Genomic DNA, 143,211 nt, shown 5'->3' on the forward strand with positions numbered 1-143,211 from the left:
GAGGCAGAACTAGGAGATGGACTCTGACCCTAGGCCTGGACCTTTTTAGTTGTGTGACCTAACAGATGCCCTTTTTAATTTAAGCCTGTTTGCTCTGGGTTGTCTGCCACCTGCAACAGACAGTCCTAACAGATTCAAGTAGTTAAAGACATGCTGGGTTGATCCCAGCACACGCATACAGACGTGCATATAAACATGTATTTATATAATTTAAGGTACAGATGAGTACAACTGTCTTTTGTGCTCTATTATCTTTCAGGGCAGGTCAGAGGTCAACAAAATCTATTTCGCTGCCCAGCTGCTAACATTGTTTTGGCCAAATAAAGAGCTACAGTCATGGGATGCACCAAGAAAAACAGGGGAAGAACAGGAGGCGGGAATGGTTTAGCTCCTTCCCTGTGAATAGAAATGGTCCCAAAGACTCTGGAGAAGGGAAGGATTTTAGCCCACGGAGCAAGAGGCTGCTCCGCCTGGCCCTGTGCAGTATGTTGTGGATGGGCCCGATGGTGCAGGTGAGACCTGCGAGGCACATGAGCGTGGCACAGAGGATCAGCGAAAAACCGATCCTCCTTACAGTTGACTTTTCCAAATAAGAAATGTAAATTGATACTTTCATTATAAATTCTTAAATTTTTGACATACTCATTTTAAAGCCATATATTTTTTCAGAAATTTTTGTCCTATTCAATCACATGTCATACAACTTAAGCAGCTAAACACAGATCTTCTTCTGACTTCCAGACTTCCACAGTCAGGGCAATGGGGTAGAGTCACGGGTTAGGATGGGACAGGCAGGGGGCCATCAAATGTGGAAGGTTGCTGCTACCGTGGCTGCCCAAGGACAGAGCTATGAATGGAAGTGCCTCCAGAGAAGCGGATTTGACCTGGGGTGGTTGCTTTGGTAACAATCTTTGTTGAAGTAGCTGGAGTTCTCTGCTGAAGAATAGTGCTGTGGAGTTCAGAAAATAAAAGACCATTACAAACACAGCACATAAAATTTCACAATCACAATGTATCTATCATACACAGTAGAGAAAATCAGGTATAATCAATCCAGATCCAAGGGGTATTTTACAGGACTTAGGAGCAAAAGGTAAGTTAAGTGGGAAAGGGTACCCAAAGAATAGTATGTAATGAGACAAAGCCTCCTAGAGTTTAGGGAATAGTGCATATATATTTTTAAGGATGAGGTTAATGCCAGGAAATTCTAGGACAGAGAATGGCTAACTCAAGTTTTTCCCCTTTGCTTCCCTCTTAAATTGCTTAAACACAGGGAACCGTGCCAATATGAAAGAAATAAAGAACATGCAGGCATACTTGATGAATAGGAAACTAAAAAGTTTTGGAAACACACAAATGGTATGAATATAAAAATCCACATGCTGAAAGCAACTTGGGGAAGAGGACAAACTTCTTACACCCTTTGTTTATGTGAGAGGGATGCTGTCCTCCAAGCTTTCCATAAAATAAAGCCTATTGTAAGAGATGTCTCAATTCAACTCTAAGTGGTAAAGTGAATATATAACATGACCGTAATGTGCTCTCAAGCTTTTCCTAAAACACACTGACATAGTTTAAATGAACTATTGTAATAAGGTTATGGCTACAGAAGATAGTCATTATGTAATACGGTATCCTATGTTGTTTTAACAACATAGTTTAGAATCTTTTTACCCAAAGGAAATTTACAAACAATTCTTTATAAAGACTCCTTTTATCCTTCATAAAGAATAGTCAAAATCCCTAAGGGGTCAACAAAGCCTTTTTCTTCGAAAAGGAAAATCTTGTTAGAAAAAAAATTAACTGCTTACAGACACAGAAGTAGTGACAGAGTGGCTGGAAGTCTGCAGTTCCACCTGGCACAGACAGCTACTGGACATAACTAGCTGCAGGCGTCTCCCCAGGACCACACTATTCCTGAATTCCATCTAGCTCAGTCATTGTGACCTTGGAATTCCAAAGGTGTAGTTTCTTTCCTTTAAGGATAAGCAGGGATTTAGAATTCTAATCTTATTCTTCTAGTGTCTTTCAGAGGATTTCTTAGAAACTTTGAAACTTAGAAGCCAGAAGGTTCTTCCTTTCCCTCACTTCCCATATCCAGACCAACCATGACATCTTGTTGGTGTCAGCTTCCTGAGAGCCTTTCAGCTGGTCCGTCCTCTCCATTTCTACTGCCAAGGTCTCAGAGCAGAGCCTCAGGCCTCATCTTGAAGAACAGGAATTGATAGTAGGAAAATGTGTGCTCTCTTTGATTCTAACTGATGCTATTCGCTTCTGTGACTATGCTTGCTTTTAGTTGTTTAATAAATATAGTTAATCAGAATGAAAAACAGAGATAAGAACAAAGGTAACTCCATGATAGGCTAGGCTTCCTGGATGTGAGAAGCCTAGTTCTGCTTCTGTATATATGGCTTGCTGGCTTGGTGCTTAGCGTAAGTGGAGCCATGGCAGGCTTCACTAAAGTAAAGGAAAACAAAGCCCCGGGGAGGTAACTGCAAGTTGCTTTCTGATAAAGGGCTGGAGAATCCAGGTGCCCTCCAACCAACTAAGTAAATAAGAAGAGCAAGACATGATCAGCGCATGAATGGCTTGTGCAGGGCGTGTGTTCCCAGTATCGCTTGTAACCAAAAACTAGAAGGTATGCAACAACAGCCCCCCCTTCCCCGTCGGAGACCCTCCTCTTCCCCTGGATGATGTTAACTACAACTGGTGCCAGTGCAAAAAGCCCGAAGCTTAGAGTCAACAAACCTGAAGCCAACACGATCAGCCACTTCTAAACAAAAGGAACAAATAAACTGAAGGGGAATAAAGTACAGACTAGTGTGTCGTGTGCAGACTAGTGTGTCGTGTACAGACTAGTATGTCATGTGCAGACTAACGTGTTGTGTGCAAAATAACGTGTCGTGTGAAAACTAGCATACAGAAAAGTATAAAAGCCTAATCTTTACCCCAGGGCGGGGTCCTAGTTCCTGGAGAGGCCACTGCGTTGGTGCTCTGGAATTTGGACCCTGGCCCGGGGCTAGTTAATAAACTCCTTTGCCTTTTTGCAGCCTCAGTGACTCTGCCTCTCTGTTCCTGGGGCCAAGGGGAACCGGATCTAACAATCTTCACTGGGCTCCTTGCCTCTATCGCCCACCTCCAGCCTATCCACTCAACTGCCCAGAACTTCCTAAAAAATTAACTGGACTTTGTTGCTCATCTGCTCAAAACTTTTCTAGAGCATGCTGAGTCTTCAGGATCAAGTTCAGACTTCTCACCCTGGCATGCAAGTCACACATCCTTGGGCCCCTGCAGTCTAATCTCTGCCATCTCTCCAGGCTTTACCTTCCATCATGGCTCCTGAAACTTGACTTTCTGGCCCTCCAGATGATATGCAATCCCTTGGTAAAGTGCCAGGTCAGAAAACGCTTGCCAAGGCTATTTTCTATGCCTAAAGAGCTGGCATCTTTCTGCTCACTCTTCAAAATTCATCCAGACATCATTTCCTCCATGAAGTCTTCCCTCATGCACACTTCCACTGAGTTAAATCACTTCTTATGTGATTTTAGTTCATGCATGCCACATTGTTTTGCAGTGACACTTCCTTGCTGGAGCTCCTGGAAAACACAGCTATAATCTTGTTAATGTGCCCCCAGTGTTAGCAGAAAGCCTGACAAAGTAGGTGCTCAGTAAATGTTCACCTGATAGAACAGATTAATCATCTTGCCACTGGGATTTTGATAGCCCCAACATGAGGGAGACATTCTTTAAAATAAATTACTCGCCAACATTTACTGTTTTGGTGCTTTTTGATAGAAGCCATTTTTAATGGAGTTAAGTGATATCTCACTGTGGTTTTGATTTGCATTTCCCTAATGATTAGAGATGTTGAGCATTTCTGGATAAGTTTGTTGGCCATTAGTCTGTGTTCCTTTGAAAAGTTTCTGTTCATATCCTTTGCCCACTTTTTAATGGGGCTGTTTGATTTTTTTTCTTCCTGATTTTCCAGAGTTCTATGTAGATTCTGGTTATCAGCCCTTTATTGGATCAGTAGCATGTGAATATTTTCTTTCATTCTGTAGGTTGTCTGTTGGCTCTCATGATAGTTTCTTGGCTGTGCAGAAGCTTTTTAATTTGATTAGGTCCCATTTATTTATTTTTGTTGTTGCTGTGATTGCCTTTGGGATCTTCTTCACAAATTCTTTCCCTAGGCCAATGTCTATAAGAGCTTTTCCAACATTTTCTTCCACAATTCTTATAGTTTCATACCTTAGGTTTAAGTCTGTTATCCATGAGTTGATTTTTGTCAGAGGTGAAAGGTGCTGATCCCGTTTCAGTCTTCTACATGTGGCTCTCTGATTTTCCCAGAACCATTTATTGAATAAGGATTCTTTTCCCCAGTTGCATGTTTTTGTCTGCTTTTTCAAAGTTTAGATGGCTATATGAGGATGGTTTTATATCTGGGTTCTCAGTTGTGTTCCATTGGTGTATGTCTCTGTTCTTGTGTCAGTACCATGCTGTTTTAGTTACTGCAGCCTTGTAGTATAGCTGCGGTCTGGTAAATTTATGCCTCCCACTTTTTTCTTTTTGCTTAAGATTGCTTTTGCTATACGGGGTCTTCTCTGGTTCCATACAAAGCGTAGAATTATTTTTTCTAGATATGCAAAAAATAATGTTGGTATTTTAATAGGGATTGCATTGATTCTGTAAATCGCTTTGGGTAGCGTAGACATTTTAACAATGTTGATTCTGCCAATCCATGAGCATGATATGTTTTTCCATCTGTTTACATCCTCTGCTATTTCCTTCCTCAGTGTTTTGCAGTTCTCCCTGTAGAGATCTTTCACCTTCTTAGTTAAATATATTCCTAGGTATTTTATTTTCTTTGTTGCTATTGTGAAAGATATTGAGTCTTTGATCTGGTTCTTGGTATGACTGTTGTTGGCATATAGGAATGCTACTGATTTATGTACATTGATTTTGTAACCTGAGACTTTGCTGAATTTGTTTGTCAATTCTAGTAGGCTCATGGCAGAATCTTTGGGGTTTTCTAGATATAAGATCATCTCCTCAGCAAAGAGCAATAGTTTGACCTATTCTGCCCCCATTTGGATGCCCTTGATTTCCTTCAATTGTCTGATAGCTCTAGCTAGGACTTCTAGCACTATGTTGAATAGAAGTGGTGACAGAAGGCAACCATGTCTGGTTCCAGTTCTAAGTGGGAATGCTTTCAATTTTTCCCCGTTCAGTATGATGTTGGCAATGGGTTTGTCATATAAGGCTTTTATCATTTTTAGGTAAGTCCCATCTATGCCTATTTTGTTAAGTGTTTTTATCATAAAAGGTGCTGAATTTTAGATAGAAACACTCAAACACTGCTGGTGGGACTGAAAACTAGTACAACCTATATGAAAAGTAATATGGAGATACCTCAAAGAGCTACAGGTAGAACTACCGCTGAATCCAACAATCCCATTACTGGGCATGTACCCAAAAGAACAAAAGACATTCTATAAAAAAGACATCTGCCACTGGAATGTTTATAGCAGCACTTTACAATTGCAAAGATGTGGAAACAACCCAAGTTCCCATCAATACATGAATGGATTGATAAAATGTGGCGTATGTGTACCATGGAATACTACTCAACCACAAAAAACAATGGTGATCTTGCACTTCTTGTATTATCCTGGATACAGCTGGAGTCCATTCTACTAAGTAAAGTATCACAGGAATGGAAAACCAAGCACCACATGTACTAACCATCAAATTGGTATTAACTGATCAATACTTATGTGCACAGATAGTAGTAACATTCATCAGGTGTTGGGGAGGTGGGAGGAGGGAGAAAAGTGGAGAGGATGGGTATATTCACACCTAATGGGTGCAGTGTGCACCATATGGGGGATGGACACTCTTGCTTTTTCTCGGGCAGGGCAAAGGCAATATACGTAACCTAAACATTTGTATCCCCATAATATGCTGAAATTATATATATATATATATTTTTTTTTTTTCTCTAGGATCCACCTTGACTTCTCTCTCTCCTTCTCAAGGCGAGATTTGATATTGCAAAATAAAACTTAAACTTAAAAGTAAAAAATAAATGAGTAAAATAAAATAAATTGATCAAGAAGTGTTGCTTGGCCCTGCATTTTTGTTTGACAATGCTGCCCTCTGCCTTGGAAAATGGATCTATATACTCAGAGAAGGACTGCGAACAAATGCCTTCAGTTTCCTTTGTTTGCCATACAGTATCCTTTCTTTTCCTGTGGCAACAATACTTAAATGTTGCTCTAGGGAAAGCAACTCTAGGTCCCTGGGCTGCAGATGAAGCCCCTTCCACCCCAGACTTTTCCCAGAAACCCAGGCCACTAACAGGTTTAGAGATACCTAGAGTCAGCACACACAGATCATGGAGATCACTCCAGGCTTCGGTTCTAGCAGAGCCACATGCAGGAAGAGGTCAGGTCTAAATATGTGGAGCTGAGTTGTGGAACTATCACAGAGGAGGCAGAATTAGGAGAGGGACCCTGACTCTAGGCCTGGACTTTTTTAGTTGTATGACATAACAAATACCCTTTTTTATTTTAGCCTGTTTGGACTGGGATTTTCTGCCACCTGCAACAGAGAGACCTTAAGTGATTCAAGTAAAGAAATGCTGGGTTGTTCCCAGGACATGCATACAGACTTAAATATACATGTGTACATATAATTTGAAGTTACAGATTAAATACAACTGTCTTTTGTGCTCTATTATCTTTCAGGACAGGTCAGAGGTCAACAAAATTTATCTCTCTGCCCACTTGCTGACATTTTCATAAGGAGCTCGGGGCAATGGATGCACCAAATACAACAGGGGAGGAAACGGAGGCAGGAGTGCTTTAGCTTCTTCCCTGTGAATACAAATGGCCCCAAGACTCTGGAGAAAGAAAGAATTTTAGCCACCAACAGAGCAAGAGTCTGCTCCGTCTGTCCCCATGCAGCACACTTCCAATGGCCAGATGGTGCAGGTAAGACCTGGAAGGCACAAAAGCATGGCAAAGCGGGGACGGACAGATGTCCTGCCATGATTAACCAATCCTCATCAAAGTTAGAGACCTTTCTAAATAGCAAAAGTAAACTGATACCTTCATTATAAATTATTAAATTTTTGACATTATATTAATTTTAAAGGCAAATATTTCTTCAGAAATTTTATTCATATGACATCACAAGTTCTACAAAGGAAGCAGCAAAACAGATTTGTATTTCTGACTTCTACAGTAGTCCTACCACCTTGATGTAGGACACAGTAAATGCAGCAAATATCCACTGAATTTTAAGTCTGTACAAACTCACAAAAATCCTATTTATAACAGACAGTCCCAATATCATGATGGCTGAATATTCTAAAGGTTCATCAGGTTGGTTGTTATGAAAATTTAAACAATATTTTCCCCCCAGAAAAGTGTAAAATGATGGTTATATTTCACAGTCTAGCACACAACAAACTATATAAGCAAAACAACAGCTGGATTACATTTAAATCTTAACTTAAAGAAATAGCAATGTTTTTCTTTAAATTCAAGTTGCATAAAGTTGAATTTATATTAATCTTCTTAATTGGTTTGTATCAGTAACTGATTATCTTTTTTAAAACTCTAATTTACTTAAAGTTCCTAAAGGACAGGCACTCTGGATTTGTTTCCTGGAACATCTAGGCCATATCAGACCATTTGGATACAAAATGATGTGGCTGCTGATTAAAAGCATACTCAGTGATGGGGCAAAAGCAGACTTAAAAATATAGTCCAAAAGACACATGTGTTAACTGTCATCAGTCCTCCTCTGCTCGATCTCTGTGGCTTAGTGAAGGGCAAGCGGATAAGTGGATACAATAATTAAACCACTTGACAATTTTAAAATTTTGCCAATGATATCCAATATGTGAAACTTTGAAAAGATTCTCTTGTGTTTTATCCTAACACCAACCCATTACTTCTTTGGGAGGTCTTCAAATGAAGGTAGTCTAAACAACCTCATGCAGATATCTAAAAGCACATGAAAAAGTAGGGCAGAGTGTCCCTGCTACGTAGGTTGTTCGGCAACATTAACTTGGGAGATTAGGTATAGTTAGTGTAAACTAAGAAAATTCTTCATATTCTTGTCTGAGTAGTTTAAAATTAAGAATGAAAGCTAAAGTTTGTTGAGGACTGTCAGGTATGTGCTCACTGGTGGACATAATCATACAATTAAAGATATAATCAAACTTTCAAAAGCCTAAACCTAGTTCATATCGACTGATGGTTGGAATCAGGCCATGTTTGGAAATGGCTCACAGAAATAGAACAGCAGCATCACAAGGATTCCAGCAGAAAGCAGGCTGAGCTTCAGCACACCTGGTTTCAAGATGAGTCTTATGCAGAAATCTACTCACAGGTGCTTGTGCCAAAGCAACAATTTGCCAAAAGCTATGCTTCCCTGCCCCCCATAATAATGATTAACTTTATTTTTCCCTCACTAAGGGCTCATTTAAAGCACATGGAGCCTTTGGTTCAAACCCTTGCACAGTTTTTATCAGCCATGATCATGCTCATGTTGGAATTCTGTATAAACATTCACATATATAGAAGAAAAAAGTCCAACATATTGAAGGCTGAAAATGGAACTTAATGATTAATGTGCTTGTTTCAGAAATTAACATAGGTCCAGGCATCCTGTCACTCACTAGTATTTTAAATTAGTGAAGGAATAAGATATATAGTTTGGAGAGAAGAGAAAGCAATAATCTGCCTAAGACGTAATCTTTTCAGAGAAGGCTACCTGCATCTAATTGAAGACTCAAGCACCATTTTTTCAGAGACAGGGTCTTGCGCTGTTGCTCCAGCTAGAATGCTGTGGCATGGCTGCATGGCTCACTGCAACCTCAAACTCCTGGGCTCAAGTGATCATCTTGCCTCAGCCTCCGTAGTGGCTGGGACTATAGGCCTGCACTGCTACGCCCAGCTAATTGTTCTAGTTTTAGTACAGATGGGGTTTTGCTCTTTCTCAGGCTGGTCTTCAACTCCTGACCTTAAGCAATTCTCCAGCCTTGGCCTCCCAAGTGCCAGATTTACACCTGTGAGCCACCACACGTAGCTACAAGCATTATTTTTAAGGGACAAAAAGTTGTCACACTGAGTGCCTTATCTGAAAGTAAAAATATGACCACTAGTTCAGCCCTCAAACCCAATTATTTTCCACAGTCTTTCAATTCATTTTTCAGATACAAATAAAGGAAAACCCAGACATTATTGAAGCTGTGGGCACTGTCTTATCAGTTTTGGTGCTGAGACTCTGTTCAGCTAAGGATGAAGACCACACTTTCAAAAGCACAGTATTTCAATCATTCACGGTAAAGGAACCAAGGAGGCCCAGGTCAGGACCTGGAGGCATCAGCTTCAATAAGGAAGGTGTCTGCAGGGGGAACACAGACAGGAAATGACTCCAAAGAAATTAAAGAAGCTTTAAAAACTAGTTTCAAAGAGTGAAGTGAGTAATGTTAGGAAAGGAGAATTAGAAGAGCACAGGCATAATGTGCAGTGCCTGGGGTGTGTGTCCCCACAGACACAGGATGGGGACCAGAGAACAGCCCCTGGTCTTAACGCCTGTAAGAAGTTTGATTCTGCAACTCACAGAGTCACATATCCTAAAGTTCAGAAGCAGCTCGATAGAGCAGTTCAACAATTTAGACGCTTCTGTAAAAATAAGAAAGGTCATGAAACAACAGTTTTCTAGTCCTGTAGGCCGAAATGTGTGACATTAGAAATTTCTTATTAAGTCTTCTACTAATATCTTCTAAGTCACTTTTGAACTAGAAAACATTTGATGGGGATTAGAGATATAATAAAAGAAAATCCACCAGAGAATAAACTACCAATAAGAAATACCTACACAATCACTATCTGCAAACTACCTAGCCCAGTGACAATACTCAATTAAGTTCTTAACAGTTTTTAACCATAAGAAAAAAGATAATGTTAAAACACATAGGAGTCAGAAAAAAGAACACTGGGAATGTAAATAATGCTAAAGTTCACTGAGTAATAAACATAGTTTTACATAACAAGCCTTACTCCCCATAACAATTCAGACTTAAGTGGTCTATGAAATAGAGAAACATAAATAGTTTGGTTTTAGAGAGGAAGGAGGAAAGAAGAATCTGTGCTTAGACTGTCACATGAGTGAGTGAGCAAACATTTTGTTTGACTAAAGAGAACAAATGGAAGGCTATGATTAAGGAAACAGAAACCTTACAATGCAATTTCAGAAAGTAAATGGCAGAAGAAAATACAGAAACAATTTTGGTGCTAGACATGACCAAACAATGTTCAAACTAGGAGGATGATGCAAGCTTATTTTTATAGATTTTTACTCTAGGATTCACTTAGACTTTTATCTCTTTATTTCTATCTTTGAGTTTAGTTGATACGAGACACTTCTGAAAACAAAGAAGGAAAATCCATGTCAGCCTGGGAAATTGGTTCTATACAGAATAAAATATATTTAACTACTCTCTACCAACCCAGCTTCTGTCCTTTTTTTCTCTCCTCTCCCCACAACTAATCCTACCCTCATGTTTTTTAAACCTACCTAATTCTACTTTACCGATTCTATGGATTTCCTATTTCATAACCTCAAGAAAGTCATCTGCCTATGATACTGTCTTTATTGACAGATTACTTTATTAGTATTTTAAATTGCTCATTCTATGTATGCTTGGCCCTCAACCAGATTAAAACATTCAGAAGTTTAGACTCTCCATTTCTCTTGGATGCTCAAGTGTATTTCTTTCTTAGGTAGAGACTATGCTACCACGTGGCCACCTGGAGCCTTTGGCAAACTGCTGAACACTCTCTCTCTCTACCTCATTCTCTATGTCTCCCAGAAGTGTGGCTCCTGCCTCAGGTCCTCATCCTGCTCCCCCACCACCCCCCAGCCTTTGCTCAAGTTATTAATGTGCACAAAAAAATCTTTATTTCCCTATTGGCTCTTCTACAATGAAACCATGGCTTAGTACCTACCTACCTCCTCCAAGAAACCTCCCTGGTTTAACTCAATCCTTTTAATCATCCTATACAGCCTCCCAGCCAGGAAGATGGTGCCTGAGACAAGAATTTGGAATCCTGTAGAGCAGGAAGGAAAACAGGAGTAACTCCATGACAGACTGGACCTCTTAGGAAAGGCCTAAGTTTTGGTTTCCCCAACGCAGGCCCTCCCCCTCCCCGGAATGCCGCTGGTAACAACTGAGGGCCCTGGCTTGGAAACTGGCCAATCAGGAGCCAAAGCTATCGGCCACTTTTGAGGGAACAAATGAACTAAAAGGGGGGTGGGGGGGGGTGTGCCCGATACATGTAACCTATTGATAAGTATAAAAGCTTTGTTTCCACCCCAGGGCGAGGTCCAGGCTCGTGGAGAGACCGCTGCGCTGGTGCTCTGAGCCTTGGACCCTAGCCTGGGCTAGAAAATAAACTCCTTTGTCTGTTGCAGCCTTGGTGACTCTGCCTATCTGTTCCTGGGACTGAGGGAAACCAGTTCTTACATTTTGGGGGCTCGTCCGGGATCCCGAAACCCCTGGAACAGAATCCAGGCCCAAGGAGGAGTTGGAACTTTAAAAAAAAAAAAAAAAATCCGCGCGGTGCAGGTAATTGGTGGCCGTCCAAGACCTAGGTGGACGCACTGGGAGGTCGCTGGCCCGGGAGTGAAGGGAGACGTCCCTCGCCCCCCCCCCCCCGTAGGTTTCCGGCACGGGCCGGTAAGGTCCGTTTGAGAGGGAAACTAAGCTGGCCACCGGGCCAAGAGTTAGGGATTTGTGAAACGTCTTGTCGTTGTCTATTTGTGTTATCGTCTGGTGGCCATTGTTCTGTGTTTGAGTCTTTGGTGTTCGTTCAGCGGCCCATCCCCCAGCAGCAGCAGCAGCGGCAGCGGCAGCGGCGGGGGTGGGGGCGGAGGCTCCCGGCGGCGCGGCGGAGGCCCGAGCGCACCCGCCCACTCTCCGGTGGCAGCGGCGGCGAGGCAGAGGCCCGCGCGCGCGCCCTCCCACTCTCCGGTGGCGGCGGCAGCGGAGACCCGCGCTCGTGCGCCCGCGCGCCCGCGCTCCAGCAGCAGCAGCAGCGGCCCGTGCACCCTCCCATTGTCCCGCCCAGAGGCGGTGGCGGCAGCGGCCTGGTGCCCGCCCTGCACAAAGGCGCCGCCCACTTGCTTCGCTTTTAGTGTCAGATTGTGGCGTATCTCGCCGCTTTTGTCCGTGTTTTATGTTTCTTCTTCACTCACAGGAGCGTGGATTTGATCTGATGTGCAGAGAAAGCAGCTCTATCTTTAGTCCCCAAAGTTTCCCGATTAACAACGGAGTTAAATGTCCTGTTTGTCGCGAGAGGCGGCAGACAAGGGTGGACTAATAACTCTCCACCACACCCAACCCCCCAGCCCATTCCCCCCGCTACTTCTCTTTATTCACTGCAGCCCACAGCGTCTCCCAGCTCTGGGCCCGTGGCCCCGCCGAGGCCCCGGAACCCTGTCTCCTAGGGTCATCGTTTCGATGATTCCCTCGGTCTCTGAAGTTACTGCTTTTTGGTTGCAGCTTATTCTTGTGGGCTCACTGGTTCTGGTATTTGGTATCGGTCTATACACTGTTGCCCCTCCTTCTTGGGGAACCCCACAGAGGTGCGCTCTCACACTCTTTTACTGGGTTGTAATAGGCATAATAGTGTGGCTGCAAATAGACCCCCCCACATAAAGTCTGTCTGCCTGATTGAATGAGTGAAGCGTGACTGTATAAGGTTCCACGGCCACGGCTACGGAATCTGAGTGGGTCCTAACCTGCGATTCTGTGGCGGCGTCGTATGGCATAACAGTGATTCACTCCCCTAAAAAGGAGTGACCAGGCCCGGGGTTTATACGGGTACACCTTAGCCAAGACGCGCCTAAGTTCCCGCGAGGGATGCAGCCAGGCGGACACCTGAGAGAAACCCCCTTCCCCCGTTCCCTTTGTGAGCATGGGGCAGACACAGACAACGCCTCTGTCTATCCTCATAGATCATTTCAAAGAAGTCAAGGATAGGGCTCACAACCTCGCTATAGAAATCAGGAAAGGCAAATTTATTAAGTTTTGTAAGTCTGAGTGGCCAACTTTCGGGGTTGGATGGCCCCGGGATGGAACGTTTGACTCTGGTATCATTTCCAAAGTAAAAGAAAGGGTGTTCGACAAAGGGCCCCACGGTCATCCTGACCAGATTCCATACATTATTGTCTGGCAAGACTTAGTCCAGGACCCCCCACTCTGGTTGAGGAAGATCCTGCTCCCAGTAGGAGACAGCAAGATCATGGTAGCAAAGGAGGCCAGGAAAGAGGGGGAGTCCAAATCGGGGACTACAAAAGGCACCCCTTTGGACTCGCCCTCTGTTCTTCCGGACTCCACTCCCTATCCTGACCTAATAGACCAGGAGTGTATTCCACCCCCACCTTATAACCCTGCTGCAGCCGCAGCCCCAGCCACTGCAGCCGCAGCCCCAGCCACTGCAGCTCCCTTAGTGGATGGCCCGGCGTACGGGACCCGGCAGCGGGCCGCTAGAACACTGGACCCAGAACCAGTCATGGCTCTTCCCCTGCGTGCAATAGGGCCCCCGCAAGCTGACGGGGAACAGGCTTACCAATATTGGCCTTTTTCGACTAGTGATCTGTATAACTGGAAGTCTCAAAATACCAACTTCTCAGAGAATCCTAAAGATCTGATTAACCTTTTAGATTCTGTTTTGTTCACTCACCAGCCCACCTGGGATGACTGTCAGCAACTACTAAAAGTTCTTTTTACCACTGAAGAAAGGGAAAGAATACAGGGAGAAGCACGGAAACTGGTTCCAGGAGATGACGGCAGACCCACCACTAATCCAGGGATCATAGACCGGGCGTTCCCACTTGAACGACCCCCCTGGGATTACAATGAGGCTGAAGGTAGGGAGCGTCTCCGGGTCTACCGCCAGACTCTAATGGCCGGTCTCCGGGCGGCGGCAGGAAAGCCGACCAATTTGGCTAAGGCAGGGGATGTTCGGCAGGGGCCCGAGGAAAGTCCAGCGGCCTATCTGGAGAGGATTATGGAGGCTTTCAGACAGTACACTCCCATAGATCCTACGGCAGAAGAGAGCAAGGCGGCAGTAATGATGGCCTTTGTAAACCAGGCAGCCCCTGATATAAGGAGAAAAGTACAGAGGATGGATAGATTATGTGAAAAGACTATACAAGATCTATTAGAGGTGGCTGAGAAAGTCTATAATAATAGGGAGACCCCGGAAGAGAGGCTAGAAAGGATTAAACAAGAAGATAGAAAGTTCCAGGCTGGGGAAACTAGAAAAGCCAACAAAGAGATGGCCAAGATTCTTCTGGCAGCTACAGGGAGCACGCTCGGGAGAAAAGAGTTTGGGGAGGAGAGAGGAGGCCGCTCCCGGAGGAGAAGGCTAGAGAAAGACCAGTGTGCAAATTGCAAGGAGAGGGGGCATTGGGCTAGAGAATGTCCTAAGAAAAAAGGGGGGCTAGGGGGGAAAGCATTGCCTAAGAGAGTCTTAATAGCGGGGCAGGGAGAAGACAGTGAATAGGGAAGACGGGGTTCAGATCCCCTCCCCGAGCCCAGGGTAACTATAGAAGTGGAGGGGAACCCAGTCAGTTTCTTGGTAGACACAGGAGCAGAACATTCAGTAATCACTGGAACCACTGGAAAGTTGTCCAACAAGACTAGTTGGGTGCAGGGGGCAACCGGAACCAGACCCTACCGATGGACTACCCGGCGAAAGCTAGACCTGAGCTCAGGGCAAGTGAGCCATGCCTTTATGGTCATTCCGGAGTGCCCCACCCCCTTGTTAGGAAGAGATATACTTACAAAGCTAAGAGCCCGTATCTATTTTGAAGACAAAGGAATAATAGTAACTGATGCTAAAGGGAACCATATCAGCAGCCCTCAGGTTACTCAAGTCCTGACCTTGGCCCAGGCGGATGAGTACCGACTATACCAGCCTGTGGGGATCCGTCAGGAAGGAGAGATGGAACACTGGTTTCGAGATTTTCCTAAAGCCTGGGCTGAGACAGGGGGAGCAGGATGGGCAGAGCATCGGCCTCCTCTTTATATTGAGCTGAAACCGGGAGCTGAACCGGCCCGAGTCAGACAGTATCCCATGCCCCAAGAAGCTACAGTGGGAATAACGCCTCACATTCGAAGGCTCCTAGACGCCGGGATCCTCCGGAGGTGCCAGTCAGCCTGGAATACTCCCCTGCTGCCAGTGAGGAAACCGGGTGGAAAGGATTATCGGCCTGTGCAGGACCTCAGGGAAGTCAACGCGCGCGTCCTAGACATCCACCCTACGGTTCCCAACCCCTACACCCTGCTGAGTTCCCTTCCTCCAACACAAACCTGATATACTGTCCTGGACTTAAAGGATGCCTTTTTCAGCTTGGCAGTAGCCCCGCGCAGCCTGGAAATATTTGCCTTTGAATGGCAAGATGAGGAGAGGGGAATCCGAGGACAGTTGACGTGGACACGGCTACCCCAGGGGTTTAAGAACTCACCCACCCTGTTCAACGAGGCCCTCCATGAAGACTTGGGTGAGTACCGGGCCAGTCATCCAGAGGTGACCCTGCTACAGTATGTAGATGATCTGTTACTAGCTGCCCCAACCTCACAGACCTGCTTAGAGGGCACCAAGGACTTACTCAGGGCGCTGGGTGAGATGGGGTACCGGGCTAGTGCTACGAAGGCCCAGATCTGCAAGGAAGAAGTCACCTATCTAGGATATAAAATAAAGGGAGGACAAAGATGGCTAACTGAGGCAATGAAACAGACTGTGTTAAGAATACCCACTCCGACCTCATGTTGGGAAGTAAGGGAGTTCTTGGGATCAGTAGGGTACTGCCGCCTCTGGATCCCAGGGTTTGCAGAAAAGGCTCGACCCTTATATGAAGGGTGTAAGGCAAGTCAGGCTTGGGAATGGACTAGGCAAATGGAGAGCGCCTTCCAAGCCTTGAGAACAGCCATGCTAGAGGCCCCGGCCCTAGCCCTCCCTGACCCCACGAAGGAGTTCCACCTCTTTGTGGATGAAAAAAAGGAAATAGCCAAGGGGGTGCTCACACAGATGCTGGGACCGTGGAGGCGGCCGGTAGCATATCTGTCCAAGAAGCTTGACCCCGTAGCGGCAGGGTGGCCGGCGTGTTTGCGTATCATCGCAGCCGCAGCCTTGCTGGTCAAAGACGCCGACAAGCTCACCCTGGGTCAGCATCTGCGAATTACCACCCCTCATGCCATAGAGGAAATCCTGAAGCAGCCACCAGGGCGATGGATTACAAATGTGAGGTTGACTCACTATCAGGGGCTTCTGTTAGATACTCCCCGTATCGAGTTTCGAGCTCCTGCCATCCTGAATCCAGCCACGCTCCTGCCAGATCCTGGACCGGCAACGCCTGAGCATAGCTGCCTTGAGATCCTGGCGGAGACCCAGATGGCCCGGAAGGACCTGCAGGACTGCCCTCTTGCGAACAGCGACCTGACCTGGTTCACGGATGGGAGTAGCTTCGTCAGGGAGGGACACAGGTACGCAGGAGCAGCCATAGTAGATGGACAAGGCAACCTTATCTGGGCTGCACGCCTTCCACAGGGAACGTCCGCCCAGAAGGCTGAGCTGATTGCATTAACGGAAGCCCTTCGCCGGGCCCAGGGAAAGAGGCTGACGGTATATACTGACAGCTGCTACGCCTTTGGGACAGTGCACATACATGGAGCCCTCTATAAAGAAAGGGGCTTCATCACGGCAGAGGGCAAAGAAATCAAACATAAGCCTGAAATACTTCAATTGCTAGAAGCTATCCTGTTACCAAAGGCAATGGCTGTAGTCCACACTCTGGGACACCAGAAGGGGGACTCCCTAGAAGCTCGAGGCAACCGGGCCGTGGATGCCGAGGCCAAGAGGGCTGCGGAAGGACCTACACCAACAGATGTCCTACACTTGAGCCTGCCGCCCCCAGGAATGGGAGAGATACCCCCTCAACCAGACTATTCCAGTATGGACATGGACTGGGCCAGAGAAAAACTTCAGGCAACGCAGGGTAAGGATGGTTGGTTCCAAGACAGAGAGCATCGCCTAGTGGTTCCTGAAGCCTTGGGGAACCATCTGCTGAGACACTTGCACCAGACAACGCATCTAGGCAAGAAAAAGATGTTGCAGCTGCTGGACACTGCACAACTCAGATTCAAATCACAAGGAAAGACAGCAGAAAGCATTGTCAAGGACTGTCGTGTCTGCCAGGTCATGCAGCCGGGGAGGATCAGAGGGACCCATGCAGGTACCAGGGAACGGGGGAGGCGGCCAGGATTGTTTTGGGAAATAGATTTCACGGAGGTAAGGCCAGGGAAATATGGGTACAAGTACTTGCTGGTTATGGTAGACACCTTCTCAGGGTGGGTAGAGGCTTTTCCTACTAAAAGAGAAACTGCTTTAATAGTAGCCAAAAAAATGCTGGAAGAAGTATTTCCCAGATACGGGCTGCCGGAGAGCATAGGGTCTGACAACGGCCCAGCCTTCACAAGTCAAGTTAGTCAGGGACTCGCCTGGGCTCTGGGGGCAGATTGGAAACTACATTGTGCATATAATCCCCAGAGCTCAGGGCAGGTAGAGAGAATGAACAGAACTCTAAAGGAGACTTTGACTAAATTGGTTCTGGAGACTGGCGGGGACTGGGTGACGCTCCTTCCCTTTGCCCTGTTCCGAGCCCGGAACACCCCCTACCATTTAGGCCTAACCCCCTTTGAGATAGTATACGGTGCTCCTCCACCGGTAATTCCAAAAATGAAACCTGAGACCCTGCCTGAACACCCTATAGAAGTACTACAGGCTGTGCAGGCCCTGCAAAGGGTTCAGAGCCAGATCTGGCCTGCCCTTCGAGCCATTTATCAGGTCACCCGACCAGCAGGGGAAAAGGCTAACGGGCACCCTTACCAGCCGGGAGATTGGGTATGGGTAAAACGGCATAATAGCAAGACCCTGGAGCCCAGGTGGAAGGGACCTTTTCAGACTATTCTTGTTACCCCCACTGCCCTAAAGGTTGACGGAGTGGCGACTTGGGTACACCACTCCCACGTAAGACCTGCCAACGAGGACAAGCGGGAGCAGCAGCAAGTTCAGTGGAGGGCCTCAGCGGATCCTGAGAATCCACTAAAGACCAGACTGACTCGCGTAACAACCAGACCACCGCGGGACTCAGGATAAAGACAATACGGAATAAAAATGCTTGTGGTGACTGCTATATACATAACCCTTATGGGAAAAGTAATGACTGACCCAAATCCCCACATGCCCTATAACCTCACCTGGGAAATCACTAACTTAGAAACTCATGAAGTTTATAGTAGGACTTCAGGAACGGCCCCACTAAACACTTGGTGGCCGGACCTGTACTTCAACTTAGAACAATTGCCAGGCATGGATAATCTGCAGTATAACCCTAAGCGGCAGGGATTGGGCTATGAATATCAGTATACCCAACGCCAGGCCCGGATAGAATTAAGTAGGAATGGTTTTTTTGCATGTCCGGGATTTAGAACAGGGGAAATGAGGCGCGCGTGTGGGGGGATCGAGTCTCTCTACTGTGCAGCCTGGAAGTGTGTGACCACCAATGACGGAGAGTGGAAATGGCAGGTCCGACCTCTTTTCATTGAGATGTCTTATGTCCGGCCATGCTCACGAACCAGGTATACCTCTGACTGTAACCTGATACGTGTAAGGTTCACAGAAGAAGGAAAAAAAGACAGACGGTGGGTCTCGGGACTATACTGGGGAGTAACTCTCTATGATCACCGCTGGGGGGGGGCGAGGCACTGTAATACAATTCAAACTGAGGGCTTCTCCCATCTCGGGCGCTGTAGGGCCCAATCCAGTGCTGGGGGGAACCGGTTCTGACATTTTGGGGGTGCTGGGAGATAAACAAAATAGCCCACGCCCGACTGTTGCTCCACCCTCACTCTTAAGGACCCCGGTGGCAGAGATAGAAACGCAAGTAACCCCCAGGACAAAGGGGTCAGGAGATCCCTTATGGAAAATGCTGTCAGCAGCATATGAGGCATTAAATCGCTCCGATCCCAATGCTACAAAAGCCTGTTGGTTATGCTATAACATCAGACCCCCTTTCTATGAAGCAGTAGGAATAGATGCCCCCTTCAACCGCACGGGAGAGGAGGCCCCCAGGTCCTGCACATGGGACCGCAAGGGCCCGGGGCTAACACTTCAGGCAGTCACTGGAAATGGGACCTGCGTAGGGAAGGTGCCCGCTAGCCATGCACAACTTTGTGCTATAGTCCACCCATCTATAAACCAGAATGGAGGAACAAAATGGGTGATTCCGGCACTCAATGGATGGTGGGTTTGTTCTAAAACAGGCTTGACCCCATGCCTTAGCCTGTCTGTCTTTAATGAGTTAGAGGAAGTCTGCATCATGGTACTAGTATTCCCTAAGGTTATCTACCACCAAGAAAATATAATATATGATGCATGGGAAAAAGGCACAGGAGGTGCCAGGTTAACTACAAAAAGAGAGCCCTTTACAGCAATAACCTTAGCCACCCTTTTCGGTCTGGGTGCAATAGGAACAGGGACAGGTATCTCATCCTTAGCGGTGCAGCACAGGGGGTTCAATAGCCTGAAGGCCGCTGTAGATGAAGACATATCCAGGATCGAAGAATCCATCTCCCATTTAGAAAAGTCACTGACCTCACTGTCTGAGGTAGTGCTGCAGAACCGGAGGGGACTAGACCTACTACTCCTCCAACAGGGAGGGCTGTGTGCGGCCCTAGGGGAAGAGTGCTGCTTCTACGCTGACCATACCGGGGTAGTAAGAGAATCCATGGCTAAAGTCAGAGAAGGACTGGCTAAACGGAGGCGAGAACGTGAACAAAGAGAAGGGTGGTTCGAGTCATGGTTCAATAGCTCCCCTTGGCTGACTACTTTGCTTTTAACTTTATTAGGACCCCTAATTGTGCTTTTGCTCATCCTCACTTTCGGACCGTATATTCTAAATAGGTTAATTACCTTTGTAAAAGTACGAGTCAACATGGTACAACTGATGGTACTGCGACAACAGTACCAGAAGCTGAGCTATGACTCTGGCTTACAAAAAGGGGAAACACGAGGCCCCATGTCCGAGCAAGAGTGCTAGGAAAAAAAAAAAGGGGGGGGAAATGTAGAGCAGGAAGGAAAACAGGAGTAACTCCATGACAGACTGGACCTCTTAGGAAAGGCCTAAGTTTTGGTTTCCCCAACGCAGGCCCTCCCCCTCCCCGGAATGCCGCTGGTAACAACTGAGGGCCCTGGCTTGGAAACTGGCCAATCAGGAGCCAGAGCCCTGACTTGGAAACTGGCCAATTAGGAGCCAGAGCCCCGGCTTGGAAACTGGCCAATCAGGAGCCAGAGCTCTGACTTGGAAACTGGCCAATTAGGAGCCAGAGCCCCGGCTTGGAAACTGGCCAATCAGGAGCCAAAGCTATCGGCCACTTTTGAGGGAACAAATGAACTAAAAGGGAGGTGGGGGGGGTGTGCCCGATACATGTAACCTATTGATAAGTATAAAAGCTTTGTTTCCACCCCAGGGCAAGGTCCGGGCTCGTGGAGAGACCACTGCGCTGGTGCTCTGAGCCTTGGACCCTAGCCTGGGCTAGAAAATAAACTCCTTTGTCTGTTGCAGCCTTGGTGACTCTGCCTATCTGTTCCTGGGACTGAGGGAAACCAGTTCTTACAATCCTAGTATCTTGCTAAAAATTAGCACTCTAATTTAACTTACCTTCAGAAAATACTTACAGTTATTATCTGAATTTTGATTTAAAAAGTGAGAAATAAATAACATACTCCCATTACTTTTGTGAAAAAACAAATTTTCTTGCAAACAGGTAAAATTTTATACCTTTTTTTTTTTTTTTTTTTTTTTTTTGCCATTCTGAAGCACTGAGTATCTATCATCTGCAGTTCTCTCACTGCAAACATATGTATTTCACCTTGTCATTCCTCCAGGTGCTTCTATAAAAACAGGCATTTTTGTCTTAAACTATTTGATAAGTATAGTACAATGAAGAAGAAAAGAACTAATCTACATAAACAGCAGTACTCAATCTTTAAATTAAACTATGCTAAAACATCCATAGTAATGGCCAAAAGATCAGAAAAGGGCCAAAGATCAGAAAAGGGTAGACAGCAACCTCTACCCTCTCTTCTGGTAGAAAAGAAAATCGAAAATGGCTAAGGTAGGGTGACTATGATAACGATTTATAATAATCAGTAAAGTAATAATTCACAGACTACTGAACTCAAAGTTGTTGAGGTCACTGCTCACCCTAGCCTTAGCAAGAGAAAGACTGCTGCTTGAACTGGAATCATTGGCATACAGCTAAGAGAAAATGAAAAAAACAACAAACCACAACACAAACCCAAATGATTTATTAGGAAACTAAACTCATGACACACAGACCCCTCAGAAACAGTTCATTTGGAGAGATGTGGAATCACAGTGTTTAGAAGTGACAACCACAAACTCAGGTAAAAGTATTTTTCTCACTGCTGGAAAAAGTCACAAAAGGTTATGTATCTATGATCTTCTTTCCAGGCTTTCTTAAAATATCTTAAAATGTTCTTTTTACTTATTAAGGGTTATTATCTCAAAGTTAAAATAGTAGCTTATAATGGTTATGGGAGCTAGATTTGGTATTTGCAGGTAAATTTAAAAAATGATATATCAAATATGTTATATATATCTAAACAATAAAAACCAAGAAAATAGTTTAACATAAACAGATAATTTTTACACAAAGGGTATTTCAGCTCCTCTTCTCTAATTACTCTTACTTCAAGAGATTTTCCCTTCAGTAACATATAGTTCATAGTAATTTCATCATGTTGCCATTTTCTGAGAGAGTGCTCAATTTCTTCTTCTCTATACTCCATTCTCAACAAAATGTCTAAAAAAGAAGGGTAAAATACAGATTATGTGTTTTGTTTGGGTAAGAAATCATTCTGTTACAGGATAAAGTAATTTTCTTTATTTGACCTCAAAGATCACACATTTTCTAACACAAACGAGCACTTGTTTCTGAGTTACTGGGTGCTATTGTATGAAAACACATTTAGCTAAGTTTCTAAACATGACAGAACAGATAAGTTAATTCATTATATAACTTGTGCTTAACATTCCATTATTCACATTTTAGGCATACATACGAATCAAAAACAGAAATATGTTACTTATACAAACACAGGCACATGTAAGGATGTTGGCACAGAGTAATTACCAATGTGTTTCTGATCACAGATGTCTACTTCTTCAACATATGGTGTAAGTTTCTCTACATGCCCTTAATTCAGCCATTGGTCTTTCATAATTTTGTGAAAAAGTGAACTGTTCATTAGCAGCATAAAATAAAATATACTGATAATCACAATACTTAGGAAAATTTATTTGCAACATTTCATAGACTATAGGTCAAAGTATGACTTAAATTGTTTTTAGTGTCTCAATTCCTGCTTAAAAAGCCCTAAGCAATTCTATTTCTTCCTGATTGAGCCTAGGGAGGCTGTGTGTTTCTAAGAATTTGTCCATTTCCTCCACATTTTCAAGTTTATGTGCATAGAGGTTTTTATCGTATTCATAGATTATATTTTGTATTTCTGTGGCATCAGTTGTAATTTTTCCTTTTTCATTCCTGATGGAGCTTATTAGAGTTCTTCCTTTTCTTATTCTCATTAATCTAGCAAGAGGCATGTCAATTTTATTTTTTCAAAGAATGAACTTTTTGTTTTATTAATCTTCTGTATAGTTTTTTTATTATTAATTTCCTTTAGTTCTGCTCTGATCTTTGTTATTTATTTTCTTCTGCTGGGTTTGGGGTTGGTTTGCTCATCCTTTTCCAGTTCTTTGAGACAATTCATTAGATTGTTGATTTGTGATCTTTCTGTCTTTTGCATGTAGGCATTTATGGCTATAAATTTCCCTCTCAGAACTGCTTTGGCTGTGTCCCACTGATTTTGATAACTTGTGTCTCCTTTACCATTCAGTTCAAAGAATCTTTTGATTTCCAACTTGATTTCCTCCTTAACACAATAATTGTTCATCAGAAGGTTGTTTAGTCTCCACGACTTTGTGTAGAGATGAGAGTTTCCGTTGGAGTTGACTTCTAATTTTATTCCAATGTGGTCTGAGAAGATGCATGGCATAATTCCTGGTTTTTTAAAAAATTTTTTGAGACATGCCTTGTGGCCTAGGATATGGTCAATCTTAGAGAACGTCCCATGAGCTGATGAGAAAAATGTATATTCAGTGGTTTGGGGGTAGAATGTTCTGTAAATATCAGTCAGGCCCATTTATTCTAGAGTTTTGTTTAAGTCCATTGTTTCTTTGTTTATTTTCTGTTTGGAATATCTGTCCTGTTCTGTCAGAGGGATGTTGAAGTCCCTGGCTATTACAGTGTTGCTGTTTATCATTTTGTTTAGATCAAGTAGGATTTGCTTTATGAATCTGGGTGCACCTGAGTTAGGTGCATAAATATTTAGAATTGTTATGTCTTCTTGTTGAATTGTACCCTTCACCATTATTGGTGACCATCTTTGTCTTTCATTACTTTTGTTGATTTGAAGATTAAGTTATCTGAATCAAGAACTGCCACCCCAGCTTTCTTTTGGCTTCCATTTGCTTGAAATATTGTTTTCCATCCCTTCACCTTGAGTCTGAATGCATCCTTGTGTGTTAGATGTGTTTCCTGAAGACAGAAAATGCTTGGCTTGTGTATGTTTATCCATTTGGCCAGCCTATGTCTCTTTAGTAGGAAGTTCAAGCCATTCACATTTGAGAGAATTGATAAGTGGGGCAGATTTCTGTTCACCCTGTTGAGCTGAACTTTGTTTCTTTGTTTTCTCTTTTGAGCCATTGTGGTATCTGGTCTTTGACCTTTAGCTTTTGGATGATTTTTCATTGCTGAGTGTTTAATGTGATGATCCATGTGTAACACAATTTGAGGGATGTGGAAACGGCCCAAGTGACCATCAATACATGAGTGGATTAGTGAAGTGTGATGTATGTATACCATGGAGCTTTCTCTTCAGCCACAGAGGGAAGTGGTGATCTAGCACCTCTTGTATTGTCCTGGATAGAGCTGGAGCCCATTCTACTGGGTGAAGTATCACAAGAATGGAGGGACAAGCACCACATGTCCTCACCACCAAGTTGGTATTGACTGATCAACACTTAGGTACACATATAGTGGTAAGATTCATCAGGTGTTGAGTGGATGGGGGGAGGTAGGGATGGGTGTGTACACATCTAATGGGTGCAGTGTGCACTGTCTGGGGGACAGACATGCTTGAAGCTCTGACTCGGGTGCCAAGGGCAATGTATGTAGCCTGAATATTTGTACCCCCGTAATATGCTGAAATAAGAAAAAAAAAAAAAAAACTTAAAAAGAAGTCCTAAGCAAGAGTTCAGTAGGCCACACAAACCAAGCTAAGTTCTAAAAATATTCTAAAAACTCTCCAAAGTTATTTCTTATTTCCACTAATGTGATTACCTGCAGAGCAGTTCATTTACGTGGATTTACCACTAGAAAATGTTTCTGAAGTTTTTTACACTCTGCTGACATATAGAATGGGATGGTGTATTTCTCTTTTATTATGTTTGCTTACAGTTCCTTTGGGGAGGGAGAGAAGAAAGAAAAGTAGTGAGTCAAGTTTTAGGTTAAAAACAACAAAAAAACTACTGAAACTCCTAAACTGATATAATGTTAAAAATATAAACCCATGTAATTTTATGAAACTCCTTTTAGTTTTGTATAGTACACTGATGCAACTGTTTCCTACACCTTAAGGTTTGCCTTATCAAAAGGAAGGGTGCCAATGACCAGCAGAGAGAGGATCACCCCGAGGCTCCACACATCAACCTCAGGGCCATGACATCTCTTGCACTGGAAGAGCTCGGGGGCTGTGTGTGGAGCAGTGCCGCAAAGGTTTCCAGTTGAGTGCCCAAAGTACATTCGTTGCTGAGGCTGAAATCTGTTATTTTGGTGTTATACTTGTCATCTAATAACAGATCCTCCAGCTAGAGGGAAAACATCAAGACAAAAATAAAATTTAACTGAAATTAGGCATTTCATAAAAAAGCTTTTGTAATGATATAAAGTTAATATCTCCTAATTAATGAAATGAGAAAACATTTTTTTGGAGAGAAAAAAAGGGGAGATAAATTAGAACTCCTAATTTTATAACATTAAGAATCAATAACAGACATGAAGTGCTAGAATAATAATCATTAATTCTTATACTAATTTAAACATCAAATGCCCCAAGATCAAGAAAATTTTTGACAGGCTTTTTTCATTTGTTTGTTTTTTAGAGACAGGATCTCACACTGTCACCCAGGCTGGAGTGCAATGGTACAAGCACAGCTCACACTGCAAAATCAACCTCCTGGGCTGAAGCAATCCTCCTGCCTCAGTCTCCTAAGTAGCTGGGACTACAGGTGCATGCCACCATGCCTGAGTAATTTTTTATTTTATTTTTCTTGTACAGATAGGTTTTTTATGTTGCCCAGGCTGGTCTTGAACTCCTCACCTCAAGTGATCCTCCCGCCTTGGTCTCCCAAAGTGCTAGGATTACAGGCCTGAACCACCACTCCCCACCTATTCTCTTAATACAAAATCTTACCCATTTCCTGGATCAAGATGAGTACTCTTTCTTTTAGAGGAAGATCTCCACTTGTTTAAAATGAATGATCCAGAGAGTTTCTTTTATACCAAGCTCAACATTTTTATATGTTCTTTACACTAGATTTATATTAAATCTTATGGATTAAGCAAGAAAGACTAAAAGAACTCTTTCTTTTAAAAAATCTGAGTGTTTTGAACTTCCACATTTAGCTATGAAGGAGTGACTAGTTTTGTATTTTCTCTTTAACCATCAGCAATTCAAATTCTGAACAAAATATATGAAGCAAATGTTTTCAGGCATTGGATGACAGAAAGCATGGGCCATAATCCCTTAAAGAAGGGGAACAAGTGAAGTGAACTCAACTTTTCCTCTGTTTTCTGCCCACGGGTGGTCTCTGGACTGCAGAAGATAGAGCCCAAGTAGAGAGTAAGAGGCTTCCGAAGCAGCTGAGAAGGCTGGAATTTGTGGGACAAGGAAACATTGAGAAGGCAGTGCACTAACAGGAGAAAAAAGGAGAGAAATGCTTAGGAGGTAATTCCTCTTGGCTCTTTTGCTGAGGATGGAATGTACGTACACAGGGCATGGATCTGCAAGACACAGCAAAAGCAAAAAGTGACAGGACTGAAAGGAGAAGTAGACAAGTGCAAATTATAGCTGGAGATTTTAATCACTCTTTCACCAACTGACAGAACAAAAAGACAAAATAAAATCATCATGGATATGAAACGTTTGAGCAGTACTATCAGCCAACTTGACCTACCTGATGTTTAGAGACACTAACCCAACAACTGAAGAGTCCACATTCAAGTACACATGGAATGTTCACCAAGATAGACTACATGCTGGGCCATAAAATATATCTCAAATTTCAAAACATTGAAATCATATAGAGTATGTTCTTTGACCACAGCAGAATGAAACTGGAAATGAGTCTAACAATAAAATATTTTTAAAAAATAAAGCCCTGGCCGGGCGTGGTGGCTCACACCTGTAATCCTAGCTCTCTGGGAGGCCGAGGCGGGTGGATTGCTCAAGGTCAGGAGTTCGAGACCAGCCTGAGCAAGAGTGAGACCCCGTCTCTACTAAAAATAGAAAGAAATTATATGGACAACTAAAAATATATATAGAAAAAATTAGCCGGGCATGGTGGCGCATGCCTGTAGTCCTAGCTACTTGGGAGGCTGAGGCAGGAGGATCGCTTAAGCCCAGGAGTTTGAGGTTGCTGTGAGCTAGGCTGACACCACGGCACTCACTCTAGCCCGGGCAACAGAGCGAGACTCTGTCTCAAAAAAAAAATAAAATAAAAAAAAATAAAGCCCAAATATTTTGAATATTAAACAACAGACCTCTAAGTAACCCATGGGTCAAAGAAAAAACCCCAAGAGAAATTTTAAAATATTTTACACTGAATGATAATGAAAATACAACATATCAAAATTTTTGAGATGTAACTAACACAATGCCTAGGGAGAAATTTAAAGCCTAAAATGATTATATTAGAAAGGAAGTAAAGTTTAAAATCAATGATCTTAGTGTACACTTTAAGAGGTTGGAGGGGGAAAGCAAATTAGAAAGTGACTAGAAGAAAAGAACTAATAATAGTAATAAAAAAGATAAATCATAGAAATAAATCAAATTATTAAAGCAAAATGTCAATTCTTTGAAAAGATTAATAAAATTAAGACAAACTGATAAAGAAAAAAATAGAGAAGAGACAAATTACAATTATCAGGTATAAAAAAAGGAGACATCACAACAAATCCTATAGGATGAAGGATAGTAAGGAAATATTATAATAGGCTTTATGCCAATAAATTTGACAACTTAAGAAAAAATGTACAAATTCTTGAAAAAAACTACTTTTACCAAAACTAATACAAAGGAAATACAAAATCTGTACAACTCTATAATTGCTAAAGAAATTGAATTGATAATTTTAAAAAACCTCTCAAGAAGAAAACTTAGGTCCAGGTGATTTCACTTGTGAATTCTGTCACAAATCTAAGGCAGAGGCCAGATGGTGGCTCACACCTCTAATCCTAGCACTTTGGGAGGCTGAGGTGGAAGGATCACTTGAGGCCAGGAGTTCAATACCCTCCTGGGCAACAGAGCAAGATCCCATCTCTACAAAACAACGGAAAAATTAGCCAGGTGTGGTGGCGAGGGCCTGTAGTCCCTGCTACTCAGGCAGGTGAGGCAGGAGGATTGTTTAAGCCCAGAAGTTTGAGATTGCAGTGAGCTCTGATGACGCCACTGCCCTTCAGCCCGGGGAACAGACTGAGGACTGTTTCCAAAACAAACAAACAAAAAAAAAAAAAAATGAAAACAGAAAAACCAGTTGATTGGTTTAAAATCAATGTAATTCACCATATTAACAGAATGAAGGGGAAAAGTTACATCTCAATAGATACAGAAAAAGTATTTCACAAAATTCAATATCCACTTATGAAAAACTTCAGCAAACTATAAAAGAAGAGAATTCTCTCAATCTGATAAAGAAAATCTACAAAAAAATTATAGCTGACTTTATACTTAATGATTGAAAGACTGAATGCTTCCCCCTGTGACTGTGAACAAGACAAGTATCTTCACTCCTGCTGCTTCTATGCAGCATTGCATTGGATGTTCTAACTGGTTTAATAAAGGAAAACAAAGGAATAAAAGTTTAAAGGTGGAACAGAAGAAGTAAAAATGTCACAAACAACATGATTGCCTGCATAGGGATTCCTAAGGAATCTTAAAAAAAAATAAAAAAAAATAAAAAAAACGATTGGAAATAGTAAGTGAATTAGCAAGGTTTCAGGACAAAAGAGAAATAATAAAAAAGTTTCTATTTCTATATTATGGCAAAGAACAATTGTAAGTTTAAAAAATCACTGTGATTTAAAATACTGTCAAAAAACATGAAATCTCAGTGATAAATTTAATGAAATAAGTGTAAGACCTGTATACTGACAACTAGAAAGCACTGCGGAGAGAAATTAAAGAAGACCTATTTAGGAGATGTACACATGTTCAGAGACTGACAGACTCAGTGTTCTTAAGATGTTAATTATGCTCCCTCGCTTCCAGTTATCTCTAGATTGAAAGCAATCCTTATCAAAATCCCAGCAGCGTGTAGGTGGACAATGACCAGCTGATTCTCAAATTTATATAGAAACACAAAGGACCTAGAATAGCCAAAATTTTCTTGAAAAGGTTGGTCAAAGTCGGAGGACTTATACTTCCTGATTGTAAGGTCTACAATATCACTGCAGTAATCAAGACAGTGATTATTCATATAATGATAACAATTGAACAGAATATCAAGTTCAAAATCAGATCCTCACATATATGGTCAATTGATTTTCAAGGATCAATGCAGGATAGTCCTAAAGGGTGCTGAATCAACATGAGAATATATGCATATAAAAAAAAACCCACGACCTTTGCCTTATACCATTTATTAATATTTTACTGAATTCTTTTTTTGTTTGAGTCAGTTTTAGCACTGATTTTTCTGGGATTTTCCAGGTACTCTATGCCATCATCTGCAATTAGAGGGAGTTTTTTCTTTTATCTTGACTTACTCTTACACCTCTAATTAATTTCTCTTGTCAAACTGCCTGGCTATCACCTGTAGGAAAATGTTGCAAAGTAGTGGAGCTAGTAGGCATGTTTGCCTTGCTCCAGATCTTAGTCGAAAGTGCTGTGTTGGTTCTCTGTTAAATACGGTACTAGTTTTACAACTAAGCTACCTGTATGTTATCATGTTCAAATAGTATCCCTCCAATTTCTTTTTCCTGAGTGTTTTTATCATGAATGGGTATTGAATTTTGGTAAGACTTTCCCTGTATCTCTGGAAATAATCAAATAAGTCATGTCTTAGATGTACTAATATGGCATATATTAATAGATGTCCTCATATTGAACCAACCTTCCATTTCTAGAATAAATTCGACTTGGTAATGGTGTAGTACCTTCTTACTATGGTGTTGGATTTTCTGATAATATTTCCTTTTGAGTGATACTGGTGTCAAGTTTTCTGTCTCTATACTGTCATTACCCAGTTTAATTATCAGTGTCACATTTGCTTCATAAAAATAATTAAGAAGTTTTTCTTCTTTCAAGGTTCTGGAGCATTGGGACTATCTAGTCTTTGAATGTTTGGTAGAATTCTGTGAAACCATATGGACTTGGAGATTTGTTGGGATAGTTCCTTAAATAACTTCCTCTGTTTTTCTATGGAAATTGTCTATTTAAGTTATCTAACTCTAATGTGCTTAATTTCAGTAATCTGGTTTTCCTTAGGAAATTATCCATTTCACTTAGGTTTTCAAATTTATTTCAGTACAGCAGGGATAACTCAACTCTATCACATTATTTTCTAATTATACATAATTTATTTGTGTAGAGCAGGGATCAGCAAACCTTTCCTTAATGGGCCACATAGTAAATATTTTAGGTTATAGGCCAGATGACCTCTCTCTTTGGTACTCAACTTGCCATTGTAGTCCAAAAGCAGCCACAGACAATATGTAAATAAATGGGCATGGCTGTATAACTTTACTTACAAAAACAGCCAGCCAGTCTATGGGCTGTAGTTGGCCAACCCTTGACAAAAGTGCAACAAAGTACTCTCTTATGATTTTTAAAATTTGTTTTAATAATGATTTCTCCCTCATTTTATAGGTTGTGCTTTCTCTTATTTTCTCTTGTCAAACTGCATGGCTATCACCTGTGGGAAAATGCTGCAAAGTAGTGGAGATAGTAGGCATGTTTGCCTTGTTCCTGATCTTAGTAGAAAATGTCTATGTTGGTTCTCTATTAAATAAGATACTAGTTTTACAACTAAGCTAGATGTATTTCCTTTTTTTTTTTTTTTTTTTAGACGGAGTCACACTCTGTCACCTGGGCTAGAGTATAGTGGTGTCATCATAGCTCACTGCAACCTCAAGCTCCTAGGCTCAAGCAATCCTCCTGCCTCAGCCTTCCAAGTAGCTGGGACTACAGGCACTCGCCACCATGCCCAGCTAATTTTTTTCTATTTTTAGTAGAGATGAGGTCTCGCTCTTGCTCAGACTGGTCTCAAACTCCTGGCCTCAAGTGATCCTCCCTCCTCAACCTCCCAAAGTGCAAGGATTACAGGTGTCAGCCACCATGCCCAGCCTCTCATTTCTTCTTTATCAAGTTAGTTAATATTTTATCTCTTTTGTTGTTTCAAAAAGCAAATATTTTTATCAACTAGATATTGTTTTCCTATTCTTCTCTTCATTAATTTCTGCTTTTATTTTATTTCCTTCCTATTTTTTTTTCATTTACTTTGTTCTTTTTGTTTTCTAAACTGGAAATTTAACTCACTTATCTTCACTTTTATTAATAGATGTTTTTTGTGCACTGACTTCCTCTAACCAATGATTCAAAGACATCCCTTATATTCTGATATGTAGTGTTTTCAATATCATTATTTCTTAAAAATTCTGTAATTTCAGCATGTATTTCTCCCTTTGCCTAGAAGTTATTTAGAAGTTTTAAAATTTCCAAGTGATGGACCTTTCTGACTTTTATTTTTGTTAGTAAATCCTAGGTTTATGACATTGTATTACTAACAAGAGTGTTAGTTGTAATATTTCTATTTCATGAATGTTACTGTTGTGCCCTTTGTGACCTAATACTTAATCAGTTTTTGTGAATAAGCCATATAGTCTCCATAACCAGGGAGCAAATTTTATGTACATATACCTCCATAAGATAAAAATTTCACAGTGTCCTTTGTCACATTTAATGCTTTGGGGATTGAGTTCTATTTTTTTGATATCACAATTGCTACTCCTGCTCAATTTTTGTTTCCATTTATGTGATATGCTTTTGTCCAATAGTTTATGTTTAGCTTCTCTGAATCACTTTATTTTAGATATGTCTCTTGTCTCCTCAAAGTTTTTGTTTTTATAAGCCAAACTGAAACTAATGTACTTGGTCTCAAATTTTCTACTTATGCATATTGTTATATTACCTTATTATAAGATGTATATTACTTTCTCATTTATTTTTTAGAAGTTAGAGAGCAGGGATTGGTATTTCTATTTTTGTTCTACTGATTACTTCCACACTTAAATTTTCACAATACCCTTAGTTATTCCACTGTCTTATTTAACCTTTTACTATCTGGTTTGTCAGCGTTTTTTTTCCCCCTCAGTATTCTTTAAAACCCACCTATTACCAACACATTATCCTCTTTTCTCCTCCCATCTTTTTAGTTGCAATATTGTACTTTCTTACAATATGCAACAGTTAGACATTAGTCTTCTACACTGGTCCTCACCTTCTTAATCCTTTTGCTGAAACTTTCCCATCATCAATTGTTTGGATGAAGCTCACCCTCTAATATATTCCTCAGAAATGGCTGGTGGATACAGAAATTACCCAAGTTCTTGTATGTTGAAAACTTTTTTTCTACAGCTTTGCTATTTGAAGGATATCTCAATTGGCTATAAAATCCATAGTTCACACTTTCCTTGAGTTTTAAAAAAGATACACCTCCATTGTTGCCTTGCTTTGTATGTCAGTTTTGCAATGTCTGATGCTTTTTGTAAGTTTGCCTTTGCCTTTTTACGTTATGTGTTCTTTTTGACTGGAAGACTTGATGATTTTATCTCTTAAATCTAACAGTTTTACTAAGACATATCTCAGAGTTGATAATTATGGGTTAATTTTTCCAGGTACCCAGTAAGTCCTTTCAGTTAGTAGATTTAGGTTTTTTTCCATTTCTGGAATTTTTTTCTAGATTATATTTTTAAATAGTAATTCTGTTCCATTGCTTTTTCTTCTTCAGGAACTCTGATAATATGAACATTATGTCTTCTTTGCCTGTCTTCCATTCCCAATACTTTCTCTGACTCATTTACCTTTTTATGTCATTTTCAATTCTCTTGGTTGTTTTCATACCTTTCTTCATTTCCCTTTATTAAATTTTTATTTGAACCTATTCTCCCTTGACTATCTCATCTTTGTTGACTTATAATTTGTCTTTTCTTCCATTTCTTCCCTGCATTTCATTAATTTTTTTCATTTCTCTCTTTTTCATCATTTCCATTCTTAGTTTTAAAATTTCTAATCCAAAGTGTTTTTAAACCTTCAAATGCTTGTTTGAGTACACTCAATTCTGTGTGGAGTGTAGACTTACAGGTTTCCTTCTGTTTCCTGGTTGTTTTCTAGGGAGAGGGAGGTAGTCTCCCAGGGAGATTTGTATAAACAGTTGTTTGCTGATTTTCTGCAGTAAGTTCTCTTTGGATTTTATTTCCTCTTGTTCATTTTTGTGACACTTGGGAGGACGGGGGTGGTAGTTTACAAGATTATCCAGTTTAATGTCATCCTAGCAAAGCCCACATGAAGCCTTTCATAGTGCTGCAAGTGTTGCTAATGTAAATGTTAGCAATGAGGATCCGGGGGCACAGATTTGGCAGTTACCTCAAAAGGAAACCAAGGTAGAGTTGAAATAACTAACCAAATATTTGAAGGGGATAAAAGGGTAGGATCAAGAATGGCAGAACACAGATGAGGTGGTGTGAAATATAGTGAATTTCACTATAATGTGCACAATTGTTCTATTGTATTATCGTGGAGCAGTGCTTCTCAAAGTGTAGTAGGCAAGCAGGAATTGATCTGTGAGCTTTATGCTATCCAATCAGTATAGAAAATGGAAATTAAGTGTTTAGAAATGTTCATAAGTTGATAGTAATTTTATGTCTGTTGAATTTAATAAAAAAATTGAACTCACATTGTCTGTTTTAATTTCTTTTTTAATGATTCTTGTATAGTATTTTACAAAAGTATGACTCTGTCAAAGAGTAAAAATTTTAAAAACTGATCCTTTACCACAGATAGTTCAAGAACACTACCAGAGTATTTAGCTTGCACCCCAAATTTAAGTAGATTAACTCTACCTTTGTAAATACATGTTAAAAAATAAACACAAATTTGAATATGGACTGGAATATTAGAGATTAACTATTTATTGTTAATTTTCTTAGGTTTACTAATACCACACTAATTATGTAGGAGAATGATATTTTGTAGATATGTAGGAGCTACCTGCTGATATATCTGGGAGTAAGTTATCATGATGTCTGCAACTTGTTGAATGGTATAAGCAAAAGAAAAGACACACAGCAGGCAACCCATGCACATATGGCTAAAGCAAATATGGCCAAATTAACAGTGGTTGAATTTAAGGAGTGGGTATGTGGATAATGATACTATATTTTCAACTTTTCAAAACATAAAGTAGGAAAAAAATGTTTAAATAGTACATAACAAATGCAAAGTCCTCCATACCCCAAAGTCACCAGGTCAGGATCCTCCAGATGACTTCTGGATCCTCGCCTTCCTCAAAGCATTTCATTTTATCAAGGCTAAAACAAAAAGGGAAAGCAATACTTTAAGGTCGGCCATGCATCTTGTCCAAAGCGAGTCAGGGTTGTGTTCTAAATACATCGCTGTATTAAGCAGTCAAGTAAAATCCAAAAAGCAACTCAGAGAAGAGGCCAGAACTCAAGGCAATGATTTCCATGCTGATTATTTTATGAAAAGCATAAATAGCCTATGAAGGCAACCAGTATCATTAGAGAAAGAGATCATAAAAAGTTATTTGTATATTTTCAATCCAAATAAGGCACTTGTGGGGGAAATCTCAGTACTAGCATACCCAGGAGATCCCCACAAGAAACCATAATTAATCAGGGTTTTAACATTCCAATGATTAAATCTCCTGGAGCCTCAACCATGACTCAGGGTCCTCCATTATCAAAGTGCCTGTCAGTGGCAAGCACACGTCGCTGTTACCCTCATTGCTTTTCTTTATTAACAAGCACTTTTTTTAATTTTTTAAATTCAAAATATCCTGTGGGTACAGATTTTTTTTAGACATGGCTTGATAGGCTTGAGTTTCTGTCACCCGAATAGTGTTCATTGCACCAGTAAGGTGAGTTTTGCCCTACCCCTCCTTCCCCCTGCCCACTGCTCGATTTCCAATGACTTTTACTTTCCTCTGTGTACTTGTGTGCCCATCGTTAACAAGGGCTTTTGAAATTGGAGAATAGAAAAACTATCCTTTGATGAAGCTGTCTTCTTCCTCTACTCCGACTCGCAGAAATTGTGCATCGGGGTCCTGGGACTTCTCCCAGTGTTCCAGGAAGGCTCCAGCCCGCTGAAAGCTTTGAAAGGGCGATCCTCCTACCCCAGGTCTAAACCACACGTCTTCCCAGGGAGGAATCCCAGAGGACAGCGGGAGCTAGGCCGCACCGGTTGTCCACAAACTGCAAGAGCCCCTCGGTCCCGCACTCACCCGCACACCGCCCTCATCGGCCACCGCCTCCAGGCTGCAGCCCAGATCCTGGCCACCGCGGCATCCTCCGGGTCCCAGTCCGCGACCTCTCCACGCCCGGGCAGCGCGGGGGCCGGGGGCTCCCTCAGCGACAAGTCCCCGGCCCCGCGCAGCCGGCCAGGCCACAGCTCCCCAAAGGAGCCCGCATGGAAAGCGGGCGTGTTTAGTTCGGGAAGCTGGTGCTCTGCAAAGTTGCAGCCACCAGTGCTGGCGATCCGGTCCTGCCTGTTGACAACCCCGCCGCAGGTTGAACGGTCCCAGCCGCCTTCAGCCGGTTTCGTTCCACTCCCTCCCTTCCCGGCAACTGCCAGGCGATGAAGGCGTCGCGGAGCCTGATGGGACTTGCAGTCGCCAGCGGGGCCCGGCCTGCGAGCGGTGGGCGGCGCGGACGGGGCTGCACACACTACATCACAGCCCCGCAGAGCCGCGCCCGGGGCCGTGTTGTCCTCCCTGTCCGGCCCTGTAGGGAGCTGGGGCGGCTCTAGCGCGCTGCGGCAGGTCGGGCTGGGTTCCCGGAGCCGCTGAGTCCCCGGCCCCTTGCAGTTACCTAGCAACACCCCCTGGCCCCGCCGGTAGGGCGGCCTCGCCTCGCCCTTACCACACCGCCTTGTTGCTCTGGGCCCGAGGCTCCAGGACTTTTCTTTGGCTCCAGGGTTAGCAGGATGCTCTGCTACGGCCCTGCCCTAGACCCTGAGAGACAAGGGGGCCCAGGGCCGACACCAGGGTCACGACCAGCCCTCCAGATCCTGTCCTTTCAGAACCTCCCCAAAAGCCCGAAGTTTGCATGCATGTATACACATATGCATTGCTATATGCTGTATGCGTAGTGTTTCAGAAACTCTACTCTGTATCACACACTGTACATTATTAACCCTAATGTGTCTTTTTACAAATCACAACAACATTTCCAAGTAGGGATTATCATCCCCATGTTGGTGTTGAAGGAGTTAACCGCTAGGAAATAGAAACAGGATTGGATCTGATCTCAACTGGCCTAGCTTCACATGGAGCGCCCTCCATCTCTCAGAGACCCCAAAGGACGTGGCAGGACAAACAGAAGAAGCCTGTCTACTTACGTAGTAGGACATAGTCACGTGCCATATAATTCACTCATTTGAAGTGTTCATTCAGTGGTTTGTAGTATATTCACAGAGTTGGGCAACCATCACCACAGTGTATTTGAGAACTTGTTTTCCCACTCCAAAAAAGAAATCTGGGTGCGGCTTGGTGGCCCACCTGTAATCCTAGCACTTCTGGAGGCCAAGGCTTGAGCCCAGGAGTTCAAGGCTGCGATGAGCTATATTTGCACTACTGCAACCAATCACCCACGGTTAGTGACTATATTTATGGTAACTCTGTGTTGAACCATTTGAGGAACTGCCAGACTGTTCTTCAAAGTGGCTGCTCCATTTTACACTCCTATCCTTCGGAGTGCTGATTTCTCCACATCCTTGCCAACACCTGTTACTATGTGAATTTTTTATTATAACAATCTGAATGTTGTAAGGATCTTGTATATTAAAAAAGAAATGAAGACATGCACAAAAGGTTGTAAAATAAAGAAATATTTTATATGTTTACATTAAAAAGTTTAACAGCTCTAATTGCAGGAATGCTGTGCAATAAAGCTATGCTATTCAGAAGATTAAAAACAAATCTTAGTGGATGTCAAATGGTATCTCATTGTGGGTTTGATTTGCATTTCCCTGATGTTATTGAGCATGTTTTTATGTTTATTGATCATCTTCATATTTCTTTATAGAAATGACTATTCACGTTCTTTACCCATTTTTAAATAAAGTTATTTGTCTTGTTACAGGAGCCCTGGTTTTTATCAGTGCGCTATTGTAGGAGATATATATATATATATATATATTTGTCTGCCTAGCATTGTTTCTTAGATCTGACCTTCCCTACTCATTTTGGTTCTCTGGGGGTTGGCAATAATAGAATCCTTCCCATTCTGGCCACAGTGATTGATTCAAGGATGAGCAAGTGACTCAATTAGAACTAATCAGAATCTTCCTGTGGGATTTTATCTATTGGCTAAGAAGCTCTTTATCAGTTCTGAGGACCTAAGGATGTGTCCTAGGCACAGACTGTGCCTGCCAGTGGAAAAGTTAGGAGGGGCAGAGGCAAGAGTTTGAGTAAGCAAAGGCAGAGAATGGAGAAAAAAAAAAAGCCAAGTGACTTGGAGCTATTGGGACTGAGGCCATCTCCTCCCCTATACTGGACATTATGTAAGGGAGGCAACATTTTACCTCTACCCTCGTAGGGGTTTTCAACTGGGCCTGAAAATTAAATTTACAGAAGACAGAGCAACAGGACAAAAGCATACAAATTTATTTAATACAAAAGTTTTATGTGGCATAGGATTCTTCATCAGGAAAGGAAGACCCAAGGATGCAGTTAGAATTTAATACTTATTTGCTGAATTGGATGAAGAGTAGTAATTGTGAAAATGTGACAAGGGGCTTGGGATATGGTAGTTAATTGGATAGAGAAGTGACTAGGAAGATAAGGGTTAGATAATAAGGGGTTTCTGTACATATTTCCCTCAGCCTCAACTTTCTAACCTTGATGGTAAAAATGATACTTTCCTTCTGGTATAGGGAGGACATCTTTCACACGGGAATTTCATCTGCTTTTAAGAAAGAGAAAGAAGATCAGAGTGGTCTTCTTGTACCTGATGTTTTTCAAGGGCTTTTAAATCAAAATACTCAATATGCCACAGTGACATATTTTGGGGTGGCATGTTCTTAACTCCTTCACTAGTAATATTTTTAAATCATAAGCTAGTTTGAGTTGGATTCTCTTACAACCTGAAAACCAATAGTCTTCACAGGTCCTGAAAGATATGATCTAAATTCCTTGACATGGGGAGCTCTCACTCCAGAGAATGAGGTCATGCTTCAGGCAGAACAAAAAATTGGGTCTAACATATATCTAGGATTTCATATTACAACATCGGCTTCAGGAGTGGAGACCACAGAGGTTCCTGAGCAGCAGTGGGGAAGGGCAGGAACAGGATGACCATAACAGGGGAAGGTTGCTCATTGTCACTGAGATGTAGGGTTGGGGAGCAGCAGCTGGCGAGGCGTGGATTGCAGGGATTAGCAAGGAAAGGAGGGTCAGCAGTGAGCAGCAGCGGCAGTCACAGCAACGTGGCAGGCACTCGGGTCTTATCAGAAGCTGCCCCTTCTTGGGATAAGGCCATGGCAATGGCAGCTTCTGGCTCTGTGGCAGATTTTATCAAAGATGGGGATGTTGGTAGGCCTGGCAATTGGACCAGACCATGGCAGAAAAGAGGTGAAAAGATTCCGAGGTCCTGGGATGAGTACAGTCCCTATAATTCTGGGTGAGCTTTATATGATCCTTGAGGGAGGGAAAAAACTAAGGTTTCCCAGTTGTGGGTACTGGAACCAACCACTGGGTTGGGGTAGTGATGTAGGATTTAGAGTCAGGAATCCTGAGTAGTGGCTCAAACCAAGAGGACTATGGAGCACTATCTGTCCCTTGATTTCCCAGCTTTGCTTATTGAAGAAAAGATTAAGAACTAGGGAGTGGGAACAGGACATGTGAGCTCTTGAAGTTGGCCTCTGAGCCTTAGTTTCTTTACCTAAGATGCTTATGTGGGCTCAGCAGGGGATGGAAATGGGGAATGCTTGCTGGGGGGAGCTGTGGCCAACTGGGGAGAGCCTGCCTCTGTGTAAAAGGAGCCACCGTGGTGGTGCCATGCAAGAATGCAGGCCTCGTCTATAGGAGGTTCCAAAGAAGCCAGATAGCTATTTTGTTTTGTTTAATTTTTTGTTTTTTTAGAGATAGGGTTTCATTCTGTCAACCAGGCTGGTGTGCATCGGCATGATCATAAGTCACTGTAGCCTCCAACTCCTGGGCTAAAGCAACTTTCCCACCTCCGCCTCCCAAGTAGCTGGAACTACAGGCACCTGCCACCATGCCAGGCTAATTTTTAATGTTTCTTTGTAGAGATGGAGTCTTGCTATACTTCCCAGGCTAGTCTTGAACTCCTAGCCTCAAGTAATCTTTCCACCTCGGCTTCCCAAAGCATTGAGACTACAGGTGTGAGTGATGGTACCCAACCTAGTTTTTCTTAAGTGTGAGATCTCCTGATTGTAACATGTTGGAAACTAATTTAAATAAAATTTAAAAACAATATTCAGTTTCAGGGCAATATAGCATACTCCATCTCTAAAAATCATTAATAATCATAATAATAATAAGCAGTATTTGGGCCAAACATAATGCACACAGGCATCTGGCCTATGGCCCACCAGTTTGTGATCTCTGATCTGTATTGTCATTTCTGATCTATTGTGTCTTTAAAAATCCATCCAGCTCCCACTGTGTAATTCCACATGTGAAATTGTTTCAGTTTGTTTTCCAAAGTATTCTGCCACGGCCCCAAGGCCTTCTTTCTCATAATTAGACTATAGGTACCTGGAAGCCTCACTGGGATTGAAATCATGTCTGTATCCCACCCATTTAAAAGTTGGCTGTCCAAGTTGTATTTCCATCTAGTTCTTTCTGATGTCTACATCTTTCCTAGAGATAAATAATTTATTTTATTATTGTCCTCTGGCTTCAGTTTTTTTTCCCCTGAGTGTAGAATTGATCTAGATTTTTTAAAAATAATTTTGAATAAGCAGTAGCCTCACATGGCACATAATCTAAAAGATACAAATATTATACAGTGAAAGATAATTCTCTCTTACTCCCTTTTTCCCCAGCCATGTAGAGGCCCTTCCTGGAGGTAACCGTAATCATATTAGCAGGTTTTTGTTTTGTATTCCAAATAAATCATACATATATATGTATATACACACAGAGACATACACATATATCTTTTGGTAGCATACTAGATACACTGTACTATAGTCTATACCTCATGTCTTCTATTTAAGGGTACATCTTAGACATCCTTTTGTATTAATATGTAAAGAGTATCCCAAATTCTTTCACTGTATGGATCTCTCAACTTTCTTTAACTAGTTCTCTATTGAAACACAGTTAGGTTGTTGGTTGTCTTTTGATATTGCAAATAATGCAGCAATGAGTAATCTTATAGGAAGTCATTTTTCTCACATATATCTGTGCTCTGACCTCAATTAAAATTTTTATTTAAACATTCTTCTTCTTCTTTTTTTCTTTTTCTTTTTTCTTTTTCTTTTTTTTTTTTTTTTTTTTTTTTTGAGCTAAGGTCTTACTCTGTCACCCAGGAGAGATCACAGTGTTACCAAAAGCTCAGCACTTGTCCCTGAGGCCACATCAGAAGAACGAGGACAAGTGGCTTGAGGAAAAGGAAAGAGAAGTTTATTAATTTGCCAGCAAATGAGAATGGCAAACTCTCATCTAAAAGTACCATTTCCCATCCCGCCCCCCCACACCCTTTTAGCACAAATACAGAGCTTTTCAAAGGGGGTTTTCAACTTTGGGCTACTGCTGTTCCACTGTAGCATCTCTGGTGAAGATCATCTCCTCACTTCTGTTCCATTGAGCCAACTCCTGGGGTTTAAGATACTAGAAACCAAGAACTAAGGGCATTCCTCTGCCCTTCTGATTCTTGGCCTCAGTCAGGGGTGCAAGTTTTACTTCCCAAAAGAGTGGGTGGGGGTGTTAAAGAGACACCTTGTCAAACATTTTGCTCTTTTTCAGGACTTTACCTCTATTACAACAGCTCATTGTAACCTTGAACTCTTGAGCTCAAGTGGTACTCCAGCCTCAGCTTCCAAGTAGCTTGGACTGGAGAGATAGCTGATCAGCTCTTAGTCCTAAAGGCAATTGATAGAATAATAATAACCATTCAGTTATAACCATTCCAAGACCTGACATTAATTATAAGGAATTCTAACAACTCAGATGGAAACCTGAATCTAGTCTCTTTAATTCTAAGCAGTGTTCCTTGTAAAGGTTGAATAACTGTTAATAGACATATATTTGTGTGATAACTTGCTTTTTATTCTCTAAATTGCCTCCAATGTATTGCCTTAGGATATCTCTACTGTTTCTTGTTCTCCCACTACTGTAACAGAGGGAATGGCCTGAAAAACAAACAAACAAAAAACCGAAAAAAAAACAGCAAAAATGTTTTCTGTCTCTTTAAAACCTCCAAAACCTCCCCAACTCCTTTTGGAAAGTAAAACCTGCATCCCCGTCTCAGGCCAGTGGTCAGGAGGGGCAGGAGAGTGTCTTTTGCTCTTTGTGCTATAGGAGATGGCTCAGCTGAACTGCCAGGCAGAGGCCCAGGTTCAGGCAGGCAGAGGTCCTGGGCAGAGGTCACAAGATTGTCTTCAGCTCTGTATTTCTGCTTATGATTAGGACAATGGCATTTTAGACAGGAATCTCCATCCTTCTCATTTTCCAGCAAATTAATAAACCTCTCTTTCCTTCTCCTCAGACCCCTTGTCCTTGTTCTTCTTAATGCGGCCTCAGGGACAAGTGCCAAGCTTTCAGTAACAGACTTGTCATCCCTGGGTGGGCCCATCATGCCAAAGTAAAGAGGTGTCCCATAGAAAAGAGAAGCCAAGTCCCCACTGAAGGCGCCAGACTTTAGACAATTTAAAATATCTGTTCAAGGAAAAGAGAAAAATGAAAATGTTTTCTGTCACTAATCTTTCTTTGGTTATTTGTTCTGTCTATAGGTTGGAGACACAACTCCTTAGTGAGGATTTCCCCAGGCTACTGCCTCTTCTGTCCTGATCTGTCTTGCTCCTGGGTTTGTCATCGTAAACTTTGTTCTGTGCTTTATATGATTTTTAAATTTGTAGGAGTCAGTCTCTCAGATCACCTACAGGGTGTGACTAATAGCTCTGTACCCAAGCACCCCATGTTTCTTTCTAACCCAGGCCTATATCAGACCTGTGTACAAGGCAACAGTCCATTTCACCTTGTCAATCCTCAATGATTTTTTTGTTTTTTTGGCCTGGTAACCTGTTGTAAATATACTACCAAAGCTTTGCAATGGCATACATAATTATAAACCTTCCATCCAAAACATTGCCCCAATTCAGCAAGAAGCAGCACGATGACTGCTTCACCCATCCTCCCATAGACATGGAAGAATAAAATCGACAGTTGGGAATATGTAACAGAAAAAATGTCAAAAATGTTTTCTGTCTCTTTAAAACCTCCAAAACCTCCCTCACTCCTTTTGGGAACTAAAACATGCTTCCCTGCCTCAGGCCACTGGTCAGAAAAGGCAGGGGAATGTCCTTTGTTCTTTGTGCTACAGGACATGGCTCAACTGAACTGAGGGGCAGAGGCCCAAATTTGGGCCGGCAGAGGTCCTGGGTGGAGGTCATGGGATTGTCTTCAGCCGAGATGGGATGATCAGAATCATCAACTGTACTTGAACAACAATAGCCTACAACTGAAAACTCTCCCTTTAAAAGCTCTGTATTTCTGCTTAGGATTAGGATGATGGTATTTTAGACAGGAGTCTCCATCCTCCTCATTTGCCAGCAAAGTAATAAACCTCTCTTTCCTTCTCCTCAGACCACTTGTCCTTGTTCTTCTGATGTGGCCTCAGGGACAAGTGCCAAGCTTTCAGTAACACTACCACCTTCCCAGCTCCATTAAAATGTAAAACTTAGGTAATTAGCTTTTTCTAAGAACAGTGCCAAATTTATGGTAAGGTGTTTTAAATCTTGGATTAGGAAAGAAAGCAAGAAAGTATAGTGGTAGAAAATATAGACTTAGAGAAAAAAGATCAAAAAATATTCTGACCCCTTTGGTTATAGGGATTGTAACAAGGAGGGGGAATTTGGGAGAAGTTTTGGCTTTTTGGTCAGAGGCTTGGAAAAGGATATTGTCTGACTCCTATCACATGAGGCTCGTCACAGCCTGCCAAAGAGGTAGCTTTGAATTACAGCTTATATAGCATCTTCAACAAAGAACAAGGTCAGGTGCAGTGGCTCACACCTGTAATACTTGCACTCTGGGAGGCTGAGACAGGAGGATCACTTGAGGTTAGGAGTTCGAAACCAGCCTGAGCAACAGTGAGACCCCATTTCTACTAAAACTAGAAAAAAATTAGCCAGGCATGGTGGTGTGCACCTGTAGTCCCAGCTACTCAGGAGGCAGAGGTGGGAGGATCATTTGAGTCCAGGAATTGGAGGTTGCACTGAGCTATAATGGTTACAAAAGGTCTCACCTAATTCCCTGTGGTCATTTGATTTGTTCAGTTGGTTGCCTATAAGCCTAGGTTCATGGCTCAAATGAACCATTTGCAAATTGAGATTGTCACATTACTATTAATTTTACTTTTTCCCTTTTTAATCTGTTACTTGTTAAAACCTTTACAGAAGTATAACTCCCAACAGACAATGCTGGCCCAGCACTTTGAGATGATAGCAAAAGACATGGAACACACAAAATTGAACTTAATAATGGGCTCCAGGTAGACTTAGCCTGAGAGCCACTTCCTTCAAACCTCTGCTGTCACTCAAATGTGGCTATGAGGGCTTTGACACTGACTCTTAGTTGCCAACCACTCCCCTAACATGGGACACAACCAGGAACTGGGACAGGTCCATCCTGGCATCAAGGGACAATCGATTAATCAGTGATGCTTTCAGAGAAAGATTTTTTTTTTTTTTTTTGAGACAGAGTCTTGCTCTGTTGCTTGCTGGAGCTAGAGTGCTATGGCATCAGCCTAGTTCACAGCAATCTGAAATTCCTGGGCTCAAGCGATCCTCCTGCCTCAGCCTCCCGAGTAGCTGGGACTACAGGTGTGTACCACCACGCCTGGCTGGTTCCTGAGTTTTGCTAAATGCACCATGGCAACACAAGATATTAACAACAGAGAAAAGTAGATGAGGGGCATATGGGAACCCCATATATTTGCAACTTTTCTATAAATGTAAAACTATTCTAAAATTAAAAGTTGATTTAAATAAAATCACTTCCATAAATAACCAAGCATTCATCACATAAAAATCCAAGGAGTCGCCAAGGATTATGACACCTTTTAGGATGTTTTTGCATATAAGTTTGTGGTTTCAGACCAATTCCCAGAGAAATTTTAGAACAGATTAATAGATAAAGATAATAGCCAACATTTATTGCACTGTTATTATGAGCCAGGCACTACATTAAGCAATTGTAAACACATTAACTCATTGAATTTTCATAAAACTGTATGAAGTAGTCACTATTTCATTCTTACTTTTCAAATAACAAAATAAAATAGTTTATGAGCTGTTAGACATATCAATGTTGATGATGAAGTAATTCATCCAAAAGCATCTCAATAAAAACCACTGGAAGGCATTTGTCTAGTTACTCCATAATTAAGTCTATATATTCTGATTCCTGATTTTGCCTTTTGCTTTCCAAAGTTAATTTCACCCTGAATTCGGACTTAGTGTAGGAAAACATCCTGTTGCATGGCAAGAGTGACACCATCTTGAAGCAAAACCACCATGATAACCAAAAGTTTGACTCCTGCAAACCAAGGTGTTCCCATGGCATAGACAACCCCACATAAAGAAACAATGCCTGTAGCATAGGTAACTTTTCATCAAGATGTTTATCTAATCTCCCCAGTGGTCACAAGTTTCACTTGAAAGTCTGAGGCATGACCAGCTGCACATGTCTTTACGCTAAAAGCTTGCTATAGAAAGGATATTTTCTGGAGGGCAGGTTCAGGGATCCACTGTCTCTCAGCTTCCAGAGACATGGCTTCTGTTTGTAAGTCCCTATTGAATGTTTCTTTCTGAGAAACTGGAATGTCAGCCTCTTTTTTCAGCCTCATATTTCATATTTCTGCATAAGGACATCCAGTTTTCCCAGCACGATTTATTGAAGAGACTGTCCTTTCCCCACTGTACATTCTTGGTAACTTTGTCAAAGATAAGTTCACTATGTTCAGGCTACATACATTGCCTTTGCCACCCAAGTCAGAGCTTTAGGCATGTCTGTCCCCCAGACAGTGCACACTGCACCCATTAGATGTGTATACACCCATCCCGCCTCCCCCATCCACTCGACACTTGATGAATCTTACCACTAAATGTGTACCTAAGTGTTGATCAGTCAATACCAACTTGGTGGTGAGTACATGTGGTGCTTGTCCCTCCATTCTTGTGATACTTCACCCAGTAGAAGGAACTCCAGCTCTATCCAGGACAATACAAGAGGTACCAGATCACCACTGCCCTCTGTGGCTTAGCAGAAAGCTCCATCGTATACATACATCACACTTCACTAATCCACTCTTGTATTGATGGTCACTTGGGCCGTTTCCACATCCCTCAAATTGTGTTACACATGGATCCCCACAATAAACACTCACCAATGTAAAATCATCCAAAAGCTAAAGGTCAAAGGCCAGATACTACAATGGCTCAAAAGAGAAAACAGAGCAACAAAGTTCAACTCAACAGGGTGAACAGAAATCTGCCCCACTTAATTCTCTCAAATGTGAATGGCTTTAATTTCCTACTAAAGAGACATAGGCTGGCCAAATGGATAAATATAAACAAGCCAAGTATATGCTGTCTTCAGGAAACACATATAACACACAAGGATGCATTCAGACTCAAGCTGAAGGGATGGAAAACAATATTTCAAGCAAACGGAAGCCAAAAGAAAGCTGGGGTGGTAGTTCTGATTTCAGATAACTTAGTCTTCAAATCAACAAAAGTAATGAAAGACAAAGATGGTCACTCTATAATGGTGAAGGGTACAATTCAACAAGAAGACATAACAATTCTAAATATTTATGCACCTAACTCAGGGGCACCCAGATTCATAAAGCAAATCCTACTTGATCTAAACAAAATGATAAACAGCAACACTGTAATAGCCAGGGACTTCAACATCCCTCTGACAGAACAGGACAGATACTCCAAACAGAAAATAAACAAACAAACAATGGACTTAAACAGAACTCTAGAACAAATGGGCCTGACTGATATTTACAGAACATTCTACCCCCAAACCACTGAATATACATTTTTCTCGTCAGCTCCGGGGATATTCTCTAAGATTGACCATATCCTAGGCCACAAGACATGTCTCAAAAAATTTAAAAAAAACCAGGAATAATACCATGTATCTTCTCAGACCACATTGGAATAAAATTAGAAGTCAACTCCAAAGGAAACTCTCATCTCTACACAAAGTCATGGAGACTAAACAACCTTCTGATGAACAATTATTGTGTTAAGGAAGAAATCAAGATGGAAATCAAAAGATTCTTGAACTGAATGGTATCAAAAGATTCTTGAAATGAAAAGATTTGAACTGAATGGTAAAGGAGACACAAGTTATCAAAATCAGTGGGACACAACTAAAGCAGTCCTGAGAGGAAAATTTATAGCCATAAATGCCTACATCCAAAAGACAGAAAGATCACAAATCAACAATCTAATGAATTGTCTCAAAGAACTGGAAAAGGATGAGCAAACCAACCCCAAACCCAGCAGAAGAAAATAAATAGCAAAGATCAGAGCAGAACTAAAGGAAATTGATAATAAAAAAGCTATGCAGAAAATTAACAAAACAAAAAGTTCATTCTTTTTTTTTTTTTTTTTTTTTTGATGCAGAGTCACTTTGTTGCCCAGGCTAGAGTGAGTGTCGTGGCGTCAGCCTAGCTCACAGCAACCTCAAACTCCTGAGCTCAAGGGATCCTCCTGTCTCAGCCTCCCGAGTAGTTGGGACTACAGGCATGCACCACCATGCCCGGCTAATTTTTTTTATATATATATATTTTTAGCTGTCCATATAATTTCCTTCTATTTTTGGTAGAGATGGGGTCTCGCTCTTGCTCAGGCTGGTCTCGAACTCCTGAGCTCAAACGATCCGCCCACCTCGGCCTCCCAGAGTGCTAGGATTACAGGCGTGAGCCACCGCGCCCGGCCAAAAAGTTCATTCTTTGAAAAAATAAAATTGACATGCCTCATGCTAGATTAAGAAGAAGAAGAAAAGAAAGAACTCTAATAAGCTCCATCAGGAATGAAAAAGGAAAAATTACAACTGATGCCACAGAAATACAAAATATAACCTATGAATACTATAAAAACCTCTATGCACATAAACTTGAAAATGTGGAGGAAATGGACAAATTCTTAGAAACACAGCCTCCCTAGGCGCAATCAGGAAGAAATAGAATTGCTTGGGACTTTTTAAGCAGGAATTGAGACACTAAAAACAATTTAAGTCATATTTTGACCTATAGTCTATGAAATGTTGCAAATAAATTTTCCTAAGTATTGTGATTATCAGTATATTTTATTTTATGCTGCTAATGAACAGTTCACCTTTTCACAAAATTATGAAAGACCAATGGCTGAATTAAGGGCATGTGGAGAAACTTACACCATGTGCTGAAGAAGTAGACATCTGTGATCAGAAACACATTGGTAATTACTCTGTGCCGACATCCTTACATGTGCCTGTGTTTGTATAAGTAACATATTTCTGTTTTTATTCATTGTATATGCCTAAAATGTGAATAATGGAATGTTAAGCACAAGTTATATCATGAATTAACTTATCTGTTCTGTCATGTTTAGAAACTTAACTAAATGTGTTTTCGTACAATAGCTCCCAGTAACTCAGAAACAAGTGCTCATTTGTGTTAGAAAATGTGTGATCTTTGAGGTCAAATAAGAAAATTACTTTATCCTGTAACAGAATGATTTCTTACCCAAACAAAACACATAATCTGTATTTTACCCTTCTTTTTTAGACATTTTGTTGAGAATGGAGTATAGAGAAGAAGAAATTGAGCACTCTCTCAGAAAATGGCAACACGATGAAATTACTACGAACTATATGTTACTGAAGGGAAAAATCTCTTGAAGTAAGAGTAATCAGAGAGGAAGAGCTGAAATACCTTTTATGTAAATTATCAGTTTATGTTAAATTATTTTCTTAGTTTTGCTTTGATTCAAACCTTGCCCAAGCCCCAGCCCCAGTCTTTGACTCAAACCTTGCCCAAGCTCCAGCTCCAGCCCCCACCTTTGGATAAGATCCACAGCCAGGTCCCTCTGTCTCCTGCTCCCCCAGAAGTACCATATTGCTCTCCACCCCAGAGTAAAGGGGACCCTACAGGAAGCTGTAGAACAACTTGCCCTACATCCCAGGAGAAGGCACAATTCCTCATCCCAACTGCAGGTGAGCATCTGGAATGGCCCTTGCAGAAGTGACTGAGGTGAAAGGGGCAAATGTTATCCTCTCTGCTCAAAAACTCTCGGGCCTCCTGTAGCCAACCCACTCCAGACCTTCCCCAGGATAGCGAGGATTCTCAGAGCCACAAGTCTGCCTCCGTTCTTCTCAGAGATTCGATCATCCCTGAGCACCAGGAGCAGCACAAGCAACATATTCAAAGGAGTTTCACCCCCGATAAAGACCAGTTGGGCCCTCCCTGCAGATCCCAAGCACCCATGATGCAGCCTCAGGGTGAATTCCCAGGGAGGGGTCAGCCTGGGGCAGAAGACAAGCCTGGGGCATTTGCAGGTAAAAGCAGCAAGGATGAGCAGAAGATGGGCTCCAGGCACTCTGAAAGATTCTCTCAGGAGGGTTCCATAAGTGTCAAAGAAGACAAGGACCCAACCAGGAACCTAGGGCAAGATCTGAAGAGGTTCCCAGAAGATCTATCTATACATAGGTTCAAGAAATACTTTGGTGAAAGTTCTGGAGGACAAGGAGGAGGAGGAGTCAGATACTGACTGGATTAGGCTCCAGAGGTATAAATCAGGAAATTATCTACCCAGGGGCCCAGAGAAGCAGCAGGTTGACAAAACCCTGAATTTCCAATTGGACCAGAAGGTGGGGGAGATCAACGAAGGCACGGTCCCTGTGCGTGAGCATCAGTCCAGGATCACTGCCAGCCGTACTGTTCTCAAGTCTGACACCCACCATAAGCCCAGAAATCTAGCATCCTTGAGGGGTCAGAAATGCCATGTGAACACCTCCCAGGAGCTTTTTTCCTTGATCCCTGCACTCAGGAGATGCATGAACCACATATTATAAGGTTTCGTGTGAGGCATAGATGGGGTTCCAATCTCCAGTCCCTGGAGCCCATAAATCTTGCGGGTCAAACCCCACCCTTTCCATTCTCCAGCCTTCCCTCCTGGGCCACTGGTGAATTTGGGGATGGCTCCATAGCTGCGGTTGCCAATTTTCTGGGAGAACATCCTTGGAAAGGATGTTGATTAGTACCATCCAATTGGTACTAATAGATCAACATTTAGGTGCACATATGGAAGTAACATTCATCAGGGATTGGGCAGGTGTCGGGGGCGGGAGGAGGGGATGGGTAAATTCACACCTAATGGGTGCAGTACGTGCTGTCTGGAGAATGAGCATGCTTGCAGCTTTGACTCAGCTGGTGCAAAGGCAATTTATGTGACCAAAGCGTTTGTACCCCTGTAATATTCTGAAATTTAGAAAAATTATAGAGACAGAAAGTATAATGGTGGTTGCCAGGGTTGTGGGTTCAGAGGAATGGAAAGTTATTGTTTAATGGGTACAGAGTTTCAGTTTTGCAACATAAAAAGAGTTCTGGAGATGGATGACAGTGATGGTTGCACAATATGAATGTACTTAATACCCCTGAACTGTACACTTAAATATTTTTAAGATGCTAAATTTTCTGCTACATGTATTTTACTACGGTAAAAAAAATTGAAAACAAAAATGGGGCTAACAGTACTATTTATCTCCCTGGGTTACTTTGAGGCTGATATGAGATAATACAGGGGATCTGGACTTAGCACATAGCAAGTGCTCAATTAATGATAGCTTTGATTATTATTAACTCTGTGCTCATCTGAGTCACAGAAATAACAAGTCTTGTGATTGTTCCTTAGTTCTCTGCCATGGCCAGTCACTTTGGAGTTAAGAGGAATACATGTCCAGTTGTGCCCCAGGATTGCTTGGTCCTGAGGGAGGCAGACTCAGAATTCCCTAAAGGACTCTCTGATTAGCCAAACACCCTCATTGGATAGAATGCAGAGAGTTCTTTGGTCGCCAGGATAGAAACTTTGATGCTCACCAGACATTCCATCTATTTCCTCATATCTAGTTTTGTTTTGTTTTGTTTTGTCTTTTTTCAGATAGAGACGGGTTTATGCATAATAGTATGGGATGGACTGGGAAAGTTCCAGGGCCTGTAGTGATGAGCTTCTCAGGAACAGACAGACAGGAGTGGCCCAGACAGACCAGCAGACAGAGGAACAGGGAAACAAAACCAAATGGGGAAACAGTTGTGTCCAGGTATCAGATCTAGCTCTGCCCTGGGGACTGGGTGGAGCAGGGCTGACAGGGGCCTCCATCCTGGTAGGGGCCCCTCTCCTCACTCCCTGCTGCCCTCATCTGGCATGCTGGGACCTTTGGCAGGCAGAGTTTCCAGAGCTATGGAATAGTTGGTCTGAGTGGGCAGAGGATCAAGGCTCTTGGAGACTCCCTGGAGAGGTGGAGGCCTGGGTGGTGTGGGGTTAGCAGCACTGGGGGGAATGTGGCCAGACTCCAGGTGCCTGGGGTGGGGCCACTGCTCAGCAGGGCGCCTGTGTCCAGGGCAGGCCCCCCCCCACCCTGTCCACCACACCAACATGGTGCAATAAATAAAGTTTCAAGTTGTTAAGTCGGTGTTGAACAGAGAGCTGGAGGCTTGCAGACAGGCAGGGGCTTTGAAAGAGAAGCCCCAGCCACCCACCATGGCCTCTCAGTGGGCTCTAACTGTATTAAGTCAATCTTGGGCACTGGAGTGGATGTCTGGCCCGGATGTCCACATGGGCACTCCGTGCAGGGGCTCAGCCCCTCAGACCAGGGCCAAAGCCTGCTCAGTGGGGCAAAAGCAGGGCAGCATGGTGCCCACAGCGTCCACAATGGCTGCCAGTTGCTAAGCCTGTGCCTGAGGCCCACAGAGCTGCATGCAGTCTGCCAGCCGCAGCAAGTACTCAAGGTTGTGGCCAGAGAAGCCTCGGCAGACCAGTATCTGCCTAGCGATGGCCTCCTCAGGCACAGGGCCCAGGTAGCCAGGGAGCTCTGGGCTGGCCACATAGGCCAACGCCTTGCGTGGTTGGTCAGGGGCATCTTGAAGATAGAAAGTGACCTCCTTGGTATCATAGCTGCCAGGCACTGCCTCCCGCACATTCAGGAACTTCAGGGCCTCGCTCACCTGCTTGCCTGGCACCTGGTACGTCACGCCCCGAGTGCAGCCCTCGTGATCTTCAAGGAGAGTCACCACACCGCCAGGCATCTTGTCGCTGCCCCGATGGAAGGTGTCTCCCTGCCAGAAATGGCGGCTGTAGCCGCGCACAAAGCCCACACGGCTGTCACTGTAAGTGAAGTCAGGCCTCCACACCAGGGAGCCGCACCTGAAAGTCCACAGTGCTTGAGCATCGCCGTCGTCCCGGGGGTGCTGAGCGGAGGGCGCAGGGGACCGCGAGCGGGGCACGGTGTTCGGGGCTGCGGATTCCTGCTTCACGGTGCAGGGCTCAGGAGACCGCCACCTTCGCCAAGGTCAAGCAGGTACCTGAGTGCCGAGCTGAAGCAATACCAGACGGAGCAAAGGTGACGCCCTGGACGAGTGTCAGGCTGAGCTGAAGAAACTCCGCAAGAAGAGCCAGGGGAGCAAGACCCCGCAGAAGTTCTCGGACAAGGAGCTGCAGTACATCGATGCCATCAGCAACAAGCAGGGCGAGCTGGAGGGCTACGTGTCCGAGGCCTACAAGAGGGCCCTCACCGAGGAGCGCCGGCGGTTCTGCTTCCTCGTGGAGAAGCGGTTGGCCGTGGCCAAGAACGCTGCCGCCTACCGCGCCAAGGTCAAGGAGCTGCTGGCCCAGAAGCTGTCGCTGTGGCAACAGGCTGTGCTGACCCCAACAAGATCCCCGACCGCGCGGTCCAGCTGATGCAGCAAGTGGCTAGCAGCAACGCTGCCACACTCCCCGGCATTCTGTCGGCCTCCAAGTCCAACCCGGTCATCTCAGACTCCGTTCCGGGAGCCAAGCCCCTGCCGGTGCCCCCCGAGCTGGCACCGTTTGTTGGGTCCCAGAGGAAGCTGAGCTACTCTTGCTCTAACACGCTGCCCGTGCGCAAGAGCGTGACCCCCCAAAATAGCTATGCCGCCACTGGGAACAAGACTCTGCCCCGCTCCAGCTCCATGGCTGCCGGCCTGGAGCGCAACAGGAGCATGCGGGTGAAGGCCATCTTCTCCCACGCAGCTGGGGACAACAGCACCCTGCTGAGCTTCAAGGAAGGGGACCTCATCACCCTGCTGGTGCCCGAGGCCCGTGGTGGCTGGCATTATGGCCAGAGCGAGACCAAGCTCCTGCAGCAGGGCAAGAGCAGTAGCTCCGGGAACCTCCTGGACAAGGACGACCTGGCCCTGCCACCCCCCCATCCCCGACTATGGCGCGTCCTCCCGGGCCTTCCCCACCCAGATGGCCGCCACATTCAAGCAGCGGCCCTACAGCGTGGCGGTGCCCGCCTTCTCCCAGGGTCTGGACGACTATGGCGCCGGGTCCGTGAGCAGGAATCGCTTCGCCCATGTACAGCCGAAACCCACGGTGACCAACGACAGGTCTGCTCCCCTCCTCAGCTGAGGGCCACGTCTGCTCTGCTGCCCCTGTGGCCACCACCCCACCCCCACATGGAATCTATCTGTCACCATCTGCGTGTTCCTGCTTAGGGAACGGCCACGCCCCCGCCTGCCAGACTGCGCCCACTGCAATCTGGCCTGGATCCTGGCTGTACCTGGCTGAGGCCCCACGGAGTGAGGGCTGGTCCCTGAGAGGCCCTGGGGCAGAGGGACCCGCCTCCTTGAGGGCAGGCGCCTCTGGGTCATGGGCCACAGAGCCCTGGGGCACTCCTGGGTCTGGAGGACAGGGAGGACATCCAGTCAGCCGTAGCTGGAAGAGGAGCCCAGCTGCCCTCCACTCCCACACGTGCAGTCAATAAACAGGCTGCCCCCCCACCCCAAAAAAGGCTTTATTCAGACTACTTTTAAATAAGTGGTTGCTTTTATTGTCAGTTTTACTTTCCCCAAGTGTATTTTTTCTCTGTTCTTCTATTTCTTTGTTTCCCTATATATATATATATATATATATGTATAAGATTCTTATACATATATACATATATATATATATAATTTCCAATCCTGGATATTGCCCTGCCACCCATGAAAACTATTCTGGCACCAAAAGTAATGATAAATGTTAAGTGTAATAGAAAAGTAAAGCAAAGAGCCATTCAGCTTCAGTCTTTACATACCATGAATAAAAGATTAAAACATCACATGGAGAAGTTTACCTGGTGATTGTTCACCTGCAGTACTGTGGACTTTTAACTTTTTGTCCCCTTTTTGGTGAAACAGAGTAAAAATAGTCATCTACCATTACTGTTATTTGCTGATTTTATTTTATTTTGATGGTAATATTCTTATGACACTATTGCAACCAAATTGGCTTTACCATCTTGGCTTAGTAGGTATAGAAGACAATGGATTACCATCTTTATTGCTGTTATGTGTTAAGCATTATATGTTAGTAGAATCTAGTTTAATTGTTTCAGGTAGAAAGTATTCTTTGAGTTTCCATTTTGAATGTGTTTGGACTAAACAAACAATAAACTACTGATGACTGCAAAAAAAAAAAAAAAAAAAAAGGCCCGAAGATGTCAAAGGGAATGTTTAGCTGGAAACCAGAGATAAAATAAACTATGTAATTGATAACAATAAACATACTAGTGCTGTAAGTGCTCGTAACATTATGCTGTTTAAAAAGAAACAAGCCGGCTGTCAGGGAGTAGTTCGTGCCATGAAGGAGGCATTTGGCGTTATTGAAAGAGGTGATATTCTGCCTTAGCATTCACTTGCATTCTTTCCCTGCTCTTTCCTGTTCATTATGCTTTAATTCTGAAGACCATATGAGGGTAGACTATATTACCTTTTAAAAACTACAAACATTTGTATAGGCAAACTATTTTCTTAAAGTTGATGGTCAAATGTTAAAATGTTATTTTTCATACCATTTATAATCTTGTCACAATCCACTTAACAAAGTTTGGTTAGATTTCAGTGAAAATTATCTTCCAGGGTAGTTTTTTTTTCTCTTCCTGGGATGGGGGGGTAACTTTACTACAGTTAGTATGTATGGTGCAGAATTTCATGCAAATGAGCTTTGCCAGCAGTGTGAAAATTTAAACGTATTTAAACAAAACCAAAAAAAATGAATGCACAAACTTGCTGCTGCTTAGATCACTGAAGCTTCTAGGACCCAGTTTCTTTTGCTGATTTAAAAACAAAATGAAAAAAATAAAAAAGTTGTTCCTGAAAAAAAACCTTTAAATTTATATTTTCAAATGAAACATGTAAGTGTCTAGTAATCATGTTTAAATGAATGCTAAGGCATATAGTCTTTTTTTTTTTTTTTTTTTTTTTTGTGGCTGAGGTAGGATGGCATATAGTCTTATCTGTAAATTAGAATCTTAAGATTATTTGAACCTTTGAGATAATGTTAAAACACTAGACTAAAATCATTCAATTGATTTTATAGATAAACATAAATCAATATGTATAAAGTTATCCTAAGAAGAAATAGAACATTTTTATTTAAAAAACCTTCCTTTTATGGCAAAATAAAAACTTCAAAAAAAAAAAAACCCGTCATGATATCATCTTACCGTTTTATTTGCTAAACACAAACAGTTATTTGGCATTTGTCAGACTGGATTCTCCAGTGCCCGGTGTCTGTTACAGCTACTTTCCAGTTGCTACTGTTTATGCTCATTTCTTTAAGGCAGTGCAAGATCTTGAAGTATTTTATTAGATGAAGAAATTTTGAATTGTATTGATTTTATTTTACTGTATTCCAGTTCTGAGATTACTGACCAGTGGGCAGTATACATGTGTTGATGTCTGTCTTGGGTCTTCTGGAACAATTATGATTTAGAAGATTCTGTCCCACCATTTATGTAGACCAAAAAATACTTTCCTAATTCCTGAATGTGACACAATTCTATTGTCACATTTTGTGTTGTGATTTTAGGTTATGAAAACATGATCATTATATATACATCAAGTAATTTTTATTTATTGTGAATGTTTGAGTAGCTCACTAGCCCAGCCCTCCTCTATGTTGGCTAAGAGAGTTATTACATTTTTTAACTATGTATTTGAGAGTAACATGGATTTTGCTATTGTTTTTGGAATATTCAGTCTATTGCTATAACATGTTAAATGAGACCACGAAATTTAAGGGCTTCTGATTCTGATTAAGTTAATGAATAGGGTTCCAGGCTCTTTCCTCTGGGTTCTTGAAAGAGAATAAAGTTATGTTTATCTTATCTTTGTTATCAGGTTTGCTTAATTCTTTTGAACTATGATCTTAAAGGCACAAACAGTACCAATCATCTTGCTCATTTGTTAATAGCAGATCTATATTGCAACAAGAAAATTATTTTTCAGAATAAAGCTCAGTTAAAATCAACTTAAGTCACTGCTGAATTTCTAAACCAGAATTTGGACTTATATCAACATCAACATGTATATGTGTTAGATGATCCTCAACTATTGTCCGAATTTAATAAACAGTCAATTTTTAAAACATTTTAATATTAAAAGTTATGAAAGAATGTGGTAATAGCAGTCTTACCTCTGCATTTTCTTTCAATTGTAAATTGCAATTATTTGTTGGGTATTTTGGGCTACAAAGCACAGAAACTTTAAAAATGAAAATGTACACATTTTACTGCAATGATCCCTGTGCATTTTTTCTAGTGTCTGAGGCTTCCAGTTGGACTTGAACTCCCATGTTGTCTAGTTTCCTACCTAGAGGTGTATCTTCTAGGAAGGAAACAGAAAAGAGTGAACAACAATTTGAATGGAAATGAGCTTTGACCTACCTTGTAAAACAAAAGCACAAACAAAAGAGAAAGTGGTCGGTGAGAGCTCCCCAAACAGAATAATATAACAAGAAAGATTTTCCAGGTATCTCCACAATCAAATCCAATCCACTAAACAAACAAAAAATAAATAAAAATAAAAAAGAAAGCTTCTCACAGGACAACGGAGGGGATGCGGCCTCCAATCTTCTTTATAGGTATGACCCCCGCGGATCAAGGTGGCCTCCATGAACCAGCGTCACGTGGATTTCTACCTCGCCTCCATTGAAGACATGCTGGTGGCCGTCGGGGGCCGGAATGAGAACGGAGCTCTCTCGTCGGTAGTGAGGGACAGTCCCAAGACCGACTCCTGGTCCTATGTGGCCGGCCTGCCAAGGTTCACGTACGGCCACGCGGGCACCATCTACAAAGACTTCGTGCACATCTCGGGGGGCCACGACTACCAGATGGGCCCTTACCGCAAGAACCTGCTGCGCTTCGCACACCGGATGGACGTGTGGGAGGAGCGGCGGCCCCTGACCACCCCCCGCGGCTGGCACGGCATGTGCAGCCTGAGCGTCTACTCCATCCGGGGCAGCGACGACAACATCCAGTCCGTGGAGCGCTGTGACGTGCTGGGCATGGAGGCCTATATCCCGCAGCGCCACCCAGTGGACCCGCGTGGCGCCGCGGCTGCACGCCAACAGCGAGTCGGGCGTGGCCGGGTGGGAGCGCCGCGTCTACATCCTGGGCGGGTACAGCTGGGAGAACACCGCCTTCTCCAAGCAAGTGCACGACCGCGAGGCCAACAAGTGGAGCAAAGCCATCGACCTGCCCAAGGCCATTGCCGGCGTGTCGGCCTGCGTCTGTGCCCTGAAGCCGCGGCTAGAGGACAAGAAGAAGAAGGGCAAGGACAAGAGGCAGCAGGACTGGGGCCACTGACCCACCGGCGCCCTCCCGGGCCTCGGCCACTGCCAGCTCCCGAGTGTCTGCAGACCAGGAGCAACTGCTCCGATCCTGGCAACCTCCTGTACAACTTAGCAGCTTTTTTTACTTTTATGATTCCTGGTATTTCTATGATATCACGGTAACCGATTAAATATTATATGTAACTAAAAAAAAAAAAAAAAACAACTAGATAGGACCTTGTGAGACAGGACCATGTGTTAATAACTGATTCTGGCCCATGGGCTGTGGGTGACAGTGACATGTGTGACTTCAGGCCAGCTGTATGCCCTCCAACTCTCTCTCCTCTTTCCTCAATGACTGAGGAGACCTCGTGCTCCAGATGCAGTAGCTACATGATGATAATGCGTCAGTCAGCCTGGATCCCTGAGCCAGAGTGTGGAGCAGGGGCCCTGCCCACCTACACTGGACATTTTACATGAAGAAGAAATAAACCTTTGTGATGTTAGTCCTCTGAGACTTTGCAGTTGTTTGTTGCAGCAGCAACAAACCTAGCTTAATAAATAAACACATTTTTGTCAGCCAAAACCTGGCATTTTACATGAATACATTGCAGTGTGCAGTTCTTCACAGTAAATTGTAGAGTAGGCTCACACACACCATCTTTTTTGGTCCTTAGAACAATTGTGTACATGGAAATTCCCCCTGGTAAGAGGTTAGCAAGTTTTTTTCCTTACATAAGGACTTCTCTAAAGTCCCCATTTCTATATATATCCATTATTCAGTCAGTCAGTCTGTCTCCTCACTGTACCCAAATTCTACCACCATGATTTCTGAACTGTATTGCATGTATTTGTTCATAATCTGCCTCCCCATACCAGGCTGGAAGCTCCTGGATTCTGTCTTATTGAAGCCACAGGCAATATCTTATAGATTTTGTGTCTATTCCAGCACCTGGAGCATAGTAGGTGTTTTAATGTAGACTGAATGCGTCATCAATTATGTGAAGTAGGCAGGGCAGGTGTTATTATTTCTGTTTTACTGAGCTGCGGTGAAGTTCAGGGATTTGTCCCAGGTCAGACAGCTAGGAAGTGGCAGAGTCTGGGGTGAGCCCCGTCTTCTGGCTAGAGAGCCCTGTGTGGCAATCACTGAGTGTTTCCTGCACAGGCAGTTTTGAGGATCAAATGAGGTCGTGTGTTCAATGGCACTGCTTACTTGGTGAGGAGGTGAGACATGTAAGGCATTCTCAATACTTTTACATTTCCTGTCTCCAAACAGCAGGTCAGGAGTCCCATGTGGTGGTGTCAGAAACTGGAGAAGGGCCTGGCTGGAGTTGGGCACACGTTGAAGAAAGGACCAGGATGGAAGTTCCCTGGAGGAGGAGACCTGTGTGCCCCACCCTCGGCTGCACGAGAGTGCCTGGAGCATGGTAGGTGTCCAATACATTGTTCCATTGAACACACAGGAAACAAGAAAGGAGGCTCCAATGTGAACTCTGAAGGGACGGGCCTGTGAAGGGAGTGGGTGTGTGGGGATCCTGCCGAGGCTCCTTCCTTCCCTCCCTCTGGCTGTGTGAATCCCCTGGGCCCATATGTTGTTTGTCAAAGATGTCGAGCTGGGCTGGTGGGATAGTTTCACTCTTCTGAAAAGCCTTGTAGACACCCCTGTTGGACTCTCACAGCACGGCTGTGCATAACATGGGTCCATCTATGGTGTGGATGGAAGGGCGAAGGGAGCCTCTCTGCCACCTCACAGAACCCCAGCTCCCGGAACTGGGGGGGATTCAGAATTCATGGCAGCAGCACTTGCAGATGCGTTAGCTGAATCTGTGTGCCTACTCCAGGAGGCTGGTTGTGGCTGCCTGGAGCAGTGCATCGACATGTCTTAGCTGGGATCAATTAAAAATAACTGCTGTGGCGAGGAGAGGGAGTGGCGTGTGAATGCCGCAGATTCGCCTTCTCGGATCTCATTTGAATGCCTTTCTCATGGTGCCCGACTTCTACAATTAGAGAGCCATTACTTTGCATTAAGGCCTTGTCTGTCTGTTAACATTTGTGGTATCCACATGGGGAAAGAACAGGTCAAACTATCGCTCTTTGCTGATGGTATGATATTATATCTAGAAAACTTCAAAGATTCAACCAAGATACTCCTGGGATTGATAGATAAATTCAGCAAAGTCTTAGGCTACAAAATCAACGTACACAAATCAGTAGCTTTCATATACACCAATAACAGTCAAGCTGAGAATCAAATCAAAGATGCAATACCTTTCACAATAGTGACAAAGAAAATAAAATACCTAGGAATATATTTAACTAAGGAGGTAAAAGACCTCCACAGGGAGACCTATGAAACACTAAGGAAAGAAATTGCAGAGGATGTAAACAGATGGAAAAATATATCATGCTTATGGATTGGCAGAATCAACATTGTTGAAATGTCTATACTGCCCCAAGTGATTTACAGATTCAATGCAAGCCTCGTTAAAATACCAATGTTATTTTTCACAGACCTATAAAAATAGTTCTCTGTTTTGTGTGGAATCAGAAAAGACCCCAAATAGCTAATGCAACCTTACTTGATAAGAACAAATTGGGAGGCATCAGTTTGCCAGACTTTAAGCTATACTTACAAGGGTATAGTAACCAAAACAGCATGGTACTAGCACAAAAACAGAGACAGAGATCTATGGATAAGAACAAAGAACCCATATATGAATCCATGCTCATATCACCGTCTGATCTTTGACAAAGCAGGCAAAAACATACACTGGGGAAAAGAATCCCTATTCAATAAATGGTGCTGGGAAAATTGGATAGCCACATGTAGCAGGCTGAAACAGGATCCACACCTCTCACCTCTCACAAAAATTAATGCACAATTGATAACAGACTTAAACCTAAGGCATGAAACTGTAAGAATTCTAGAAGAAAATGTTGGAAAAACCCTGATAGATATTGTAGACCGATATCTATAGGCCCTCCAGTTATATAATGGATGTACACTTGTCCATGTCAACCTCAGAGAATATAACATGCTGTGGCATGCTGGAAAGTTCTGGTTGATTGACATTAGTCAGTCTGTAGAACCAACCCATCCTCATGGCCTGGAGTTCTTGTTCCGTGACTGTAGTAATGTCTCACAGTTTTTCCAGAAAGGGGGAGTTAAGGAAACCCTTAATGAATGAGACCTCTTCAATGCTGTTTCTGGTTTAAACATCTCAGCAGATAATGAAGCTGACTTTTTAGCTGAGATAGAAGCTTTGGTGAAAATGAATGAAGATCACGTTCAGAAGAATGGAAGGAAAGCGGCTTCATTTTTGAAAGATGACAGAGGCCCGCTGGTACTGTATGATGAATAGCACCAACACCCACGGCTTTCAGTGTTCACACAGCGGTGATTGTCAGCTGCTAACAGTAAATTAAGTTATTGGTGACTTGAAATACCAAAACATGAGGCATATCCAGTGGTGCTTCTGTGCTTTTTTCCTCCTTGGAACCCATGTGTCAGACGTGTGGAATTCTGAGCTCAGCATTGAGAGAATAAAATGTTATTACCTCTCATCTGACAAACAGGATAATGCAATTCTTTAACAGCTATAGTTTATCTGGCTGAAATAGGCCTAATTTTACATGACTCATGTTATAAAATGTTTTGATGAGAATTTTTAAAACTTAGGTAACATTTCCAAATGTGGGAGGAAAAGACAGATGTGTTTACAAGGGAGTATTTTATTACAACATATTTGCTTTATTCATCTCCCTGTTTTGTGTTGTGTCTTTCCTCAAATATTTTATTGATTTAAAATTAGCCCTTCTCAATTCTTTTTCCAGTGTGTGGCCATGACTCTAAAGGAAAATTTATTCTCTTTAGTGAGTTTTACAAATGGAAATTTGGTTTCAGAATGTTTGATGGAAATATTCATAAGCATTGTACTTTTTATTAGTACATTTCATTTTCATGAAAATGAACTGAATTCTACTTTTGTCCTACTCATTGAAGAAAAGGCATCATAGGTTTCTGAAAGAGTTAATGTGTAAGAACTTCTTAACTATCCGGATTTTTAAATTTAACTTTCAACTTCTCTACATTTAGGTAAAATGATTAGGATATAACTCATGGTGTGACTGCTCTATACTCATAATGAAAATATAAATTATCTGGAAGGACAGAAGATAAGCCTTAACCATGTCTGACATATTTTAATGAAATCAATGAAACAAAATTCAGTTTACCTTCTACTAAAACCATATATTTATTGGTTGATTTTGACAGGAATGTAACAAGTTAATTAGAAATATTAAGCAATCAAGGTATATATAAAACCACTTGTGTACCAAATTAACTAATTTAAGCTATCTGGCCTCATTATTAATAGTTTTTAGTACTGGCTATATAACATATCTTTAAAAAAGTAAGCACTGTACTGGAAAAGTATATTGGCTTTGTTAGGATTGAAGTTCATTAAGCACAATGTAATCATTCCTCCTGTGACTGAAGTCAGATTGGAACCACTAAAGATCCAAACCTTCTGTCTGGTAATAGAAAGTAAAAATCTAGACATTTTTACATTGGAAAGCTTCTCTTTTAACATTATTTCAGAATGCCAAATATTTTCTTTCTAGAATAATATTTATTTTTGTTTTGTTGTACAGCTTTTAATTACATTTCAGAGAAGTGTGATTTTGGGTAGTTACTTATTACATTTTTGAAATGTTTAGTACTCTGAAATAAAGATTTAAATGACTGGTGAAAAAAATTTTTTTTTCTGATTCAACACATATATATATATATATATATATATATTTTACATGCGATACTTTTATTTTAGACATGCAAGGAAAGCTATTTCAGAATCTACTAATTTAAAGCAAGCAGCTGTATACAGATAACAAAAGAAGCAACATTTGGTTACAGCTCAACACACAGCATCCAAAGCAAACAGGCATGAGACAATGCATATTTGTGTAGCATTAAAACCAGATGGATAACAAATTGTGGGGCAGAGGAAGGGATGGAGGAAACAAATGGAAATGAAAGACCAATGTTTCTCAACTTCAAATGTATAATGCTAAATTTCTCATTTGATAGCACATCCAGGTGCTTCAAATGTAGTATATTACAGCAAGAATGGTTAGAATGGAAATAACTCATCTGTATACCTGCCCAACACTAAGTTTGGTCAAAACACATTTTCATAGGTCTTCTTTCAGTGGTAAACCCATTTGATCCTGTTCTGAAGTTATTGTTTAATAACTTACTAAACTCAGGCTTTAAGCTCTCTAGATATAAACAATGAATTATTTGGTACTTTTGCTTTTATAATAAAACATGCTGTATGTTTTATTAAAATATACAATAGTGATCAATATTAAAAGTTTTAATATTCAGAAATATAAAGCAACAGTTAATAAAGCATTAAGTATTTAAATGCAGACTTAATATATTAGAAAGCCATAACTAGTAAAATATAAGTCTTTAGGTATTAAAACTTAACATTAGGATGTTTTCTTTTTCCCTTTCTTTAGAATAGATTCCTTTCAAAATAGGATTTTTTAACTATAAAATAAACTTAGCATTAATATTTTGAAAAAGCTACTATTAAGCAATAGATATTGCAGAAGAGACTTTTCAGACATAGCTTTCTATAAATTCTTAAAGGGATTGTTCGATATTATTACATAGCACAAATGTGATTCAATAAATGTGGTGCTCAATGTTTCCTAAAAACTGAAAGTTTTAATTTTAAGTATTATACAATAGTACAGATTAATTTTGCTTTCTTGTATTATTTCGACATACACTTTTACATGATACATTAGAACACATTAGCTCATATAGATTGTAAGATAATCACACAAAATCATTCCCCCTTGCCTCTCAATATTTGAAGACCAAACTACACTATATATTATGGCACTGCTTATTTTGAACTAGCACTTCAGCTATATTTTCTTTGGTAAACATTTTAATGATTGTTAGGTTTTCTTCCTATATGATTAGTCACAGATGGTTCATTAATGATAACATGCATGTGTTTAAAATGAAATATTACTGAAAACACTCATAGGCCATATTTTGTCAAAATGAGATAAAATCAGTTTCAGACAGGAATAAGCTGTATCAAGATCACATATAGAATGAAAATAAAATGGAAAAGAATTAGGAATGAGAATAGGAAAAAAATACAATCATAAGGGTACTGGTTCTGAAATATTCTGTTATTATCATACAAGATAATCAGTCACTAAGCTGAGGACATTTTCTCACTCTATTTCCTCTGTGAAATTCTGCATACTCGATGAGTAGTCATTTAGTACACAGGGACATTAAAATATTCCTGACGTGGCTACAAAAGAAATACATATATTTTTATACACAGTGTACAAACTGACATAGATACAATCAGATTTCTAGAACATTTAGTTCACAGTACCTAAAGTTACCTAAAACTTAAGTTTTTGTTTGCTTTTGTTCTTTGGTTTATAACTGAGTATTTAACTTCTAGACATTGCCAAGGAGTTCAGATTCATCTTTTATAACTTTACTGTATACGATGGTAAGCAAAATGATGATCCATGTCCTCCAAAAATCCTACAAAATCCTGAAACACTGTATTTACTAAAAATATTCTGAAAAGATTTTCAGTGTAAGTTATCTGGTCAGTACTGAGTTAACTGAAAATTCAGTTAGAATACTCCCTTCCACCAGTGTTTACATTCATCAGGATTTTTATTACATGAAATAGAGATGCTAGAAAAAAAGTGGAAAAGTAGTCACCCATCTGGTACTTGAAGTAGCAATGAAAGTTTTTAACTGGTCACTTAGAGCTACAAAAACCAAAAATCCAAAGAGTGTGACTTTGAGACTAAGGATATTAGTTTTTAAAAAATCCTCCAGATAGATTTTAAAGAACTCTCCAGATTTGTCAAATGTATATGACTACAAATATATCTAACAAGATGTTTCTCGCATCACAAGGAAGAAAATGTAACCTGAGGTGAGGTTAGTAAAGTGACCCTAGAGTGTCTACAGATGGACTTCTATGGGCTCCAAGAATTCCCTGAAATCTGAGGCAAAATTACGTACAAATTTTCCTGGGGAGAGGGCTCATCACCCTTGAGACTCTCAAAGGGATTATATGCCCCACCAGAAGGTTTATGACTCCAAAAGTTTAAAACTGCTTATTTGAGTGTTTTAAAAGTATCCTCCTTTTCATATTTATTCAAGTTGGAACTTTTAAATTTTGAGCTATAAAATCATATAAACTGTTCCAAAAAAAAAAAAACAAAAACCTAATAGATCCCTAAACTTATACAACCATTAAATACAAACGTATCTGAGGAGGAAAGTCAGTTAAATTTTAATCCTCAGATAATTGTTAGGGTGAGTACCCTTTCAATAATTCCCAAACATTTTAAAGAGACAGTTGCCCTTTTTCTTCCCTACTCAGAATAAATTATAGTGGAATGAAGAAGCAAATTAAAATAATGCTATTCATAATAAATTAAACTCCCAAATGCTTCATTTTCTTACAGAAGCTCTCATTTTCATAGGAAAAGTCTACTTCTGTATCAATGGTATTAGCAATTCACAGTACTTAATGAGTACTTTTTTGTCAATGAACGTCTGAACATATTTCAATATTGCATGCAAAAAATAAATTATAAGCCCTGATGATGGATCATTATCAGAGCAAAATTCCCTAAGAAAATATAAGTTTAATGAAGTAATTGGGATAATCCCTTGGAACTTAATATAATTATAGACTTTCCAGGTAATGCTAAAACATAAATAACAAACTTGCCAAAATAATAATTACAAACTGAATTTATATATCCTACTACGTTTTGATGCATGTCAGTACTCCAGCACGTATTCTGGTACGCTTTCTTACACCCAGTGAAACTCCTGCTGTGAAACATATTCTCTGATTTCTCCTGCAGTAGGTCGGCCTGCTCAATTGCTTTAAGGACATTTTTCTTGGATGTTTCCTGAACTTCTCTTCCCAAAAGAAACTCATCTAAAATAAAATAAGCCTTCTCAAAATTAAAGATGATATCAAGTTCACACACACTGCCAAAATACTTGGCAAGTAATTCCACATAACGATGAATTATTTCCAGGGTAATTAATTCATTGTCCTGATCCTCAATAGCACAGCAAAAATACAGACTAGCATATCTTTTGTAAACAATCTTCAGATCGCGCCACTCCAGGAAGCTGCACATTTTCGGTTTCCTTGCTAAAACGGTTTGAACAAGTTCTCTTGTAATCTTTTTCTTTTCTTTGTCTGATAGCAGGACATACCATTTCTGCAGTCGAAGCTTTCCCTGACGACTAAAAAACAACATAAACTGCATCAAGCCCGGGCGAGGTGACAGGCAAGGAGCGGAGCAGACAATGGCATCCGCCGCCACGCAGGGGGCGCCCAGAGTCCTCGGCCGCCGCCGCCCCCGGCCGCCGGCCCCTCGCGAAAACGCCCCGCAAAACTTGAGGCGATTCCCGAACCACAGGTGCCGCGGGGCTGTCGCGGAGCCCGGGACTGGACCTCACATCCCGGGGCGTGGCGCGGAGTGGTGCGCAGGGCGCAGACGGCGAGAGGTCTTTAACATATTTTTTATTTCACTTTTTTCCATTTCTTTATAAAACAGTCATGTCCTCACTAGCAGCTCTCTCCCCTAGAGTGGGGGAGGGGTGGAGGAGGTTGGGCACCTCCAAAGAAAAAGGGGGAGGGGAAAGGCCCGAGGTTACCTCTGGAGGTTCTTTCGGGCCTGTTTCAACAATGTGTCAAAATCAAGGGAATCCAATTTGCTCTTTACAGGTCAGTTGCAGGGTCAAAGTCTTCCGGGCTGGAGTCAAGATCAGAATAGCTCCTCTTGCAGAACTGCCTATGGCCCCCAAAGCAGAGATCAGAGGGCTGCTCATCTGCCTGCCGCAGCTTGTGGCCACTCTCGATGGCTGCAAACGCCTCCTCAGCATAGCGGTAAGTGACGAAGCCATAGTTGTCACCCTGGACACGGAAGTGGATAGTGCATTCCTCAATTTCTCCAAAAACTGAGAACCTCTGTTTCAGCTCTGATCGAGTCATGCGGCCAGGTATCTTCCCAGTGAGGACCACCCTTCTCCCTTCTGTTGCACGCTCCTTCTGCAGCACTCTCTGCCTTTGGTAATGGTTGGGTGAATGGTAAGAGATGTACCGCCACCTCCTGCCACTTCTCCGCAGAGGGGGATGGGAAGCGCAAACGGCTTCAGGAACTGGATGATGAGGATGAGGAAGATGAAGAAGATGATGATGAAGAGGAAGAGCATCTTCGGGAATGTCTGGAGGAACTGCAGCTGGACCTTCGCCACCTCCTGTGGTTGGGGGCAGAGGGACCTGGGGTGGGATCAGGATGAGGAAGATGATGAAGAGGATGACGAGAAAGATGCTTCGCCGGTCTGGTTGGACCCACAGCTGACAGAACGACTGCTGTGAAACCAGCAGTGAAACGCCACACAGTGAAACCAGTCACCACCCCAGAGACAAACCGCAGAGCGTGGGCAGGGGAAGCCCTGGGCTCCGGCTCCCTGGCAACCTCCCCTCGCCTGGCTCATCCTCCCGGTAACCCCGGTGGCCTGTCGTGGGACATGGGCGTCGGTGAGACACCTTCCTCCAGGGACTTGGCTCAGCCGGGCTCGAAGCGCCCGTGGCGCAGCGCGAGGGACCCGGGCCAGCAGCCTGGGCCTCCGTCTCTGCCGGCTCTGTCGGGGCGCCCTTGAGACTGGCTGTGCCCCCGGCCTCCCTCATCCGCTCAGCTGGCATCAGGGCCCAGGATCCGGATTCCCGTCCTGTGCTCGGAAGACCAAGCTGCGGGGACCAGTTAGGCCCCCGACAAGGATGGGCCACCGTCTGCCCGTGGCCCTGGGCTCGGCAGGGCCTCCCCGACACTACGACCAAACAGGGCGTTCAGGTCCAATGAATGACTTGTCTGCTGTGGCAGGCTCAGCCCCTCCAGGCACCAGGCCGGGCCGAGGAAGAAATGACCTTCCAGACAGCCCAGGCCCCCGTAGGAGTTGTTAGCAAGTCTCAGGAAATAAACCAGAGTTCACCCCCAACTCCTGGGGGCCTGGGATGTGGTATGAACCCCCCCAACTTCCACTCAGGGGGGTCCCCGCTGTTGCTTTCAGGAGCATCGGGCCCATTTAGGAATGGAGCTTCTGTCTGAATCTTTTCCCGGAATCGTCTCTGACCGCCGTGTAGCCTGATCCAGTTCCCGTGCCAGGACAGTGGCCTCGTGGGGGTAGGAGCGTTGCCGTGTCCGAAACTGTTTTTCCACCTCCGCCTGCCATTTCACCCAGAAACCATGCCCGAGAACCAGAAGGTTCCACCACTGGCCTTTGCCCTGGGTGGATGGGTCTACGTGAAGCCTGGACCCCTGCCAGGGGAGGTCTGCAGTCTTCACGCAAATCCCACGGAGCCCCACGTGGGGGCAGAGCATGGTCTGCTAGGGTCCCCACCTCTGCCAAAAGCAGGAAATGGGGTCTTGCCCTCCCACCAGCCCTCCGCTTTCCAAGGTACCCCAGTGAGCCTGCCGACCCTGGCCTGAGGGCCTCAAGCTGCCTCCTACCCTTCTCCCCAGAGGAGCCTCTGAGACCATGTTGTTGCCCCAAGGGCACCACCAAGCCGCCAAGGTCCCACAGTGTGGAAGGGCCCCAAGCGCCCACCCCACCAGTCTCCTGCACACCTACAGGGCCACAATTAGAAACCATGGGACCCGGGCAGAGCCACCCTGGGGGCCTCAGCCCAGCAGTCTGGCCTCCCTGGCCCGGCCCCACCCCCTCCACCCCCCCCACCCCCGGGTGCCTGCCGCCTGCTACTTCCCCAGTCTGCAGGGCTGCCTTTCTCTCCTTAGGGTCCGGCGGGCCCCAGCAAAGCCACTTCCAGGCCCTGCTGAGAACTCTGGGACCCCCGAGAGGTCTGGGAGAAGGTTACGCTGGTGTAGCAGGGCCACAGCCTGCCAGACCCCCACCCCTGTGTCCTCCCTCCCGGCTGCTGTGCTCAGAGGAGCAGGGCAGCCCTGAGCTCTTGCCCCCTGGGAGCTGCAGGGGACAGGGCAGACTCGGCCAGCCACCGAGGGCACAGGGTGTCTCAGGCTGGTTTTGGTCCACTTTCCCCACTTTTAATGAGGAAATCAGAGCTGCTCCATGTTGGGGTGAGAAGAAGTAGGGTGGTCAGCTCTCCCACCCGACAGGCGGAGAAGCAGGGCCACTCCTGAGACTCAGAGCTGGGTCTCTCAGGCTGCCCAGCAGCTGTGACCACAGCACAATGTCACCTGGAAACAGGAGCTTCTGATTGAGGCGTGCTGTGGATTTGTCACTGCCTGTAGCCACGGATCGGCCCCTGCTTGGAAACTGGATGTCACAAGCACTGCCAGCGGGGCCAGCACCCTCCACGGAAGGCCTCATCCACCTCTGTGGCTCTGTGGCACTTTGGAAGTGTCCCATGGCTTGCAGGAGCCCAGAGGCCTCCTTCTCTGGGGTGTCTCTCACTGACTGTGATTCTCAGTCGGGGCGATTCAGGATTCTGCCCCCCAGGGGACACTGGGCTGTGTCTGGGGACATCTATGGTTGTCATAACAGGGGCAGCTCCTGGCATGGTGGGTGGATGCAGGGACACTGCTCAGCACCCAGCTGCGCCCAGGACGCCCCATTGCTGAGAATGCTCCGGGCCCCAAATGTCCACAGTGCCCTGGGGCAGAGACCATCCCCAGCTCATAGGAAGACCTATGGCAAGTGACAATGGATTGTGCACAAGGGCCAGATGGTGACAGAGACAGAGTCGAACTGACAGAAGGGAGGGCGCAAGAGGCGCTCGCTGTTTGACCTGCAGGCAAGGACCAGGAGCAGCCACCAGAGCTCGGACATCTGGCTCCCTAATAGCACAAACAGGTTTCTGTTTAAAAAAAAAAATAGCAAAACTCCAAAAAGAAAAAAAAAAATGGAGGCTGGGGCTCAGTATGTGGACCCTGCCCCACGCGCTGTGTGTGCACGCTGCAAGGACCAGCAAGCTCTTGGCACCTTAGTACAGGCCTGCCACCTTTATGTCCACTCTGCTGATCAATCAGCCCCAGTATGCCTGGCTGAAAGAGCTGGGGCTCCCCGAGGAAAATGAGGGTGTGTATAATGGAAGCTGAGGAGGCCTGAGAGAGGTTATTATCACCTATTGTCCTGCTAACAATGAACCAATAGCAAGAGTTCGACAGGCCAGCATGGCAGACTGTGAAGAAACTGTAAAGAAAGCAATGGAAGCATGGAAAGTCTGGGCAGATATTCCTGCTCCAAAGTGAGGAGAAATAGTAAGACAGATTGGTGATGCCTTGCGGGAGAAGATCGAAATCCTAGGAAACTTGGTATCTCTGGAGATGGGGAAAATCTTAGTGGAAGGTGTGGGAGAAGTTCAAGAGTACGTGGATATTTGTGATTACACTGTTGGTTTGTCACGGATTCGGGGACCTATCTTGCCTTCTGAAAGATCTGGCCATGCCCTCATCGGACAGTGGAATCCCATAGGCCTGGTTGGAATCATCACTTTGTTCGATTTCCCTGTGGCGGTCGCTGTATGGCTGGAACAATGCCATTGCCATGATCTGCCAGAACGTCTGCCTTTGGAAAGGAGCTCCAACAACTTCCCTAATTACTGTAGCTGTCACAAAGATAATAGCTAAGGTTCTGGAGGACAACAAGCTGCCTGGTGCAATTTGTTCCTGGACTTGTGGTGGAGCAGATATCGGCACAGCAATGGCCAAAGATGAGCGAGTGAACCTGCTATCCTTTACCGGGAGCACCCAGGTGGGAAAATAGGTGGCCCTTATGGTGCAGAAGAGGTTTGGGAGAAGCTTGTTAGAACTTGGAGGAAACAATGCCATTGTTGCTTTTGAGGATGTGGACCTCAGCTTAGTAGTTCCATCAGCTCTCCTTGCCACCGTGGGGACAGCGGCCAGAGGTGTACCGCTGTGAGGCGACTGTTTTTACATGAAAGCATCCATGATGAGGTTGTAAATAGACTTAAAAAGGCCTATGCACAAATTCGCATTGGGAAGCCATGGGACTCTAATGTTCTCTTTGGGCCACACCTCACCAAACTGGCAGTGAGCATGTTTCTTGGAGCAGTGGAGGAAGCAAAGAAAGAAGGTGGCACAGTGGGTCTCACCCATGATGCATCCATTGCACACACAGAGACTTTTGCTCCAATTCTCTACGTCTTTAAATTCAAGAATGAAGAAGAGGTCTTTGCATGGAATAATGAAGTAAAACAGGGACTTTCAAGTAGCATTTTCACCAAAGATTTGGGTCAAATCCAACGCTGACTTGGACCTAAAGGATCTGACTGTGGCATTGTAAATGTCAACATTCCAGTGAGTGGTGCTGAGATTGGAGGTACATTTGGAGGAGTGAAGCATATGGCAGTGATGCCTGGAAACAGTACGTGAGAAGATCCACTTGTACCATCAACTACAGTAAGGACCTTCCTCTGGCCCAAGGAATCAAGTTTCAGTAAAGGTGTTTTAGATGGACATTACTCAAAGTCTTCTAGGCATTCCTACAGCTGCTTCTGAAGAAGATAAAGAAAATTAAGTTTTGCCTGGAATAAATGCATCATTTTGAATATGAAAAAAAAAGATTAGTAGGTGCATTGGAGACTCACACTAGGAGCCTTCTAAGGCCAGAGGTTGAAGCTTCTCTTCCAGCTCTGGGATCAGTCCCAGAGCAGGCCCTGCCCCCAGGAGTCTGTGTGTCTGCTCTGTTCTTCCCATCCATACTCCTTTGGGGGAATCACGAGAGAGTTCGGAGGTTTGACGAGATCCTGAAGGCCAGTGATGGGATCATGGTGGCTTGTGGTGATCTGGGCATCGCGATTCCTGCAGGGAAGGTCCTCCTTGCTCAGAAGATGATGATTGGGTGGTGCAACCGAGCTGGGAAGCCTGTCATCTGTGCCACACAGATCTGGAGAGCATGATCAAGAAGCCCCGCCGCACCCGGGCTGAGGGCAGTGATGTTGCCAATGCAGTTCTGGACGGAGCCGACTGCATCATGCTGTCTGGAGAAACAGCCAAGGGGGACTACCCTCTGGAAGCTGTTCACATGCAGTGCATGATTGTGCGTGAGGCAGAGGCCGTCATTGCAATTATTTGAGTAGCTCTGTCACCTGGGGCCCATTACCAGTGACCCCACAGAAGCCACCATGGTGGGCGCCATGGAGCCCTCCTTCAAGTGCTGCAGTGGGGCCATAATCGTCCTCACCAAGTCCAGCAGGTCTGCTCACCAGGTGGCTAGATACCACCCACGTGCCCCCATCATTGCTGTGACACGGAATCCCCAGACAGCTTGCTAGGCCCACCTGTACCATGGCATCTTCCTTGTGCTGTGCAAGGATGCAATCCAGGAGGCCTGGGCTGAGGATGTGGACCTCCAGGTGAACTTGGCCATGAATGTTGGCAAGGCCCGAGGCTTCTTCAAGAAGGGAGATGTGGTCATTGTGCTGACTGGGTGGCACCTTGGCTCTGGCTTTACCAATACCATGCATGTAGTACCTGTGCTGTGAGGGACCCCAGAGCCCCTCCTCCAGCCCCTGTCCCATCCCCTTCCCCCGACCCATCCATTAGGCCAGCAATGCTTGTAGAGCTCACTCTGGGCTGTAGTGTGGCACTAGTGGGCTGGGACACCAGGGAGAAGATTAATGCCGCTGTGAAACATGGCTATTTGTAGACTCTGCTCAGCTGGGGTAGCTCAGAGCCTGTTTGCCCATCATTTGGTCCCACAAGCAAGGGACAAAGGGGGAATGCAAGACTGTAGGCCCCCAGAGTCTGTGGCAAGAGGGCAACAACTCCTTCTCTTTTGTATACCTGCTTTGGTTTCTGTAGAAAATGGATGTGCAGAGAAGTCCCAACCCTGACCTGGGGTCAGGAGACAGCTAGCAAGAGTAGGGGCCTTAGGGTGTGGGGCAGTGGTTCCAGTTTAAGCAGACTCTGGCCCTGGCCCTAACTTGCTTTCGCAACCCCACGGCCTCCCTTGCGCACTGTGCTCTTCTGTCCTGCACTCCACTGACCTGTTGCTGCAAACACTCCACCCTCACCTTCCATTTTCCCTACTACTGCAGCTGTCTCCGGGCATGTTGTTATAGAGCCTACCTGTATGTCAATAAACAACAGCTGACGCAAAAAAAAAAAAAAAAGAAAGAAAAGAAAAGAATTTAAGAAGACCCCAAAAGCAATCACAGCAACAAATAAACGGGACTTGATCAAATTAAAAAGCTTCTGCACAGCGGAGGACACAATCGATAGAGCAAATAGACAACCTACAGAATGGGAGAAAATATTCGCGTGTTATACATCTGATAAAGGGCTGATAACCAGAATCTACAAAGAACTCAAGTAAATCAGCAAGAAAAAAATCAAACAACTCCATTAAAAAGTGGAAAAAAGACATGAAAAGAAACTTTTCAAATGAAGATAGACTAATGGCCAACAAACACATGAAAAAAATGTTCAACATCTCTAACCATCAAGGAAATGGAAATCAAAATCACAATGAGATATCACCTAACTCCAGTGAGAATGGCTTTTATCGAAAAGTTCCAAAACAGCAGATGCTGGTGAGGATGCTGAGAGAAAGGTACACTTATATACTGTTGGTGGGGCTGCAAACTAGTACAATCTCTATGGAAAGTAGTATGGGGATACTTCAAAGAACTAAAAGTAGACCTACCATTTTATCCAGCAATCCCACTACTAGGTATTTACCCAAAGGGAAAAAAGACATTTTATAAAAAAGAAACTTGCATTCAAATGTTTACAGTAGCACAATTCACAATCACAAAGATGTGGAACTAACCCAAGTGCCCATCAATACATGAGTGTATTAATAAAATGTGGTATATGTATACCATGGAGCACTGCTCAGCCATAAAAAAAAAATGGTGATCTAGTTTCTTTTGTAATAACCTGGATAGAACTGGATACCATTCTTCTTAATGAAGTATCTATCACAAGAATGGAAAAACAAACACCACATGTTATCAACACTAAATTGTAACTAACTGATCAACACTTACATGCACATATGGAAGTAAAACTCAAGGGAAATAAAGTAGGTGGGAGGAAGGAGGAGGGGATGGATAAATTTACACCTAACGCGTACAATGTACACTAACTGGGTGAAAGGCACACTTCAAACTTTGACTCAAACTGTACAAAAGCAAATTATGTAACCAAAACGTATGTAGTCTGGTAAAATTCTGAAATTAAAAAAAGAGGTGAAAGAAAGAAAGAGAGAGAGAGATAAAAAGAAAGAAAGAAAGGAAGAAAGAAAGAAAAGGAAGGAAGGAGAGAGAGAGAAAGAAAGAGAGAGAGAGAGAGAGAAAGAAAGAAACAAACAGAGAAAATAAATCATGGAATCTGAATTTATCTTACAAAAACCATTTATTAAAATATATGTGTGTCAGAGAGGAGCTGCAAGAAGGTATTCAACAATTCAGTGATTGCAAAAAAAGACCATTAACAGTTTTGCTTGTTCTGGAAAATGCCACACACCAGTAACTCTTAAAATAAACAGATTTTACCACCTCACGTAGGATATGTTTAGCAGACTGTCTTCCAAAGTGGCAGCTGCTGAGAGGCAATTGGAGAGCAGGTCAGTTTGGTGGAAGGTGGGGTTGGAAACTCGAGGTGTCCCCTGCAATGGGAACACCAGGGGGCTGCACGTATGGAGGAGCCAATACCGGTGGGAGGGCACAAATCAGCTCTACTCTTTCTTTTGGTTAGAAGCCACCAACTCTTGATACCCCACCTCCAGTGGCATGGTTGGTTTGTCTGTAGAGGACCGAGGCTCCTTTTTGGGAGAGCCCTGTGCTCCTGGCCCTGTTGCTCGTTCTCTGTGGGCTATGCCACTGTCACCCACTTCAGGGGGTTGACCTGGGGGTAGAACCGAGGTTGCAACTCCCTCATTTCTTCAGACTAAAAACTTGTTGGGTTCACTGGGCTGGAGTGCAGGGAGGTGGGTGGGGATCACACTGCTAAGAAGAATGAGGTAGTTCACTGTGTTGATAACAAGTCTGACTCCCAGGACTGTATTGAGTTGTTATGTCAAGAGCATAAGCCAATCTAGTTTGGATTAAAAGAATTTAAATGGTAAAAAAATACTCCAGTCAGTTTTATCAGTTTTTCCTAAGGAGAACAGAATGAGAGGGAAGAGAAGTGTTTAGTATATGGGACACTTAGACCCCAGAGAGTCCAGAGCAGTGGATAAGTGGTTTGAACAGGGCCAGTGATCCTGGGTTAAGTTTATATTGGGTAAGAGGCATCATTTGCTCATTTATTCATTCAACAAACACGTATCGAGCACTTATTATGTGCCAGTCTCTAAGGATATGGTGATGAAGAAGATGTAGGTCGTGTGCAAATAGAGCTTTGAGTTGAGTGAGGAGTACAGACAAGAACCGGGACGTTTTCAACAGGCTGTGAGAAGTTGCTAAGAGGGGCATTCGCAGTGGGACTTGGAGGTGTCGGCTTTCCCACCTATGAAAAGGGAATATTCCTCTTTACCACAGAGCTCCAAGTCACTAGAGTCGTAAGAGCTGTCCCAAGTAATGCTCTGGGCATGGGGAATTCATTTCAGGAACAGATGGTGAAGGGTGGTCCCCAGAACTCACCATGGGATGTGCGCTGCCTAAAGATGTCATAGCAGTTTCTTGCATCTGCAGCGTGTCTCATACATTTCAAAGCACTGTCATGTTCAGCGTTTCATTTGTTTTGTCCTTCTCCCTTGTGAGTTTGGCAGGGTAGGGGGCCCCTAAGGTCACACAGTCAGCTGGTGGCAAAGCTGGTGGTTAGAACCCAAGTGTACTTTGCTGCTCATTCTAGGAGCTGAATTGGATGGAAGATGAACTTGGGGAGTTAGGATGGAGCAGAGACAAAGAGAACACAGAGATTCCAGAAGTACACAAGTCCCTCCCTCCCTTCCTTTCCTTTTCTTTCTTTCAACTGAGAAATCCTTACTGACCATCAGCCATGCGCACTGTGCTACAGGTGGCCACGGGCACGGTGCCATCCTCAGACAGTACTGAACTCTTTTCTGGGCTGTCAGCAAGTCCAGGTCAAAGCCAGCACTCAAACCCTTGTTGAGACCTCTTTCCATAGTGCCACAATTTGCTGGTTGGGGTGTCCTCTCCAGGGCCAGGCAGCAAGAGTGTGAAAGGATGGACCACCCATGGCAAGGAAGGATTGCAGAATCCTGAGCTTCCATAGCCGTCAGGACTGCAGACCACCTAGTCCAGCCCACCTCCGCCCCTCCTGGGGAGAAGGGTCTCCCCACTTTGGAGCAGGGTGGCAGCAGATGCCTGCCCCTGGGAATGCTGCATCCTGGAGCCCACTTTGTGGAGGTGATGACTTACCTTGGTAACTTGGGCTGGGGAGTAGGAGGGGGAAATTTTACCCGATCCCTGTGGTGGATAAACTTAGGGGTATAGGCCTTGGTTAGACTCATGAAATTGTTTAGTGTTTTGCTATAGGAGTTTCCAGGTATAAAGAGCACTTTTCAGAAGTTGTGGTTTCAACTCAGTTCTAGGAAAAAGACATAAAGAGTTAGCGACCTAAATATTATTTGTTCTGGAGAGGAAGGGAAAGCTTGGGTTTTACAGCAAAAGTTCCCACCCGGGTTCCCAATCAAGTCTGTCTATTCAAATGAAAACTTGAAACTCACTTAGTCCTGGTTGGTCAACACAGCTACTCTCTGATTGATTGGTTGAAGAGAGCCCTGAAAGTCCCCTCGGTAAAAACATGTGGGCTTTGAGGGAACCCAGAGTACCTGTGTGACCCCCTAGTCAGCAAATAGCCACGTGGCTCTATTTAAAATTTGGGCCCAGCTAGCCACTTAGGATCATTTTGAAAGATTGGCTCAAACCTGTTGACAGACAGCATTGCATTCCATCAGAGTGCCAGGAACCTGCTCTGGGTCCATCTAGTCCCACATGGGGATCCTAGTGGCCTGGCAGTGGCCAATTGAACAACCAGAGCCATTTACTTACATGAGACACTCAAGTACCTGTTAAATTGGAATCAAAGTCTCTCAGGTTAAGTTGGTTCTAGTTTCCAGCTAGAGTGAGTTGAAAGTCTCAATGGTTGGGTCAACATGATCTTTGTAGGGGATTAAAAACAAGCTAGGACTACCTTAAAGGGGAGCCAAAGGCTTAGCCCAAATATGACAAGGATCATTAATACTTGTAGGGTGAAACACAGCAGGGATCCTATACCAATGGAGAGTCAACATTTAACCCAGCAAGCCCAGCCAGGGGGCTTTCTGAAGACGTCCCTTTCAGAGATTTGGCTAGCTTTAAGACCTTAGAGTTTTCCAGTTTGAGCTGATTGGAGCCAGATGCAACAGCAAATGTGGGCAGCAGCACAAACACCATCCTGTTCAGTGTGGTGATAGTTTAAAGCAATGTGGTTTTCTAGAACCAGGCAAACAGGAAAGTCTAGGGACCTCTCTTGTGCACTGATGGCTTGGGTGGACCAACTGAGGGCAGGCGACTCTATTAATGGTGCAGGAAAGGTTTATGACCGTATATTCATTCCAAGCAGAATCTAGTCCAAACCAGACCCCAGAAGCCATCCTAATCTAGCTCCTTCACTGGAGTCAATACCTCTGGGCAAATGGCATCCTTGAGAATGTCCTCAACTATAATCTAAGGGATTACTATCAACATGGCATTGTGCCCTAAGACTCTATGTAGCTCTTAGGGAGTAGGGTGGATAGCACTGGCAAGGCTAACTGAATAGATGGGAATTTGAGTAAAAGCTGTTTCTGTGGAAACATCTCCTGGTGTTGATAACTCAAGCATTATTTAGCCTTTTTGGGAGAAGAAAATATATACCTGACAGGTTTCTAGAAAGTCCCTTTTTAGGATGTGTGGGAGCCCACAGGTCTAGCAAAACAATGACTGCCTTTGAGGGGTCCTAGTCGAAAGGGGATAGGTAAGGATTTAAGGACCATCGTATGTTGGTTGGCTACCCTGACCACCCGGGAAAATTCAGAACTTCAGGCAGGTGTGTTAACAATATGCCAGGGTTAGAGAGGACTGAAGAAAGGTCCTTGGGCAATGGCAGGCTGATTGCCACACCAGTCTTTGTCAATTGGGCTTTTGTTATTCCATTGGTCTGCTCCACAGGCACAGAGGACTGGGGGAGGTAAGCACAATGGAGATGTTGATAAGTTGGCCAAATTTTGCCAACGTTTTTAATAATTTGCCCTGTAAAATGAGTTGCTCAGTTCTCTATGAAGCTCCTGAGAGACTGGATTTAGGAGAGCCTATCTATACACAGTGAGAAGCACAGACATTGGGAGGTGACTCAATAAGTATCTTCTCCATGGCTTTTACAAAGGAAGAGACAGCATCTACTGCTTTGAGACAAGAGGGATGTCCCTGAGCAATAAGATCTAACTGCTGACCGTAGTATCCTATGAGCCTAGTTTGTCCCCAATTCTGATATATAATTTCTCTAGTTGGTTAGATTTAAGAAGGGGAAATACCCTGAATGTCCCTGGAGCATGCCTAGCCTGGATTGGGGGAAGAGGGCTGGGAAATTGCATTGGGATTTAGTTATAACCAAATATTGGAAGGAATTAAGAGAATCCAGGAACTAGTCCATTATACAGGCAGATAACAAGGACTTGAATAGAATACATAGGGTCACAACCTAATAGCAGATGTACTTTTGCTTTCCTTAGAAGTATAACTTTTTCTCTCTACATTGGTCATATAGAAAATCTGAGATTTAGAACCTCTTATGGCTAGGAAGCCAAACCAAGGCAGACTTTACATTTTATTAACAGTTTTAAAGTTCTTGGGCCTACCAAGAAGTGACCGTCTTTATTCACTCACTGTTAATCTGGGAACTCTTGAAGCCAGGAATTTTGTGCACATTTTTAAATATGACATTTCAGTCCAAACCTTGGTAACATAACCAATGTTTTCAATTCTATCCCACATATAAATAAAGAACAGAAGAGCAGATTTTTACTGAACTTATATGAATAAAAATTAGAATACTGGTAGTTTCTGAATTATAGAAGAATCAAGTAGGGAGAAAAAGCAACTGCTTCCACTTCTGTTCACAAAATCATACTTTACCAAATTATTGCAAACTAGTGACAGCTTATAAAAGAAAATTTTCTTGAATTTGGAAAATAAAACATTAAAGTCATAAAAACATTGTCATTGTCAATTACTTGATTTTATGTAATAAATTTTGTTCTTCTCAATCCTGATTAGCAATTTAGGAATACATCCAATTGCAAATACTTCCAGAGAAGGATTTAAAACAGTAACTGTGGATAACAAAAACTCAGAATAGCCATCATCAGAGATCTGATGAGAGCTTACAATTGACAGGGAAATGTAGGTATTTCTGTGGCATATGACCATTTAACATAATAATCATAATCATGACAGGTAATACACATCACAGCATATCAGAATGTCATACAATATGCTTAAAATTAAAATAGGTCTTAAAAATAAACTTACACAAATGTAACTTAAAGGAAGTTAAACACCATGCCTTATTTGACAGTGCTTCTTGTATTATTTACTAAATAAGCCTAATCATTTAATATCTTTACAAAATGAGAGGTACATCTTTTGAGGCTCTCCAGGGTGCCCACCTGGGAAATCTGAAAAGTAATCTTAGGCCAAAAGCCTTATGATTGGACTTCGATTTCAGGAAAACCTGCCAAAGATGTTAAAATATCCCAAGTATTTCCTTCAATAGAATCATGGGTCACTGCTAAATAACACTTACTCATTCAACCAGAGTAACCATAACAATCAAAAGACTTCAAAAGCAATATAGACGCTGAGCACGTGGGCTCACACCTATAATCCTAGCACTCTGGGAGGCCAAGGCAGGAGGATCACTTGAGGTCAGGAGTTTGAGACCAGCCTGAGCAAGAGTGAGACTGTCTCTACTAAAAATAGAAAAAATTTAGCCAGTTAACTAAAAATAGAAACAAAAAAAAAATTAAGCTGGGCATGGTGGCTCGTGCCTGTAGTCTCAGCTACTCGGTAGGCTAAGGCAGGTGGATCACCTGAGCCTAGGAGTATGAGGTTGCTGTGAGCTAGGCTGATGCCATAGCACTCACTCTAACCTGGGCAATGAAGCGAGACTCTGTCTCAAAAAAAAAAAAAAAAAAAAAAGCAATATAGAAAGTTACATGGGTATAAAAACTTTAACCCTTCTAAAGCTCATTTTTCCTAAGCAATCTTTGTTTCCTAGGCCAGTTACTTTGAACAATAAATGCATGATTCTTAGTAACAGCATATGACGTCCCGGTTAACATAAAACAATTCAAACACATCAAGAAAAGCCCAGAGTACAAAATCAAGTTATATTGGCATTAAACATTGCTTTTCTAGACTTTCAAGATAAATCTGAAACCAGGGAAACTAGACAGTTCTCAGAAAGAAATATGGCGGAAATAGAAACTTGTTCATGATTCAGAGAATAGCTGTTAAAGAGATTTCAGAATTAAAAATCAAAACCTCTTGTAATCTCACTAAGAGCAAATTAATATTTTAAGAAAACCCTTGTTTTAACATGGGGGACAAATTTTTATGATCTGTCAGCACATTCTAACGTCCAAGTTCATTCTTTAGAAATACCCATAAACGATTTCCTTCCATTTGCATCCAACTTAATCACACATAAAATTCCTTTCATAAAATTCACACTCTACAGACAACTTGTTTAAACCTTCATTTTTGCACTATAATTCCTGTTTCTTAAATAACCAGTCATTTTACTGTAGGACAAATATTTACCACACAAGACTCTTTCTCATACAAAATTATACCTCTTCACATCCATAATTTTCTTCACATCTCTCTTTCTTACTTACCAGTTTTCTTCTGTCTTACTTCTATTTCCTTCCCAAATCCATATTTTAAACCTCCATTTAAATAACCTCCAAATTAGACATAATTATTTTTTTCCTCACTAAAAAACACATTTTGTGCCTCTTATAATTTTGTCTTATTAAATATACCTTATCTTTTGGCATACTTTATATATATAATTATGTATTAATTAGAATTTTTAACTCAGTAACCTTAAATTTTATTAAGAAACAGCATAAAATTGTGAATTGTCTTTCACATATAGGAATTTTATAGATAAGAAATATTTCATAATTATTTTAAAAAACATGTTTCCCTAAAAGATAATTTTATGCATATATATAGACCCAAATACATTTAGTCTCTCTATTAAATTTAAGAAGCTAAGGACAACCATATTTATGTTAAACAATTTGTTTTATTTTTCACCTGATTTGGAAAAGACCCACACATTAAGGAGTATCTATTATTTAAGATTTCAAATCACATAAAAATTATTTACAGATATTTATCCCATTTACATTTTACCTCATTTATTTATTTTAAGCATTTTACCAAGATTACCAAGATGACTAAGACATTAGACAATGCTAGTCACCATTCCAAATTATTTATCTGCTAATCATTTCATATAACTGCATGTCAGGAAACTATCATAAAAGTGAGAACCTAAAAGAGAAGACACAGCCATTCCTATCAAACCAACAGGTTTAGACTAGTCTTATTCACCAAAAGATTACTAAATTATGTGCACTTGAAAAACACTGTGGCAAATAATGCTTAATTTATGAGTACTCATTTATTTATAAGCCAGTTCGGTACTGTAGACAAATACAACCAAATACAACCAAACTTGTATGTACTGCAGGATACAAATAATGACCTTGTAGCTTTAATTTTTAAAGCTTTAGCCAGGGGTGAGGTAATACTCACTAGTTAAAATGACAGATTCATAGTGCATCTCTGTCAAACTAATAATTTTCACTGAAATTTATCTGTCCCCAAGAGCTGAAGCTTTTCTTCAAATTTGAGAAAAAACATGGTAGCAAAGTAGACAGGCAGAATAGCAGGAAGCGGGGAGAGGGAGGGCTGGTGGAGGAAGCTTAGCTGTAGTGTTGGTTAGAAAGACTGTAAGTCTCTCTCCACAATTGTAACCCAGGGTTTCTACATTGTAGAGAGCCCCAGGTCCCATCATTTATGTTCACTCTTAACAATCTGCGGCATCTGGGACACTGACTGATGGGGTGGGGATGGTCAGGACATTCCTGTTGCCAATGGACCTCTTGCTTACAATATGCAAATTGATCCCAAGGGCAGATGACTCTTTTTGCCAGCCAGTGAGGACCCCAGGGATCTTAACCATGGCCATTTGTTTCCTCTAGCACACACTTTTCTGTGTCCAGGCTGATCATGGCCAAGAGCTGTGGTGAGCAGCATAGATTGTTATCTCCAGTCCCATTATTGTGGCCTTCCTGGACTTCATCACAGCTGTTAAACACCTGGAAGGCAATCTCAATTAATAGAGATATGGGCATCTCCAAGCCTCCTTCTATTTTTTGTAGGTTTTCTTTTACATCAGGGGCACTCTGACTGATGAAAGTCAGAGTAACCAGTCTCCTGTGACCTGGATGTTCAGGGTCCATGTCAATATAATCCCTATAGGCTTCTAAACCCTCTGGAGAAAGGCAGAGGGATTTTCATTTGGCCCTCATTGAACTAGTATGGCTTCTGCTGCTGGAGTCCTATTGACATTGCCCATTTTGTGTGCAACACTATCTGAGTTTCATAGAACAAAGTCCTGTACTGGGGAGGTGTTTTGGTTCTGCAACGGGGTGCTTAGGGGGATTGCTTCCCAGAGGATCACCAACAGGCTAGATTACCCCTAGTCACCTGGGAGCGTCCTAACAGGGTCAGAGAGAGCAAGGTAGTATGAGGACCCTCATTTAAATAATTTTCTGATTAGGCTGTTACTGCAAACATCAAAGTTTTTACCTTCCACTTAAGCCAAATATCATAACATATATCAAAACATGAACACATAGACAATCAGACCTGGACCAGAAATAGTTAAAAAAAACACCTCGGGACTATAACCCAAGATTTGGGCCTGCAGTGAGCACCTCAGCAGTTACAACCTTTTAGCATTCATCTGATTTGGGACTCTAGCCCAAATTGGATTTGAGACTATAACCCAAACCTGGTTTGGGACTCTAACCCGAACTTGATCCCTCCTCTTTAAGGTAGGATCTGAGTCACTATTTTAGGGAGAGGTTGGGACTCCAACCCATAATCTTAGTCCAAAGATTGGGACTCTAGGACAGTTTTAATTTGTAAGTGCATGTTAACGAGGTTACTTACACATGGAGCAGTTTCTTTTCTCAAAAGAAGAAATATGACAAGAGCTTCGAAGTGCCTTGTTGGAAAAGCAGTGACCTCTCATTCAAACCTCTAGATAAACTGGTTTAAGTGGCCACTTAAGGTTAGTGAGAGGGCCTGTAAGCCCCACAAGGGACAGTAGGACCTTGGGCAGGCCATGGTCCCTTCATGACAGTAGTCCCTTGGGCAGACCTCAGTCCCACCAGAATTGTTACTGAGCAATCAGTGGAGTTGCTGCCCCGCTGTAAATACCATGGCACTGGCCTTTGAGAAAAGAAAAGCTTTACGCAAACCAACTGGCAAGGAGACAGAAGAGAATGCTCAAATCCATCTCTCCGGGCTGGGGGCTAGGTTGGTTTTCATAAGCAGAGGGTAATGAGGCATGATGAACTGACGTTATCTTGCAATGAGGTGATGCCAGCAGGTAGGATCTGACTGGATTCTGCCGTGGGGTGGTGCCAGGTCTTGATCTGAATGGATCCTGGATCTTGCCATGCAGTATCTGCTTCTTAGTTCAATCTCTGCTCCTCAGTCTGAGCATGTACATTCTGCCCATGGTTGCATGCTTGGTTCATCTGGGCATGCTCAGTTTATGTGACCTTCAACCTGGGGATCTGTGGCAACTGAAAAACATTTCACAAGTTTGTTGCATGAAAATTGAGCCAGATGGGTCTGGTGTGGTTAAAATAACAACAGCAATGAAAAATGAATATTTTTTAAATGGGCATACCTCCCAGGATCTTAATTATTAAAAATTATTATTTTTCATGTATTCGGGACTCAAAAAGTTTAAAGGTTGGAGCAGGTCAGAGATACCTGCTCAGAGTACACATAATACCATAGCATAGATTCAAGCAATTACCTGGGGAAAAAACTCCATGGCCTAATTCACCTCATATATGCTGAGAAAGATGTATGGAAATGCATCATGTATGATAAAACACCATAAAAATGTATTCTGACAGAAGAACAGTGACATTTAATCTCTTAAAAACCTCTTTCATCTTCCTCTTCAGAGAACATTAATTAGAAAGAGATTCATTCCTGTAGAACATATTACCCAAATAAATAGGATGGTCTGTCAACTCCCGGAATTAATAAGAAACTTACGGTAGTTGAAGACTCAAAGTGTTTGTCAAAGACTAGAAAACTTAAGTGAAAGAGACAGCCTTGCAAAAATAACAGGAAAATACCTAGTCCCACCATTTCCCCAGTAACAGTTAAAGATCAATGCTATGAGTTCTCTCACTAACAGACACCCTGCAGGAGTTCTGTTTTGCACAACTTCTGAAGAAAGCTGAATGGGCAGAAAAGAGATGCAAATCTCTCTCTTTCAAAAATGTTTTTTTGCGAATCTGCTTTTACAGAGTTCCTGAGTAAGGAAAATTGACCTGGTGGAATGTTTCACCCAACAGCTACAGAATACATGTCCTTCTCCTCAGCTCATAGATCATTCTCAGGGATAGATCATATGTTAGGCCACAAAACAAGTCTCAAAAACTTCAAAAAACTGAAATCATACCAAGTATTTTCTCTGTCCATAATGGATTAAAACTAGAACATAAGGAACATTGGAAAATATACAAACAATAAATGGAAATTAAACAATATGCTCCTGAATGACCAGTAGGCCAATGAAGAGATTAAGGAGAAAATTTAAAAATTTCTTGCAGCAAATGAAAATGAAAACACAACATATCAAAAGCTCTGGGATACAGTGAAAGTAGTAACAAGAGGATAAATTTCATATCAATAAGTGCCTGCATCAAAAAAGTAGAAAAGCTTCAAATAAACAATCTAACAATGCATCTCAAAGAACTAGAAAAATAAGCGCAAACCAAACCCAAAATTAATAGAAGAAATTATACAGATTAGAGCAGAAATATATGAAACTGAAACAAAAAAATACAAAAGATCAAAGAAACGAAGATTGGTTTTTTGAAAAGATAAACAAAATTGACTCACCTTTAGTCAGACTAAGAAAAAAGAGAGAAGACCCAAATAAATGAAATCAGAGATGAAAAAGGAAACATTACAACTGATACAGCAGAAATCTAAAGGATCATCAGAGACTACTATGAGCAACTATATGCAATAAATTGGAAAACCCAAAAGACATGAACAAATTCCTAGACACATAAAACCACCAATATTGAACCAGGAAGAAATACAAAACTAGAATAAACTAATAACAGGTAATAGATAGACGTAGTGATAAAATTTTTCCCATCAAAGGAAAATCCAGGACCTGATGGTTTCACTGCTGAATTCTAACAAACATTCAAGAAGAACTAATACCAATCCTACTTAAACTCTTCCAAAAAATTGAGGAGGAGGGGATATTCCCAAACTCATCCTACAAGGCCCATATCACCCTAATACCAAAACCAGACAAAGACACACACAAAAAGAAAACTATAGGCCAATATCTCTGATGAACATAGATTCAAACATCCTCAACAAAATACTAGCAAAACAAATGCAACAACACATTAAAAAGATTATTCATCATGATCAAGTGGAATTCATCCCAGGGACACAAGGATGCCCCAACATACAAATTAATCCATGTGATACATCATATCAACAGAAAGAAGAACAAAAACCATATGATCCTTTCAACTGATGCTGAAAAAGTATTCAATAAAATTCAACATCTTTTCCTGAGAAAAACTCTGAAAAAACTGGGTATAGAAGGAACTTACTTCAACACAATAAAAGCCATATATGACAGACCCCCAGCTAGTATCATACTGAATGGAGAAAAAAAAAAAAAACAACCTGAAAGCCTTTCCTCTAAGATCTGGAACAAGAAAAGGGTGCCCACTTTCACCACTGTTATTCAATATGGTACTGGAAGTTCTAGCTAGAGCAATCAGACAAGAGAAAGAAATAAAGGGCATCCAAATTGGAAAGGAAGAAATCAAATTATCCTTGTTTGCAGATGACATGCTCTTATATTAATATCTAGAAAAACCTAAAGACTCCACAAAAAAAAAAAAAAAACCATTAGAACAGATAAACAGGCCGGGCGCGGTGGCTCACGCCTGTAATCCTAGCACTCTGGGAGGCCGAGGTGGGCGGATCGTTTGAGCTCAGGAGTTCGAGACCAGCCTGAGCAAGAGCGAGACCCCACCTCTACTAAAAATAGAAAGAAATTATATGGACAGCTAAAAATATATATAGAAAAAATTAGCCGGGCATGGTGGCGCATGCCTGTAGTCCCAGCTACTCGGGAGGCTGAGACAGGAGGATCGCTTGAGCTCAGGAGTTTGAGGTTGCTGTGAGCTAGGCTGACGCCACGGCACTCACTCTAGCCTGGGCAACAGGGTGAGACTCTGTCTCAAAAAAAAAAAAAAAAAAAAAAAAAACCAGAAGAAAAAAAAAAAAAGAACAGATAAACAAATTCAGTAAAGTTGCAAGATACAAAATCAACATACAAAAATCAGTAGCATTTCTATATGCCAACAGTTAGCAATCTGCAAAAGAAATGAAGAAAGTAATCCCATTCACAGTAGCTACAAATGAAATAAAATACGTAGGAATAAACCTAACCAATGAAGTGAAATATCTCTATGGTGAAAATTATAAAATATTGATAAACAAAATTGAACAGGACACACACACAAAAAATGGAAAGATATTCCATGCTCCTGGATTGGAGAAATCAATATCACTAAAATGTCCATATTACCCAAAGCAATCTACAGATTCAATGCAATCCCTATCAAAATACCGATGACATTCTTCACAGAAATATAAAAAATAATCCTAAAATTTATATGGAACCACAAAAGACCCAGAATATCCAAAACCATCCTGAGCAAAAAGAACAAAACTGGAAGAATCACATTACTTGACTTCAAATTATGCTACAAAGCTGTAGTGACCAAAACAGCACAGTACTTGCATAAAAACAGGCACATAGACCAATGTGCCTCAGTAGAGAACCTAGAAATAAATCTACACATCTATAGTGAACTTATCTTTGACAAAGTTACCAAGAATATACACTGGGGAAAGGACAGTCTCTTCAATAAATCGTGCTGGGAAAACTGGATGTCCTTATGCAGAAATATGAAACTAGACACTAATCTCTTGCCACATACAAAAATCAAATAAAAATGGATTAAAGACTTAAATATAAGACCTGAAACTATGAAACTACTAAAAGAAAACATTGGGGATATGCTTCAAGGCATTGGTCTTGGCAAGGATTTCTTGAGTAAGATCCCCTAAGCACAGGCAACCAAAGTAAAATTGGACAAATGGGATCACATCAAGCTAAAAAGCTTCTGTAGAGCAAAGGAAACAATCAAGAAAGTGAACAGACAACCCACAAAATGTCAGAAAATATTTGCAAACTACCCTTCTGACAAGGGATTAATAACTAGAATATATAAGGAGCTCCAAAAACGCAACAGGAAAAAATAAAAAAATCTGATTAAAACATGGCCAAAGAATCTGAATAGACATTTCTCAAAAGAGACATACAAATGGCCAATATGTTATGAAAACATGCTCAATATCATTAGTCATCAGAGAAACACAAATCAAAACTACAATTAGATATCATCTCACTCCAGTTAAAATGGCTTTTATCAAAAAGACAGGCAGTAACAAATGCCGATGAGGAAGTGGAGAAAGGGAAACCCTTGTATGCTCTTTTCGGGAATGCAAATTAATGCAACCACTATGGAGAGCAGTATGGAAGGTCCTCATAAAACTGAAAATAGAACTACCGTATGACCCAGCAATCTCACTGCTGGGTAAATATCCAAAGGAGAGGAAATCAGTATGCTGAAAAGATTATTTGTATTCTCATGTTTATTGGGGCACTATTCACCTCAGCCAAGATTTGGGATCAACTTAGGTGTCCATCAACAGATGAATGGATAAAGAAATTGTGGTACATATACACAACGGAATATTACATAGCCAAAAGAAGGAATGAAATCCTGCGATTTGTAACAATATGAATGGAACTGGAGTATGTTATGTTAAGTGAAATAAGGCAAGCACAGAAAGACAAATCTCCCATGTTCTCATTCATATGTGGGAGCTAAATATTAAAAACAATTGATCTCAAGGACACAGAGAATAGAAAGACGGTTCCAGAGGCTGGGAAGGGTAGCAGGGAGTGGGGAATAAAAAGTGGGTATGGTTAATGTGTGCAAAAAGGTAGCTAGACAATTAGATTTGATAGCACAACAAAATGACAGTTAACAACAATAAGTTAGATATGCTTTAAAATAACTAAAGGAGTGGAATTGGTAAGTTCCTAACACAAAGAAATGATAAAACATCTTAATCCTGAGGTGAAGGATACCCCAATTACCCTGATTTGATTAATTCACATTGTATGCCTGTATCAAAACATCACACGTACCCTATAAAGATATACAATTATTATGTACCCATAATAATTAAAAAGAAAATATATATATATTAAAAAAAACAATTATAAAAACTACACCAGAGTTGTTGTACCAAGACTAATCACACAAATCCTTTTTCTTACATTAGTCAAACCCTTGCAAATACTGATTTTTGTCTTTTGTTTAACAGAGAACAAGGCCAGGAGCCTGGCTGGTAAGAAATTCTTGCCCCTTTTGCCAGCTGGCCAGGTCTTTGGATTTTCACTACTGTAGCTTTTCAGAAGAAACAGAGTGGCTTTAAACTGTAGGGAGCAAGGCCCTTTCCCCCATAAGTTTCTCTGAAAAATCAGACATGAGGTAGATTCATTCACTGGAGAAAAAGGCATTTAAATTAATTTTTAAACTGTATACACAGGAGCCTTTAGAATGAAACTAAATTCCTCAATGAAGTACAGAGGGTTTTTTTGTTTGTTTTCTCTTTTGTTTTTGTTTTTTAAGAATGGGGGTTTAGAAGTTGCAAAACAGGTTTGCAAGAGAGAAGAGAGGCTAGCCAAGGTGGTCTTGTTATGCAAGTAAAACCTCACAGTTAGTAGCCCTCACAGAGAATAGGTAATAAATTTTTTTAAGTCCTTTAAAGGTGCCAGATTCTCACTTATTCTTTCCTAGATTGGGTAAATAAAGTCCTGGCTGTATTAATGGAGATCCTCTATAAATGTAAATTTTCTCCCACAGATGAGAGGTTTGTAGCATTATTTCTGTGCCAGCCACCTCAGAGTATGTCAAAGAAATATATTTCAGGGTAAAATATTATAATTTTTCTAACTGGCTGATGTATTGCAACTGTGGGAGGTTTAGTCAATTCTAGAGGCCTCATTTTCCATAATTTAGACCTTCTGTCAGTTTTGACCAAGAGTTGGCCAAAATCCAATGTAAGACAGAGTAAAACCAAAAACAGAAGAAATTACTACATAATTAATACATTGTTGAGATCTTTAAGTATAAATAGAAGTTACAGCCAGCTAACAATAAACCTTACCTTCAGCTAGAAAAGTCTAAAAGGAAATCTCAGATCAGCTCCTTACCTGGAGATGGGGCCCAAGCTGAACCTACTCTGTATCACCACGGAAGCAGGGAAACTCGCCTTCCTGTTTGGAAGCGAGCAAAACTCCTTAGAGGGGTTTTCCAGCAAAATAAACCTTAATATCAAGCCAAAAAGTTGAGAAGATTGAGGAAACTCAGGAGAGAGCTGTATTTTGGCCTTGGCAGAAACAAAAACAAATGATCTCTTGGAGTGAATCTCTAGCTGCCGCTACCTTAGCCCTGATGGGAGAAATCACTGTAAGTCAAAAGGGGCTCTACTCCAAGGTATCCACTCATGTAGTTGCCATGTGGTTGTCAACCCAAAATAAGTGACTGGGGCATACTCTGAAGAAAAATATATGTACTGAAGACATTAGAGATATCAGAAGAGGCTGCTTTGGACTAGGCTCAAACCCAGGCTTTGGTTCCCCAGGCCCACTCTCCACTGTGAGGATTAGTACTTCAGTGTATCCTGTCAATGAAAAAAAAAAAAAAACAAATTCTGGAAGATAATTGAAGGAGGTTTATTCTGAGCCAAATTTGACAACCATGACCTGGAGCCACACCCAAGAAGCCTTGAGCAAGTGGACTTGCTGTGGCTGGGTTACAGTTTGGTTTTATACATTTCGGGGAGACAGGAATTACAGGGAAAGTCACAAATCAATACATGGAAGGCCTACATTGGTTTGGCCCAAAAAGGTGGGACATCTCAAAGCAGGGACTTACAAGTCATAGGTGGGTTTCGGGATGCTTTAGTTGACAATTGGCTGAAAGAGTTAGGCTTTGTCCAAAAGACCAGGAATCTGCAGAAAGGAATGCTTGAATTAAGATAAGGGTCTTCTATCTTTCATGTGATGCTATACCAGATTCACTTTGGGAAATAAACGTCATAACAACCTGTTTACTGAGATTTATCATTTGTAGGCATGACTCACCAGGCTCCCTTACAAAAGGATTTTTTTTTTTTTTTGCGGGAAGCAAAGAAAAAGATCAGAGTTCAGTCCTCATAACCCATTTCTTCCTTTCATGTGTATTACACATGTTCTGAAACTTTGGAGAGCAGAAATTGTATTTTGGGCAGAGTAAGAAAAAATAGGACCAATATAATATATGAAAGATTTAGAGAAAATGATTAATCCATGGATTTGAAAATAATGAATTAGTTTGCCACAATATGTGTATGTGTCTGTGTGTATTATAGCAAGTTCCATAAGTGCTTGTGCAGCTTTTATAACTCAGAATTCTGTTACTAACCAAATAAATATCATTTGGAAGTTTAATGATTTATATTTTTACTATGCTTATTTAGTTTTGTAAAGTTTAAATAACAAATCATTAGTTTGACTTTTTGTGTCAGCCCATGAGCGAAGACAGCAAAGGTTAACATAAACAATAACAACTAAAATATTCAAAATTTACAAGATTGAAATAAGTATAAAGTTAAGTTCTACTTCTGAGTTGATGAAAGAAGAAAGCTTAGTTTGTGGGAAAATTATGAAGACAGAGGAGATTTTGAGAGTAAAAATCCCTAGAAAATAAACAAAATTCCTGGGAGAATTTCAGACTTTCAAAGGCTAGGAAATTGGTGGGTTCAAGCCAAGATCTCCAGAAGATCAAAGGAACCAGGTAATATCTGGGTTGCAGAGAGAAAGAATAGAAAATTGACTGAGGTCTATCTCTGACAGGCTGAGCAGGTGGAGTCTGAAGGAGGATCTAGAAGGCCCAGGGAGGGGAGGGATCTGCAGAGCAGGGTGGTGGGGGAGGGACTGTGGTTCAGCCTCCTCCCCACATCATCAACCCCACCCTCAGGAGCCCTGTGTGATGAGGGGCCACAGCTCTGTGATGCAGGCCTGGGCCCTAGTCAAAAGGCCCAAAGGCAACGCCCAGGGCTCAGTTGCTTTAGGGCGACAGTGCGATTCAGAAGATGGAGAATCATCCATTTCCTCTGAATAGCGATAGTGCCACATGGCTAAACCCCAGCTCCACTTCCTGGATGATGGATATCATCCTGGGCATCCTGTGTGGACTGGGGCTCTTCCTTCTGTTACTCCCCTGCCTTGGGAGTGATCCATCCTCACCACCGACTGGGCAGACAAGCAGCATCGGGAAGGTAAGGAACTCTCAGCCCAGAACTAACAGAGAATGATTCTCTCTTTTCTTTCTATTTTTATTTCCACTTTTCCAAATTGACTAGAGATTCCTGAGATGGGAAATTTCCTTGTCCTCCTAGGCCCAGGCAGGGCAGGAAGGGGTTAGAGTAGTATAAGATTTCTAGACTAAGCTCTCAGACACCCTTGTGGGTACAGAGGAGGCATCAGGGCAAAGTCAAATGCCAGGACTCAGGAACCAGGAGGAGGCTATGAAAGGGTTGTGATCTGTGTGGGTGGACGGCCCTCAGTCCTGGTTCATCAGTCATCAGTTGCCTTCCCATGGCCAGTACCTGTAGCCCAGCCCATCTGTGTCTGGTGATCTGAGGCCTGTGCTGAGCCTCCCATCAGAGGCTGGAGTGGCCTCTGGCCTCTTTGAGAAGCAGAATCCTGCCTGACAGCTCAGAGGCACCTGTACATTGGAGTCTTGAGTGCTCAAGCAGAGGAACAGCGACAGAAGACACTCATGGTGGATCTCATGTCAAAAATTCTTCTTTGCATTTTTTCAAAGAAGGAAAACAGACAATATTTTTATCCACTTTAAAAATGAGTGAAAGCAAAGAAAAGAAGGCAGAGATCCATTAACTAGATGTAGAAGGTCACGTCTTCCATAAGGACTAAATGTCTGCAGCTTGTCTGGGGAGAGGTGAGTGAGGACTGGTCCCAGCCTCTCAATCTTTCCTGTCTCTCAGCCTCCAGTGGGGAAGAGGGGGAGGCCCAGGCGCAGGAAGAAGAACTGCCCTCTAAAAGGTAAGGTTCTGCCTGTGTATCCAGAGCCCCCAGGGGGGAATTTAGCTTCACTGTCCTGAGGAATGAGTCTCCCAGGAGGTCCATTGAAGGCCTGAGGTGGGTGGAGGTGGCATCCAGGGAAGGATATCAGAACCCAGGATTCTTCTCAGATCCCAGGCTGGGCATGAAGCCAGGTGGGCCGAGAATGGGTGCTGCCCAGTAGGGGCCTGGATGTGGCGGTGTGGCCTCCAGGCCCAACTGTGGACAGCTGCTTAGCCTGGCTAAGGCTGGTTCTTCTTTGAGCAATCCCTGTCTGCTCCCCCACAGGGAGGGTGTGAGGCCCCTGTGGGATGGATGTGGGAGCACTCTGTACATGATAAAGTGCTGCACACCAAGCTTCCTGCTGTCCCTCTCAGGGTCACATGGCCTTGAGCCCTGATGCTTGTGCCCTAGGGTCTAATCCCCCCAGTCTGCTCTAGAGGGACACTCGGCCTCCTGCAAGATCCTCAGGCCCATCCCTTCCCCATCCTAACCTGGCTCCTGATTTTCAGCTTGTAGAGATTGCCTGGAGGAACTGGAGGGGGCTCGGGACCTGGTTTTGCTTCTGCAGAGGTGAGGCACTCTCCCCTTCTCTCCTTGTTCTCCTTCCTACCAGGGCCTGGAACAGGACTCGGGGGCCTGGGGCTGACCTGGGAGGGGGAGACCATGGGATGGGGACAGGATGTGGCTACAGCCCTGGGTCCAGGGAGAGGCAGAGCTTTGTGAAGTCAGCATGGGGGCAGTGGAGGGCCCTGGGCCACACCCTGGCCCCACCCACCCCTGCTGCAGCTTGTGCCTCCTGTCTTCTGCAGCCACCTGGAAAAGTTCCGGGACAAAAGGGGCTTTTGTCAGCTCTCCTGTCCAGATCCCCCAGGGAAAGTATGCAAACCAGCACCTGCCAGAGCCTACCAGCCACCTGGGGAGCGTGCGGAAGATGCTTCTCCTGCCACCTCATCCCCATTGGCTTCCCCGGCTCCCCTGGCCCAGCGCCCTTCACTTCTGGCCTCCACCCTGACAGTACAACCTCAAGAAGACCAGTCTGACTTGATCAGAATCCCCCCAGGCACTGTCCCAGAGAGCTCACCTCCAGGTTACTCTTGTTCGGTGCCTCCTGTCTTGGCCACCTTAGGCCTTGAACGCACCATTTTCTTCCTCTCCTGGTGGTGGGCAGCTGCCAAGGCCCTTTTCTTTCCCACCTCGCCACATAGCAAATCCCAGAAAGAGCCTCTTCTCCATCATCCACCTGACGCTTGGCTCTGGGGAGACCCCACACACAGGCAGAGAGAGGGTGGTGGCTCTGCTTTCCTCAACTGTGATGTCCAGAAGCTCCTGGAAATGCTCATTACCAAGAGAGCAGGACTGAAGCTGTGGAAGGAAAAAGAAAAGGATAGGTCATTTCTGAAACAAGTGAGCCCCGATTACCCGCAGGGTTCTCTGGGGAATATGGTAAAGTCACCGAGCTGGGAGTGGGACACCACAACTCCATACTTCTTCTGGAACATGAAAGAGAAACCAGAGCAGCTGCCGGATCCTCAGCAGCTCTCCCATCCGAAGGCCATGGGGGACCACTTACAGCAGAAATGCGGCCAGCTCTTCTGGGGCCTCCCAACTCTGCACAGCGAGTCCCTGGTAGCTGCTGCCTGGGTCTCTAGGAAGCCTTCTACAAAACCACCACGTCGCTTTGTTTCCTTCAATGAAGTCCCTGACTTTTTTCCTTCAGAAAATTGGAGGGAAGAACCTTCACAACCTCCCCAGGACCAGCCTGGGCCCCACCACGAGGCCCAGCCCCAGGCTTTGATTGAAATCTTCCCGAAGCCCCAGCCCCAGCCTTTGACCGAAACCTTGCCCAAGCCCCAGCCTCAGCCTTTGACTCAAACCTTGCCCAAGCCCCAGCCCCAGCTCCTACCTTTGGATAAGATCCACAGCCAGGTCCCTCTGTCTCCTGCTCCCCCAGAAGTACCATATTGCTCTCCACCCCAGAGTAAAGGGGACCTTACAGGAAGCTGTAGAACAACTTGCCCTACATCCCAGGAGAAGGCACAATTCCTCATCCCAACTGCAGGTGAGCATCTGGAATGGCCCTTGCAGAAGCGACTGAGGTGGAAGAAAATGTTATCCTCTCTGCTCAAAAACTCTCGGGCCTCCTGTAGCCAACCCACTCCAGACCTTCCCCAGGATAGCGAGGACTCCCAGAGCCACAAGTCTGGCTCCATTCTTCTCGGAGATTTGATCATCCCTGAGCACCAGAAGCAGCACAAGCAACATATTCAAAGGAGTTTCACCCCCGATAAAGACCAGTTGGGCCCTCCCTGCAGATCCCAAGCACCCATGATGCAGCCTCAGGGTGAATTCCCAGGGAGGGGTCAGCCTGGGGCAGAAGACAAGCATGGGGCATTTGCAGGTAAAAGCAGCAAGGATGAACAGAAGATGGGGTCCAGGCACTCTAAAAGATTCTCTCAGGAGAGTTCCATAAGTGTCAAAGAAGACAAGGACCCAACCAGGAACCTAGGGCAAGATCTGAAGAGGTTCCCAGAAGATCTATACATAGGTTCAAAAAATACCTTGGTGAAAGTTCTGGACGACAAGGAGGAGGAGGAGTCAGATAGTGACTGGATTAGGCTCCAGAGGTATAAATCAGGAAATTATGTACCCAGGGGCCCAGAGAAGCAGCAGGTTGACAAAACCCTGAATTTCCAATTGGACCAGAAGGTGGGGGAGATCAACGAAGGCACGGTCCCTGTGCGTGAGCATCAGTCCAGGATCACTGCCAGCCGTACTGTTCTCAAGTCTGACACCCACCATAAGCCCAGAAATCTAGCATCCTTGAGGGGTCAGAAATGCCATGTGAACACCTCTCAGGAGCTTTTTTTCCTTGATCCCTGCACTAAAGAGATGCTAGAAGCACACATTATAAGGTTTCGTGTGAGGCATAGGTGGGGTTCAAATCTCCAGTCCCTGGAGCGCATAAATCTTGAGCGTCAAACCCCACCCTTTCCATTCTCCAGCCTTCCCTCCTGGGCCACTGGTGAATTTGGGGATGGCTCCATAGCTGAGGTTGCCAATTTTCTGGGAGAACATCCTCGGAAAGGTCCAGGAGAGAAGGTGATAACAAAAAAGTCAGTCCTCACCCTGACTGGTTTTCTCTCTGCCCCCTCACTTGTGAGTGAGAAAGTCCAGAGGGACCAGAGAGGTGGCCAATCTGGTGACAACCGTGGGCACTCAGAGGCCTCTGCCAATGGACAGGAGGGAAGGTGGCCTTCTCAGCCTCTCACATGCAGCGTTGGAAGCAGAACGTGGAAGAGTAGTACTGTCCTGGGGGTCGGGAGAGGCAGCCCAGAGCCAAGTCCAAGTCCAGCAATGGCCAGGCATGATCTACAGGAGGAGAAGGAGAGCATGGCCTCAGGAGTCCCTTGCAGTAGCATAGCAATGCTGGGGCTCAGCGTAGGGTCCCAATGTTCAAGGGCCGAGAAGACCATGGAGCCAGTAGAGGGCAAGGAGGAAAAGCCCCCTGCTTGGGAAGTCATGCTGGGAGCCAGTGTGATGGCAGACTCCCAAACCATTAATGTGAATCTGGGTTCAGGGTCTCTGGGGCCCAGTAAAAGCTCCTCATTCTCTAGAATTTCTGGTACCCAGCATCCAGGAGACCTACGCCTGAAAACAAAGGTTACGAGTAAGTTTTCATTCAAAGTGGAGGTAGAATCAGAGAAGCAGTTTCAAGGCCCTGCCACTGGTGTCCTCCTCCAAGACTGTGCCACTGGCCTCCATTTTCAAGGCCGTCACACCGACATACTCCCCACAGCAGACATGTTGGTTTCTCAGGAACCTCAGTCCAATTCCCAGGCCTCTCTGTCTGGTACCCAGAGTGTGCCCAGTAAGGACGCATCAACTTCTCAGGGGCTATGTGACCCCACTTGGCATGGAGGGAGCAGCCAGGGACAGCAGGAGCCCAGAAGCCCAAAAGTGAGGGCCTCCTGGAAGACTCAGAGCAATATGTGTGGCCCTACTGACAAGAGAGAGAGCAGTAGGAGGCCCAAACCAAGGGAGCATGAACCAAGGTCTGCAGGACCAAGGCCCTTCCAATCCAGTGGGATGAGTCGCCCTGCTCAGGTCAGGGAAAGAGAAACCCCTGGGAACAAATACTCTCAGTTACCACAAGAGAAGGGACAGGCACCTCCAGAAAGCTACTTCGGAGAAAAGATCAATCGTTTTCTGCAGCGCCTCAAGCCCAGTAAGAAGGGCAAAGAGCAGGAAGATCCCCTGCCGAAAGGCAAGCCTGTGCCAGCCACTGCCCAGAGCCCAGGGCAAGCCACAAGGTCATCTATGAACATCAGGGCTGATGAGGTCCGGGCAATCATCACATGTGTCGGACAGATTTTAGTGGACAAATTGGGGCTGAGGCAAGAACATCGTCCCCTGGCGTTCAATTTCCGCAAAGAGGAACCCCAGGCCCCAGTGGATGGGCGTTCCTACCACCCCAAAGTTCCCTACCACAGAGGGCAAAGGAGAGTGATGAGAGATATAGCCTCCAGTCACCCCACCCCCATGGGCCACAGCTATCTTGTCAAGAACAAGTGGGTCACAGAGAGGGACAGCAATTGGGCCTCCCCACCCAGGGAGCCTGTGCTCCCGGCCAGTCCCTGCCAGCATAGGCCAAGGGTGGCAAGAGCTTCGGGCCACCTTCTCCGTTAGACAACACACTTGTCCGGTCAGCAAGATCCTGCCTTTTATGCCTTTCCTTATGGGAAAATTTTCTCACAGAATAAATTTTATTCAGGCAGAGAAAACCTGTTTTGCCTCATGTTAGCACATCTGGTATATGCTAATGGCTTCTTCTTATCAAGAACATGGGCCAAATAAATGTGTTTTTCTCATCAGAGGTAGTGGCTTCCGTGTGGGATGCTGGGTTGCAGGGAAGGGGTCAGCATTCGCTCTGCCTGGGTGTGGCTTCTGGGCGGGACAGGCACGGGGAGGCTGACCAGCTGGCAGATGCACTGTCACCCCAGGTCCCGCACTGCACCTTCTTTTCATAACTCGGTCATTACAGAGAGACTTCAGGACCGTCAGGACTGGCAAACCCTGTGGACACCCCACCCCGGGATCTGACTCACACTGTTTTTGCCCAGGCTTTCCCTCTACACGAACTTTGTGCAGTGGTGGGGGATGGGTTTACAGAGGCCTCTAAGTGGGGAAATTCCACTCAGGCTGCAGGAATGTGGGAGCCAGGCAGCCTCACACTGCCTGAAGTGGGTCAGGAAGTTTCAGGGTGGAGGTGCTGGCCCTGGGTGCAGGGGCAGAGAGATCTGGCCCCCATGACTTTCCTGGTGAGGAACAGACGACCCTGCCCAGAGCCTGCTGAAGGATTGGAGAGGCAGCCCAGAGCCAAGTCCAAGAGATGGTCCCTGCTGGCCCCTCTGGGCTCAGCCTTGGTGACAGGAGCGTGCCCCTCCCATCCTCCACCTTCCTCCCTTTGAAAGCAGCGGCCAAGACAGGGCCGGTCTGGGTGGGCGCAGCAGGAGGTGCGAGGGCCTCGTCTGCCCTCCTGGCCACCCGCTTTCCCCTCTGGTGTGACCAGAATGGGGAACCATCTGATGGTGGCAGACAGAGGATGAGGGTGGAGTGTGGGAGAAGAATTGAAGAGGTGGCAACCAGGAGGATGGCAGAGCTCACCTGGCACTCTAAACAGTGACTGCCCAGTGCACCCATAGGCCAAGGGGGTCAGGCAGCAGCCCCATGGCAGAGGGCTAGACCAAGGGGCACAAAGCCTTTGTAGGAAGGTGGCTTTTCTCACTGCATATGTGACCAGCCTGTGCACTGTCACCTCTGGAATTCTAGAGAGGACTGGTAGAAAAGACAGGACTCAGGTGCTTGTGGTATCACAGTCTGGTGACCTTCACAGACATGTGGCCTCAATGCTGCTCCCAGAGCTGGGGTACTTGGAGGGCCAGTGTTGTGCCTGGGCTGCTCCTAGAGCCTGTCCCGTGTCCGCTGGGGACAGGGAAGCCAACAGGGGCATAGCAGCAAGGGGAGCCAGGGCCTGGGAATGCTGGAGCTGAGCAGTGACCTTACAGAGAGACCTCCGCAGAGACCCCTGACATAGACCCCCACAGGGACCTCAAGAGACCTCTGACAGAGACCCCCACAGAAAGACCCCCACAAAGATGGCAGAGACATTGACAGAGACCCCCAGAGAGAACTGTGACAGATATGCCCATAGAGAACTCTGACAGAGACACCTATAGAGACCTCTAACAGAGACTCCAAAAGAGACCTCTGACAGAGACCTACGCTAAGAGATCCTTATAGAAATCTCTGAGAGAGACCCAAATAGAGACCTCTGACAGAGACCCCAAGTGGGAAACCTCCACAGAGACCTCTCACAGAGACCTTGGAAAGAGATCCCCAACACAGCTCTGACAGACCTCCATTGGGACCTCTCACAAAGACCTCACAGAGACCCACACAGAGACCTCTGACAGAGATACTCAGTGATAGACCTCATAATAAGAACTCTGATGACACAGAGACGATATCAGAGACCTCCATCGAGACCAACCAAGAGCTCTATTAGATACACAAATTAAGAACTCTGACAGAGATATCTACAGAGACTCCCCGAGACCTCTGACAAAGAATCCACAACAGACCTCTGACAGAGATCCCCACAGAGAATTTTGACAATCACAGTGAAAAACTCCCACAAGGACCTATGACAAAGAGGGACCCTGAAAGACCACCACAGAGACCTCTGACACAGACCTCTCACTGAGACCCCCACAGAGACTTCTGTCAGAGACTCCCACAGAGATCTCCAGAGAGATCTCTGATAGCCATTCACACAAAGACTTGCAGAGACCTCTGACAGAGACCCACCTAAGAGAGCCTCATAGAAATCTCTGAGAGAGACCCAAATAGAGACCTTTGACAGTGACTCAAACTTAGAGACCCCCAGAGATACCTCTGACAGAGACCCTCATAGGTGCCTGTGACAGACAGCCCCAGAGACTTCTGACAGAACCCCACACAGAGACCTCTGACAGAAACCCACATAGAGAACACTGACAGAGACCCACACAGAGATGTCTGACAGAGACTCTGTGGGGAGGGGGCTCTGCGGCCAGCGAAGGTACCGGAGCAGGTTTCTGGGAATTGAAAGAAGAGACAAGCAGTAGTGGGTAAAGGAAACATGTTCTTTTATTGCCGGGGGGATGTAACCCACTGCAAGAACATGGTGAGCGCTTATATATGGCTCAGAACAATCATGGCAACATGCCAAGCAAAGGCGTGATTCACATAGGAGGTGACATCATGGTTACGTAACCATGCTGACTTAAAGGCCGGCAGAAGACACGCCAGCAATCATTTTAGTTTGGCTTAAGAACCTATTGCCTATACAAATGGATTTGCCTTACAGACCCACACTGAGATTCCTCCACAGAGACTTCTGACAGACGCTTCCACAGAGAACACTGACAGGGATCCCCACATAGACTTCTGACAGAGACCCACACAGAGACCTCTGACACCCCTACACTGAGAGACCTCCACAGACCCTTCTGGTAGGGACTCCCACAGAGACCTCTGACAGAGACTCACACTGAGACACCCCACATCCTCTGTCAGAGACCAACACTGAGAGACCTTACGCTGAGACCTCTGACAGAGACCTCATATCTATCCTTAGGATCCTGATCAGCCACCCGGTGACAGGTCCTTCTTCATGGCTCTGACAGCACTTGGCAAACTGGCAGCACAGGAGAGAATCTCAGAGATTTGCCGTGCTCCCTGGAGAGAATGCTTGTGTATTTTTTCTTTTCTAATCTTATTACTTTTCTTTCTTCTGAAAAAAATCACAGATTGCACATATAAATCTGGAAAATCTTTTCCTTCACAAAATTTCATTAGCTTGAGCTCTGACCCACAGTTTAGAAAAATCCCAAACTTTGAAAGCAAGCAAAACTGTCACTATCTAGTGAGCGAAAATTATCTTCTTGGTCTACTTTTAGTAATCATCCAGTCAAATGACATTAGGGGCCACATTATTTTATTGGGCACAAATCCCTGCACTCAAAATGACTGATTTTACTCTGGAAACGTGAAGAAAGGAGCCCTCGGCAAACGGACTCCAGAGGAGATAAACCTGCAAAGATGCATTTGCCTCCCACTCGCTCCTGTGGGGCTGTGCAGCTGGCATGGTATTTTGCACATGACAGGTTGTGTCAGGTTTGTGAAGTTTGCCTTATTTTTTAAAATGAAACAAGCCACATTAGCAAGCATAGGAAGATTTTTCATAAATGAGACATATTTCTAGTGCTATTTCTATTAGAACTTTTAACAAATTGATAGTAAAAATTAAATAATTAACTGACATTGTTTATTTTTGCTCCTCAAAATGTGACAGTGCCCTCAGATGGTACTACACGTTTCCATGTGTAGTAGCAGAATATGATAAAATCCTAATCCTAATGTTCAGCTAAATCATCTTAACCTGCTGAACTATTTAGAAGAATTCATTTTTTTTATTTCCGCATATTATGGGGATACAAATGTTTAGGTTACGTATATTGCCTTTGCCGCCCCCCGCCCCGCAGTCAGAACTTCAAGTGTGTCCATTCCCCAAACGTGTGCATCGGGTATATGTGTGTATATTCCCACCCCTCCTCCCCCTTCAAACCTGCCTGACTCCCGATAAATGTTATTCCTACATGTCCACTTAGGTGTTGATCAGTGAAACCAGTTTGATGGTGAGTACATGTGGTGCTTATTTTTCCATTCTTAGGATACTTCACTTAGTAGGATGGGTTCTAGCTCTATCCAGGAAAATATAAGAGGTGCTATATCACCATTGTTTCTTGTAGCTGAAGAGTACTCCATGGTATACATATACCACATTTTATTAATCCATTCTTGCAGTGATGGGCACTTAGGTTGTTTCCACATCTTTGCAATTGTGAATTGTGCTGCTATAAACATTTGAGTGCAGATGACTTTTTTATAGAATGTCTTTTGTTCTTTTGGGTAGATGCCCAGCAATAGGATTGCTGGATCAAACAGTAGATCTACTTGTATCTCTTTAAGGTATCTCCATATTGTTTTCCACAGGGGTTGCACTAGTTTGCAGTCCCACCAGCAGTGTATGAGTGTTCCTATCTCTCTGCATCCACACCAACATTTATTGTTTTGGGACTTTTTGATAAAGGCCATTCTCACTGGAGATAAGTGATATCTCATTGTGGTTTTGATTTGCATTTCCCTGATGATTAAAGATGTTGAGCATTTTTTCATATGTTTCTTGGCCATTATTCTGTCTTCTTTTTAAAATAATTCCAAGAAATATACATTTCCCAAGATTCAGGCAGTCAGGCTCTGTTTTATATTCATTGCAGGGTGACAAAAAGGACACATTGATTAAAATAATTTTGAAATCTTAGAAAATATATAATTGAATTTGTCCTTCAGATATACATTGTCCCAAATTACTTGGGAATTGACATTTTAACATTTGTTAAATTAAAAAATATATATATTTAACCAACATTTTTATGATAATAATGATAAAGGTCTCAGTATATCCCTAACACTTGACAAATTGTGCACTTAGTTGAGATTATATATTTCTCACTGTTCATAGAATCCTGTTATCTTAAGATAAAAACAGAGGTCAAGTGTCTATCTCTAATGAAGTGTCTTAGATTACTCATTGGGATGACAGGGTCATGGTGCCTTCTCTAACAAGGTAGGGTTGAGCTAATGGGAGGGCTCTGAGGTTGTATATCTATTTTTTAAATTAAGAATAACACAGTCAAATAGTAATGTATCTTACACAATTATAGCTATTAGCTTTTTGAAATTTGCTCCCTGTGTGAGATTTTCTTATTATGTTCATAGAATTATGCAAGGTGGCCATTCCAGTGACCTGTAATGTCCAGTCAATAATATCAAGTGACCAGAATAACTCAACATTCCCCTAAGAACAACCACATCCACAGTGTCCCACAATCATGGGAATGATATTTTCTTTTTGGAAGTATCAGCCCGTATGCCTAAATCATGTCTTTAAATAAGATGAAACCATATTCTAGAAAAAGATATAAAATAATGGAACTTCTGGGAAAATAGATGAGGATTTAGGAAATGCTAGTGTCTTTCATAGGAAAACATGACCACCTCATCTCATCCTGGTACCATGACAAAGGAAACATAGGCGACGCAGGTCTGTCATCTAAGCTTTTACTTCCTATTTTTTTTTTTTTTTTGGTAAGACCTGTGGGCCAAAATATTTTTACAGAAGTGATTTATGGGAAATGTGGCTTGTAAAGTTCTATAGTCACTCTTATTCCCCTTGGAATGGAGCATGAAGCCAAACCAAATAACCAGGAAAAATATTTTCTGGAAAAATGATTACATTCTCTTGAACTTTTGTAAGTAAAAGAGAAGATGGAGGCTTCAGGTAGGAAGCTGAGCTATTCTCCCCTGTCAAGTAACTACATAGTTTATTGGCTGTTAAATGGAAGGACTCCCAGGAGGCTGTCTGATGGGAGGGTCCGCAGAAGGCAGATCAAGGACACACTGGTGCAGGTTCACGATGGTCAGCACATCTGACAGACGTGTGTGTAAGCCAAGCAGGAAGCAGACCTTGGCAGAAGAAGCACTGGGTGGTGGTCCCATTTGCTCAGTGGCGACACCACGCTTCACCCCCAGCTCACTCCATACCATCCCTCATTGTATAGGGACTTAGGGGTGATTTTAGATGCAGAAGAAGGAGGGGAGGAAGATGAAGAGCCACTGTCAAAACAGTAACTATGGCCTGTCCTCTATCCCAGTAACCTGATTGACAAATGGGGACCCTGAGATATCCCCCAACCACACATGCGCTTGGTTCCCACATTTTCTGACTCAAACCGATGCTTCCCCCACCACATCATCCAGCCCATGGGAGAGAAGCCCCTTCATCTGTGAGGCAGGTGATAGCCTGACAGGAAATTATTTCTACCACCACCAGGTCAGGATGGATATTATAATTTCAGCAAAAAAAAATAAAAATAAAAATAAAAAGCCACTTTGTCATTTAGATAATGACTTATTTCATAGTGTGGTAACTCTCTTAATAGCAGTCTTATTTTTAATCATGGTATGGTTTAAGAGGAAACTAAAGATAAGCAAAGGAAATTTGACTTTACAACTTCCATGAAAAACAGTGCATTAGTGCGTTCCACTTCTCCCTGTGGGACAGACTCCATCTTGGAAAGGATACCTTTCCCTGAATCCTGAACACACCTGCAATTTAAGATGGTTATCACAGATAAGGAGTGGAGGCAAAAGCAGACAAAATCATTTCTGGAGCAGTCGTCCCCATGTTGTCCCACCCTGCCTTCACTTAACAGGCATGAGGTACCTTGGTGGTGGGGCCCGGGGTGGGCTTTCCCCAGTAGGAAGGGCAACACAGCATGCTGAGGTGCAGAGAGAAAACGTTAGAGCTCCATTTAGGTTCTTTTTCATCTCATTCTTCTTAGGTTTACATATATATATAATACAGTTCATAATATATATACAGAAGTATTGTCATACATATCAATTACAGAACCACAATGCATGCATATCATTGGCAAATAAATGAATATATTAATAAACATACTGGAGCCGCAGAAAAAATGCTCATAAAGCATTTTACTGACTGGGAGAATGACAGAAATCTTGCAGAAACACTGGTATTTTTAAGGGAACGGACCCAGAATGCAACACAACCATGGGCTCTGGGCTCCATCAGGCAAACCACATTTATTTGTCCAGAAAGTGAGAGCCACAAACTGCAGAAGAGCCATTTCCCCAGACTCTGAAACAGTGACCTCTGATCAGTGTCCCCTTCACAGGCAGAAGGTGGGAAACACAGAAGGGAGTGGATCATTTCCCAATTGCCCGCAGAAACCACAGAGCTGTGGTGCAGGAGGGACACATGAAAGGTTGGGTGGGTTGGGGAAGATGGGAGCTCAGGGCCAGTTAGAATGCAGGACTTCAGGGCCCGCCAGGGCCAGCAGGGCTGAGGGGTGTGGGAACCAGCAGCAGGGACCTCAGGCAGGGCCTGGGGAACTGCAGCACACACCTTACCCAAGAACCACTGTGGTTAAGAATGCAGTGGTTTACCTTTCCACCTAATGGTTGCATGTATCCTGTTGCTTTTGAAAGACAGGCGCCAAAATTCTGAAGTATAATAGTAGTGGTAGGCAGTAGTTTGATTTACTATTTTTTAAACTTCAGTTTCGTATATGAAAGGCCCAATGGAAGATATTTGTTTTGAATCATGTAAGCAGTTCTGGGGACAGAAAAGAAAAATAAAATAGACTGTTGTTTAGTAATGCAGGGGTGTTAAAAATATTGAGCAGAATTAAACATAAGATAAATATTCTTAGCATCCAAATCCATTGATCATGCTCACAAACTGGCAAATGTTGAGAAAGAGTCCTAGTCGCCAGGCCAAGCAATTACAGTGAGTGCAGCCCTCCCCAAGCACAGGTAGATCTGAAGCTCTTCCTCCCACTGCATTACTTCAGGGGGTACAAGATAAGATTATTTGATCAATAATCAAGTTTTAGTGAAGGCAGCATCTGTAGTTGTCAGCACTTGCTACTGAAGGGTAATGTCTGAAGAACAAGTTCAGGAAGAGAAGTATTTTGGTTTTGATGCCAAAATCAATCCCTTGGACACATCACTTGACATAGAAAATGGATTTAAATAAGAGTCTACACTCGTCAATCCACTGCACACTATCTACATTCCCAAGCAACCTTCTGCAGGAGGGATACCATTATTTCACACAGTCTGTCATCTCTAACACAGTGGGGTGGTCAGATATACTTGTCAAGGTGAAGTGGGATGTCACTGGAAGACTCAGTGCAAGTGTGAAAATCTTGCAACCTCCTCTCAGAGATATGGTTATCAAATGAGATAGTGCATTGATGTATCCATGCACAGAGGGGTCTTAGGAAGTACTGTAAATTACAAAATTGAAAAAAGCGACACCTGGCGATCTCTGAAGCGGGACTCTCTGTTTAACAGCACCCTACTGGTTTCATGGGCTACCATGTGTATGTTCCTTTTACTAGGGTAACATTGTCCCCCTTAATCAGCATATGGATAATTTAACAGTAGTTAAATTCTTGATTATTGAAGCACTCTGTATTCAAAGTATGAATTGACTTAAAAGTGTTTCTGTGAATGTCTTCTCATTTTTATGTCATTCCTCATTGATATTGCACTGGTTTTCTGAGAGGGTAGAGCTGGGAAGCCAAATCAATGTGTAGTCCACAGCTTGTACTGGGAATTCAGCACTGGCAGAGGTGGAAACTCTGAGCAAAGGGAATCAAGGGACGTGAGCTGAGCCAGTATTTGAGGGAGGGTGAATGAACCAAAATCTTCTTGGTGATTGTAACATTTATGAGTTTATATAACATCAAAATAGAACAAATAAAGAATTTGGTAGTTAAGCCAACTTTGGAAAACACATTCAAATCCATGTTGGGGCTCAGAAAAAGCTAGCCCAAAATGAAGGCCTCAGAAGAAAATGTTTCTCCCTGACCTTCTGTCTCTGGCCCCTCATTCTCCCTCAAGGATAGCTGTACATGCTAGAACCCTCTTCCCCAAGGTGGGTCATAAAAACCAGAACTCCTTTTCCCCAAAGCCAGCTATAAAACTTAAAAATATTACTCTTTCCCCCATCTTTCTGTGTAAAAACTGGTCATAAAGAAACTATCCTTAGATTTGTGTTACCTGTTCTAGTTTTTGCTGGAAAACACTGTTTTCTTTATTCTACAAAGCATGGCACATTACAATTAATCAGTAGACTTGAAGCCTGAGTGACTTTTCTGTCTCCTTCCAGCAGTTTCTGCCAGGTTTGCCTGTGCTTGGGTTGGGAACTTTCCTCCCTTCTCACCCTCACCGGCAGCATCTCCCACTCACCCTGACCCCCTGGTTCCCCTTTTAATCCTCCAAATATTTTATTATCATATACAGAATTTTTCTGTTAGGAAAATATTCTACTACAGATGGCTCTGCTACTGATCAACTAACTATAGGTTTACAATGAATGATCAATCCATGTGATTTGCCTATAGACCTGAAAGAGCACATTGAATACTTCTCCGTTTTCTCAGAATAAGTGAAGGTACCCATTGATCTATTATTGAAAATAAAAATTTATGAAAAGGCACTTATGAATAAGAACTAAGAACTTTTGTCTAGCCCAAGATCCCAAAGATTTTCTTCTAGGATTTTTTTTCTAAAAACTTGTAGTATTATGTTTTTCAGTTAAGTTTGTGATCCATTTCAGGTTAATTTGTGTGTATAAGGTATAAGGTTTAAGTTGAGATTTCTTAGGCTATGGATGTCCATTTTCTCTGGCACCATTTGTTGAAAAGACAACTCCTTCCTCTTTCATTGCTTTTGTACCCTTGTCAAAAATGAGTTGGGCATATTTTCGTGAGTCAATTTCTGGGTTCTTTATTTTGTTCCACTGATCTATGTATTCATCTCTCTATCAATATCACACTGTCTGATTATTGTAACTATATACTCAACCTAATATCTAGTAAAATCATTCATGTATTTTATTCTTCTTTTTCAATAATTAACTATTCTAGGGTCTACTTTTTCATATAAATTTGAAAATAAGCTTATCTATGTGCACAAAAAAATCTCATTGAGGTTTTGATAAGAATTTTATTAACTCTACAGATCAATTTGGAGAGAACTGACATCTTTGCTAGGGTGAATCTTTCAAACCATGAACAAGGCATGTGTATGAATTTATTTAGTTCGTCCTTCATTTCCTTTCATCAATATTTTGTAATTTTCACCCTACAGATTATGTACAAGTTTTTTCAGATATATGCTTAAGTATTTCATTTTCTTTGGAACAATTGTAAAGGTGTTGTGTTTTCAATTTTAGTTTCTACATATTCATTATTACATAGTAATGTGATGAGTTTGGGAGTATAGAGCTTTTATCCTGAGAACTTGCTGAAGTAATTTATTATTTCTACAAGATTTTTGTAGATTCTCTGAGATTTTTCATAGACAATCATGTAATATGCAAACAGGGCCAGTTTTATTTCTTCCTTTCTAATCCGTATGCCTTACTTTTTTTCTTGCCTGCTTGTGTTGGCTAGAACTTTCAGTTCTTTGTTGAATAGGCATGGTGAGAGCAGATATCTCTGCCTCGTTTCTAACCCAAGGGGGAAAACATTGTCTTTAACCACAAAATATGAGTTAGCTGTAGGTTTCTGGTAAGAGTTGGCTATAGGTTTTTGGTAAATGCTCTTGATAAAGTTTGGGAAGTCCCCTTCTCTCCCTAGTTGTCTGAGAGTTTTTATTATAAAATGGTGTTATATTTTGTCAAAAGTTTTTTCCTGCATCAATTTACATAACCAAAAATGATTTTTTCTTCTTTGGCTTATTAATATAGTATGTAACATTAACCAAGTCTTGAATACTGCACCAGCCATGCAAAATACCTAAAATAAATCTGTATTAGGGAGGGCTGCACTGAGAGAACTTTTGTTACCTGAGAGACTATCTGCATAACAAGACAAGCTTTATTCATCATTTATTTTCTCCCCTCACTTTCCCAGAACTTATGTGGCTACAACCCCCACCCCACCAACCCAAAGTCCCAAACCCCTACCCCCATTCCTTCTATAGCTGAAGATGCTGTAATATTAATATATAAGCGTCAGTCATCTGACCCGTGTGAGAGTCCCTTGCCTATGTAGTTAAATATGTTTTTTTCCTGTTAACCTGTCTTTTGTCAGCTTAATTTGTAGCCCAACCAAAAAACTTAGGACAGTGGAAGGAAGCCTTTTTTCCCTCCCCTACACCTCAGTACCCACTGCCAACTGAAGCAAAAGAACATTGCTAAAGCCACCTGTACACCTTTTCCCTTTTGAATTACCTTCCCTCTGCAGAAGTAATGGATTTTCTGAATTTACTGTTAACCTTTACCATGCAAATTTTTATATAGTAATAACATGAATAAATCCCTGAATTAGTAAAAAACAAACAAAAAACAAACAAAATGAGAAGGGGAGTTGGGACTCAAGGTGGTCTGTAGGTTGAACTCTATGATGATGTCATCCATATTCAACCAAGTTGATTCACCCCATGGAAATTTCATGATTCAACTTAGTAGGTCATTACTAATTCCCTAATGTATCTTAAAGTTCATTATCAGTAAATATATTTACCTTGTTTTTTTAAATTTCTTAATCTTTTCCTCATGCTGGTATTGCACGGGAATACACACTGCGTAAGAGTCCTGCTACAATATCTTGAAAGAAGGAAATCCAGAAAAGGCTTGCATAGTAGCTCACTTAGCCAAGTTTATGAAGAATCCTTTAGATACTATGGAAGAGCTAAATCTTTGAAAAAGATTTAGGGGTCAGGAAACTTACCCAGAAGTAGCTGTGACCATAAAAGGAGCAAAATGGGCAAGGAAGATACCAGAACAAAGCCTCAGGGCTGTGCCTATAAAACAGAAGTTCAGAAAAACCTAATTTGATTTTTGTGCCAGGGAAAATTTCATTTGCTTTTCAACTTCTGTCTTCTCTTTTCTGTTCTGTAATATCCTTATTAATCATTCAGACTGAAGAACTTATCTTCCTTTCAGCACTTCAAATTCAGTATGATTTTTTTAAAAAAAGTTAGACAAAACAATTGCCTGAGAAATGGGAACAATCCCGAGGGAGCTATAATGCTACTCTCCAGCAAAAGTTTGATTACTAAAGTTCCTACCAAGGAAAAATTCAGATACAGGAAAAGGCTCACATTTAGTTTGAGCAAGTTTGAGGAAAGTTGCCAAAAACTCAATAGAAAGTTTCTGTGGCAATACTTTCCCCATTCTTACGTTCTATACTAATGATAAACAAAGTGGTCAATGAATTACAATTTCTATCCTTAAGTAAGTAAATACACTTAACCAATTGCTCAGAGAAGTTCACAGTGACATTCAGGCCATCACGAACGGCCTATGTGTTATAGACGCCATGCATCTCTAAACTGAAAGGAATTAGGTCTATGCCAGCTCAGCCATTTCCTGGAGTTATATTAATAATAAATCTTTGCACACACACATATTGAATTTCTCTCCAGCTATTTTAGAATGTGTAGTGGTTGTTAGGTTGTTACTGCTATTGTTCTTAGACTCAAGTCTCAAGATTATTCCCTGACTCAAAAATCTTTTAAGGACAACTTTACTGGGAAAGATTTTTTGGTGAGCTATGAACCAGCGTGGCATGCTCTAGGCAACATCTGCATTTAGGGAAGTACACTGATTTCTTCTCTCTCTTCCTAAATGCCTCTGTGATACCTGCCCGGGCACTGCCTAGGGGTTCCAGTTGTCAGAGGCTCTGTTGGACCATGTATTAAGCAGAGCTCCTTGGAAGACAGTGCTGGGCTGCCCATTTCCTCCACCCCCAGCCTTGTTCCTTGCTGTCCACGCTTTTGGACAGAGGCCAGTATGTGCTCAGGAGGCGATGAGAAGTGTGGAGTATAAAAACACATGGGCTCTAAAGTAGCCTTCAGGCCATAGAGACACAAGTGCCCAGACGTGATAGTGACAGAAAACTAATAATCACCATGAGGATCCAGCACTGAAGGTGAATTCCTTTAATAGACTCATGTAAAGTCCCTGTTGACCCACCCAGGCCCTGTCTCATCCTGGGTCCCTCTGTCACTGGCTCTGCAGATCCCCTAGGCACCCCTCCCCCAGCCTTTCTTCCCCCACACCTGTTTTCAGAGACCTACACTCACCATTTTCTATCAGACTTCCCTGAGGGTCATCCAGTTGTGCCCCTAACCCAGAGTTGAGTGATGCCTCCTTGTGGAGTCTCTAAATGACCCACGTCTGCTGGGTGGTGTCCCCACAGCCCAGTCCTAACAAGCACTGGGCACAGGCCACAGCAAACACCGGGAGCTAGTCATAGGGTCTCCAGGCTGGCCTGGGGCAGCCTCTCCAGTCCAGGAAAGACTCCTGGAGTCGGGAGGCAGGGCTCCCCTGAGGAAAGAGGACGTGCTCACACTCTGCACTCAGGCTGGGGAAGGTTGGGGCTCAGGACCCACGGAGGCCCTGCAGGGCACTCACCTTCCCTCCCGGGAATCCATGATGAGAGAATCCAGGCAGGAGCCGGAGGCCTTGCTCACACGCACCCTTCCCACGCAGCCGGGTCACTGCTCCTGCGAAATCACCACGTTGACTTAATTGTAGCTGCTGAGAAAAGAAGGAAAAACAAACAAAAACAAAAATAAAATCTGATTGTTTACCAGGAGATGAACAAACTTGCCATTGCAGCACCTTCAAGAATTGATTGAATTCTGAATGAAATGGTCTCTTTCATCTCGCTTGTGATGGTTACCTCCATTTCAGACACAGTATGCTGAAATAGATTCCCATTCTGTGTTCTGAAACAAATCGTGCCCCACCTCCCTGCAAGGCCCTCGTCCTTTCCGCACTCCTGCCGGGTCATCCTCACACAGAACAGGTCACCTTTGTTCCTCCTGTGGCCCCACCTTGCCTGTGGAACACAGTCTCTGTGCCTTATTCTGATATCTGAGGCCCCCTACAACGTGTCCCTAACCACCTGCCCAGACTTGGCTCTCTCTTCTCACTGTCTGGTTTCCTAAGCTACAGCCAAGTTCCATCCTGTATCCTGTCTGTCCCGTGAGTGAGCACATCACATCCTTTATGCCTCAGTGCCCTGCCCGGAGATTCACTCTGGCCACAGTGCCCCCCTCCTCTCAGGACTGTTTAAACTCCTGAGTGCTAAGGTCTCCAATCTGCAGCTGGGTCCTCTGCGGAGCCTTGCCTGTCTTGACAGCAAACGTCCTCTGCAGCGTCCCTGGAGGTGCCAGGGCAAGGCATGGATTCCAGCGTTACACCAGTAAAAGCAAAGCTTTAGCCTATGAAGCAACACCTTGATACATATTTTGGGCAACTGACTAAGGCACGATAGATTTTTTTGAAGATCACAGTGTTGAATGGAAGACCGATGGCTGTGCTGTGAGAATGCATCTCAGTTGCCTGTAATCGGGCACAAGGAGTCCGGCTCCAGGGATGCACACAAAGGAAAATGCTCTTTCTCCAGCATCAATCTCCAGTATCCTCAATAACATCCTGTATTATATTTATTTTTTAATATAGTTGATAGTGTATCCAGGTGAGAATAAATAATCATAAGCTTTCTGTAAGTTCTCAAAAATACTTCTCCCAAAACTTTTTTAGGTAAACGTATACTATCCTCTTATTATTATCATGTAACTGTAGCTTTACATCTTCTAAAAACATGTGGAATCACGTATGACGTCAAAGATTTCAATTATGTAAAAATAAGAATAGTTGCTTTTGTCCAGAAAAAATGAGGTGGGGCTGGCCTTTCTGTGGCCCGGCCTGACTGTCACTGTGCTGGCCACTCTCTTCCATGGGCCGGGCCACACGCTCTCACCACACATGTCCCTTTGGATACTTGAACAGCAGTGATGTTGATTGCCTCTTACCTCCCTTCTTCCTGATCAAGAGAACTGTCCCGAATGGCTAATGCCCCACCTTGATCAATCCCTTTGACCAGACTTCCTAGAAGGCAGGAGCACCGCCAGGCTTGGGCGTGCAGGCCACACCCTCCCCTGGCAAGGAGACTGCACTTCTCTGAATGAGGCCTAAGCCCTCATTGCCTCCATGTAGTGCCCAAGACTTTCAGCCTGTGGTTCTCTCCGGAGGCTCATGCTGGTGGGTGTTGGGATGTGGGTAGGCCAGGGAATGCTGTGGCTCCTCCTCAAGGCCCCCTGTCAACCAGCCTGTGTCTCCCCAGTTCAGCCTTCACACCCACCCAGGGGTCTCCTTGCATGTACCCAGCCTATACCCTGGCCTCTCTGGGTGGCCTTTGGGGCCTTCATTCCAGCTATCTCCCCACAAAACTCCTCTTGATGGGAGGGGGAAGCAGAGGCAGGGGTTCTGGCCCCTGGTACTGTGGAGAGGGCAAGGCGTTCACATCAGGCCTGGGGACAGTCACCACCACTCCTGATGGAGTGCCTGCCCCACTGCTGTGTGCCTGCCAGTTTTCATGGTGTGCCTCCCCTGTGCCTTCCCAGCAGTCCTGCTGTAACCGAGTGAGGGCGCTGCTGCTCTGCTGCAGGGAAACGGCCAAGGCTCAGACCTCAAAAAAAGGATTTCAAAGTCTTAGGCTGAGGGTGGGAGTTTAAAAAGGGAATTTGGTATAAAGGGCATGCAGGAGTGGCAAGGAGGTGCATGTCAGTGTGATGACTGCCTTGAATTATTGCCCCAGCTGGGGAATGGGCTGGCGCTATCTCGAAGGCTGTTTATCCATAGATTAATTGCAGCCTGGAGGTAGTCTCCTGGTGGGGGTATGGATTGTTCCAAGACTCAGTCTCTGGAACTTCTAAACAAGCACATAATTAGGCGACATTCGTGCGAAGGAGCGCCTGGTGGAAAGAAGGAGGGTAAAGGTCAGTGTTTCCTCATTAAGAATATAGCAAGAAATGGGCAGGAAAATTTCAAAATGGGGCACTGAAAAACAGGGCACTGGTTACTCTGGGAGGCAGGCAGGCCACTGTGGCCATTTCAGGGTTACAGACGGGACAACAGATTCTGCAGAAGGCAGAGGCCAGCTGAATGCCAGAAAGTGCACCAAGAACCCCAGACTCTTGGGGCAAGGCGGTGTCGGCCAGAGGCCCCAGAGCTGCCACTGCAGAATGTTTACCTTTCATTTTAATGTTTTACCTATGTTTATCTTTCTAAACTTGGATTAGATCAGACATTGGCAATGGTTTTTGTACTTTATGTAGAATATATGTGAAACACTATAGAAAATGGCTGAAGTAGAAAAATTATCATGTTTAAAAATAGTTGTAGGATTTAGTTTTGATACTAAGAGTAGAATTTCATTTACCTTAGGTACATTTTATCCTGTTCATAGTTTTCTGTTTTGTTATGTTAACATTGCTGAAACCCAGGCACCTCCTGGCCACTCATTTCCTACGCATCCATCCAACAAACCTACTGCAAATAGCATTCAGTTTCCTGTAGGTGGGAAATCCAGATGACCCGGCCAGCCCACACATCCTGAGTGTCCTAGTGGCTACAGCTTCATTAGGAGGATTTGACAGACTCTTCTGAAATTTTGTAGGAATTTTAATTTAAGACACAGTTCCCCAAGTCCTCTTTTTATCTTTTTTTTTTTTTTTTTTTTAATGAAAACAAATCTGCCTGTCCCCAACTCTGAAGCACACCTGACATTTCCTGTGTCTTCTACAAGAAGATCATTCAAGCCTTTATGGTCACATCTGTAAGATTCTTTGTGTCAAGGAGCAAAATGTGTCTGGTACTAAAGAATGTGTAAAATGGCCAGTTGCTTTTTAAAATATATTTTCCCCAGTTTTCTCCTAATGGCATTTGATAGGATGGCCTTGCTAATAAACTATCTAACAGAGAAAAAACAAACTAACAAAAAAAAAAAAGGAGGATGCTCACAGCACATAATTGTCCCTTTGAAGGGAAAGATCACAGCACAAAACCCCCTTGTTTGATTAAACACCTGTGGCTTCTGTAAGAGTTTGTTTTAGTAGCCTTGAAGAGCCCTGAGCAGATAGCAGGGATGCAAGCTCCCCACCCCAGCTCTTGTCAGACCACATTCCAAGGACCCTGATAAGCCAGAGAAGAGAAAAAGAGGGAAAAACAGATGCAGCCACTTCTCAAGACCTCTTCTTATCAATCTGCCACAACAAATTTTTTTTTTTTTTACACTTTATAACCCAAAACCCAAACTACTTGTCCTCTGGGCCAGCATTTCTCCTTTTTTTCTCTCATGTCATGCCTTACACACCTTTGGGAAGTAAAATAAACTTTCTTTGTTTAAAATTATCCTAATCTTTGTGTTGAGAATTCTTTCTCAGTCCCTGTTACAAGGCCCCACCCTAACGTGGTGGCCTGTATGGGGAAGTCACTTCTTTATCTCCATATGGAGAACTCACTTTTCTGCCTCTGTCTCAAAACTGCTCCCTCTCCCTCCTCTGCTGCTTCTCAGTGCCCCAACACCATTTGGAATTTGGTAAGTCTCTAGGGATGGTCACATACTCGAGAAAGAGTTGGCAGATTCATGGTTATGGAGAACCCTGGTGCCAGGTCTGCCACTCTTGGAGATGTGCCTTGGAGGAATACCTCCTAATCAACTCCTCCCAGACTTCACCCAGACCCAGGGACTCCTGGCTTTGGGGAAGCTCCTCTCTAGGTTTTGGTCTGACTCAGAACTCAGGAATGCCTACTGTCTGATCAGCACCCTGAAGGTCATCTAGTTGGGGATGCCCCACTCACACTGTCTGAAGTTCTCTATGTTCAGGCTTTCTTTAAACTTGCTAGACATTCTGATCACTCTGGCTGCTACATGTTATGTCTTACTCCTGCATCTCTCCCACTGTCTTCACCTTCCAGATGATGTTTCTCTTTCAGCTCCCCCCGTTCCCCCTCCTCCTCCTTCTCTGTCTCCACCACTCTCACCTGGTCACACTCGCTCCTGCCAGCCGTTCCAAACTCCCTCCCTGCCTGTGCACCAGCTCCTTCCTTGGGTCCTTTACTGGATCAAAAGACATTATAAATTACTCAAAGCCAAGATGAAAAATCAAGCTCTTTTGCTTTTGCAACTGTCTGAAGCCATTCACCTCTTTACTTACTTAGATCCTGACACCAGGGAGGGACAAACTGCCTTAGCAATGCTCTTCATCTCCCCGTTGGCCCCTGAGATTTGGTGTAAACTCCAAAACTTGAGAAGGGCCTCAAACTCCACAAACAAAACTTTAAATCTGGCCTTCAAAGTCTTTAATATCCAGGATGAGGAAAGGTGACAGAAAAAGAGGGAACAGGACTAGTAGCAAGTCCCAGAGCAAAAAGAAGTTTTCCAAATGGTGGCTACCACTATAAAAAGAGCTTTCAGAGACAGAATTACCTAAAAGGCTCAGGCAAAAAGGCACCAGGAACACAACCTGCTCTGGGACCTGAACCCTGTTTCCACCATAACCATCTGGGTCACTGGAGGAGGGAATGCCCCAGGAAGTGGGCTGTGCCCTCTCTGCAAAAGGGAAGGGCACTGGAAGCGGGAGTGCTTACTCCTTGAGACCGGGGAGTCTGAGACCTGGAAGGCATTTGCCTTCCAGAACTGGCGGGCCCCCCTGAGCTGGCATCCTCCATACCCATGGACGTTCTGGGACTGCTTCAGTCAAACTGACAGGCCCTGGCTTCAGAACCAGCTTCACTTCACAACACTGAGGTGGCTGTTGCAAGTAAGCTGGTTGATTTTCCGATTAACACCGGAGCCACTTATTCTGCTCTTCCTGAATTTTCAGGATCTCTACTTCCCTCCCCTACCTCCATTTTCAGAGTGAAAGGTAAAATATAAAATCCCCTGTGTGCCCTGCAGCCCCTCTGCTCACTGGGAGATCAGGTCTCTGCTCATTCTTTTCTAGTACTATCCAATTGCCCTACTCCTTACTAGGAAAAGATTTCATGGTTAAGTTAGACACCCAACTCCCTTTAATACTGCAGGCTTCGTTTCTCAGGCTCGTGGGAAAGGCTTAAATGGGACTTTACATGCAACCTTTTTCCTTCCTTTGGTATGTTCCGTGCTTTCAAAATACAAACTTTCCACCTATTTCACCTAAAAGTATCTACTTCTGTCTGTATGTATGCTTGTGTGTCTATATATATGTTATGTGTATGTGATGTTTTACTACCAAAATATGTAAAAAGAGCTCTAATTAATTGGCTTAAATGAGAAGCAAGCACTTAAAAATATTTTATCAAGAATGTAAGATAGTATTCAAATGTCTTTAGTTCACGTGATCTTGGTAACCTTGGATAAATAAAATAATTTTAAAATTGCTATTAAAGTTTAACTATTTTAATAGCATAACCGATATATCAGTGAAAGTAGCTACATTCGAGATGACCGCTGCAAAGACAGGTATGCTATTGTCACCACTACTCACACAATTGAAAGTGCTCCTTTACCATCTGGCACCTCCTGTCAAAAGGCAGAGCTAATTGCCCCTAGTAGAGCCTTACAACTAGGTAAAGATCGAAGACTTAACTTATACTGACTCTAAGTATGCCTATCATGTCCTACACACTCACGCAGCTATTCAGAAAGAATGGGGTCTTCTCACTGCCCAAGGTACTTCTGTCAAACATGCCAACCTCATGATACAACTCATGCAGGCAGCTCAATTACCCAAACACGTAGCTGTCATCCACTGCAAGGCACATCAATCCTCTCAGTCCCTTGAGGCCCTTGGAAATAACAGAGCAGATAGAGACACTAAAAGGGCAGCGATGCTTCCTTTTCCAGCTACTCAAGCCCTTTCCTTCCAAACACTGTCCCCAAGCTACTCTGCTGAAGAAACCACCCACTTAATGCAAGCAGGGGCTGTTTGGAACAGGCCCTGGCTTTTCTATAAAGGCAAATTTCTTTTACCTACCCAAGAAGAAAATTCCATCCTTCACCACATTTACAACTCAATTCACATAGGAAGTCGACCCTTGAAAATCCTCCTGTCCTCACTCCTTTATTGTCAGAACTTAGAAAAAAATTAAAACAAACCACCAAGGACTGTTCTATCTGTCAATGAGTCAGCCCTCAGGGCCACCTTCAGCCTCTTCGTTCTCTTCCTACTCACCAGCTCTGAGGTCATCTCCTGGACAAGATTGGTAGTTAGACTTTAGACATATGCCTCCACAAAAGGGGGATAAATACCTTTTAACTTTAATAGACACATTTTCAACTGGTTAGAAGTTTCTCCCACTAAAACAGAACCTCTGAAGTCACCTGAGTTCTTCAGGGGATAATTCCCTGTTTTGGGTTCCTAATTTCTCTCCAAATGGATAATGGCCTTGCTTTTACCACTCAAATTACTCAACAGGTCTCAGAAGCCCTAGGTATCTCCTATAAGTTACACTCAGCCTATCACCTCCAGTCCTCAGGAAAGATAGAAAAGGCTCACTCTACTCTTAAACATTAGCTTACAAGACTTTCCTTAGAACCACGCCAAACTGGCTAAACCTCCTTCCCTGCACTCTTCTCAGACTGTGTGTCTCCCGCAGGGCACCTTTATTCCTTAGCCCCTTTGAACTTATGTACAGACATTCTGATTTCCTGCTCTTTCACCTCAATCTGCCTACCCCCACTCAGCACTTACTTGCCAGCAGTGGAACTCACTGGACAACTTCGGGAATATGCAGATACCCACCTTCCTCAACCACTTGATTTCAAGGAACCGCAACATTTACAGCCTAGAGACTAGATTTAAGCCAAAGATCATCTCCCAGGACAAACTGGGCTCCTCCAACCTTCGTGGAAAAAGGTCCTTTTCAAATAATTCTCACTACTCCCACTACAGCTAAGCTTCTGGGAATTCCGTCCTGAATTCATCTCTCTCAACTCAAACCTACTGATCCTCCAGAGGAACCTACTTTCACCCACTGCAAACTCCCTGGAAATCTACCAGCTTACACCTGCGAGCCCATCATCAATACCAGACTTCAATTCACTCGACAGAAGCCCCAAAACTATGAGCTTTAATACAATGCTTGTGGTATATATGACATCTTGCTGTCCTTGTCCTCTTTCTTACACTTCTACCTAACTTATGTGGCAGGCTGGTCTCCTTTTTGCCCATGCTGGGAACGCTAATAATAGCCCTACTTTCCATATCCCCCACTATGAGTGTCCACACCATCCCTATTTGCCCACAGTCCAAGAGCCCCTCTGACTTCTCAAAACCGTGAACTCTTCTTGCTAAATGAGAAGTGAGGCCTATTGTACACACCTAGCAAATGATAACAGCTCTTTTGTTATATTTTGCTTGCAGAAGACAAAACCAAGATGGCAATTCAAAGAGATTTCCAGGTTTAAAGACCATCCCTAAAGAAAATTCTCTCTCCTGTTCTCCCTTTAGACTCATTTTTCCTTTGATATTTAAAACTTTATTTGCACATCTATAAATCATGCCTTTGGTCAATGCCTATCTGGGAATCTCTGGGGACGAGGAAGCACTCTGACCATATTACCAGCCTCATTGGTAGGTAATATAATGGCAAATAAACAAAGGCTCAGTCACCAAGGAGAGGCTGGCATCAGAAGCTTCTCTATGTATCATTTCCAACACTTTCAGTTACCCCGATCGTATTTTCAAAACAAAGGAGAAACAGTACCTCTCCCAGGAGCCACTGGAAAATTAGCTATTGATGATACAAAGCCTAAGGGAATGATTTATGGGTAAAAAATGTTTTTTTTCAGTAAGTTTGTGCTTAAAATGCATGTGTATAATATATGATATCATCTAGCTGGTTATATAAGAAATTTTGCTAGATACATTATCAAAATTATCAATCAGATGATTGTGGAAGCCTAATCCAGGGCATAAAGAGTGCTCCTGTAACTTTACCCCACACCTGTGATTATGGATGATTTGGATATGAATGCTTTTAGGGGCAACATGTGCACCGCAATGGATTGCAGCCCCTCAGCCCACACCTTTTGCCTTATACATGGTCACTTACGAATGTCAGTTTGTCTACTGATCTTTCCAAACTTTTGGGTTGGCGGTCCCTTGGTCTTCTACATCATTATTTCCAGAACTTGCACCATCTTGTCCATCCTTCCAAAGAGTGCTCCAATTTTATTCATTTCCTCTAAAAATATATCATTTAAGGATTTTGATTTTTAATGGTCCAACAGCAGCACATATTGCAATAAGAGAACCTAACAATGTGTAAGTAATAAATCTATTTAACGGTCTTTCCAAATGGCATGAGCTTTGACAGGTGTCTGATGGGTGGTGCTCAGAGGTTTCATCTTCTGCCAAATCCCTGCAATATAAAGTCCAACAGTGGGGACAGAAGAGAGCTGCATTCTCAAGACAGCTAAATTTGTGGGAGAGAGAGTGTGTCATCTTGTGACACTCTGAATATCAAATTTAGGGACTTCTACTTCAAGATGCTGGAATGAAGTGAGAAATCTAAATCTACACCCCACAAAACCTAAAACAAATAATTTCAAGTAAGAAAAACTAGATGTCAATCCCAATAACAGCAATCTAACAAAAGAAAGGGCTTCAGTTCCACCACAGGGAAAGGTAGAAATTTCCAGGAATCCCCTCAGGCCCAACCATTGCCATTTCCCACCACAGCAGAGTAGTCAAAGCAGAAAGGTCACAAAAGCAGCTGTAATTATCTCCCAAAGTTAAATAGCAATTAGTCAAATAAAATTATCTAAGTCAGCAGGAAATAGAATAGAATCAGAAAAGAACCAAGTAAGACCACCCTGCCCAGATCTTATAGGTTTACTGTAGGGCCCCAACCTGCTTCATAAATCTTTCCAGTCTTCTACTCCAAGTGCACCTAAGGCCATGCTGGAGAGGGGGAGCAAATGGTGAGCAGGGAAACACCCAGCAGCCTCTCTCTCCCCAAAGACAGCTGGAGCTGGGGAGAAAGACCTCTTAGAAACCGGAGGTACCCTGGAGCAGAAGAGAGGTGCTGATGGTGTCTTTACCCCCACCAGGCTGCAGGAAGCTGGATGCAGGACACTGGAGGAAGGTTGGGGAAAGCCAGCACAGCCCCACCATCCACATCTGAACCTCCTGAGGCAGAAAACCCAGAGGGAATCCAGGGAAAGCTCAGAGAAACCCTAGAGCTCAGTGAGGAAGAGACCAGGTTTCAGAGAGCATGGGGAAGGCAGCCAAAAAAAACCCTCTACACTGAATTGGGGCAGAAAGGTTTACCCAGAGAGAACTGGCCGTTTTTAGCGTGAGCAACACAGAAAAAATAATTTGATATTTACAGCCACATTACAACATAAATAAATGAATGGTTAAATGATTAAAAGAAAAAAGAGGGAAGAGAAAAAAGAAAGAGGAAATATAATGTGAAATGGTGCCCATAAAGATCTATTTCAGAAGGAAAGGACCAGCTGAGATAAAAATTTTGAATCAAAACATCCCCAGTGCACACTTGGTAAATGAAATAGCACGAAATATAATAGGCTCACTGTAAAGACAAGTTATTAATGAACAGGAAAGGCTAGAGGCCTTCCCCATGAATGCAGAAGGAAAAAGGCAAGTAAATGAATGCAGTTAAAGAGGAGCTACCACTAATGGAGAGCAGGCACATGGAACACAAAAACCATTGTTGTCCATGCATAGGGACCCTATGAAGGTAATAGGAGGCTTTTCAAAGACACAATAGAAAAAGACTTCTCTAGACCTGAGGAAGAACAGAGTCTGCAAATCTCAAGAACAAACCATGATCCCCCAAAATCTGCACAAAATTATCTACAAAGACACAGGGACTAGTTAAGTTTTCAAGTATAATTATAAAAAAACAATTCTTCATACATTCTGGTAGGACAAAACAAAAAACTGGCAAGAGCAGAGAAAAAAACAACAGCCTGGATTCTGTCACCCCAAGAAAACAATGAAGTAGCATATTACATATTACAAGTGCTGTAGGAAAGAAAGAGCCAGGACAGCACATGCAGGAAATATTTGACTCAAGGATAAGTCATGAGGTGGAACAGCTCACACAGGAAATAATTCAGAAATATGTTACTGTCTTAGTCTGTTCAGGCCGCTATAACAAAATACCAGAAAATGGGCTGGCATCTTTCTATTCAGTCTTCAAAATCCAATCAGAGCTCATCTCCTCCGTGAAGTCTTCCCTGGTGAACCTTCCCACTGAGAGTGAAATCACTTCTTGCAGTGTTTGCAGTTCATGCGTGCCACATTGTATTGTAGTGACACTTTCGTACTGGAGCTTCCTAAAAAACATAGCTACAATCTTCTCAATCTGCCCCCAGTGTCAGCAGAAAGGCTGACAAAGCAGATGCTCAGGCAATGTTCTCCTACTGGAACAGATTAATAAATCAACTAGCCACTGGGATTCTGACAGCCCCAACATGAGGGAGACAAGTCTTTCAAATACAATGCTCAAAAAGAGCTGCTTGGCCCTGCATTTTTGTTTGAGAATTCCGCCCTCTGCCTTGGAGAATTATTCTATATAGTCAGAGAAGGACTGAAAACAAAGGCTTTCGGGTTTCTTACTTTGCCACTCAGTGTCCGTTCTTCTCCTGTGGCAACAATTCTTAAATTTTGCCTTAGGGGAAGCAGCTCTAGGTCCCTGGGCTACAGATGAAGATGACTCCACCCCAGACTTTTCCGAGGTACCCTGTACGCTGACAGGTTCAGAGATGCCCAGAGCCAGCACACACAGATCAAGGAGACAAGCCCAGGCTTGGGCTTGAGCAGAGCCATGTGCAGGAAGAAGTTAAGTCTGTCCATGCTGAGCTCAGTCTTGGAACTAACACAGAGGAGGCAGAACTAGGAGATGGACTCTGACCCTAGGCCTGGACCTTTTTAGTTGTGTGACCTAACAGATGCCCTTTTTAATTTAAGCCTGTTTGCTCTGGGTTGTCTGCCACCTGCAACAGACAGTCCTAACAGATTCAAGTAGTTAAAGACATGCTGGGTTGATCCCAGCACACGCATACAGACGTGCATATAAACATGTATTTATATAATTTAAGGTACAGATGAGTACAACTGTCTTTTGTGCTCTATTATCTTTCAGGGCAGGTCAGAGGTCAACAAAATCTATTTCGCTGCCCAGCTGCTAACATTGTTTTGCCCAAATAAAGAGCTACAGTCATGGGATGCACCAAGAAAAACAGGGGAAGAACAGGAGGCGGGAATGGTTTAGCTCCTTCCCTGTGAATAGAAATGGTCCCAAAGACTCTGGAAAAGGGAAGGATTTTAGCCCACGGAGCAAGAGGCTGCTCCGCCTGGCCCTGTGCAGTATGTTGTGGATGGACCCGATGGTGCAGGTGAGACCTGCGAGGCACATGAGCGTGGCACAGAGGATCAGTGAAAAACCGATCCTCCTTACAGTTGACTTTTCCAAATAAGAAATGTAAATTGATACTTTCATTATAAATTCTTAAATTTTTGACATACTCATTTTAAAGCCATATATTTTTTCAGAAATTTTTGTCCTATTCAATCACATGTCATACAACTTAAGCAGCTAAACACAGATCTTCTTCTGACTTCCAGATTTCCACAGTCAGGGCAATGGGGTAGAGTCACGGGTTAGGATGGGACAGGCAGGGGGCCATCAAATGTGGAAGGTTGCTGCTACCGTGGCTGCCCAAGGACAGAGCTATGAATGGAAGTGCCTCCAGAGAAGCGGATTTGACCTGGGGTGGTTGCTCTGGTAACAATCTTTGTTGAAGTAGCTGGAGTTCTCTGCTGAAGAATAGTGCTGTGGAGTTCAGAAAATAAAAGACCATTACAAACACAGCACATAAAATTTCACAATCACAATGTATCTATCATACACAGTAGAGAAAATCAGGTATAATCAATCCAGATCCAAGAGGTATTTTACAGGACTTAGGAGCAAAAGGTAAGTTAAGTGGGAAAGGGTACCCAAAGAATAGTATGTAATGAGACAAAGCCTCCTAGAGTTTAGGGAATAGTGCATATATATTTTTAAGGATGAGGTTAATGCCAGGAAATTCTAGGACAGAGAATGGCTAACTCAAGTTTTTCCCCTTTGCTTCCCTCTTAAATTGCTTAAACACAGGGAACCGTGCCAATATGAAAGAAATAAAGAACATGCAGGCATACTTGATGAATAGGAAACTAAAAAGTTTTGGAAACACACAAATGGTATGAATATAAAAATCCACATGCTGAAAGCAACTTGGGGAAGAGGACAAACTTCTTACACCCTTTGTTTATGTGAGAGGGATGCTGTCCTCCAAGCTATCCATAAAATAAAGCCTATTGTAAGAGATGTCTCAATTCAACTCTAAGTGGTAAAGTGAATATATAACATGACCGTAATGTGCTCTCAAGCTTTTCCTAAAACACACTGACATAGTTTAAATGAACTATTGTAATAAGGTTATGGCTACAGAAGATAGTCATTATGTAATACGGTATCCTATGTTGTTTTAACAACATAGTTTAGAATCTTTTTACCCAAAGGAAATTTACAAACAATTCTTTATAAAGACTCCTTTTATCCTTCATAAAGAATAGTCAAAATCCCTAAGGGGTCAACAAAGCCTTTTTCTTCAAAAAGGAAAATCTTGTTAGAAAAAAAATTAACTGCTTACAGACACAGAAGTAGTGACAGAGTGGCTGGAAGTCTGCAGTTCCACCTGGCACAGACAGCTACTGGACACAACTAGCTGCAGGCGTCTCCCCAGGACCACACTATTCCTGAATTCCATCTAGCTCAGTCATCGTGACCTTGGAATTCCAAAGGTGTAGTTTCTTTCCTTTAAAGATAAGCAGGGATTTAGAATTCTGATCTTATTCTTCTAGTGTCTTTCAGAGGATTTCTTAGAAACCTTGAAACTTAGAAGCCAGAAGGTTCTTCCTTTCCCTCACTTCCCATATCCAGACCAACCATGACATCTTGTTGGTGTCAGCTTCCTGAGAGCCTTTCAGCTGGTCCGTCCTCTCCATTTCTACTGCCAAGGTCTCGGAGCAGAGCCTCAGGCCTCATCTTGAAGAACAGGAATTGATAGTAGGAAAATGTGTGCTCTCTTTGATTCTAACTGATGCTATTTGCTTCTGTGACTATGCTTGCTTTTAGTTGTTTAATAAATATAGTTAATTAGAATGAAAAACAGAGATAAGAACAAAGGTAACTCCATGATAGGCTAGGCTTCCTGGATGTGAGAAGCCTAGTTCTGCTTCTGTATATATGGCTTGCTGGCTTGGTGCTTAGCGTAAGTGGAGCCATGGCAGGCTTCACTAAAGTAAAGGAAAACAAAGCCCCGGGGAGGTAACTGCAAGTTGCTTTCTGATAAAGGGCTGGAGAATCCAGGTGCCCTCCAACCAACTAAGTAAATAAGAAGAGCAAGACATGATCAGCGCATGAATGGCTTGTGCAGGGCGTGTGTTCCCAGTATCGCTTGTAACCAAAAACTAGAAGGTATGCAACAACAGCCCCCCCTTCCCCGTCGGAGACCCTCCTCTTCCCCTGGATGATGTTAACTACAACTGGCGCCAGCACGAAAAGCCCGAAGCTTAGAGTCAACAAACCTAAAGCCAACGAGATCAGCCACTTCTAAACAAAAGGAACAAATAAACTGAAGGGGGATAAAGTACAGACTAGTGTGTCGTGTGCAGACTAGTGTGTCGTGTACAGACTAGTATGTCATGTGCAGACTAACGTGTTGTGTGCAAAATAACGTGTCGTGTGAAAACTAGCATACAGAAAAGTATAAAAGCCTAATCTTTACCCCAGGGCGGGGTCCTAGTTCCTGGAGAGGCCACTGCGTTGGTGCTCTGGAATTTGGACCCTGGCCCGGGGCTAGTTAATAAACTCCTTTGCCTTTTTGCAGCCTCAGTGACTCTGCCTCTCTGTTCCTGGGGCCAAGGGGAACCGGATCTAACAATCTTCACTGGGCTCCTTGCCTCTATCGCCCACTTCCAGCCTATCCACTCAACTGCCCAGAACTTCCTAAAAAATTAACTGGACTTTGTTGCTCATCTGCTCAAAACTTTTCTAGAGCATGCTGAGTCTTCAGGATCAAGTTCAGACTTCTCACCCTGGCATGCAAGTCACACGTCCTTGGGCCCCCGCAGTCTAATCTCTGCCATCTCTCCAGGCTTTACCTTCCATCATGGCTCCTGAAACTTGACTTTCTGGCCCTCCAGATGATATGCAATCCCTTGGTAAAGTGCCAGGTCAGAAAACGCTTGCCAAGGCTATTTTCTATGCCTAAAGAGCTGGCATCTTTCTGCTCACTCTTCAAAATTCATCCAGACATCATTTCCTCCATGAAGTCTTCCCTCATGCACACTTCCACTGAGTTAAATCACTTCTTATGTGATTTTAGTTCACGCATGCCACATTGTTTTGCAGTGACACTTCCTTGCTGGAGCTCCTGGAAAACACAGCTATAATCTTGTTACTGTGCCCCCAGTGTTAGCAGAAAGCCTGACAAAGTAGGTGCTCAGTAAATGTTCACCTGATAGAACAGATTAATCATCTTGCCACTGGGATTTTGATAGCCCCAACATGAGGGAGACATTCTTTAAAATAAATTACTCGCCAACATTTACTGTTTTGGTGCTTTTTGATAGAAGCCATTTTTAATGGAGTTAAGTGATATCTCACTGTGGTTTTGATTTGCATTTCCCTAATGATTAGAGATGTTGAGCATTTCTGGATAAGTTTGTTGGCCATTAGTCTGTGTTCCTTTGAAAAGTTTCTGTTCATATCCTTTGCCCACTTTTTAATGGGGCTGTTTGATTTTTTTTCTTCCTGATTTTCCAGAGTTCTATGTAGATTCTGGTTATCAGCCCTTTATTGGATCAGTAGCATGTGAATATTTTCTTTCATTCTGTAGGTTGTCTGTTGGCTCTCATGATAGTTTCTTGGCTGTGCAGAAGCTTTTTAATTTGATTAGGTCCCATTTATTTATTTTTGTTGTTGCTGTGATTGCCTTTGGGATCTTCTTCACAAATTCTTTCCCTAGGCCAATGTCTATAAGAGCTTTTCCAACATTTTCTTCCACAATTCTTATAGTTTCATACCTTAGGTTTAAGTCTGTTATCCATGAGTTGATTTTTGTGAGAGGTGAAAGGTGCTGATCCCGTTTCAGTCTTCTACATGTGGCTCTCTGATTTTCCCAGAACCATTTATTGAATAAGGATTCTTTTCCCCAGTTGCATGTTTTTGTCTGCTTTTTCAAAGTTTAGATGGCTATATGAGGATGGTTTTATATCTGGGTTCTCAGTTGTGTTCCATTGGTGTATGTCTCTGTTCTTGTGTCAGTACCATGCTGTTTTAGTTACTGCAGCCTTGTAGTATAGCTGCGGTCTGGTAAATTTATGCCTCCCACTTTTTTCTTTTTGCTTAAGATTGCTTTTGCTATACGGGGTCTTCTCTGGTTCCATACAAAGCGTAGAATTATTTTTTCTAGATATGCAAAAAATAATGTTGGTATTTTAATAGGGATTGCATTGATTCTGTAAATCGCTTTGGGTAGCGTAGACATTTTAACAATGTTGATTCTGCCAATCCATGAGCATGATATGTTTTTCCATCTGTTTACATCCTCTGCTATTTCCTTCCTCAGTGTTTTGCAGTTCTCCCTGTAGAGATCTTTCACCTTCTTAGTTAAATATATTCCTAGGTATTTTATTTTCTTTGTTGCTATTGTGAAAGATATTGAGTCTTTGATCTGGTTCTTGGTATGACTGTTGTTGGCATATAGGAATGCTACTGATTTATGTACATTGATTTTGTAACCTGAGACTTTGCTGAATTTGTTTATCAATTCTAGTAGGCTCATGGCAGAATCTTTGGGGTTTTCTAGATATAAGATCATCTCCTCAGCAAAGAGCAATAGTTTGACCTATTCTGCCCCCATTTGGATGCCCTTGATTTCCTTCAATTGTCTGATAGCTCTAGCTAGGACTTCTAGCACTATGTTGAATAGAAGTGGTGACAGAAGGCAACCATGTCTGGTTCCAGTTCTAAGTGGGAATGCTTTCAATTTTTCCCCGTTCAGTATGATGTTGACAATGGGTTTGTCATATAAGGCTTTTATCATTTTTAGGTAAGTCCCATCTATGCCTATTTTGTTAAGTGTTCTTATCATAAAAGGTGCTGAATTTTAGATAGAAACACTCAAACACTGCTGATGGGACTGAAAACTAGTACAACCTATATGAAAAGTAATATGGAGATACCTCAAAGAGCTACAGGTAGAACTACCGCTGAATCCAACAATCCCATTACTGGGCATGTACCCAAAAGAACAAAAGACATTCTATAAAAAAGACATCTGCCACTGGAATGTTTATAGCAGCACTTTACAATTGCAAAGATGTGGAAACAACCCAAGTTCCCATCAATACATGAATGGATTGATAAAATGTGGCGTATGTGTACCATGGAATACTACTCAACCACAAAAAACAATGGTGATCTTGCACTTCTTGTATTATCCTGGATACAGCTGGAGTCCATTCTACTAAGTAAAGTATCACAGGAATGGAAAACCAAGCACCACATGTACTAACCATCAAATTGGTATTAACTGATCAATACTTATGTGCACAGATAGTAGTAACATTCATCAGGTGTTGGGGAGGTGGGAGGAGGGAGAAAAGTGGAGAGGATGGGTATATTCACACCTAATGGGTGAGGTGTGCACCATGTGGGGGATGGACACTCTTGCTTTTTCTCGGGCAGGGCAAAGGCAATATACGTAACCTAAACATTTGTATCCCCATAATATGTTGAAATTATATATATATATATATATTCCCCCCCCTGCCCCCCCCCCCCCCCCCCCGCTCTGGGATCCACCTTGACTTCTCTCTCTCCTTCTCAAGGCAAGATTTGATATTGCAAAATAAAACTTAAACTTAAAAGTAAAAAATAAATGAATAAAATAAAATAAATTGATCAAGAAGTGTTGCTTGGCCCTGCATTTTTGTTTGACAATGCTGCCCTCTGCCTTGGAAAATGGATCTATATACTCAGAGAAGGACTGCGAACAAATGCCTTCAGTTTCCTTTGTTTGCCACACAGTATCCTTTCTTTTCCTGTGGCAACAATACTTAAATGTTGCTCTAGGGAAAGCAACTCTAGGTCCCTGGGCTGCAGATGAAGCCCCTTCCACCCCAGACTTTTCCCAGAAACCGGGCCACTAACAGGTTTAGAGATACCTAGAGTCAGCACACACAGATCATGGAGGTCACTCCAGGCTTTGGTTCTAGCAGAGCCTCGTGCAGGAAGAGGTCAGGTCTAAACATGTGGAGCTGAGTTGTGGAACTATCACAGAGGAGGCAGAATTAGGAGAGGGACCCTGACTCTAGGCCTGGACTTTTTTAATTGTATGACATAACAGATATTCTTTTTTATTTTAGCCTGTTTGGACTGGGATTTTCTGCCACCTGCAACAGAGAGACCTTAAGTGATTCAAGTAAAGAAATGCTGGGTTGTTCCCAGTACATGCATACAGACTTAAATATACATATGTACATATAATTTGAAGATACAGATTAAATACAACTGTCTTTTGTGCTCTATTATCTTTCAGGACAGGTCAGAGGTCAACAAAATTTATCTCTCTGCCCACTTGCTGACATTTTCATAAGGAGCTCGGGGCAATGGATGCACCAAATACAACAGGGGAAGAAACGGAGGCAGGAGTGCTTTAGCTTCTTCCCTGTGAATACAAATGGCCCCAAGACTCTGGAGAAAGAAATAATTTTAGCCACCAACAGAGCAAGAGTCTGCTCTGTCTGTCCCCATGCAGCACACTGCCAATGGCCAGATGGTGCAGGTAAGACCTGGGAGGCACAAAAGCACGGCAAGGCGGGGACAGACAGATCTCCTGCCATGATTAACTAATCCTCATCAAAGTTAGAGACCTTTCTAAATAGCAAAAGTAAACTGATACCTTCATTATAAATTATTAAATTTTTGACATAATATTAATTTTAAAGGCAAATATTTCTTCAGAAATTTTATTCATATGACATCACAAGTTCTACAAAGGAAGCAGCAAAACAGATTTGTATTTCTGACTTCTACAGTAGTCCTACCACCTTGATGTAGGACACAGTAAATGCAGCAAATATCCACTGAATTTTAAGTCTGTACAAACTCACAAAAATCCTATTTATAACAGACAGTCCCAATATCATGATGGCTGAATATTCTAAAGGTTCATCAAGTTGGTTGTTATGAAAATTTAAACAATATTTTCCCCCCAGAAAAGTGTAAAATGATGGTTATATTTCACAGTCTAGCACACAACAAACTATATAAGCAAAACAACAGCTGGATTACATTTAAATCTTAACTTAAAGAAATAGCAATGTTTTTCTTTAAATTCAAGTTGCATAAAGTTGAATTTATATTAATCTTCTTAATTGGTTTGTATCAGTAACTGATTATCTTTTTTAAAACTCTAATTTACTTAAAGTTCCTAAAGGACAGGCACTCTGGATTTGTTTCCTGGAACATCTAGGCCATATCAGACCATTTGGATACAAAATGATTTGGTTGCTGATTAAAAGCATACTCAGTGATGGGGCAAAAGCAGACTTAAAAATATAGTCCAAAAGACACATGTGTTAACTGTCATCAGTCCTCCTCTGCTCGATCTCTGTGGCTTAGTGAAGGGCAAGCGGATAAGTGGATAAAATAATTAAACCACTTGACAATTTTAAAATTTTGCCAATGATATCCAATATGTGAAACCTTTGAAAAGATTCTCTTGTGTTTTATCCTAACACCATCCCATTACTTCTTTGGGAGGTCTTCAAATGAAGGTAGTCTAAACAACCTCATGCAGATATCTAAAAGCACATGAAAAAGTGGGGCAGAGTGTCCCTGCTACGTAGGTTGTTCGGCAACATTAACTTGGGAGATTAGATATAGTTAGTGTAAACTAAGAAAATTCTTCATATTCTTGTCTGAGCAGTTTAAAATTAAGAATGAAAGCTAAAGTTTGTTGAGGACTGTCAGGCATGTGCTCACTGGTGGACATAATCATACAATTAAAGATATAATCAAACTTTCAAAAGCCTAAGCCTAGTTCATATCGACTGATGGTTGGAATCAGGCCATGTTTGAAAATGGCTCACAGAAATAGAACAGCAGCATCACAAGGATTCCAGCAGAAAGTAGGCTGAGCTTCAGCACACCTGGTTTCAAGATGAGTCTTATGCAGAAATCTACTCACAGGTGCTTGTGCCAAAGCAACAATTTACCAAAAGCTATGCTTCCCTGTCCCCCATAATAATGATTAACTTTATTTTTCCCTCACTAAGGGCTCATTTAAAGCACATGAAGCCTTTGGTTCAAACCCTTGCACAGTTTTTATCAGCCATGATCATGCTCATGTTGGAATTCTGTATAAACATTCACATATAGAAGAAAAAAGTACAACATATTGAAGGCTGAAAATGGAACTTAATGCTTAATGTGCTTGTTTCAGAAATTAACATAGGTCCAGGCATCCTGTCACTCACTAGTATTTTAAATTAGTGAAGGAATAAGATATATAGTTTGGAGAGAAGAGAAAGCAATAATCTGCCTAAGAAGTAATCTTTTCAGAGAAGGCTACCTGCATCTAATTGAAGACTCAAGCACCATTTTTGCAGAGACAGGGTCTTGCGCTGTTGCTCCAGCTAGAATGCTGTGGCATCACTGCATGGCTCACTGCAACCTCAAACTCCTGGGCTCAAGTGATCATCTTGCCTCAGCCTCCGTAGTGGCTGGGACTATAGGCCTGCACTGCTACGCCCAGCTAATTGTTCTAGTTTTAGTAGAGATGAGGTTTTGCTCTTTCTCAGGCTGGTCTTCAACTCCTGACCTTAAGCAATTCTCCAGCCTTGGCCTCCCAAGTGCCAGATTTACACCTGTGAGCCACCACACACAGCTACAAGCATTATTTTTAAGGGACAAAAAGTTGTCACACTGGTGCCTTATCTGAAAGTAAAAATATGACCACTAGTTCAGCCCTCAAACCCAATTATTTTCCACAGTCTTTCAATTCATTTTTCAGATACAAATAAAGGAAAACCCAGACATTATTGAAGCTGTGGGCACTGTCTTATCAGTTTTGGTGCTGAGACTCTGTTCAGCTAAGGATGAAGACCACACTTTCAAAAGCACAGTATTTCAATCATTCACGGTAAGGGAACCAAGGAGGCCCAGGTCAGGACCTGGAGGCATCAGCTTCAATAAGGAAGGTGACTGCAGGGAGAACACAGACAGGAAATGACTCCAAAGAAATTAAAGGAGCTTTAAAAACTAGTTTCAAAGAGTGAAGTGAGTAATGTTAGGAAAGGAGAATTAGAAGAGCACAGGCATAATGTGCAGTGCCTGGGGTGTGTGTCCCCACAGACACAGGATGGGGACCAGAGAACAGCCCCTGGTCTTAACACCTGTAAGAAGTTTGATTCTGCAACTCACAGAGTCACATATCCTAAAGTTCAGAAGCAGCTCGATAGAGCAGTTCAACAATTTAGACGCTTCTGTAAAAATAAGAAAGGTCATGAAACAACAGTTTTCTAGTCCTGTAGGCTGAAATGTGTGACATTAGAAATTTCTTTTTAAGTCTTCTACTGATATCTTCTAAGTCACTTTTGAACTAGAAAACATTTGACGGGGATTAGAGATATAATAAAAGAAAATCCACCAGAGAATAAACTACTAATAAGAAATAACTACATAATAACTATCTGCAAACTACCTAGCCCAGTTACAATACTCAATTAAGTTCTTAATAGTTTTTAACCATAAGAAAAAAGATAATGTTAAAACACGTAGGAGTCAGAAAAAAGAACACTGGGAATGTAAATAATGCTAAAGTTCACTGAGTAATAAACATAGTTTTACATAACAAGCCTTACTCCCCATAACAATTCAGACTTAAGTGGTCTATGAAATAGAGAAACATAAATAGTTTGGTTTTAGAGAGGAAGGAGGAAAGAAGAATCTGTGCTTAGACTGTCATATGAGTGAGTGAGCAAACATTTTGTTTGACTAAAGAGAACAAATGGAAGGCTATGATTAAGGAAACAGAAACCTTACAATGCAATTTCAGAAAGTAAATGGCAGAAGAAAATACAGAAACAATTTTGGTGCTAGACATGACCAAACAATGTTCAAACTAGGAGGATGATGCAAGCTTATTTTTATAGATTTTTACTCTAGGATTCACTTAGACTTTTATCTCTTTATTTCTATCTTTGAGTTTAGTTGATACGAGACACTTCTGAAAACAAAGAAGGAAAATCCATGTCAGCCTGGGAAATTGGTTCTATACAGAATAAAATATATTTAACTACTCTCTACCAACCCAACTTCTGTCCTTTGTTTCTCTCCTCCCCCCACAACTAATCCTACCCTCATGTTTTTTAAACCTACCTAATTCTACTTTACCGATTCTATGGATTTCCTATTTCATAACCTCAAGAAAGTCATCTGCCTATGATACTGTCTTTATTGACAGATTACTTTATTAGTATTTTAAATTGCTCATTCTATGTATGCTTGGCCCTCAACCAGATTAAAACATTCAGAAGTTTAGACTCTCCATTTCTCTTGGATGCTCAAGTGTATTTCTTTCTTAGGTAGAGACTATGCTACCACGTGGCCACCTGGAGCCTTTGGCAAACTGCTGAACACTCTCTCTCTCTACCTCATTCTCTATGTCTCCCAGAGGTGTGGCTCCTGCCTCAGGTCCTCATCCTGCTCCCCCACCACCCCCCAGCCTTTGCTCAAGTTATTAATGTGCACAAAAAAATCTCTATTTCCCTATTGGCTCTTCTACAATGAAACCATGGCTTAGTACCTACCTACCTCCTCCAAGAAACCTCCTTGGTTTAACTCAATCCTTTTAATCATCCTATACAGCCTCCCAGCCAGGAAGATGGGGCCTGAGACAAGAATTTGGAATCCTAGTATCTTGCTAAAAATTAGCACTCTAATTTAACTTACCTTCAGAAAATACTTACAGTTATTATCTGAATTTTGATTTAAAAAGTGAGAAATAAATAACATATTCCCATTACTTTTGTGAAAAAACAAATTTTCTTGCAAACAGGTAAAATTTTATACCTTTTTTTTTTTTTTTTTTTTTGCCATTCTGAAGCACTGAGTATCTATCATCTGCAATTCTCTCACTGCAAACATATATATTTCACCTTGTCATTCCTCCAGGTGCTTCTATAAAAACAGGCATTTTTGTCTTAAACTATTTGATAAGTATAGTACAATGAAGAAAAAAAGAACTAATCTACATAAACAGCAGTACTCAATCTTTAAATTAAACTATGCTAAAACATCCATAGTAATGGCCAAAAGATCAGAAAAGGGCCAAAGATCAGAAAAGGGTAGACAGCAACCTCTACCCTCTCTTCTGGTAGAAAAGAAAATCAAAAATGGCTAAGGTAGGGTGACTATGATAACGGTTTATAATAATCAGTAAAGTAATAATTCACAGACTACTGAACTCAAAGTTGTTGAGGTCACTGCTCACCCTAGCCTTAGCAAGAGAAAGACTGCTGCTTGAACTGGAATCATTGGCATACAGCTAAGAGAAAATGAAAAAAACAACAAACCACAACACAAACCCAAATGATTTATTAGGAAACTAAACTCATGACACACAGACCCCTCAGAAACAGTTCATTTGGAGAGATGTGGAATCACAGTGTTTAGAAGTGACAACCACAAACTCAGGTAAAAGTATTTTTCTCACTGTTGGAAAAAGTCACAAAAGGTTATGTATCTATGATCTTCTTTCCAGGCTTTTCCAAATATCTTAAAATGTTCTTTTTACTTATTAAGGGTTATTATCTCAAAGTTAAAATAGTAGCTTATAATGGTTATGGGAGCTAGATTTGGTATTTGCAGGTAAATTTAAAAAATGATATATCAAATATGTTATATATATTTAAACAATAAAAACCAAGAAAATAGTTTAACATAAACAGATAATTTTTACACAAAGGGTATTTCAGCTCTTCTTCTCTGATTACTCTTACTTCAAGAGATTTTCCCTTCAGTAACATATAGTTCATAGTAATTTCATCGTGTTGCCATTTTCTGAGAGAGTGCTCAATTTCTTCTTCTCTATACTCCATTCTCAACAAAATGTCTAAAAAAGAAGGGTAAAATACAGATTATGTGTTTTGTTTGGGTAAGAAATCATTCTGTTACAGGATAAAGTAATTTTCTTTATTTGACCTCAAAGATCACACATTTTCTAACACAAACGAGCACTTGTTTCTGAGTTACTGGGTGCTATTGTATGAAAACACATTTAGCTAAGTTTCTAAACATGACAGAACAGATAAGTTAATTCATTATATAACTTGTGCTTAACATTCCATTATTCACATTTTAGGCATACATACGAATCAAAAACAGAAATATGTTACTTATACAAACACAGGCACATGTAAGGATGTTGGCACAGAGTAATTACCAATGTCTTTCTGATCACAGATGTCTACTTCTTCAACATATGGTGTAAGTTTCTCTATATGCCCTTAATTCAGCCATTGGTCTTTCATAATTTTGTGAAAAAGTGAACTGTTCATTAGCAGCATAAAATAAAATATACTGATAATCACAATACTTAGGAAAATTTATTTGCAACATTTCATATACTATAGGTCAAAGTATGACTTAAATTGTTTTAGTGTCTCAATTCCTGCTTAAAAAGCCCCAAGCAATTCTATTTCTTCCTGATTGAGCCTAGGGAGGCTGTGTGTTTCTAAGAATTTGTCCATTTCCTCCACATTTTCAAGTTTATGTGCATAGAGGTTTTTATAGTATTCATAGATTATATTTTGTATTTCTGTGGCATCAGTTGTAATTTTTCCTTTTTCATTCCTGATGGAGCTTATTAGAGTTCTTCCTTTTCTTATTCTCATTAATCTAGCAAGAGGCATGTCAATTTTATTTTTTCAAAGAATGAACTTTTTGTTTTATTAATCTTCTGTATAGTTTTTTTATTATTAATTTCCTTTAGTTCTGCTCTGATCTTTGTTATTTATTTTCTTCTGCTGGGTTTGGGGTTGGTTTGCTCATCCTTTTCCAGTTCTTTGAGACAATTCATTAGATTGTTGATTTGTGATCTTTCTGTCTTTTGCATGTAGGCATTTATGGCTATAAATTTCCCTCTCAGAACTGCTTTGGCTGTGTCCCACTGATTTTGATAACTTGTGTCTCCTTTACCATTCAGTTCAAAGAATCTTCTGATTTCCATCTTGATTTCCTCCTTAACACAATAATTGTTCATCAGAAGGTTGTTTAGTCTCCACGACTTTGTGTAGAGATGAGAGTTTCCGTTGGAGTTGACTTCTAATTTTATTCCAATGTGGTCTGAGAAGATGCATGGCATAATTCCTGGTTTTTTAAAAAATTTTTTGAGACATGTCTTGTGGCCTAGGATATGGTCAATCTTAGAGAACGTCCCATGAGCTGATGAGAAAAATGTATATTCAGTGATTTGGGGGTAGAATGTTCTGTAAATATCAGTCAGGCCCATTTATGCTAGAGTTTTGTTTAAGTCCATTGTTTCTTTGTTTATTTTCTGTTTGGAGTATCTGTCCTGTTCTGTCAGAGGGATGTTGAAGTCCCTGGCTATTACAGTGTTGCTGTTTATCATTTTGTTTGAATCTGGGTGCACCTGAGTTAGGTGCATAAATATTTAGAATTGTTATGTCTTCTTGTTGAATTGTACCCTTCACCATTATTGGTGACCATCTTTGTCTTTCATTACTTTTGTTGATTTGAAGATTAAGTTATCTGAAATCAGAACTGCCACCCCAGCTTTCTTTTGGCTTCCATTTGCTTCAAATATTGTTTTCCATCCCTTCACCTTGAGTCTGAATGCATCCTTGTGGGTTAGATGTGTTTCCTGAAGACAGAAAATGCTTGGCTTGTGTATGTTTATCCATTTGGCCAGCCTATGTCTCTTTAGTAGGAAGTTCAAGCCATTCACATTTGAGAGAATTGATAAGTGGGGCAGATTTCTGTTCACCCTGTTGAGCTGAACTTTGTTTCTTTGTTTTCTCTTTTGAGCCATTGTGGTATCTGGTCTTTGACCTTTATCTTTTGGATGATTTTTCATTGCTGAGTGTTTATTGTGATGATCCATGTGTAACACAATTTCAGGGATGTGGAAACGGCCCAAGTGACCATCAATACATGAGTGGATTAGTGAAGTGTGATGTATGTATACCATGGAGCTTTCTGCTCAGCCACAGAGGGAAGTGGTGATCTAGCGCCTCTTGTATTGTCCTGGATAGAGCTGGAGCCCATTCTACTGGGTGAAGTATCACAAGAATGGAGGGACAAGCACCACATGTACTCACCACCAAGTTGGTATTGACTGATCAACACTTAGGTACACATATAGTGGTAAGATTCATCAGGTGTTGAGTGGATGGGGGGAGGTAGGGATGGGTGTGTACACATCTAATGGGTGCAGTGTGCACTGTCTGGGGGACAGACATGCTTGAAGCTGTGACTCGGGTGGCAAGGGCAATGTATGTAGCCTGAACATTTGTACCCCCGTAATATGCTGAAATAAGAAAAAAAAAAAAAAACTTAAAAAGAAGTCCTAAGCAAGAGTTCAGTAGGCCACACAAACCAAGCTAAGTTCTAAAAATATTCTAAAAACTTTCCAAAGTTATTTCTTATTCCCACTAATGTGATTACCTGCAGAGCAGTTCATTTACATGGATTTACCACTAGAAAATGTTTCTGAAGTTTTTTACACTCTGCTGACATATAGAATGGGATGGTGTATTTCTCTTTTATTATGTTTGCTTACAGTTCCTTTGGGGAGGGAGAGAAGAAAGAAAAGTAGTGAGTCAAGTTTTAGGTTAAAAACAACAAAAAAACTACTGAAACTCCTAAACTGATATAATGTTAAAAATATAAACCCATGTAATTTTATGAAACTCCTTTTAGTTTTGTATAGTACACTGATGCAACTGTTTCCTACACCTTAAAGTTTGCCTTACCAAAGGGAAGGGTGCCAATGACCAGCAGAGAGAGGATCACCCCGAGGCTCCACACATCAACCTCAGGGCCATGACATCTCTTGCACTGGAAGAGCTCGGGGGCTGTGTGTGGAGCAGTGCCGCAAAGGTTTCCAGTTGAGTGCCCAAAGTACATTCGTTGCTGAGGCTGAAATCTGTTATTTTGGTGTTATACTTGTCATCTAATAACAGATCCTCCAGCTAGAGGGAAAACATCAAGACAAAAATAAAATTTAACTGAAATTAGGCATTTCATAAAAAAGCTTTTGTAATGATATAAAGTTAATATCTCCTAATTAATGAAATGAGAAAACATTTTTTTGGAGAGAAAAAAAGGGGAGATAAATTAGAACTCCTAATTTTATAACATTAAGAATCAATAACAGACATGAAGTGCTAGAATAATAATCATTAATTCTTATACTAATTTAAACATCAAATGCCCCAAGATCAAGAAAATTTTTGACAGGCTTTTTTCATTTGTTTGTTTTTTAGAGACAGGATCTCACACTGTCACCCAGGCTGGAGTGCAATGGTACAAGCACAGCTCACTGCAAAATCAACCTCCTGGGCTGAAGCAATCCTCCTGTCTCAGTCTCCTAAGTAGCTGGGACTACAGGTGCATGCCACCATCGCTGACTAATTTTTTATTTTATTTTTCTTGTACAGATAGGTTTTTTATGTTGCCCAGGCTGGTCTTGAACTCCTCACCTCAAGTGATCCTCCCGCCTTGGTCTCCCAAAGTGCTAGGATTACAGGCCTGAACCACCACTCCCTACCTATTCTCTTAATACAAAATCTTACCCATTTCCTGGATCAAGATGAGTACTCTTTCTTTTAGAGGAAGATCTCCCCGTGTTTAAAATGAATGATCCAGAGAGTTTCTTTTATACCAAGCTCAACATTTTTATATGTTCTTTACACTAGATTTATATTAAATCTTATGGATTAAGCAAGAAAGACTAAAAGAACTCTTTACTTTAAAAAATCTGAGTGTTTTGAACTTCCACATTTAGCTATGAAGGAGTGACTGGTTTTGTATTTTCTCTTTAACCATCAGCAATTCAAATTCTGAACAAAATATATGAAGCAAATGTTTTCAGGCATTGGATGACAGAAAGCATGGGCCATAATCCTTTAAAGAAGGGGAACAAGTGAAGTGAACTCAACTTTTCGTCTGTTTTCTGCCCACGGGTGCTCTCTGGACTGCAGAAGATAGAGCCCAAGTAGAGAGTAAGAGGCTTCCGAAGCAGCTGAGAAGGCTGGAATTTGTGGGACAAGGAAACATTGAGAAGGCAGTGCACTAACAGGAGAAAAAAGGAGAGAAATGCTTAGGAGGTAATTCCTCTTGGCTCTTTTGCTGAGGATGGAATGTACGTACACAGGGCATGGATCTGCAAAACCCAGCAAAAGCAAAAAGTGACAGGACTGAAAGGAGAGGTAGACAAGTGCAAATTATAGCTGGAGATTTTAATCACTCTTTCACCAACTGACAGAACAAAAAGACAAAATAAAATCATCATGGATATGAAACGTTTGAGCAGTACTATCAGCCAACTTGACCTACCTGATGTTTAGAGACACTAACCTAACAACTGAAGAGTCCACATTCAAGTACACATGGAATGTTCACCAAGATAGACTACATGCTGGGCCATAAAATATATCTCAAATTTCAAAACACTGAAATCATATAGAGTATGTTCTTTGACCACAGCAGAATGAAACTGGAAATGAGTCTAACAATAAAATATTTTTAAAAAATAAAGCCCTGGCCGGGCGTGGTGGCTCACGCCTGTAATCCTAGCTCTCTGGGAGGCCGAGGCGGGTGGATTGCTCAAGGTCAGGAGTTTGAGACCAGCCTGAGCAAGAGTGAGACCCCGTCTCTACTAAAAATAGAAAGAAATTATATGGACAACTAAAAATATATATAGAAAAAATTAGCCGGGCATGGTGGCGCATGCCTGTAGTCCTAGCTACTTGGGAGGCTGAGGCAGGAGGATCGCTTAAGCCCAGGAGTTTGAGGTTGCTGTGAGCTAGGCTGACGCCACGGCACTCACTCTAGCCTGGGCAACAGAGCGAGACGCTGTCTCAAAAAAAAATAAATAAATAAATAAAGCCCAAATATTTTGAATATTAAACAACAGACCTCTAAGTAACCCATGGGTCAAAGAAAAAACCCCAAGAGAAATTTTAAAATATTTTACACTGAATGATAATGAAAATACAACATATCAAAATTTTTGAGATGTAACTAACACAATGCCTAGGGAGAAATTTAAAGTCTAAAATGATTATATTAGAAAGGAAGTAAAGTTTAAAATCAATGATCTTAGTGTACACTTTAAGAGGTTGGGGGAGGAAAGCAAATTAGAAAGTGACTAGAAGAAAAGAACTAATAATAGTAATAAAAAAGATAAATCATAGAAATAAATCAAATTATTAAAGCAAAATGTCAATTCTTTGAAAAGATTAATAAAATTAAGACAAACTGATAAAGAAAAAAATAGAGAAGAGACAAATTACAATTATCAGGTATAAAAAAAGGAGACATCACAACAAATCCTATAGGATGAAGGACAGTAAGGAAATATTGTAATAGGCTTTATGCCAATAAATTTGACAACTTAAGAAAAAATGTACAAATTCTTGAAAAAAACTACTTTTACCAAAACTGATACAAAGGAAATACAAATTCTGTACAACTCTATAATTGCTAAAGAAATTGAATTCATAATTTTAAAAAACCTCTCAAGAAGAAAACTTAGGTCCAGGTGATTTCACTTGTGAATTCTGTCACAAATCTAAGGCAGAGGCCAGATGGTGGCTCACACCTCTAATCCTAGCACTTTGGGAGGCTGAGGTGGAAGGATCACTTGAGGCCAGGAGTTCAATACCCTCCTGGGCAACAGAGCAAGATCCCATCTTTACAAAAAAATGGAAAAATTAGCCAGGTGTGGTGGCGAGGGCCTGTAGTCCTTGCTACTCAGGCAGGTGAGGCAGGAGGATTGTTTAAGCCCAGAAGTTTGAGATTGCAGTGAGCTCTGATGACGCCACTGCCCTTCAGCCCGGGGAACAGACTGAGGATTGTTTCCAAAACAAACAAACAAACAAACAAAAAAAAATGAAAACAGAAAAACCAGTTGATTGGTTTAAAATCAATGTAATTCACCATATTAACAGAATGAAGGGGAAAAGTTACATCTCAATAGATACAGAAAAAGTATTTCACAAAATTCAATATCCACTTATGAAAAACTTCAGCAAACTATAAAAGAAGAGAATTCTCTCAATCTGATAAAGAAAATCTACAAAAAAATTATAGCTGACTTTATACTTAATGATTGAAAGACTGAATGCTTCCCCCTGTGACTGTGAACAAGACAAGTATCTTCACTCCTGCTGCTTCTATGTAGCATTGCATTGGATGTTCTAACTGGTTTAATAAAGGAAAACAAAGGAATAAAAGTTTAAAGGTGGAACAGAAGAAGTGAAAATGTCACAAACAACATGATTGCCTGCATAGGGATTCCTAAGGAATCTAAAAAAAAAAAAAAAAAAAAAACGATTGGAAATAGTAAGTGAATTAGCAAGGTTTCAGGACAAAAGAGAAATAATAAAAAAGTTCCTATTTCTATATTATGGCAAAGAACAATTGTAAGTTTAAAAAATCACTGTGATTTAAAATACTGTCAAAAAACATGAAATCTCAGTGATAAATTTAATGAAATAAGTGTAAGACCTGTATACTGACAACTAGAAAGCACTGCGGAGAGAAATTAAAGAAGACCTATTTAGGAGATGTATACATGTTCAGAGACTGACAGACTCAGTGTTCTTAAGATGTTAATTATGCTCCCTCGCTTCCAGTTATCTCTAGATTGAAAGCAATCCTTATCAAAATCCCAGCAGCGTGTAGGTGGACAATGACCAGCTGATTCTCAAATTTATATAGAAACACAAAGGACCTAGAATAGCCAAAATTTTCTTGAAAAGGTTGGTCAAAGTCGGAGGACTTATACTTCCTGATTGTAAGGTCTACAATATCACTGCAGTAATCAAGACAGTGTATTATTCATATAATGATAACAATTGAACAGAATATCAAGTTCAGAACTAGATCCTCACATATATGGTCAATTGATTTTCAAGGATCAATGCAGGATAGTCCTAAAGGGTGCTGAATCAACATGAGAATATATGCATATAAAAAAAAAACCACGACCTTTGCCTTATACCATTTATTAATATTTCACTGAATTCTTTTTTTGTTTGAGTCAGTTTTAGCACTGATTTTTCTGGGATTTTCCAGGTACTCTATGCCATCATCTGCAATTAGAGGGAGTTTTTTCTTTTATCTTGACTTACTCTTACACCTCTAATTAATTTCTCTTGTCAAACTGCCTGGCTATCACCTGTAGGAAAATGTTGCAAAGTAGCGGAGCTAGTAGGCATGTTTGCCTTGCTCCAGATCTTAGTCGAAAGTGCCTGTGTTGGTTCTCTGTTAAATACGGTACTAGTTTTACAACTAAGCTACCTGTATGTTATCATGTTCAAATAGTATCCCTCCAATTTCTTTTTCCTGAGTGTTTTTATCATGAATGGGTATTGAATTTTGGTAAGACTTTCCCTGTATCTCTGGAAATAATCAAATAATTCATGTCTTAGATGTACTAATATGGCATATATTAATAGATGTCCTCATATTGAACCAACCTTCCATTTCTAGAATAAATTCGACTTGGTAATGGTGTAGTACCTTCTTACTATGGTGTTGGATTTTCTGATAATATTTTCTTTTGAGTGATACTGGTGTCAAGTTTTCTGTCTCTATACTGTCATTACCCAGTTTAATTATCAGTGTCACATTTGCTTCATAAAAATAATTAAGAAGTTTTTCTTCTTTCAAGGTTCTGGAGCATTGGGACTATCTAGTCTTTGAATGTTTGGTAGAATTCTGTGAAACCATATGGACTTGGAGATTTGTTGGGATAGTTCCTTAAATAACTTCCTCTGTTTTTCTATGGAAATTGTCTATTTAAGTTATCTAACTCTAATGTGCTTAATTTCAGTAATCTGGTTTTCCTTAGGAAATTATCCATTTCACTTAGGTTTTCAAATTTATTTCAGTACAGCGGGGATAACTCAACTCTATCACATTATTTTCTAATTATACATAATTTATTTGTGTAGAGCAGGGATCAGCAAACCTTTCCTTAATGGGCCACATAGTAAATATTTTAGGTTATAGGCCAGATGACCTCTCTCTTTGGTACTCAACTTGCCATTGTAGTCCAAAAGCAGCCACAGACAATATGTAAATAAATGGGCATGGCTGTATAACTTTACTTACAAAAACAGCCAGCCAGTCTATGGGCTGTAGTTGGCCAACCCTTGACAAAAGTGCAACAAAGTACTCTCTTATGATTTTTAAAATTTGTTTTAATAATGATTTCTCCCTCATTTTATAGGTTGTGCTTTCTCTTATTTTCTCTTGTCAAACTGCATGGCTATCACCTGTGGGAAAATGCTGCAAAGTAGTGGAGATAGTAGGCATGTTTGCCTTGTTCCTGATCTTAGTAGAAAATGTCTATGTTGGTTCTCTATTAAATAAGATACTAGTTTTACAACTAAGCTAGATGTATTTCCTTTTTTTTTTTTTTGAGACAGGGTCACACTCTGTCACCTGGGCTAGAGTATAGTGGTGTCATCATAGCTCACTGCAACCTCAAGCTCCTAGGCTCAAGCAATCCTCCTGCCTCAGCCTTCCAAGTAGCTGGGACTACAGGCACTCGCCACCATGCCCAGCTAATTTTTTTCTATTTTTAGTAGAGACGAGGTCTCGCTCTTGCTCAGACTGGTCTCAAACTCCTGGCCTCAAGTGATCCTCCCTCCTCAACCTCCCAAAGTGCAAGGATTACAGGTGTCAGCCACCATGCCTAGCCTCTCATTTCTTCTTTATCAAGTTAGTTAATATTTTATCTCTTTTGTTGTTTCAAAAAGCAAATATTTTTATCAACTAGATATTGTTTTCCTATTCTTCTCTTCATTAATTTCTGCTTTTATTTTATTTCCTTCCTATTTTTTTTTCATTTACTTTGTTCTTTTTGTTTTCTAAACTGGAAATTTAACTCACTTATCTTCACTTTTATTAATAGATGTTTTTTGTGCACTGACTTCCTCTAATCAATGATTCAAAGACATCCCTTATATTCTGATATGTAGTGTTTTCAATATCATTATTTCTTAAAAATTCTGTAATTTCAGCATGTATTTCTCCCTTTGCCTAGAAGTTATTTAGAAGTTTTAAAATTTCCAAGTGACGGACCTTTCTGACTTTTATTTTTGTTAGTAAATCCTAGGTTTATGACATTGTATTACTAACAAGAGTGTTAGTTGTAATATTTCTATTTCATGAATGTTACTGTTGTGCCCTTTGTGACCTAATACTTAATCAGTTTTTGTGAATAAGCCATATAGTCTCCATAACCAGGGAGCAAATTTTATGTACATATACCTCCATAAGATAAAAATTTCACAGTGTCCTTTGTCACATTTAATGCTTTGGGGATTGAGTTCTATTTTTTTGATATCACAATTGCTACTCCTGCTCAATTTTTGTTTCCATTTATGTGATATGCTTTTGTCCAATAGTTTATGTTTAGCTTCTCTGAATCACTTTATTTTAGATATGTCTCTTGTCTCCTCAAAGTTTTTGTTTTTATAAGCCAAACTGAAACTAATGTACTTGGTCTCAAATTTTCTACTTATGCATATTGTTATATTACCTTATTATAAGATGTATATTACTTTCTCATTTATTTTTTAGAAGTTAGAGAGCAGGGATTGGTATTTCTATTTTTGTTCTACTGATTACTTCCACACTTAAATTTTCACAATACCCTTAGTTATTCCACTGTCTTATTTAACCTTTTACTATCTGGTTTGTCAGCATTTTTTTCCCCCTCAGTATTCTTTAAAACCCACCTATTACCAACACATTATCCTCTTTTCTCCTCCCATCTTTTTAGTTGCAATATTGTACTTTCTTACA

At 42.4% G+C, this 143,211-nt stretch overlaps 2 protein-coding genes, 1 long non-coding RNA gene and 4 pseudogenes across 4 annotated transcripts; 3 read left to right on the forward strand and 4 right to left on the reverse strand.

The window, feature by feature from the left end:
* Positions 1–21,936: 21,936 nt before the first annotated feature.
* LOC138385938 (uncharacterized) lies at positions 21,937–36,155 on the reverse strand. Its single transcript, XM_069472112.1, has 4 exons — positions 36,144–36,155; positions 35,029–35,750; positions 34,020–34,096; positions 21,937–21,973 (listed from the first exon to the last, which is right to left on the reverse strand). Exons 1-3 carry the CDS (start codon positions 36,153–36,155, stop codon positions 34,027–34,029), a joined length of 804 nt encoding a protein of 267 aa, XP_069328213.1. The 3' UTR covers positions 21,937–21,973; positions 34,020–34,026.
* Positions 36,156–50,854: 14,699 nt separating this feature from the next.
* Positions 50,855–51,529, reverse strand: LOC138387899 (glutathione-specific gamma-glutamylcyclotransferase 1-like; annotated as a pseudogene).
* A 9-nt stretch (positions 51,530–51,538) lies between these two features.
* On the forward strand, positions 51,539–52,640 carry LOC138387903 (BAR/IMD domain-containing adapter protein 2 pseudogene; annotated as a pseudogene).
* A 10,499-nt stretch (positions 52,641–63,139) lies between these two features.
* LOC138387174 (AP-1 complex subunit sigma-2-like) lies at positions 63,140–65,189 on the reverse strand. Its single transcript, XM_069474063.1, has 2 exons — positions 64,766–65,189; positions 63,140–63,177 (listed from the first exon to the last, which is right to left on the reverse strand). The coding sequence occupies exons 1-2, from the start codon at positions 65,187–65,189 to the stop codon at positions 63,140–63,142; spliced, it is 462 nt and encodes a 153-aa protein (XP_069330164.1).
* A 3,636-nt stretch (positions 65,190–68,825) lies between these two features.
* On the forward strand, positions 68,826–70,473 carry LOC138387175 (alpha-aminoadipic semialdehyde dehydrogenase-like; annotated as a pseudogene).
* Positions 70,460–71,410, forward strand: LOC138385939 (pyruvate kinase PKM pseudogene; annotated as a pseudogene).
* A 21,417-nt stretch (positions 71,411–92,827) lies between these two features.
* Positions 92,828–109,723, reverse strand: LOC138387176 (uncharacterized). 2 transcript variants are annotated; one of them, XR_011233922.1, is made up of 3 exons: positions 109,633–109,723; positions 107,945–108,017; positions 92,828–92,870 (listed from the first exon to the last, which is right to left on the reverse strand). It is a non-coding gene; the product is annotated as an uncharacterized lncRNA (long non-coding RNA). The 2 variants fall into 2 exon arrangements; XR_011233923.1 differs by lacking the exon at positions 92,828–92,870 and adding an exon at positions 103,793–103,812.
* Positions 109,724–143,211: the final 33,488 nt, after the last annotated feature.

This window comes from Eulemur rufifrons, chromosome 7, assembly GCF_041146395.1.
Source record: "Eulemur rufifrons isolate Redbay chromosome 7, OSU_ERuf_1, whole genome shotgun sequence".
NCBI classification, from domain to species: domain Eukaryota; kingdom Metazoa; phylum Chordata; class Mammalia; order Primates; family Lemuridae; genus Eulemur; species Eulemur rufifrons.

Bases quoted from the DNA above. Each gene is read 5' to 3' on its own strand.
- LOC138385938 (XM_069472112.1), bottom strand. The intron at 34,097-35,028 runs GTGAGTGCGGGA...TTTTTGTTTTAG, and splicing joins CCGATGAGGGCGGTGTGCGG to CCTTGATAAAATGAAATGCT.
- LOC138387174 (XM_069474063.1), bottom strand. From the start codon at position 65,189: ATGCAGTTTATGTTGTTTTTTAGTCGTCAGGGAAAGCTTCGACTGCAG. The intron at 63,178-64,765 runs AGAAATCAGAGA...TATTTCTTTTGT, and splicing joins GCAGGCCGACCTACTGCAGG to AGCCACGTCAGGAATATTTT.